The sequence below is a fragment of the Macrotis lagotis genome, chromosome X (assembly GCF_037893015.1).
Source record: "Macrotis lagotis isolate mMagLag1 chromosome X, bilby.v1.9.chrom.fasta, whole genome shotgun sequence".
Lineage (NCBI taxonomy): Eukaryota > Metazoa > Chordata > Mammalia > Peramelemorphia > Peramelidae > Macrotis > Macrotis lagotis.
In genome coordinates, this window is record NC_133666.1 from 693,462,487 (window position 1) to 693,606,665 (window position 144,179).

At 41.3% G+C, this 144,179-nt stretch overlaps 2 protein-coding genes and 2 long non-coding RNA genes across 14 annotated transcripts in view; 3 read left to right on the forward strand and 1 right to left on the reverse strand.

Annotated features, from left to right (window-relative positions):
- Positions 1-6,137: 6,137 nt before the first annotated feature.
- Positions 6,138-10,136, forward strand: LOC141498122 (uncharacterized). The gene is made up of 3 exons (XR_012471563.1): positions 6,138-6,261; positions 7,827-7,897; positions 9,864-10,136. It is a non-coding gene; the product is annotated as an uncharacterized LOC141498122 (long non-coding RNA).
- Positions 10,137-16,640: 6,504 nt separating this feature from the next.
- Positions 16,641-57,938, forward strand: LOC141498123 (solute carrier family 5 member 4-like). 5 transcript variants are annotated; one of them, XM_074201084.1, is made up of 17 exons: positions 16,641-16,772; positions 23,075-23,146; positions 23,883-23,987; positions 27,566-27,625; positions 28,061-28,165; positions 36,158-36,263; positions 37,678-37,758; positions 41,808-42,028; positions 46,179-46,314; positions 48,792-48,899; positions 50,356-50,506; positions 51,619-51,787; positions 52,192-52,407; positions 52,864-52,928; positions 55,089-55,130; positions 56,922-56,931; positions 57,729-57,938. In XM_074201084.1, the coding sequence occupies exons 1-17, from the start codon at positions 16,641-16,643 to the stop codon at positions 57,933-57,935; spliced, it is 1,986 nt and encodes a 661-aa protein (XP_074057185.1). In that variant the 3' UTR covers positions 57,936-57,938. The 5 variants fall into 5 exon arrangements, with proteins under 5 accessions (XP_074057185.1, XP_074057181.1, XP_074057184.1 ...); XM_074201080.1 differs by lacking the exon at positions 56,922-56,931 and having other exon boundaries at positions 52,864-52,966; positions 55,091-55,135; positions 57,718-57,938; XM_074201083.1 differs by lacking the exon at positions 56,922-56,931 and having other exon boundaries at positions 55,089-55,135; positions 57,718-57,938.
- Positions 57,939-117,058: 59,120 nt separating this feature from the next.
- On the reverse strand, positions 117,059-138,010 carry LOC141501960 (galactosylceramide sulfotransferase-like). Of its 3 annotated transcripts, XM_074206427.1 has the most exons (4): positions 137,883-138,010; positions 136,923-137,034; positions 122,970-123,085; positions 117,059-118,672 (listed from the first exon to the last, which is right to left on the reverse strand). In XM_074206427.1, exons 3-4 carry the CDS (start codon positions 123,074-123,076, stop codon positions 117,550-117,552), a joined length of 1,230 nt encoding a protein of 409 aa, XP_074062528.1. In that variant the 5' UTR covers positions 123,077-123,085; positions 136,923-137,034; positions 137,883-138,010; the 3' UTR covers positions 117,059-117,549. The 3 variants fall into 3 exon arrangements, with proteins under 3 accessions (XP_074062528.1, XP_074062531.1, XP_074062530.1); XM_074206430.1 differs by lacking the exon at positions 137,883-138,010 and having other exon boundaries at positions 136,923-137,194; XM_074206429.1 differs by lacking the exons at positions 136,923-137,034; positions 137,883-138,010 and having other exon boundaries at positions 122,970-123,214.
- Positions 123,260-144,179, forward strand: part of LOC141501961 (uncharacterized) — a 31,839-nt gene continuing 10,919 nt past the window's right edge. For 4 of the 5 annotated variants that reach the window (XR_012472348.1, XR_012472346.1, XR_012472349.1 and 1 more), the window contains exons 1-2: positions 123,260-123,523; positions 136,538-136,727. This is a non-coding gene — a long non-coding RNA (uncharacterized LOC141501961). The remainder of the gene's footprint in view (positions 123,524-136,537; positions 136,728-144,179) is intronic. The other variant, XR_012472347.1, reaches the window with a different exon arrangement.

The window sequence follows — 144,179 nt, forward strand, 5'->3', positions numbered from 1 at the left end:
CCCCTACACAGGGATTTGTTTTAGAAAGAATATTATTATTAGAAAGAATATTATCTCATCCGATCCTCAAAAGAACCCTGAAAGGCCAAGGCCATTTTCATTTTACAAATGAGGAAACTGAGGCTGAGAGCTTGATTTGACTGGCCCGGGATCACACAGCTAGTAAGTATATGAGGCAGCATTTGAACTCAGGTCTTCCTTACTCCAAAGTTAAAAATCTGTCCCTCCATTTTTGATTGATAAATTTATTCAGTCATCCCTGTTGTCTTCTTGTATACACTTTCCAACTTTTCAATGTCTTTCTCAAAATGGATTTTGCTCTTTTCTATCAATCCAAGGTAATAAGAACTCCCTTGACAGCATCAACATCCCTGCAGTCCTGCTAAGCCTTTCTTCTTCTATTTTATGTTTGGGCAGTTGATTTTTTTGACTCTAAGTGAAAGACTTTGCATTTATCCCCATTAACTTGTATATTGGTAGATCTGGCTCATTGTTCCCATTTGTCAAGGATTCGGATTGTATTATCTTATATGTTAGCTTTAGCTTCCATGTTCTCTCTGAGCTTTAATTTTTCTAATCTATAAAATGTAATTAAGATCCTAGAATTCAACGCTAGGCGTCTTCTGAGGACCCAAGTCTATCGCCCTTATCTCTCAGAAGAGGATGTGAGATGCAGAGAGGATAAGTGATTTGCCAAAGTCACGAAGTGGCTTGGAAAAGTCAGGTCTGGCTTGATATAGGGGAGATTCTGTTAGGTCCTGAGCCCCACAGTTTAGGGGACATATTGATAAGCAGGAGTGTGTCCAGAGGGGGGGTAGTTAGGACAATTGAGGTCCTTGAGTCAATGTCATATGGGGGTCCATTGAAAGAACTGAGGAGGGGTTTTCCCTGTAGAGAAGAAAACTCAGGTGGAACATAATGGATTTTTTTCTTAAATGCTATTAAACCTAAAAGGCTATCATGGGGAAGAGTTTGTTCTGTATTGTAGAACCAGGGAGACCAGGGCCAAGATAGAAAGATGCATCCTAATAATGAGAGCTGTACCATGGTGAGGGTGACTTTGGCACCTCCTTCTGACTGGAGGTCTTTGAGCACAGAATGGGTGACCACTCATCAGAGAGGAGGTAGAGGGAGTTTAAATGGACTAGAAGAATGATCATCTCTGAGGTTCCTTATAGCCCTGAGATGTAGCTTAAACGTGGATCATAAACTGCAGGAAACTGTTCATGTGTTTGTCATGGCAAAGGGCCATTAAAATCTCTGGTTAAACATTGAATGAGTAGATTGGGCAAGCCTTGACCCCTTTATTATCGCTCGATGGAGTATTTCTTTCACTCCCCTCATTAGACTTCAGCACCACATCCAAAGTGTGCTTGAGAAACCTATAATTAGCCTTGGCAAAGGAAGACTAAACACAAGCAGGATTTGCTCGACTTCCCCAGCTCAATGAATAACATTTTGTTAAGATAAAAATCTTCAATAATCACACAGGGTATCAGTTAAACAAACAAACCATTATTTTGGTGAAGAAAAAGGCAACAAAGATACTGGGAAATAAATGGGTGGTCATTTATGGGTGTCCGCCAGAAAGTAGCTATTGGCTGTCAGGAATCATAGATATGAACACATTTAGCTATGGATACAACTAACTATTTCAATACCTATGTCAGTGCCTATGCTTGAAGGATTATTCTAATTGTAGAACATCACATTTGGGAGAAACCTTAGAACAGGGCATGTCAGAGCAGGGAGGGGCCTTAGAACAGATGAGGACAAGCAGCAACATGAAATTATATATATATATATATATATATATATATATGTGCAAATCTTAAATTGCTATGTAAATAAAAGCTGCTGTCTTATTGTCATTCATTCTCCTCTTCCTCTTTCTCATCATTATCTTCAATAGCACCTACTCACCCATCCATCTTCATTCTTTTTTATTCATTCATTTTCATCACCATTACCATCTAGTCATCTATCTGTCCATCCTGATTATATAGAAATGGATGAAAAAAGTATTATTAAGTTCATAATGTGTGCCTAACACTGTATTATGCTCCAGAGATATAAATTCAGGGCAGATAGAAAGATCCAGAATTCTAAAGCATGCAGCAGTGGTCAGATAGGAAGTCCCAAGGGTCTTTAGGTTTCTTAAGTATATTTACTGACAGTTCTGAGGGACTACATAGTGCAGTCATCTATCCGTCCTCCTTCTCTGCATTCATACATTCTCATTATTATCCATCTACCTATCCTCTTACTTCTCTTCCTCGTCACCATCAATTCAGCCTTGCTAAATAACTTCTTTTTCATCTTCGCCTTCATTTATCATCCATCCATCCATCCATCCATCCATCCATCCATCCATCCATCCATCCATTCATCTGTTCGTCCGTCCATCTGTCCGTCCATCCATCCATTCATCCATCCATCTCCTCCTCTTCAACTCCTCCATTAGTCTTCTTCCCCATCTATCGCCCCACTGATGGACATCTTTATGTCCATCCATTGTTTATCTTCCCTTATTCTCCTCCTATTCATTGTGATTATCTGTTTCTCAAAATGTGTTGCACATGACTCTGAGCACAGTACTATAGATATCCTCTGACCAGGGTGGTGCACAAGAAGATGATGTCACTTTTATCATAATCCCCATTGTCATTATTATCATTATTAAACTGGGCAATGAGAAGGCAATCAGGAAGGAAGTATAAACATGATGAATGCATGGGCTAACCATCAAATCAGAGACCAGGGAAATAGGCATGGGTTAGGAAAAGAGTACTGGAAATCAGGGCCAAGTTCTGGGTCTGAGGAGGTCAGGTGACAAAACCCACTGGAACAAATATATCAAAAGACAATTGAGGGGCAGCTAGGTGGCACAGCAGATAGAGCACCAGCCCTGGAGTCGGGAGTACCTGAGTTCAAATCCGGCCTCAGACACTTAATGATTACCTAGCCGTGTGGTCTTGGGCAAGCCACTTAACCCCATTTGCCTTGCCAAAGAACTAAAAGGAAAAAAAAAAGACAATTGAGGCATGAAAAAGTCTGCACTGGGAGCCATGAACAGAGTCAAGAACTAGAAGCCAAAAGAAGCCAAAAGAAGGCCAAGCCAGACAGAATTTGGGACTGAAGGCTCTAGGAAGGAAATATTAGGCCTGAGCCAAGTTCTGAGTTGTTCACAAGCTTTTTACCTGGCTCCTCACGGATTCCTCTTAGCCCAGACCTTGCAGATGAAGAGTGGGCGGGGGCGAGATATAAAAAGGCAGATAAACAGACGCTGATAGATGTTCAACTAGATAGGTATGAAGAGAAAAAGAGCATCGCAAGGACAGTTACCAAAAGAAGGTCAGAAGGGTGGGGATGATGAGAAAGAACATGGTTGTCCTCTTTTCCTTGTTCTGGAATCCTAATGCCCTCACTGTTCTTATCTCTGGCAGGCAACTTGGTCCCTGGGATTTATGCTGATCTTCTGTAGATTCTGGGCATCCTGCTCAGCTCCTCCATCCTTATAATTTTTAGCAAGTAAAGAGAAACAGTGAGAGGTAAGGAAAAAATCCCTGGGATTGGAATCTGAGACTCGGGTTCAAATCCACTATTGGGTAAATTACCTCACCAGGAAAATGAGGACAAAAATGAATGGAAAGGGTGAACTCTTGGAGTCACTGATGATTTAGTGGACAGAATTCTAGATTTGGAGGAGTCAGAACTGTTATACTTACTGCATGACCTTGGACAAGTCATTGAATCTCTTTTTGGACAATGCTCTCGTGACTTTCCAGTCATCACTGGAGTGAAAGAAGTCTGTGTCCTTGCTCCCATGCTTTTTAGCATGATGTTTTCAGCCATGTTATCAAACACCTTCACTAAGGATGAACAGGGCATCAAGGTCAGCTACTGCACTGATGGAAAATTCTTCAACTTAAAAAGGCTTCAAGCCAAGACCAAAGTAAAGGGAGTGTTAGTGCATGATCTTCTATTCGCAGGTAATTGTGCCCTCAATTAGACCTCTGAAGCGCCATGCCAAGAAATGGAATTGCGTCCATGTAAAATGTCTTAGGAAGATTTTGAAGATCACCTGGAAGGAGAAGATCCTGGATACTGAGGTCCCTCCTCCAGCTCAACTGCCGAGCATTCTAACATTACCATAGAGAGCACAATTATGAGGGACTGGCCACAGTGTTCAAATGCCAGACCTACTCTTGCCAAAAAGACTATTTTATGGAGAACTCATACAGGACAAGAACTCACATAATGGACAGAAAAAGCTATACAAGGACACTCTGAAGGTTTCTCTTTAGAACTTTGGAACTGATTATGCAGCATGGGAGACACTGGCATAGGACCACCCAGCGTGGCGTGCCCTCATCAGAGAGGGTGTTGTGCTCTATGTGCAAGGCAGAATGGAAATGAGAGATGATCAAGTTAAGAGAACCCATCCTAGGTGTTCACATGGACTACCTGTGCTTGACCTGTAATGTTAACATTCCGAACTCATATTGTTCTGATCACCCTAGTCAGATGTAGTCAGACACCCCTACGAGACTCTAAAATAGTGATGCCGTTTTGATCCTCTTTGAAAATGAAAGACAAGAACCACCAACTCTGCTAGGCAATATGTGTTTGATTAATGAGTTTTGGTTTTGATTGGCTCCTACAAAATGACAGTTCACACCAACAAAACTAAAAAAGTATATTCAATAAAGTGATTATAAAACAGGTAGAAATAAATCAGTTTTCAGCAAAAGTAACCAATAAGTCCTAATCATAACAAAAAGAAGAGCAAAACCTACATAAGCATAAATATTAAGAGAAAAACATCATTGATTTGGGGGAGCTCCAACATCTGAACCAATGGGCTGGGGAGTCCTGGGGTACAGCCTCCAGTGTCCTGATCAGGAGGGTCCCAGGCAGAGCATCCTCTCCATGGGTGAGACACCAATTAGGCTAAGGTCTAACTAGATCTTATATAGCTTGAGAACAAAGAAGGCTTCTTGCCAATTTTTGTGGAATAAAACCAAATTTCCCAGGTTGTCTGAGGAGGGAGCCACCCCTCCCTGAACCCCAAGAATGATGGTGTTTACATTCAGGAATGGCTAGTTCCTGAAGAGACAGGCAGTGTTCATCAAGTATGGCCTTGAGAGTCTGGTCAAGACCAGTTAAGGACATTCAGCGGTACTTTTAAATACTGGAGTTGTTTTAAAAACATGCGCAAGATCAATCCTGCTCACCTCTCCTCCCTGTACATTGGGGTTAATTGGGGGTCAGTGATTCTCTGTACACCAGAGGTAAATTGAGGGCCAGTAATTCTCTGTAGCTAAACTATAAGGCCTTACCATGGAAAATCTTATATCTTATGTGTTAACCATACAATATGCTAATCACTAGAGCTATAAAGAAAAGCAAAAGGAATTTGGAACTGATCCTAAGTGAGGAAACAGAGACTGGAGCAGCATTGGAATCCTGGGACAAGAAAAACTGAAGCAATGAGACCCAAGAGCAGGTATGGGCAGAGCTGGAGGGGTGGAAGGGCAGGGATAAGGAATCAGTGAGCAAAGCTGGAGATCTTTGAGTTGGAGCCGACTCGAGGGATGTGAGGTCTAGGTTGACAAATGTGGAAGTCTTGGGGATTCAAGGAGCAGAGGGTATAATGGAGTGAAAGCTCTGGCCACTGTAACACCCTGCTGAGTGATGGACGCAGGACAAGAATGGGAATGGGGGTGGTACTTACTGTACAAGCCATATATAAAAAGAGGTACTTGGAGTGAATGGTTTCTGAGGACTCTTTTGACCCTAAATTTATGAACTCATATTCATAGGTGCTCTCAGAGGGAATAGTAAAAGGGATAGGCAGAATGAAGACTGAGACTCAACTATGTAGGTTCAAATCTTGACTCTTCTGCCATTACCACATTGACCTCGGGCATCCCACTTCTGAGACCCTGAGTCTCAGTTTCCTCTCTTGAAAAAATGATGTGCTTGCTCCCTGAGCTCCCCTTGAAGTAATGAACATGATGATGTCCCATGACTCGTAATCCAGAGCTCAGCTCTTTTCTCTGGAGCCACAGGAGGGTTAAGGCAAAAGATGGAGCCCTCTGTCACTTTCCCATAGGTCTCTGTCATCAGGTTCGGCATCCATGTGAAGAGAAAGCTCCAGACTTCGCTGAACCAGCTTCCCAGCTAGATGGGCAGCTTGGATGGGAGTGTGCTGGAGAGGACCTCTTCCATTCCCTCCCAATGGGAGCACAGGGACAGGTAGGAGAGGGCTAGAAGAGACGGAGGGAGAGGTATCCAAGCCGTAGGGCCACGAGGTACAGGAATGAATGGAGTAAATAAAGGCCTTGGGGATAGGGAGTGGGCAGAGTGACTTCCAGGCAGGAGCAGGCTGGCCCAATGAATGCCCCTGTCTGATCTTTCTGAGCTACAATTTTTCATCAGGGAAGAGGGGAAGAAGACATTACTTACTGTTCAGGATTATTGGGAGAAATGTGCTTCAAATAAAATGAAATGTCACAAGGCCTCATGTAGGGTTTTACACTTGGGCTGATGTTTGTCTTTTGTTCCTGATGAAGCCTATGACTTCAGAGGAGGTGATTTAAGGCATTTAAATTGGCTTTGAGTGAGGGAGGGCTGTGCTAAGTCCCTAGTCTCATTTTCTCCTCCAGAGTCATCTGGGTCCAGTGGCCAGATAGGAATGAAGATGACTGGAGATGGCTCTGGATGTGAGGCAATCAGGGTTAAGGGACTTAGCCAAGGTCACACAGCTAGTAAATGTCTGAGGCTGGATTAGAACTCTGTCAGGCTCTGTCCACTGTGCCATCTAGCTGCCCTTCACTCACTGCACCCCCCCACTCAAATCCAATTCATATGCATTTCATGACTTCGCCTCCCCTGACGTCATGGTCTTCAAAAACAAACATGAACCCAAGTGGGACATGAGGCCTGTGGAATTTTCTCCCCTGACCTCCCCTGACATCATGGTCTTCTTCAAGAATGACGGACAAAAACATCAACACACATGACACACTTGGGCTAAGGTAGAAAAGACAGAAGGTTGGGGCTCAGGTTTGTTTCACTCACAGCTCTCTCCAGCAGGGACTAGCACAGGCCCTTCAACTGGCCCCTAATGCCACACTTCAATCCCTTTCCCCCTCCTTTCTCAGTACCCAAATTTGCTCCCTATAATCTATGATTAGACCTCCCTTACCCCTCATTCCCTTTTAATTCTCCCTTCCTCAGTCCCCATGCCTATTTCCGCAGACTTCCTTGTGTCTCCCCTCATTTGGTTGCTCCCTCAGTCACCTACACCCTTCAGTCATGATTCAGATCTCAGATCTCTGAATATAAGTCCAGTATTTTTGTTTTGTTTTGTTTTGTGTTTTGCAATGGGGTTAAGTGATTTGCCCAAGGTACACAGCTGGGTCATTATTAAGTGTCTGAGGCCAGGATTTGAACTCAGGTCCTCCTGACTCCAGGGTCAGTGCTCTATCCACTGTGCCACCTAGCTGCCTTAAGTCCAGTATTTTTGCTGAACTTCTTGCTGCCACCGGCAAGGGGATGAGGATGCAGTGATTTACCTCTGAGTGACGAACCCTGAGTTCCAGGAAGGGCCAGGGACTTTTGAGTTGGAAGAGAACTTGGACCACCTTTGATCCCATAGGTAACTGATCTCAAGCTAGAGGTTGACTCCCTCATTTTGCAGATGAGGAAACAAAGGCTGAGGTCCAGGTGGGGATAATTAATAATACTAATAAGCATGAGAAGCAGGATTAGAACCTGGTTCTCTGAGTTCTGAGCTGGCACTCTTTCTCTTGTTCCAGACTCATTTAGCTTACGAATGAGGAAAATTCATTCCAGAGAGATGAAGTCACTTGGCCAAGCCACATAAGTAGTAAGTTCCAGAGAATGAAATACAAACCCAACCCTCTTCCCATTGCACCAGGCTGTCCCTGATAATACCCACTGGGAAACACATATAATTGGAATGTAAAGTGCCACAAAAAAGAGAAAAACCAAATGCTTAGGGTGGTTGAGGAGGAGAGATTAATTCCCTCCCTCCCCTCCGTGTTTGGATTAGGGTAGGCTTCCTATAGGACTCAGCATTTAGACTGGGGTTCAGTGTGGTCTCTGACCAGTACCATATGCCTGCTGCCACAACCAAATAGTTATTGTTATAGTATGTGGCAGGCTCTTTGTGACAGACGAGAGGAGAACAGGAACTAAGGAGAAGCTGGAGACTGGAGAGAAGCAGGTAGTCTGTGGCTCACTGTCCATTTGTCTCTATTCATCTGGCTCTCTTTGACTCTTAGACATCCTGCCTTAGGTCAGCTAGGTGGTGCAGTAGATAGAGCATTAGCCTGAAGTCAGGAGGACCTGAGTTCAAATTTGACCTCAGACACTTACTTAAAAATTACCTAGCTTGGGCAAGTCATTTAACCCCATTGCCTTGAAAAAACCAAAACAAAAAACAAAAACAAAAAAAAAAAGAAAGAAAAAAAAAGAAAGAAATCCTGCCTCACACTTGCATGAACTGATGCAAAATGAAATGATCAGAACCAGACCACTGAACACAGTAACATCAACATTGTGTGATGATCAGCTTTGAATGATGTAACTATTCTCAGCAATACAACAATTCACAATAGTTCTGAAGGAGTCATGATGGAAAATGCTATTCATATCCAAAGAAAGAATTGCTGGCATCTGAATACATAGTGAAGCATACTATTTTTTTTTCTTTTTCTTTTATTTTAGGTTTTTTCAAGGCAATGGGGTTAAGTGGCTTGCGCCAGGCCACACAGCTAGGTAATTATTAAATGTCTGAGGTCGGATTTGAACCCAGGTACTCCTGACTCCAAGGCCGGTGCTCTATTCACTGCGCCACCTAGCTGCCCTGAAGCATACTATTTTCACTTTATTTTTGTCTTTTTCTCTTTTTTGATCTATTTCTTCTTTCACAATAGGATTGATATGAAAATATATTTTATATGATTGAACGTATATAACCTATATCAAATTTTTAGGATTAGGGTAGGGGGAGGGAGGGAAAATTTTGGAATTCAAAATTAAAAAAAAATGAATGCTAAAAAATCTCTTTTGTAAAGACAAAAAATTGTCTACAAATGATTGGAAAAAATTAAATTTTTTTTAAAATTCTTTTTGTTAGTTAAGAAATAAAGAAGGAAGGAAAGAAAAAAGAAATCCTGCCTTGTGGCAAAGCATTGACTTTTTGGCAAACTGTCTGGGATAGGTAGCCCAACCTTTCATCTGCTGAAATAGAGCTATCTGGGGCTCCTGTTTCCATCTATTTATGGTTGTCTTATAAGAAAACAGGAGCATTAAGAAACCAATGACTGCAAACAAAACACCACCCAGGGGAAGGGAAAGATTGATTTTATTGGAAATCAGTTATGAAGGTCCTGAAAATCTTGTAACTACTTACATGGACTTTCCTCCATGATCCCTGCTCATTAAAGATGTCTGTGGCAACTGGTCAACTCTCCTCCTGGTCCTTGTCAACATTTCTATCTCTGATATCAAGAGAGGCATAGTGTACAGGAACTCTACCCTAGTCAGACTGCATCTAGAATGTTGGTACCTAGGTGATGCCATGGCTAGAGTAGGGGATTAGGAGTCACAATTGAGCAGGATTGATATCCAACTTTATATATTTACTGTGTGACCCAGGGCAAATTACCTAACCTTTGTTTACCTCAGTTTCCTCATCTGTGAAGTGTAGATAATAATAGCCCCTGCCCATAAGAGATGTTGTGATGATCACATGAGATAATATACAGAAAGCCTTTTGTCAGCTCCTTTTATGAGTAAATTTCCTGGCCTATCTCCCTCTTCCCCAGATAAGCCCAAGGAATCCCAAAGGTGCATCCAGAGGGCAGGAAATGTGTTCCATGGACTGGAAACAATTAAAGAAAGGTCCCAAACTGAGTGAGGAGGAGCTGTCCTGCAGAAGAAGTGGAAAGAGTCCTTCAGGAGGATTGTGGTGAATGTCAATGCCATCCTAATCTGGGTCATGTGTGCTACCTATCACCCCTTATGCCTGAACCCTGCCTCCAGAATCCTATCTCTTCCCTCCCCTTTCAAGGTAAATTTGACCTCGTTGGTATTGATGAGACTTGGTGATATGAAACTCATAACTAGACAATAGCTCTGGATACTTTACTCAAAAGAAACAGAATAGAAAAATGTGTGTGTGTGTGTGTGTGTGTGTAGCACTGTATATTAAGAAAGCATCCCCAAATGAGGAAATCTAGGAATAAGAAGAAAGAATGGTGGAGAGAATTTGGGAGAGGATTAAAGGAGAAAAAACAGAAGCTACAGACAACCCAGAAAAAAAGAATTAGATGAAGAGTGTGGGGAATAGGACCTAAGCCTGGCTTAGAGACATGACACACTAATGGTAGAGGAGGAACTCCAATTATTTGGACATTGTCCACAGCTGGGCACCTTTTGATAGCAGAGCAACTAATAACTCCATGATTTGCCCCAGTGGTAACTTCATCCTTAAAAAAGATGGTGGAGACAACAGGGGGAAATTCCATTCTGAATGTGATTCTCACTTGTTTATGGGGGAGAAATAATGGAAACTTTGAGACAAAATGACTGTGCTGTCCTAGAATTTGTGATAGGGAAGGAGAGGAAGTCTAGGCATAGCTGATATTCACTTTAGATCTGGAGAGAGTAGATTTCATTTTCAGAAGAAAGAGATCTTGTGGAGATAATTAGGGCTTCTACTTTTCATGTTTGTGAGAATCAAATGAGATAACAATTGCAAAACTGCTCCATGGCCTGGAGTGGAGGAGCCTTACATAGAACCTGTCACTTTCTGTTGTGTTGTTTCAGTTGCGTCTGACACTTTGTGCCTTCATCTGAGATTTTCTTGGCAAAGACACTGCAGTTTCTTTTTCTTTTCTAGCTCAGATGAGGAAACTGAAGCAAACAGGGTTAAGAGACTAGCCCAGGGCCACACAATTATTAAGTGTCTCAGGCTGGATTTGAACTCATGAAGATGAGTCTTTCTGACTCGAGGTCCTGTGCTCTGTGTACTAGCTGTCCTTTGTTTTATATTGGTGCCATATAGTTTCATGGCATTTATAGATATCAAGTAATAGGTATAACATTTTGTTTCAGCTTGAGAAATTAATATTTAATTCTTTTTAGGAGAAATAATAATAGTTTAAAGACAGAAACACAAGGAACTTGATTCTTATGACCTTAAGAAAGAACCTCTTTCTCAAACTAAACTCCCAGCAGAGTGTGCCCTGGTCAGAGGGTGCTGTGTTCTATGAGCACAGGTGAAGGGGCATGTCAGTCTTATTACTGTCTGTTACTACAGTTACAGCAAGGATGCTTTCAGTGAACAATATAAATTGTCCTTATCATTTTTTTTGTTTTTGCAAGGCAAACGGGGTTAAGTGGCTTGCCCAAGGCCATACAGCTAGGTAATTATTAAGTGTCTGAGACCGGATTTGAACCCAGGTACTCCTGACTCCAAGGCCGGTGCTCTATCTACTACACCACCTAGCCACCCCCCTTATCATTCTTAAAACATAACATGTTTTAAATGGAAAATAGTTTTTCATCTAAGATACTTGGACATGTTTTATATGCTTAAACTACATGAATAGGCCATGAGTTCAGAACTGAGTCAAAAGCTTTACAGTTTTATATATATATATATATATATATATATATATATATATATATATATATATATATATACATGTTAGGTTTTTTTTTGCAAGGCAATGGGGTTAAGTGGCTTTTCCAAGGTCACACAGCTAAGTAATTATTAAGTGACCAATAAATATAATAATGCATGTTACTGTGCTTTGTAGGACTTGTGTAATGATTACTGGATAAATAATAAACTTTATAACCCTGGAATTTTTTGGTATGCCTCTTTTGCTCTTTACCATATTACTTTTTTGTAGATTATTTTTGGAAAGTAAACCAAGTTCTAATAGTTTGCAAGTCACCTAAAGCAGCATCACTGAAGCATTCCTAGCCCAAAGGATGTTTGTATTTCTTTATCTGTGCTGATGTAACCTAACTTTATTGGAACTAAAGAATGAAGGGAAGCTATTTAGTTAGCCAAACTCACACCAGTCTTAAGACCAATCTACAGCTTCAGGTTATCCTGCCTATTTCTTAGATTCATGGGAGCAGTCTCATTTCTCAGTGATAGCCCAATCAGTCTCCAGACTCTAATTGAGTAGAAATCCAGGATTATTGCCAGGCTTTCATGTTAACTTTAACAACCTCAAGATTCAAGGATGCCTCCATCATCCATCTCTATAAAGGTAAAAGGAATAGGTTGTCCTAAGACAATCACAAGGGTGTTTCTCTTTATTGCTGGTAAGATTCATGGAGTCCTTCTCAAGAGGTTGATCCTTTACCTGGAAGACGGTCACCTCCCTGAGAGCCAGTGTGGCTTCAGAGAGGGTCAAGGAACAGTCAATATAGTGTTTGCTGTTGGACAACTCCAGGAAAAATGCCAGAGCAGAATAGAAGTCTGCATACAATGCAGCTAGCTCTGATGTAGGCCTTAGATACCATTAGTCATGAGGGTTTATGGGAAATAATGTCAAAAGTTGGTTTCCTGGAGAAGTTCATCAGTATTGGAGAGGCTAGGTGGCGCAGTGGATAGAGCACCAGCCCTGGAGTCAGGAGTACCTGGGTTCAAATCCAGCCTCAGACACTTAATAATTGCCTAGCTGTGTGGCTTTGGGCAAGCCACTCCCATTGCCTTGCAAAAACCCTAAAAAAAAAAAAAAAAGAAGTTCATCAGTATTGTATATCACTTTCATGATGGCATGCTTGCCTGGATTCTGGATAGTGCTCTTGAGATTTCCCTGTCATCAATGAGAATGAAACAAGGTTGCATTGCTTACTCAGAGGCTTCTTAGCATGATGCCTTCAGCCAATGTTTTCACTGAAGATGAACATGGCCTCAAGGTCAGCGCAAATTCTTCAACTTGAAAAGGCTACAAGCCAAGACCAAAGTGGAGGGAGGGTTGGTGCGTGATCTTCTGTTTGCAGATGATTGTGACCCCAATGTAGCCTCTAAGGCTGAGATGTAACCCAGTAGGGATCGATTCTTTGCTGTTTGTGCTCTCTTTGCTCTAACAATCAACACTAAGAAAACCCAGGTGCTCCATCAGCCAACACCAAACCATCCCTATGTGGAACTATGGATTACAGCAAATGGAGAAGTTTTGAGGACGTGGATAAGTTCCCTATCTTGGCAGTGTCCTTTCCAAGGAGGTTCACCTTGACAATGAGGTTGGCACATGCATTACCAGTTGTGTTGACCTCATCACTATATGCCTGTGAAGCTGGACAGTCTAGCTGGGCCAGGCCAGGAAACTGAGTCACTTCCATTTAAATTGTCTTAGGAAGATTCTGAAGACCACCTGGCAGGAGATACCAGACCTTGAGAAAGAAGCTCTTTCTCAAACTAAACTCCCAGCAGGGTGCCCTCATCAGAGAGGGTGCTGTTCTGTGAGCACAGGTGAAGGGGCACATCATTCTTCTTACCGTCTGCTACTAGAGTTACAGCAAGGGTGCTTTCCGTGAACCTACGGAAGATGAGGGGCATTCCAAAGCTTTTATTGAATTACAAGAAGGTATTTTTATTTTTCTGGACAATTATCTATGGAATATTACATATAAAAGGGGTGTAGGAAAGTGACTTGTTCCAGGAATGTTTGTATCTGAAAACTATTGGAAAGAATGGGAAGAATGAAATACTAATAAGGATAGATCCTCAATCTGTGAAGGTGGGGAACTCCCAGAAAGGGAAAGGACCTTCACCAATGAAGTTCAATGAAGTTCATTCCCTTTCATTTACAGTATTAAAGCTTTGCTTAGGGCAGAGTACTCCAAACCTTTTTGACTGTGTAAGCAAATTTTCTGCCCTCATCCCCAATATCTGAATACATATTTATAAATTAAATAGGCGCTGTTGTTTATCAATTGTTTCAGTTGTGTTTGATTCTTCATGACCCCATTTGTAGTTTTCTTGATGCTGGAGAGCTTTGCCTTTTCTTTGTTAGCTCATTTAACAGAGAAGGAAACTGAGGCAAACAGGATTAAGTGATTTGCCCAAGGTCCCACATTAAGTAAGTATCTCAGGCCAAATTTGAACTCAGGTCTTCCTGACTTCAGGGCGAGTGTTCTATCCTCTCGCAGTTCCATACTACTGTATTGATAATTATGTATATAAAATGCACACAAAATTATAAATTTAAAAGGATGAAATAAAAATAAAATCATATTTGGTCTTAGTATCAAAAGGGAGCCAATGGGATTTATTGAATAGGAGAGTGACATAGTCAGATCTTTGCTTTAGAAAATCACTTTGGGGGCAGCTAGGTGGCACAGTGGATAGAGCACTGGCCCTGGAGTCAGGAGTACCTGGGTTCAAATCCTGTCTCAGACACTTAATAATTACCTAGCTGTGTGGCCTTGGGCAAGCCACTTAACCCCATCTGCCTTGCAAAAACCTAAAAAAAAAAAAAAAAAAAGGAAAAAAATCACTTTGGCAAGTGAAGGGAGAATGGCCTGGAGTGGGGAGAGATTGGAGGCAAGGAGACCAGGAGGAGGTATTGCAATAGTCTGGGAAAAAGATGATGAGGATGAGAATTGGGGGTATGTTGTGTGGGAGTCACTGTGGAATAGAGAGAAGTGGGTGGGGAGAGATTGAAGAGACACAGAGAAACAAATGATAAGATTTGGCAAATGTTAGCTACATTAGGTGACGGGGGAGTAAGGAGTTGAGGGTGATACCAGGCTATGTGCTGGAGTGACTGGGAGAATACTGGTGTCCTTGAGAGGAATGGGGAGGTTTTGAAGAGAGGAGGGTTTGGGGGGACAGATAATGCAAGAAGATCTGTGATGCAATCTAGTCCAAAATAAATTAAAAAGGCATCTTACTTCCTTCGCCACAGGCCCAGGGAGTAGATCCTGTCATCTCAGGGGCACTTGTAGTAAGGTAATCTGGTGGAAAAGATATGGACACACTGGTAGAGGGGGGGAATTTCACCTTGAGATGCCTGGGTCTCTTTTGTTTAATCCTTTAGGGAAGGAATCTGGCCCAGGCAGGAGATGTGGTGAATAAAAGGAGGCAAAGTTAGAGGAGTGTGGGGCTCTAGTGGCTGAAGGGGAGTGGTGGGGTTGTACTGGAAACAAATCCACAAGTGCATTTCCTTTGAGTTTATGCTTATGGGACCCCAAGGAGGGTGGGTCTTATGACTTTAAAACTTGAAGACTTATGACATTAACAGTGAAGCGACTTGCCCAGGGTCACAAAGTCAGTTTGTCAAAGGCAGACCTTGAACCTAGATCTTACTCTTGCTGGCACTGGTTGTTTGCCCATGCTGTATCATTATTATAATAATTATCAATACAATAAATATTTGTTTCTATTCTTAATAGCCAGCATTTCTATAGCCCTGTAGGATTTGTGAAGCACTTGATATCATGCCATCCAATTAGGGGGCAAATAGACACACCCGAAGAGAAAGATAATGACCAATCTTTGGTAGGCGCGTTGTTGAGGAAGGGGCAAAGGGCCATGTGAAGAAGTGCCCTGAGCTGGAGGAGGCCACAAGGATGGGGAAGGGTCGTGGACCCACACCCTTGGAGGATCCATCAAAGGAAATGGCAGTGCTTAGCTTGGAGAAGAGCAAACTGTAGGGGGTGGCACGGAGGGGCCATGAAAACTGTGTTCCAGTATCTGAAGGGCTGCCACGGGGAGGAGAGAACAGCTTTGCTCTGCCAGGCCCGGGATGGGGTGGGGAGACAGCACAGAGCGTCATGGGCAAATTTGCAAAGAGGCAGATTTGGTTTGATATTGGGAAGACTGCCTGACTAATCAATGAGTGCTGTCCCAAAGAGAAAGGGGCTGCTCCAAGGAAATCGGAGGGCAGGTCTCACCGGGGACCTTACGCAGAGGCTGGAGGCTTTAGAGGGGACCCTCGGTCTACCCCACAGACTACAACATGGGGAGAGTGACTGGGGCCATGTTCTGAGGAGTCCTTCTAGTCCAGGGAGGTACAAGCTGGGGCCCGAGGAGGTTTCTGGCTCCTCAGTACTGGGGACTCGAGTTCGAGTTGAATTTTCCTGGCTCTGACCCTTCCCTCCCTTATTTTCTCTGGTGAGCCTGAAGGAGCCTGGAGGGGCCAATCCTTGTTACCTAATTTGCCCTCCCTTCCTCTGCTGTCCCCTCTTCCCCCAGTCTGGGAAGTATCACCCCCCTGGAGATAGACCCCTTGTCTCTAAAGGACCTCTAGCTGGGAGACTTTCTCCTTCCTTCACCCCTCTCCCTCGGAGCAGGGACAGACCCGTCCCCCCCCCCGGGGTACTCCCCTCCTTGCTCTGCCCCTTCTTCCACCTCCTTCTGGATTCTGCCCTCCTCCTCCGCCCTGCCCTCCTTGTCTGCCCTCCCCTTGGTGGCCCGGGGCTGATCATTAACACAGCCAGCAGAAGGAGCCCTGGCATAGGCCCCATAAAGAGGCAGGCAGCTGGGCCCGGGCCGCCACCGAGGTTCTCGAGGTTCTGTCTGTCCGTGGAGACCAGCCTGCCCGGGGGCAGAGAGCACGGAACCTGCCACCATGGACAGCACCACGAGCCCCAGCTCTGCGGGGACCCCCGCGCCTCCCCACCCCTCGGAACGCATCAAGAATGCTGCGGACATCTCCGTCATTGTCATCTACTTCGTGATGGTCCTGGGCGTGGGGCTGTGGGTACGTGGGGGACCCAAGCTATGGACAAGGCAGGGGATTGATGGGGAGAAAGGGGCACAGCAGTGAGGAGGCAAGGGCACGGAATTTGGAGCTCTCTCACTACAATACATATTACCTCCTCCCTCTGAGCCTCAGTTTCTCCAACTGTAAAACGAAAGGGATGACTTCTGCCTTTGACACTTCAGGTACTAACACCCCTTCTGTCTGACAGTGTGTGTCACCATGCCTGGGCATCCTCTGTTCCAAAGTCTCATCCAGCTCTAATATTCAGTGATTCTTTCTTTGACAGAGGAGTTGAATAGAGTCAGAGCTGAGGAAACTGAGGCACTGTCATCAATTTATTGCAGTTGTAGTTAGCCAGGTGTCTCCTTTTCCCCTCCCTCAACAAGGGCAGGGCAAGGCATTCAATATGCCAGATCCAAGAGGAGAAACTATGCCTGAGAATGAAGAAAAAAGGGTGCTGTCCCCCAGGATTTAGCAGGATGGGGTAGAAAGGACCTAATACCCAGAGTCTGCTGTTCTGATCACAATTTTTTGGAACCTTGAATAAGTCTCTTCCCTTCTCACATTTTCTCACATATAAATGGGGGATAATCCTTCCCCAACATCTTTCTTGCAGTCTTAAGGGAAGGATTACAGTAAATCACTAGGCTCTATAGAAAATGGGGTTAGCTAAGCTTCTCCTTCAAGTCTCACTTTCCTCATCTGTGAAAGGAAGAAGAGAAGACATGCTATTCCTAGTGATATGGACTGGGGGGCTCATTTAACTGGAGCTCAAATGAAGGTTGAAATACTGCTTAGGATCCTAGATTTAGGAAGGAACTTCAGAGATCATCCGGTACAAACCCCTCATTTTACAGATGAGGAAATTGAGGCCTCAAAAAGGTTAAATGACTTAACCAGAATAGGAAGTCTCAGAGCTGGGATTTGGACCCAGATCTTCCAACTCCAAATCTAATGCTCTTTCCACATTGGAGCAGAACTGACCCAGCCCTACCATAGCCACATACCTGAAGGATGGGATTCCCAAGCAAAAGGTGAGGCATCTTCATTCTATGGCCCTCAAACTCCGAAGCCCTTCTTGCTACAGACACCCCCTTCACCTATCTGCATTCAGTTGAAACTCCTCCCATCCTCCTATCAAGTCTCAGGCACGTACCTTCTCAAGTCCCTTGCATCCTCCTGTTTTAGTCTCCCCCTCATATTTTCTTTTTCACAAACTCCCCTTGGTCCCAGACCTCTTCCTGCTGCCCTTCTTCTATCTTCTGACCTTCACAGAGACCTGGCTTCTCCTCTTTCCCTTCCCCAGCCCAAAGAGACCCTGCATCCCTGGTCATTGTTCCCAGAGTTTATGAACCTTCTCGTCTGCTCCCAGGAAACTGGTCCAGGAGGAAGAATGGAAATACTTCTCTTCCCCATCATTTCCAGACCTTCCCCCTGCCACCAGCTCTCAACTATCTCTCCTCTTTTGGGGTTTATACAATAAATCCCTTCCTCCAAAGCCTGGTCAACAGTTACCTTGCCACTTTTGCCCTTATATTAAAGGATTTTAACATTCATGTTAATGACTCTTTGAGCATCCTAGACAGCCTGGTCACCAGCCTTCTCTATTCCCACAGCCTGGTCACCAGCCTTCTCTATTCCCACAGCCTGGTCACCAACCTTCTCTATTCCCACAGCCTGGTCACCAACCTTCTCTATTCCCACAGCCTGGTCACCAGCCTTCTCTTCCTCCACTCCACACAAATCCTAGATGAGGAGTTGGAACAGAGCTTAGAGATCCATAAAATTCGACTCCTTCATTGTATGCAACAGGAAATTGAGATTGAAGAAAGTGAAATGATTTGCCCAAAGTCACATGTAGTGGTTACACAACTGTGATTACACAAATCTTCTACTTTCAGGATGGAGAGTTCTGAAATTCCTCTGTATGAGATCATCACCTCTTATAAGCATCTCTCTTTGTACCTCATTCCTCCTAAATCTATTCTTCAATGTTTCCATTATATCTAGGTCCTTTGAGCAAGACTCATTCTCTGGTTTCCCTTTCTTCCCTTCCAATGTTTTATATCATGCTTGGTTAACCTGATCTCATGTTGCTTGCTCCCTTGTCCTGTTAATGTTCATGCCTCACAAATCCCCCACCATTCATCTCTTTTATTCCTACACCCTAGCTTTTGAACTGAGCTGAATGAAGTCATACAACTGAGTCAGCCAGATTCACCACAAATCATGTAGCTCATAAATCCTCATCTCAACTGGACAATCCTTGCATTCTACCCTAATTGAATCTCTATCTTCCTCTCCATGGCCATTCTTCCAAACCTTCTCTCCTTGGTCCTATCACATTCCTCCTTTTCCTATCCAAGCCTATCAGAAGGTGACATAATATCATCTATTACTGAGCAAAGACTCTATGAGCTCCTTCTCAATCGTTCTCCTCTCACATCCCTTCTCTCCTTTTCACTCTCTCTAGGTATGAACTTTCATGACCTTTCTCCTTTACCATTGCAATAGCATTTGACTAGGTCTCTCTGTTTTCAGTCTCTCTCTCTATTTAACCATATGACTGCTGAATTGAAACTGAGGCACACATTTGATCATGTCATTCTCCTTCTCCAGAAGCTCCTGAGGCTCCCTATTGCCTCTAGGATCAAATAAAAACTCATATTTAGCATTACAAATGTAGCAATCTGGCTCCAGCTCCCCTTTCTGGGCTTATTCCACATTATTCCTCATCACCATTCTCTAAGGCTAACTGTCCCATTTGCTCCTCTCTATTCACTATATTCTGTTTCCTGTCCCAATGACTTTGCATTGCTTGTACCCCATACCTGCAATGACCTTCCTGATTATCTCTGCCTCTTAGAATCCTTCCTTTAAGCCTGATTCTGGACTCCCACCCTATTTCCCCCAGTTTCTAGCCCCTTGCTTATAAATCACTCGGCATGTATCTTGTGTTTTACTTACCTTCATTCGTGTTGTTTCAAGATCAGATGAGCCAGCTCATGTGAAGGGAAGAAGAGCTGTGTCCATGCAAGGACTTTTCTCTCCCCAGGACTGGCCAGTCTGGCCTAATTACCCTGACCCCAAACCAGCTCTGTACAATACATCCTATGCCAATGGCAACAGTGAGTCCAGTTTCACCACTGGCTTTCCTCTTTTCCCACAGAGCAAAAATGTAACCAGCAGCAGGAGATAGAATTCTACAGATTCCAAAGGGGAACATAGCACTGAGTGTCGTTTCTCCAAAATATTAGTATCTGATTTGTTACTATGCAGAATTCATCGTATGTGGGGAGCCAACAGGGTGTGATGGAGAGAAATGAATCTTGGGGACAGGAAATCTAGGTTTGAGTCCTTTCTTCTGCCATTTACTAGCCAATCATTTCTTCCTCTCTAAGCCTCAGTTTTACTCTCTATTAAAAGGGGAATGCATCTCCCACATAAGGGGAATGATTAGAATCATGAAAAATCATAGAAGGTTGACAACCACCTGGTCCAAACTATCTTAACAAGGAACCCTTCCATAAGTCACCTTCTTGTTACCTAGACTTTGCTTGAAGAACTCCACTGTTGGAAATGCCACTCTGTTCTGGGTAACAATGTGGAGGCAGAGGACCTGGGTTCTAATCCTGCTTCTGATGTCCACTAGTGCCTTGGAGTGACACAAGCAAATCATTTCACTTCTCAGTGCCTCAGCTTCTTCAGCTATCAAAGTGATACTTTGGGTAGATGGTTTCTAAACTCCCTTCCAGCCCTAAATCTACAATTCCACGTCATTGAATTTCTCTGGGCCCCAGGAAACTTGTTAGGAAGCCATTCAGTCCATTTTTTTTTCTTTTCATATATGGAAGAAATTGAGGACCAGAAGGGTTTAAGAGACTTGTCCAGGGTCACAGATTACAGCGCAGCCTGAGATGGTCTCTGTGATCAATGCTCTTCCCATTGTGCCATGAATTTAGAGCTGGGGTCATTGACATATTTCAGAGGGACCAACTTATTTAACTTGATGAGAGGGGAATGCTTGGATGGATGCTGAAGTTTGCTGCTGAGAGTGGCTTGGAAGACTAGAGGGTGAACTAGCCAAGGTGGATAGTCTGCTTTTGAATCATCGTTTAACATCTTTGGATCTCACTTTTCTGAAAAATGAGGGGCTTGGACTCAGAAGATCCCTATGATCCTACAAGGCTATAATTGTGTGGGAAGGTCACAAACACTTACAGGACATAGTTTAATTGCTGCCTTGGGTATTTCTTTTCCTTTATTTTGCTAGATCTCGAGAGAAACCCAGAACAAACCAGGAGAGAGCAAATGAGACCTTTCCTTTGGGCAACTCAGACTTAGAACAGAGCAGCCCACCTTGTAGCCTCATTCTTAGCACCCAAGTTTAAGGTCCACACCATGTGTCCTGACAGGTCCCTGCCTTTCACTGGTCTTCAAGTGACTCATTGCAACGCAATGGATCCCAGAGGATAGAGAGTGTGTGTGATTAGTTTTCTCTGAGAAGCTTCTGGCCAAATATCACATGCCATTGTGTTACAGGTGGGATCTGAAATTGTGTCATTAAAATAGGATTGAATTAACAAGGAGGTCCTCTAGAGCAGGGGCCTGAAACTTCTTGTGTCATGGGCTTTTCTCCATGGGGCAGTCTGGGGAATATATGGATCTCTAAAAAACCAGAAAAATGGTTTTTAATGAATAAAATAAAATAATATAAGATGATCAAGGAAACCGATTATATAGAACTATGGTTGTATTTTTTTCACATGAAAATTCTTGGACCACTTGAAATCTCTTCTTAGTCTCCTTGGGGAAGTCTAGGTTAGGATCTCACTTCTAGTCCCTCCTAAAGATGTGTCTGCTGTTGGGATTTCAAAGGAGAGAACTTTCAAGATGGAAGGGTCTTTAGGGTCTAATCTTTCTTTTACAGATGGAAGAAAGAGGAGCTCAGACATACAAAGTAAATTGCAATGGGTCATATCATCTCTGCAACTTTTTAAGTGTGGATAACAGGAGGCTTGGGGGAGCTTGGGCAGATGAGCCAGTCAACATCACCTTTTGCCTAAAATACAAACCTCATTAAACCGACAGTGTAAATAATGGATCGACATTAATTACCTCTTTTAATGTTGTTCAGTCTAACTGTTCCTGACCCCCATAAGGGTTTTCTTGGTAGAGATACTGGACTGGGTTGTCATATTTTTTGTAGGTGAGGAAACTGAGGCAAACAAGGTGAAATGATTTGCCCAGAGTCACATAGCTGATGTATGTCTGAGGTCAGATTTGAACTTAGGTCTTTTTGACTCTAGGCCTAGGGGGTCTATCCACGGAGCCATCTCTTTACATAATAACATTAAATTTCTTTGGAAATACATTTGAAAAAGTCAATCAGTTGCCAGTCAATAAACGTTTGGGCAATGAGGAGACTCAGTGGAAAGAGCTGGGTTTGGAAACAGGGAGATTTATTTTCCTGAGTTCAAATCTAGCCTCAGACACATATTAGCTGTGTGACCCTGAACAAGTCCCTTCACCCTGTCTGGCTCAGTTTCCTCATCTGTAAAAAGAACTGGAGAGGAACACAGTCTAAGTTTGAAAAGTGTCAGGAGAGGTGGGACAGGTCATGTAGGGCTGGAAATGCCAAACAAAAAGACTTTCTAGTTCATTCCGGAGGAAATAAGGATTGAGCCACCCAGGTGGAAGTCATATGTCTTGTTGACAACCTCACCAGGAATCAACCTTTACTTAAATTTAGCTTCGCATTTGATCATCTAAATTTCTGTCAGAGACGAAGGGCTTCTTACAAGGACCTTGCTTTTTAAAAACTATAAATTATTGAAACCTGTTTGAAGAGAAAGGTGATCAGGGTTGAGGAGGGAAGTTAGACTGGATGAGACTTTCTGAGTCTGAAGATTCAGTAATTGTGGGTTTTTAAATGAAGCTATGTTGGGCTATTTGGGCAGCTAGGTGGTGCAGGGGATAGAGTACAGGTCTTGGAACCACAAGATCTGATCCATAGACATTTACTAGCTGTGTGATTCTGGGCAAGTCACTTAATCATATTTGCCTCAGTTTCCTCACCTGTAAAGTGATCTGGGGAAGCAAATCGTGAAGAATGGTGTAGGACTAACTGACCAAACAATAAATACTGGTATTTTCTTAGAGCACATTAGGAGTAGGCATTGGTGAGAAGAGTCTCCTTTGCTTGGGGTGGGGTCACTTCTCAGTAGTGTATGTGCCAACTTGTATGTGCATCCTCAGTTCCCTTATTTCTTGTGTCCTGCTTGCTTCCTTTTACCCAGGCCATGCTGAAGAGCAACCGAGGGACAGTGGGGGGCTTCTTCCTGGCTGGCAGGGACATGGTGTGGTGGCCAGTAAGTATATCCCCACTCCATTCCCTTGTTGTTTATTTGAATAGTGACTGTCTCTACCTTCTTCCAAATTTCAAACTCAGGAGACCTGAAACTCAGTTGAGGGTCAGCTCAGATCGTAAATAAAAGAGAGGAGAAAGGCCAGGCTTCCCCCCAGACCTCCTACTCACTCCTTTTTTTCCTGTACTTGCTAAGAATGGAAGTGAGGTACAGGGAAAGAAAATTTGGGGGTCTTGCCCAATGACTAGGAAAGAAGGGTGGCTGTGAAGGGACAGTGCTTGAGAGAGAGGTTCAGGGAGGGTTCCGTTGATTTCCCTTCCCCTATTCTGCCCCTTCCTCAATGTTATTTCTTGCTCCAGAATTTTTCAGCTCCCATATGAATGAAAGGAAGTGTCGTAGGAACCTTGGTAGATCCAAGAACCGGTGGGTAGCACACTGGGCCAGCAGAAAATAGAAGCAACTTGTTCTTACAGCAGAGGGGAGAGGGCCAAGCCACCTTGTTGCATTATAATAGCCCCCCCCAAAAAAGATGGGTTTGAATCCCACTTCTGCTCCTGCCTAGCTGTGTGCCCTTGGGCAGGAGTTCTTCCCTCCGTGGGCCTCAGTTTCCTCCTCTATAAAGGGAGACAAATAGATGAGATGTTCCCTTCCCATTCTTGTGTCCATGATCCTACATTGCTATAAAAATCTCTAATGATTTCACACTCTGATATTAGCAGATTCTTTCTTTGGATTCCAGATTGGTGCCTCTCTCTTTGCCAGTAACATCGGCAGTGGCAGTTTTGTGGGACTGGCTGGGACTGGTGCGGCCTCAGGAATTGCTGTTACTGTACTTGAGACTAATGTAGGTGATGCATCCTCGATGTTTTTCTCTTGCCTACCCCCCCCCCCCCCCTCAGGGACAGCTCCTTCGGAACCTAAGGGAACCCATTCAGCCTTTATTACACCTTCATTGTGCTCACCACTGAGGTTACAAAAGAACTCATTTTATTATTAGGGGGCAATAGAGAGCTGACAAGAACCATCCGGAAATATAGAGGGATCAGATGGAAGGTAGTCTCAGAGAGGATGACACTAGTGGGGGTGGGAGAAACCTGGGAGGAAGGAGGCTCAAAAAAAAATCTCCAACAGAAGGTGAGACTTTAGCTGTCTTTTTTGTTTGTATTTTGGCAAGGCAGTAGGTTAAGTGACTTGCCCAAGGTCACAGTTAGGAAATTATTAAGTAATTATTAAATGTCTGAGGTAGGATTTGAGCTCAGATCCTCCTGACTCCAGGACTGGTGCTCTATCCACTGTGCCACCTAGCCACCCAGATGGCTTTCTTTTTGAAAAAAAAGATGCATACAATTTTTCCTTATATCACCTTCACCTTCTAGCAGATCTTGCCTCCCCTTCCTCCAGCTACCCCCCACCATGAAGAATAAAAGAAGGAAGAATCTTCAATGAAACCAGACAATCCATCAGCCAACTGACAGTATATTCCTAAACCGTAATTCCTCACCGCTGCAAACAAGAAAGGGAGAAAGGTGCATTCTCCTCTCTTTCTGGGACACCAAGGCTGACCATGTCACTACATTCTGTTGGGAATTTTTTTTTGTCCTTTTCCTGGGTCTGTGACCTTCAGGCCTTAAATCCAGCTCTTGCTTCCCCATCTTAGAGTTGCCTCAGTCTGAGGGGCTTCAATCTTTTAGTTGAAGAAACTTCCAGGGAGCTCGTTGCCAGATACAGAGGTGGATGAAGTGAGTGGCAGTCCAAGAGTCATGTCTGTTCTCTGACTAGACCCTTGAGGGTGACAAAGCCAGAATTCCAAATTTCCAAAGAGCATCAGCTGTACCAACTGACTAGGTGCCCACACCAAATGGACTGGAAACAGTCAGAGATGCCAAACAGGGAAACCCTGGGACACAGTTACAAGTTACAAGATTCTTGCAGGTTCAGCCACAATCCAAAGGTCTAATTTCCATTTGGTCCTTAAAGAGGTTGGTCCATGATGGACATTGACAGGCTCCCTGAGGGCAACTGCATGATGGTTTTACCCTAATGTAGAAGTAGGATTCATTCATTTATTCATCTGTTTTATATACAAATATATATTTATATATGCAGTGGGTCAGGGGGAGAGACAAAACTTAAATATAATGCTAATCCTTCTAGGAGGAGGAGGAAATAAAACTGTGATTAGCTGAGCAGGGGTATCAAAACATCTTGAACCTAGGGGTGGCTAGGTGGTGCAGTGGATAAAGCACCAGCCCTGGAGTCAGGAGGACCTGGGTTCAAATCTGATCTCAGACACTTCATAATGACCTAGCTGTGTGGCCTTGGGCAAGCCGCTTAACCCCATTTGCCTTGCAAAAAAACCTAAAAAAAAATCCATCTTGAACCTGACTCAGCCTTCAGGCTACAGATAGAGGTGCCATATGGCCTGAAAGGAGCTTGATGAGAATCAAGATCAAGCTGTGGGGAGTTCTGGGTGGTCAAGGGCAGGGCAGGGCAGAGAGGACACCTCAGGGTCTCATGCAAGCTCGACCCAGTCACAATGAGAATCTGAGCATGGACACATAATTTTGTGGGGCTGCAATCTGCTTATCTGTTGAGAAGTAAATGAGTGTCAGCAGGAAGGACCCCTGAAGTGTCTCTCCCTCTCTGTGTATGTGTCTTTGGACAGGATGTAATTTTGTTGAGTTGCCTCCAGGCTTCTCCTCTCTGACCTCCCTCTCCCCCCTTTAGCTCTGTGAGTAAGCCCTAAGTTCCTTGCTCATCCCCATGGCAACCTGGGGTCCCTCTTGCCAACTTCTGCCTGTGGAAAGGAGGCAGTATAGTTCAGTGGTTACAGCATTGTTCCTGGAGTCAGAGGACTTGTGTTTCAATTCTGTCTCTAAAACCACCCAAGTGACCTTGGACTTAATCTCCTGTGTCTGAATTCTTCATCCATAAAATGAGGGGACTGAACTAGATGGACTCAGAATTCCCTTCTGGCTTCAAATCCAGGGCCAACGTGTTGTTGTTTGTCCTTTGTTCTTGAAGAGGACTTCATCAGGGAGGTGCTATAACATGCACATGGATTCTTGGTCGGGTCTGGGTCAGATAGGAGATTTCTGAGGTCTTTGCCATATCTGACATCCCAGAATCCTGAGCCATCTAAGCACCTACTCTCCCAAACCCACCTCTGGTCCACTCCCATAAACTTCCTTTTGGACCCTGATTGCAGGGAACTACCCCTATTTGGAAGATCTGACAAATCAACTCACACTAAGGTGCTAGTATCTGATCACTTTTTGACTGTTCAAGATGGATGGCACCAGCGTCCAATCATCTCATTTATTCAACTGGCATTTTATAAAAACACCTACTACATACCGGAAATGTAGAAATGACCAAAACAACTCCTGCCTTCAGAAAGGGCCCATTTTCCTGGGAGGAAAGAACACTCCAGATACAAGGAAATACAAAGTAATTTCTGCTTTATGGTAGAATGTAAGTTCCCTGAGAGCAGGTGCTGACTCCTTTTGGTCTCTGGCACAGAATATGACCTAGGTAGGAATTTGTTGAATTGAATCTGGGAGCTGCTACCAAATGTAGAAAGCTGGGAACTTTCATTGGGTATTTTTAAAATGGTGGTCTGGTCATGCAAGCTCATTGGAAAGAAGAATGTTAATGTAATTAAGGAGGCACTCTCTGGTTCCAGGGCAGAGAGCCAGGGGGTTGGCTTGTTAGCGGCCAGTTGGGGGAGGGAGGAACGAGGAAGGAGGCAGCATTGACCTAAGTTATGATGGATGCTGGGAATCATCCTTCAGAGGCAGAAGTGAAGAGGAAAAGCATTCTAGACACAGGAATGATTTGTGCCAAGGCAAAGATGGAAAATGGAATGTGTATATGAGGTGAGGCAAGAAGGAATCTGAGGCAGAGAGGGAAGGGGACTCACCTGGGATCACTCAGCCAGGAAACCTCAGTCACAACAAGGACCCAAGTCACCTAATTCTACATCTGGAGTTCTGTTGATAATATCAGATTGTAGTCTAGATTACTCAAGCTGGAAGGGGCCTTAGGGAGTTTCTGGTCAAATGTCTTTTCAGAAGAGGAAACAGACTCAGAGAAAGTCAGGAACTAGACCAAGTTCTAACGTGGCCCTCTATCCAGAGGTTATTTGTATTTTGAAAGGTGAATCCCATAGACTTTCTTTTAAAGACTAAAAATGTCATGCACAAAGGAATGACTCTCTCATGGTGGGGTCCATTGATTAAATCTGTAAGACAATTCTTTCTTGGCTGCCATATTTCCCAATGCCTCGTTAAAGAATACCACATGGGTGTCAGGTGAATGGAGAGGAGAACCCCAGAATCATGGGGACTCTAGGACTATTTGGCTAGAACAGGTGAGAAGATAAGCCTGATTGCTATATAATCTGCCCTTGATTTTTTGCAGGGTTTGCCATTGCTGCTGATCCTAGGCTGGCTCTTTGTCCCCATTTACATCAAGGCTGGGGTGAGTACCCAATAGCAGGGGCTCTTTCTCTTCCAAAACTTTGCATAATCAGTTCCCCATTCAACAATCTTGTTAGGATATTTGCTCAAATTTATATGCTCCTTCAAGTTTTCCAAATCTTTTTTAGCCATAACAACACTGGATGATGCAGTATAATTGAGGTTTTATTCTTCTTTATTTTCTTCATTTCATAAATGAGGGAGCTGAGACCCAGAGAGGTGAGACCTCATTTGAGGCCTCAAATGATTTGCCCAAGATCACATGAAGGGCAGGACTTGTACTCTCTCTCTCTCTGGCTCTAAATCCCATGTTGGAATGTTTGCCTTCCAAGTTAGCAGAATTCTTCAGAAAGGTCCCTATTCTCCAATCCCACTGCCCACGTTCCCAAGATGCTTTGTGATTCAGTGCGACTCTGATGTCTTCCTACCTGTGTAGGTGATGACCATGCCTGAATATCTGAAGAAGAGGTTTGGAGGGAAAAGAATTCAGATCTACTTCTCCGTCCTTTCCCTATTCTTATCTGTGGCCATGAGGATCTCAGTGAGTCCATCTTTCTGCTTTATGGTAGAATGTAAGTTCCCAGGGTGGCTAGGTGGCGCAGTGGATAAAGCACTGGCCCTGGAGTCAGGAGTCCCTGGGTTCAAATCTGGTCTCAGACACTTAATAATGACCTAGCTGTGTGGCCTTGGGCAAGCCACTTAACCCCATTTGCCTTGCAAACAACTAAAAAAAAAAAAGAATGTAAGTTCCCTGAGAGCAGGTGCTGACTGCTTTTGGTCTCTGGCATGGAGTATGTCCTAGGTAGGAATTTGTTGAATTGAATCTGGGAGCTGCTACCAAATGTAGAAGGCCTGGGGTAAGAAAACTGGGAGCTTTCATTGGGTATTTTAAAAATGGTGGTCTGGGGTGGCTAGGTGGTGCAGTGGATAGAGCACCGGCCCTGGATTCAGGAGGACCTGAGTTCACATCTGGTCTCAGACACTTAATAATGACCTAGCTGGGTGGCCTTGGACAAGCCACTGAACCCCATTGCCTTGCAAAAACCTTAAAAAAATGGTGGTCTGGCCATGTTAGCTTATTGGAAAGAAGAATGTTAATGCAATTAAGGGAGAACTCTCTTGTTCTAGAGCAGAGAGCCAGGGGATTGGCTTGTTAGTGGATAGTTGAGTGGATCCTGTTCTGGAAAATACCCCTCAAGAGGTTCTTGGTCAATTCCATGATCTTTCTCATAATGTGGAAAGCCCCCAAGACAGCACTCTGTTAGACTAGAGAAGGCAGCGGAGCTGGCTGTGGGCGAATTACTTGTAGACCCCTTGGGGGGCTTGAGGGGTTGGAATCGACATATTCTAAGGAGGAAGAGCTGCTGATTACTGCTGGTGGATCGATAGAAGGCCGGGTAACCCTTGCTCTCTTTTCATTGACTTCTATTGGCTTGGGAGGAAGAATCATGGGATCATAGAATTTAGAAGGAACTTAGGGATGATCTACCTTAGTCTACCTATTTTATATGATGGGGAAACTGAGACCCAGAGAGGCTACGAGGCTTGTCCAAAATCACATAAACACCAAGTAGCAGAATTAGGATTTGAATTCATACAGATAGCACGGTGGATAGAGCACTGGCCCTGGAGTCAGGAAGACCTCATTTCAAATCTGGCCTCAGACACTTAATAATGACCTAGCTGTATGACCTTGGACAAGTCACTTAACAGACAAAAAACAAACAAAACAAACAAACAAAAAAAGGACTTGAATTCATGGTCCTTGATACCAATACTCGAACTCTTCTCACTGAGAATTCCAGAATTTTGTTGGATTTATTAAACCTGTTGTGTGGATTTCTTGGAATGAGCTCTCAGGTGCCCTTCCAGATCTAAGATATCATGATTCTTGGCAAACTACCTTCTTTATCTGCCTCTGTCTTCAAGTTTCAGATCATGTATGTGGCTCACTCTTCACAGGAAAGTGGACTAGTCTAAACTCTTGATTTTTAGCCATGTCAGACTGTCCACTGGAAGTTGTTGTTCAGTCATATCCAATTCCTGCTGAATTAATTTGGCAAAGATACTGGAGTAGTTTTCCATTTCCTTCTCTATCTCATTTTACAGTTAAGGAAACTGAGTCATTCAGCGTTAAGTGACTTTCCCAGAGTCATACAGCTAATAAGTGTTCCAGACCAGATTTGAACTCAGGAAGGAGTCTTTCTTGACTATAGGCCCAGCACTCTAACCACTTTACCATGTAGCTGCCCCTATCTTAAAGACCTAAATTCAAATCCCGCTTCAGATGCTTATTAGCTGTGTGACCCTAGGTCATATCTAATGTTCTTTTCCATTCAAACAACTGGGGGGCAAAGTTGGTAGTCTTAAGAGTTTCCAAGAATAATAATGCACAGCTTTTACCCTCAGTCAGCTTTTAGTCTAATGAGAAAGATGGGACTAAGGTCTTTTCCAGTTCTAACAGGCTCAGGGTCTATAGACACCCAAACCCATGGTCTAGGCCCTAAGGGGAGAACCCGTTAATAGCTGAAAGCTTCTTGGAAGTTTGAGCAGTCCAGGAGGAGGATCTGATTTCCTCTCCTAGATTGGAAAGAAACGTTGGAAATTACAAAGAGAGACAAATTTTGGATTTGTCAGGAAAAACTTCCTAATAGAGTTGTCCAGAATTGGAATGCGGATTCTTCCCTCTCAGATTCCTTATCAAGGATGACAGAAGGGGCAACTGCTTAACAGTATGAACTGTCCCAAGGCAGAATGGGGTGACTTTGGACAGAGCCTGGAGGAGCCTTAAATGGTGCAGTAGACAGGGCACTGACCTTGGAGTCAGGAGGACAGAAGTTCAAATCCAATTTCAGACACTTAGCTCAGTTGTCACCTCCTTTACAAAGATTTCCTAGATTTCTCCCCAAATATTCTTTGCCTAGATCCCTTTTTTGCTCCCTCAAATTATACTTATATGCATGGCTTGCATGGGAATTCTTTCATTTTAGTCTTTGGATCCCAGGAACTGAATACACAGTAGGTGCTTTATAAATGTTTATTGGATTGAATAGAAAAAATGGATTTCATGTTCTTGGAGGTCTTGGAGCAGAACCTGGATAACTTCTTGCTGGAGCTGTCATAGACGGGATTGTGGGTCAGTACAGATTATTCATTTAGCGTGCATTTATTAAGTGTTTACTGTATATCAGGTATCAAGCTTATTGAAAGTTGGAATAAACCTCTTCTGATATCCCTTCTTATTGCGGAAGGCTGTGATTCTGTGGCTAGGGCGGTAGCAGGCTCTCTCTCCTTTCCCTTGGTAGACCTGGGGCTTTGTGTTCAATCTTGAGCACCATGATTTATGGAGGACTTCAATAAGCTGGAGAGTGTCTAGAGGAGGATAAGAGGGGTGAGAACAGCCATAGGATCAAAGAACTGGGAATATCCTTGAGGGGAAAGTCAAAGAGAGCTTATGGGAGAGGTGGCACCCAAGCTAAAGGTTGATGGGGAGTATGAGAAGCAAGTCAACCCATTCTACTCTGGGACTTTCCATCTGGGGACATTCCACTTTGGTTGTTAGAAGACTTTTCCTTACATTGAGCCAAAATTTGACCTTCTTCACAAACTCAAAATTTTTTTCCAGCCAAGTAGAAGAAATAAAATCCCTCTTCCTGGGTAACTTCAGTTGGCACTGAGTTCTCCTTTTTGACTGATCACTCTACTGCTAGACCATATATGTGGGCATTTCTAGACACATAGAATATCAGAGCTGAAAGACCATCTGGTCCGATTTTCTCACTTTACCCATGGGAAAAACTGAGGTCTACAGAGGCCAAAATGACCTCCTCTATGTCACACAACTAGTCAGAACTCAAGAGCCAGCTATTTCAGTCTTCTAGCATTACAAAAGAGAAATGAAATGTTAAAGGTTAAGAAAAGTCTTATTGGGGAAAAGCTAAACCAATTGTGGTATATGAATATGACGGAATACCACCACGCTATCCTTAGCCGGTTGAGTTTAGGAAAACATGGAAAGTCTCACATGAAACAATGAAGAGTGAGATAAAATCAAGAGACCCTTGTCTCTAATATTGTTTGAATATTCATTGTATATGTATTTTATGAACTGGACTTGAACTTGAGAAGGGGTGTCATTTGAATAATTCATCTTGAGTATCATAAACACTCAAGCCAACAACAAAGGACCTAGGAAGATACTGTCCACCTCCAGAGAAAGAACTGGTAACCAAAAGAATATATGATAGAGTGATATATATAAAACTATGTAATATATACATACGTGAGTGTGTATGCTTAATTGCAGCCTTCTCAAGTGGGTAGTGGGAAGGAGGAAGGGAGAAAAAATAAAAAGTGCACAGCAAAGAACAAAAGAAAATTTGGAAGGGAGGATAGAAAAGCAGGATAGTTTTGAAAACAATATATAGTATTTCTTATAGCTTTTACAAAAATAAACAATCCAAAATGAAATGCATGCTTTCATATTGAATCCTATCTCTATGTTGTGTTGTGTACATACATATGTTCTTTTTTCTTTTTTGTATTTAATATCAAAATGAATTTTAAAAATTTAAAAATTAAAAAAACGTAAAAAAAAGAAGGCAACAAGAGCTGGAGTCAGGACACCTTAGGGAAGTGATAGCCTCTCTTCTGCCCTAATCAACTGTATCCAGGATACATGTTGGGCACTATGGCCGCAGAGGCAACAATGGAGTAATTCTTGCCTTCAAAGAACTTCTGTTATATTGGAGGAGATAATGAATGTTTATTTGATAGTCAGAAGAAGCATTAGCCTTGTTCGACCTTGTTCTGGACAGAAGAAGGAAGACTGGGAGGAAGTTGCAGGGAAATATGCTGGGATGATAGAGGGGATAACTGCTTAAAAGTTTGAATGGTCCCAAGGAGGAGTGGGGTGTCTTCAGACAGAGCCTGGAGGAGCCTTCAAGTGGTGCAGTGGACAGGGCACTGACGTTGGAGTCAGGAGGACAGGGTTTCAGACACTTGACTCTCACTAACTGTGTGACCTTGGGCAAGTCACTTAACCTTGATTGCCTTGCATCTAGGGCCATCTCCAGTCGTCCAGATTCTTATCTGGCCAGATGGCTCCGGAGTAGAAAGGGAGGATAGTGACTTAGCACAGACCTCCTCACTCCAATCCAATTCACGTGCTTGTTGTGGTTGTGGCATCACTGTCCTGATGTCACGGTCTTCCCATTCTCTCCTCCCCCCACCAGAAAAGGGAAGTGATCGAAATGTAGGAGTAGATATTGTTTGAGGAGAGCCTAAAGGTCTTATCAATAGTGAAAAACAACACGAGGTATGAGGAAGCAGGAGCAGTGGGGGTGACCTGGGCTCCTGCCACACCCTGCTGCTACGCCCTGGGTTCTGGCCAAGTCCTAATCCAACTCAGAAAACCGTGACATTGTCGTTATCCCACCTGTGCTTATCACTGCTCTTTGAAATGGCCATTAGTGGCTAAAGGGTTGAGAATGAAGGACAGATCATCAGAGGAAGAGATGTCTTTGGAGGGTATATTGAAAGGGGGGGGGGTTCTCATTCAGGTATGAAAGGAGCTTAACTTACCTGATGCTGTGGCCCCCTTGGGTGGTCAGTCTGGAGACCCCTTCTCAAATTCAAGTTCATAAAATAAAATACATACGTAACTAAGGAAACTGGTTATATAGAAATTGAGTCATCTCCCTCCTATCTTTATCTATCCCTCCATCCCTGTATCTCCCTATCCATTACCTATTTGTCTATCAAACAATCTACCTATCATCTATCATCTATCTATCTATCTATCTATCTATCTATCTATCTATCTATCTGTCTGTCTGGCAGAAGAGATCTATGAAACACATTATCCAGAATAGGTGGTAGGTACATACCCTTTCTCTCCCACCCCACCCCTCTTTTTACCTCTCTTTCAAGCCTCTCTGAAGCTCTTCCTAAACAGTATGAGCAATGATGTGGAAGTGGGAATAAGCTGAGGTGGGGAGCATTGAGGGTGGGAGGTGCTTGGCCTGCCTGGGGCTGAGAGTTCATGATAGGGAAGAAAGAGAGATAAGAGTGGCCTGGCAGGGTGAGTCCAGATTGTGGGAGGCTTTGAATGGCAGCTCCCTACTGTTAATATGGAAGCTTGCTCTTGCCTCAGCTTGCGGTGAGAGGTTTTAATAGCAATTAATCTCAAAGACATGACCTTTTGTTCAATTTTTCCCTGCCCAGGGTGATAAGAGATTCTCATCAGGTTTACTAATTAAGCCACAAATTCAAATGTGACTCTAACCTTTTCACAGCATCCTCTTAGAGCTGACAAGAGCCTAAAAGTCCATTAGGTCCCACCCTGTCCTTTTACAGATGAAGGTACAAGTCCAGAGTGGGAAAGACTCAGTCAAGGTCCCTCACAGTAAGCATAACAAAAGGAGGTATAATTTGGGAGTGCACATGGATGGAATGGTGAAGACACAGTGCTAGACCCCGTGGTGAGTGTGGAGCCCACAGTCTTAACTGAAGTCCTGCCCTTATTAGTGACCTTGGCTGAGTCATTGCAGCTCTCTCAGATTCATTTCCTCTTCTGTCAAATGTGGAGCTGGGACTTGTAGATCTCTGAGTTTTGTTTAACTTCTGTTTAGACATGCCGAGTTGAAAAGCAAAAGTAGAAAATGTCATCTCCCAGGATATAGAGAACCCTCACAAACCCTTTAGCCACTAATGGCCATTTCAAAGGGCAGTGATAAGCACAGGTGGGATAACGACAATGTCACGGTTTTCTGAGTTGGATTAGGACTTGGCCAGAACCCAGGGCGTAGCAGCAGGGTGTGGCAGGAGCCCGGGTCACCCCCACTGCTCCTGCTTCCTCATGCCTCGTGTTGTTTTTCACTATTGATAAGACCTTCAGGCTCTCCCCAAACAATATCTACTCCTACATTTCGATCACTTCCCTTTTCTGGTGGGGGGAGGAGAGAATGGGACCATACCTATGAAGGGAACTTCCAGTGTGGAAACTCCTTCCATGAATGCAGCTCATCTGTGATAAGAGTCTTCAAGAATTCTTTGGAAGCACTAAGAGAGGAAGTGGTTTGGCTTCCAGAGTCCATGAATGACAGATCAGGATGGGAACCCAGGACTTCCTGTCTCTTTCCACCATGCTAACCTACCTTTTTAGCATCTCAGAGCTCTACATCCTTTAATTCTTTGCACATTTCTCTCTTGTGGGTCACTATTTAGAACAAGGGCATTCACAGGTCTGGGGTTGCTCGATGGTACCATAGTGATAAGTCAGGAAGACTCTCATCTCAGATACTTACTAGCTGTGTGACCCTAGGCAAGTCACTTATTCTATTAACCTCAGTTTCCTCATTGGTAAAATGAGGTAGAGAAGAAATAGCAAACCTCTGCAGCATCTCTGTCAAGAAACACTTCCCCCCCCAACCCTGTGGGGTCATGAAGAGGCTGACATGACCAAAAATGACTGAACAACAAAAATTTACAGTCCCATAACTAAGGTGTCAGAGAAAGAATGTTGGACATAGAGTCAGTTGGCATGTCTTTGACCTTTCTTCAATGACTTGGAGCAAATCACTCAACTTCTCAGAGATTTCTTCCTCTGGGAAACAAGGGTTTTGGACCAGGTAAACTCTGGGGTCAGTTCCAATCCATTCAAGGACTCTACCAGTCCTCCTGCTGATACCCCATCATCTCAGGGAAGTGAGCTATGAGTCTCTAGGCAGACTGTGCAAGAATTGATTTTTTGGTCAAAGCAACCTGTCAAAAATTGTCTACTGAGGCACAGATGGACTACATTCTGCATTCGGGCATGGTGGGTCAACAGCCCATGGATAAAATCACACATTCTGAACTGTTGAAGAATTCATGGAAAATAAGAGCTGATGGGATTATCACACCCAGCTCATTCATTTCACAAATGAATAACTTGAAATTTCTAGAGGGGTAGGAACAGACAAAGCTAAGACTCAGAGATTTCTTCCAAACTCAAGGTTTTTCCATGACTTCTCCATCATCTTAGATGAGAAAATGGACAGAAATATCCAAAAGTCATGGAGTCTGAATTCAAACCCAAGTCTTGGGATTCCTAATTCCTCTGGACTCCATAACTTTCTCATCATCTTAGTCTTATCTCCCCATTGTATAGAGAAGAAAGCTGAGACCCAGAGAGGAGAAGCCAAGGGCCAAGACCATTTAAGCAGGAAGTAAAAGAGAGAGAGAGAGAGAGAGAGAGTTCAAAGTCAAATCTTCTGACTCCAAATCAGGTATCATTTTTGGTAGAATGCCCAATTACTTCTCCATCATCTTGGTCTGATCCCTTCTTTGACCAGATGAAGTAAATGAGGCTTAGAGAAGGAAGGGACAGTCTCAAGGTTGCACAGTAAATGAAAGGCACAGTCAGGCCAGGACTTAGATATTTTGTCTCAGAGTCCAGGTCTTTAGTCTGGAGCATTTTCTATCTCCTGTCATCATTAGCCCCTCATGAGCCTCCCTTCTCTTCAATCTTGACATCTTCTCTCATTTTAAGGCGGACATGTTCTCGGGAGCTGTATTCATCAATGTAGCCCTTGGGGTGGATCTTTACCTAGCCATCTTCATCCTATTGGCCATCACAGGGATCTTCACTGTAGCAGGTAAGTCCTTTAGACCTAGGCTCTGCTGGGTCGTCTCTATTAACTCACTGCCCACTACCCACCCCAGAATCGTGAGGATTGGTTTGGAAATACAAGACAGTGCCTACCATGATTATCAAAGGAACTTGGGGTGTTTAACCTGGAGAAGAGAAGACCTAGGAGGCTCACAATCTATTATATAAAGAATATGAAAGAATTTCATGAAAAAGGGATTCAATCTGTTTTGCTTTGCTGCATAAGGCAGAACCAAAAGCAATGAATGGCCATCGTGAAGAGACAAATGTGGGCTGAACAGAAGGCAGAACTTCCTAACTATGAGAGCTGCCCCAAGGTAGGCAGGTTGCCTCCAGAGGGAGTGAGTTCCCCATCCCTGGAGACTTTAGAGAAGAAACTGGCTAATCCCTCGCCAGGGATATTATAATAGACTTTCTTGGAGGACTTAGGTTAGACTCAGTGGCCTCTGAGCTCCATGGCAGCTCTGAGAGTTTGTGCTTCTGTTACTAAGAAAAGGAGGAAGGAAGCAGAGGCCCTGAGTTTGTGAGATATGGGTAAGTCATGACCCTTCTCTAAGCTCTTACCTGTAAAACAAAGATTGTAGAGTGGTAAGGGACTTCCAAGATCATCTAATCTCAGTCCATGGGTCTTTGCCCCAAGATGACAGCACCCATTCATTCCCCTCTGTGACTTGGGCACAGGCCACACCAAAAGAATGCAGTCCTGGGGCGGCTAGTTGGCATAGTGGATAAAGCACCAGCCTTGGAGTCAGGGGTACCTGGGTTCAAATCCGGTCTCAGACACTTAATAATTACCTAGCTGTGTGGCCTTGGGCAAGCCACTTAACTCCATTTGCCTTGCAAAAACAAACAAACAAACAAACAAAAAAAATGCAGTCCTACTTGCTGGATCCTTGGATATCCATGAAGATGCAGGTCAAGGAACAGGGTTCAAGAATTTAGAGGAATAGCGGGAAGAGTTAGGAATGGACAGTCAAGGCAGCAAGTGAATGACCCCTCAAGGGCCCCAGAAATGTCACACATATGTACAGACACTGATCACCAGGAACAATCCAATTGTTACACCAACTCAAAGGGTACAGGCAACACAACATCATGCAAAGAGCAGGTGGCTGGATTTAGGGGACTTGATTTCTCATCTACCATACCAGATCATGCAGGATTCCTGGCTATTGTGACAGAGAATTGGGTCATGGGCTGGGTAGGTTAGCAGAAGAGAATTAGGGAGACACAATTCAAAGGACTCTCTGAGGCAGGTGAACCCAAGGCACAACAGGGAGCTGGGACATGCAGAGAGGATGAGAGAAAGGAGACAAAACAACAAAGAAGCCATGGCTTCTATTGTGGCCGCAGATTCTCTCGAATCTAAGTGTCCTCATTTCTCTGCTTGCCCTCTGCAGGGGGCTTGGCCTCTGTGATTTACACCGATGTCCTGCAGACGGTCATCATGCTGGTCGGCTCTTTCATTCTCACTGGCTACGGTAAGTACAGCCAGGTCAGGTCAGAGATCTCTCTAAGGCAGTGGGAGGTGTGGGATGAGATCCAGGAGCCAGGGAGCTTGTTCCTGGCTCTGTCTGTCCATCTCTCTGGGGTTTCTATTCCTGTTCTCTGGAAAGTTGTGATTTTAGCACTGAAGGACTCTAGGGAGGAGAGGAAGAGTCCACTTTAATATGGAGAACAGTTTGGTCTAGTAGAGAGAACACTGACCCTGGATTCAGGATGACCTGAATTCAAATCCCAGCTTTGGCACTGAACTCTATGATCCTGGCCAATTTACCTCTACCCTCTTTGCCTCAGTTTCCTTATCTTTAAAACGAGATTAGACTAGATATCCTCTGAAGGTTCTTTTAGCTCCATCTCTATAATCAGGCCATAGCCCATATGTGGTCTCAACTCCCACATCTCTCCATCACCTTATGGTGAACTACTTGCCCCTACCTTCATTCACTTTCATAGGTTAGGGTAGGGTCTCCAGAGGACCTCTTTCTGTTGCCATCTCTCTCCTTCTCTTTCTCCCTATCTACATCCCAAGAATGATGTGTGTGTGTGTGTGTGTGTAGGGGGTATGTGGATGTTTTCATGTAGGCAATCCTTCTATATGCCAATAAAGCCCCTGAAGACCACCTGGTATGTTTCCCATTTATACAAAATTACTTACTATGATACCTTTGATTTTTTAAACATAGAATGATTACTAAACAAGACACATATAATAATCATAAAATTTACTCAATAGAAGCCCAAGAAAAAATTATCATAAATTTTAATTAAGATAAGGCAAATCATAATAGCCAGACATCTACCCATGAACGTGGGTCCTACTCTCTTTGACTTAATGAAACTGAACATATCCATGAGTGAGAACGCCACAAGCTGGACAGTAGATCTTGATGTCCTCAGTTTCTTCAGGAATTTTTCTGTTAGCTTCCCCTTCTTTTCACCATTCTTTTGTTGGGCAAAGCTGATCCTCTTTAGCTCTAAAGCCGATGAAGTCATTCCGAGCTCTTTTCACTTACAGTCACCCTCACAAGGCTCTGAGAAAAGTGTCCCGCCTTAAGCCCAGAATCTTTGAAACTTTTCAAAGTTTTAAATAACAAAGAGCTCTATTCAATCAGCTCCAAGTCTTCTCCAGGAAAGCCTAGTTCACAAGACATAAAACTTGCATTTCTCCTATTGAATCAAAGAGGGCAGTAGAGAGCAACTTGGAGCAGCATCTCCTTCTCGGGCTGCAGAGGGCAGTAGAGAGCACCATGCTTTGCCATGCTGCAGTTCTGCCATTTTTATTTCTGACATTTTGGAGAAGTCATCCTTCACTTTATCACACACTCCCTGCCCTAGTAAAGGGAGAATGGCCTCACCACCAGCCACACATCATCCTAAGGAACATTGCCCTCCATTTGTGGGTGCAACTACCATCTGGTTGAAGCAGACAGAAACCACCCTGAGTGTGACAGTGGCTCCACCTAAGGGAGGGAGGTCTACCCATTAATCTCAAGATCTAGAGGAACCAGCATATGGGTTCCCTATAGTGGTGGTTATCATATCCATGTCCTCATTTCACTGAATTTACCATCTGAAAGATACCTCTTCTTTCACCATTTCTCTCTTTTTTTTAAAACAAGTTATTTTTAAAAATTTTATTTTAGGCAATGGGGTTAAGTGGTCACACAGGCAATTAAGTGTCTGAGGTCAGATTTGAACTCAGGTCCTCCTGACTCCAGGGCCAGTGCTCTATCCACTGCAACACCCAGCTGCCCCCCCCACCATTTCTCTTTTGAATCATTCAGGAACACCCTTCTCTGGTTCTATGCTTTCTTTGGGATCCATAGGATGTTGATTCATTTTCAATTATCTTGCAATTGTATTGATAGCTGCCTGTACTTTTTTCAGTGATTTGGAGATCATTTCCCTTCTCTTTTTAATATGTTCCTGGTTGATCAATCTGTTTCTCCTCAAGGACTTTACTTGAGTTTTCTTGTTCCTGAGATTTAAAGTTATTTCATCCCCCCTCTTTATTTTTGCCTATTGCTCACTTTTTGTCTCCTTTTCCTTTGACGGTAGTTTCTCTAGGGCTGACCCTCCAAGCTGCCTCAGTGTCTTCCCACCCTGACTAATTCATGGTTCACTAATCTTTGCCCCTTTGGAGAAGGCAGAATTTGCCCCTGCTATGCTTTCTTTCAGGTTCAGTGGAATGCCCACATTCCCATCTCCTCAAATACAGACACACACACACACACACACACACACACACACATCCTGACCCATTCTCTGGTGCTCTGTCATGGCATCTCTCCTTGATTCTGCCATGATTTCCCTTGCTGCTCTCATAATCTGATCAAACATCTTCAGCTTGGTTCTCTGGCATCATGGAGGAGAGGATAGAGGGTAAAGGAGGAAGGTAGAGTTGAGTTCTGTTCCAAGTGTATGAGTGTGCTTGGGTTGGTTGGTAATGAGGGAAGTGATGCTGGGGAAGCATGGGAGGGGAGTAGATTATTAGTCTTCTCTGTTGTTAGTTCATTGATTTTTCCCTTTGTATTACTTCTTGGTATCCTACATGGTGGAGACAGATTAAGTTGCTTTATCTTTTGCAAATAATTCCTATTATGAAGAGTTCTAAGACCTTGTGAGAATCAGAGGAAGCATCTAGTCTTCCATTTCATTGATCATGTGATGCAGAAATATGCCTCTGCTTCTGTAACTCTGGAGAACCCAATTTTTATTTCTCTGGCATATTTCCCCCTCTGGAGGCTTATTTATATGGAGATGACCCTGTGTCCCTAAATGCTCTGCTAGAGAAAAACAAACTCTGTGTAGAGCCACTGAGCTGGAAAAGTTTTCCATTGGAGTCCAATGAAAGGATGCATCCTTACCATGAGCTGGACTGGAAATTCAAAGACAAAAATGAAGCCAACCAGACCTGGAGGAATTAGATTTCCATTATAATGTGTGGTGGTTGCCATCTTCATTGGCAATGGGAGTAACCAAATGAAAGTTGAATTGTAAGTTACATATGACCTGCCCAGGGTCAGAACACTTAGAAAATAGATTAGGGAAAACCTGTCTAATCATCAGTGCTTTCTGGGTGAGGGAGGACCCTATTGTGGGATTTCAGAGTGCTCTGTGTACAGTTGGGGCTTGGTGGTCCTAAGGAAGTAGTCTTGTGTTAACACCCTTCCCAGCAAGTCAATGATAAAACTCTCTTCTTGTCCCTACATCACTCAGTCAGTTCATAATAATTTCTTAAGTAGTTACCATGTCTCACACATTGGTCCAAGCATTGGTAGAGTGTGATGAGAGGTGCTAATTAACCCAAGAACAAACAGGAATATAACGCTAGGAAGTGGGTCGTGCTTCAGAGATCTGTAATTTCTTTGGGGGACTCCACTTACCCCCTCCCCTCATACTGATATAGATCATGCCTCCTTCAAGCTCAGAAGATAATTTATAGGTGTCCCTAGGAAAAATAATAAAATAAAACAAAAAAAATAAAAAATTCAACCAAACAGACAAAAAGGATCATCTGGCAAAGCAACTAGAGATGACCCTTTCTAAGCTCAGTTCAATTCCTCAGATGACAAGCACACATTATCCATCAACAAGCCAGCACTCAGACTTTCCAGTTGAGCAGAAACTTTCTGACCTTGCACTTTGCCATTTGAGAATCTAGGGTTACCCACCCTTGACAAGAAGATATTAGAGGAAGTATTATGGAGGATTATTCCAATCCCCTATTGGGCACCATACTATCCACTCGGGATACAGAAATAGAAAGGAAGTCAGCCTTGCCCTCAAGGAGCTTACATTCTCCTGGAGGAAAATGATGAAGCCACAAGTGAACATGATACAAAATAATTTGAGATAGGAAGGAGAATGACCTGGGGGGGGGGGATCAGGAAAGCCATTTGCCAGGGAGAGGGGTGGGAAGGACAATGGGCATATCTAGCATGGTGTGAGGATAAGTTCGCCTTAAGATATGAACTCTTGGCTCTCATTGGATGCTGCAAGTTAACTTTTTTCTGTTGTTTTTTAGCTTTTGCAGAAGTGGGAGGGTATGAGGCCTTCACTGAGAAGTACATGAAAGCCATCCCATCTGTCATCACAGACAAAAATGTAACTCTGAACCCAGAATGCTACACACCCAAAGCAGACTCCTTCCACCTCTTCCAGGATCCCATCAGTGGTGAACTGCCTTGGCCAGGAATACTCATTGGAATGAACCTCGTTTCTCTTTGGTATTGGTGCACAGACCAGGTCAGATGTCCATTAGAGAGGAAGGACCTAAGAACCACTTTATTTTCCCTATACATTAGAAAGAATGGAATCTTAGATCTTTTTATACCAGTCCCTTCTTCATACAGATAGGGAAATTAAGGCCCAGAGTGGCTAGGTAATTCTCCAAGGTTATTTGGCTAGTAAGAGGTAAAGGCAGGATTCAAACCCAACTCCTCTGACCCCCAAATCAGTGGTCAACCCACTGTACAGTTAACCCCTTCATTTTAGGTAACTAAACTCTGGCTTAGAGAGCTTAGGGGACTTGTCCAAGGTCACCCAGATAGTGTCTGCAAGACATCCCTTCTACCTTCCCTGTCTCTCTTGCCTCTTGGAAATCCTGGCTTCCTTCAAATCTCTTCTCAGGGACTTTCCTGACCCTCCTGATATTCACTCTTTCCTACCACTGGAAATTCCTATATATATATATATATATATATATATATATATATATATATATATATAATATATATATATATATATATATATACATATTTTGCCCTTTCTTACTTGTGTATATCCATTTAGAAGAATGGAAACTCTTTGAAGACAGGAAGTATGTCATTTTTGACTTTGTATCTTCAAGTCTTAGCACTTAGTGGGCAAGTCATAATTATTTGTTAATTTGAGCAGGAGAGAGGGATAAAATTCAAACCCAAAGCTGTCTCCAAGGTCAGTGCTGTTTTCATATTATCTAAGAAAAAGCTGATGTCCTTGCTTGTTCAAAACACTTTTATTCTTTTCAAAATGTTTTCTACTCATTCTTTCTTTCAAATGTCCCAAGGATGCTTCCAGGGAGGCAGGGCAAGAATGAACAGTTTCATTGCACAAAGAAGAAAGCTGAAGCCCCTAGAAGGTCAATGACTTGCCCAAGAACACAGCTAGCAGTGAGTAAATGTTGGAGCCAAGGACTTCACTATCAGCATTCCAATGTCAAATTGGCATCAAAAAGTGGGATAAAGAAAGAAAAGTGAGATCAGAGGAAGGAAGGAACAAGACCACTGAAGTACTGTGTCCTAGAATCTCAGAGCTGAGTTGGCCATCAGATATCCAGGCTGTGCTTGGAGACCTCCATGATGGAACACTATCTATTTCTGGAGAGTTTCATTGCTCTATTGAAAAGCTCTACTTTTTTTTTTTTTAGGTTTTTTTGCAAGGCAATGGGGTTAAGTGACTTGCCCAAGGCCACACAGCTAAGTCATTATGAAGTGTCTGAGGCTGGATTTGAACCCAGGTACTCCTGACTCCAGGGCCGGTGCTTTATCCACTGCACCACCTAGCTGCCAAAAAGCTCTACTTTCTAAGAAACAATCAATCTAGTCATCAATAGATGACTGAAAATTCTGATTTTCAAAGATCTATTATTTTTAACTTCCTCTACCTTTTTTCTTTTCCTCTCCTCATCTCCTCTTCCCTCTCTTATCCTTCCTCACTTTCCCCTTCCTTTCTCTCTCCCCCTCTTCTTTTATCTCTTCCTTTCTTATTCCTCTTCCTTCCCTCCTCCTTTCCTTTCCCCTCTTCTCTCCCAACTTTTCTTTTCCCCTTCCTTCATCTTCCACACATGTAGCTTCTTTCTCTTTTCTTATCTCTTCTTGAATGCATATGCACTCATTTATTCACTTGTTTATTCAGCAACAGTTTAAATTTCCTAGGATTATCATTCACAGACCTTTGAGATCTGCTTCATCTTGTTTAGGGGAAACAGGTCTAGTGATGGGAAAGGACTTGCCTAATGTTGCACAGTTAAGAATCCCAAACAAAAATTACTGTCACAGAATCATGGCTATATTCCCCACAGGTCCAGACTCATCCATCTCTAAAGTTTCTCTGATTAGAAGCAACAAGAGTTGGTTTGTGATGATTTCATGGTTGTCCTTCAGGCCAATTAACCTAATGAGATTAGGAATAGGTCCCCAAATATCCCCAGCTTGTCTCAATGAGCCAGTATGCACTAATCATACATTAACTCATCCAAAACCTTCTCTAAACTGTATTTTCAGCCAATACCCTTTGTGTTCCCAAAAATTATTTCCTAATTTCCATTCCCTACCTTGAATCCAGGTTTTTTCCCTCCACAAAAATTCTTGAAAGGCAAAGTCATTGTTCTCCAGTCCCTCTCCCCATCATTTAGTCTATATTCTACCCTTTCTTATGTCTGTCCATCAATAGGAGAACTGATAGGCTCATACTGATCATTGAGTTCAATATCTTCATTTTACAGATGAGGAAACTGAGGCCCAGAGATATTTAAATTACTTACTGGAGGTCACACATGAAGTAAATGACAGAGATGGGATTTGTACCCAGACTCTGACTGCAGAACCAATTAGTCAATGAATATTTATTATGCACCTATGGTGTGCCAGACACTATACTAAGTACCTGCAGGACAAAAAGAGGCAAAAAATTTCCATCCTTAAGGGAGCTCACAAGCTAATGAGGGGAGTCAATTTGCAAGCAACTGTATCCAAAATATACTCTATACATAATGAATAGCAAATAATTAACAGGGTGAAGCCACTAGAATTAAGAAAGGTTGAGAAAGGCTTCCTGTAGGCAGGAGGGATTTTGGTTGGTACATAAAAGAAGTCAGAGAGAACTGCAGTCAGACAAGGGGAAGGAGAGTGTTCTAGACATAGGAGACACAAAGAGAGAAAGTCTGGAACTGAGAGATATAGGGTCTTGTTTGTAGAATAGCCAGGAGGCCAGATCACTGGACTGAAGAACATGTATGGTAGAGTGAGGCATAAGAAGGCTTGAATGGGAGCAGGGGAAAAAGTTATGAAGGGTTTGAATGCCAAATAGTATTTTGTATTTGTTCCTGGAGGCTAGAGGGAGCCACTGGAATTTAATGAGAGAGAGAGAGAGAGAGAGAGAGAGAGAGAGAGAGAGAGAGAGAGTGTGTGTGTGTGTGTGTGTGTGTGTGTGTGTGTGTGTGTGACATGATCAGGGCTGAGAAAATCACTTTGGTGATTGAATGGAGGATGGACTGAAGTAATAGCCCAGGAAAGAGATGATGGGGGCCTGCACCAGGATTGGGCCAGTGTCACAGGAGAGAAGGGGACATTTTGGAGGGATGCAGAGAGACGAGAAAGTGAGGAGTCCAGGATGTCTTCTAGGGTGTGAGCCTGGAGGGACGCACGGTGTTGTTCTCTATAGCAACCAGAATGGGGGGCTCAAGAGAGCGTTTTTCAGGATGGGAATGACAAGAACACGTTTTTAAGCAGAAGAGAATGGTCTAGTAGAGAGGAAAGATTGAATATTGGTGATAGCGGGGATGACAGAGAGGAGGCAACGTGTTGGAGGAGAGGGGGTGCAATGAGATCATTTGATGGGGTGGAGGGCTTAATCTCGGTAAACAGTAAGGCTGGGTGAGGAAAAAGAGGTGGAGAAGATGCCTGAGTGATAGGAGATGGGGAAGAAGGGAGAAGAGAGTGAAGGACTTCAATTCTTTTGGGTAAAATATGAGAATCTTAATTCATGAAATTCATGGGAGATTTGCAGAGGAATGAAAAGGTCATTGGAGAGTGGGAGAGTGAGTTGATGAGAGGTTTGGTAGCATTGCCAAGCAATGGTGAGGGCCCAGTTGAGGTCATGGTACACTTGGTCAGAACAGTTTCATGATTTTCTCCACCTTCCTTCAGCAACTTATATGTAGGAGGTGGAGGAAGGTGGGAGTAATCTGAGGCAAGGGTCTGGCAGGGTACAATCAGCAAAATAATGAGATACAGCAAAATGCTGAGATACATTTCTCCCATTTGCTTCACACTGTGTTTTGGCCAGAAAAAAGCAAAAGCCCAAACCAAAAAACTCTTCACCTTCCAAGAGACCATGTAGTCTGAATTCATAACTACAACATTCTCATCAGGTGGTTGTCCAACCTTTCACTGAATATCTTCAGTGGTGGGGAACTCACTATCTACCTCCTAGGCTGTCCATTCCAATGCTGGATAGCTCTAATGCTAGCACATCCTTTCTTACACTGAGCTGAAGCCTGCCTATCTGACCTTTCCACCCACTGCTTCAAATGAGAATCAGATCACCTTCCCCTCTGAAAGGCCAAGGTACTCTCTAATTTGAGTAAGGGAGCCCTGGGGACCTGCACCATTCACACTTTCTCCTTCTCTGGCAGGTGATTGTGCAGCGATGCCTCTCAGGAAAGAACCTGTCCCACGTGAAGGCTGGTTGTATCCTGTGTGGCTATCTGAAACTGCTGCCCCTCTTCCTCATGGTGATGCCTGGGATGATCAGCCGCATTCTGTACCCAGGTAAATCCTCCCTATCATCTGTTCATCTTCAGGTCTTGGAAATCATGGCAATGGTCCAAGTGTTGGTCACATATCTTCTCTACTATTAGTATATGTTTCCCTGCAAACCTTTTTCCCTTCAACATCTCATTTGAGGTATGGACTATATTCAGGGGAATTTGTAGTTAGGAAGGGATATAGACCAGGGAAAAGAGCACTGAACTTGGGAGCCAGAAACCTTGCATTTGGGTCTAAGCTTGACCCTTACTAGCCATGTGACTACTTTTCACAACTGGAAAGTAACTCTCATCATGGTTCATGAGATTCCTTAGGCATGAAATGAAGGAGTTGGCACAAGTTGCTCTCTGGTTCTAGATTTGCTTTTGGATCTAGAGCCATATGGTAATTTCAAGTATCTGGACCTGATTCTGGATCTAGATCCATGTGGTACTTTCAGGTTGTGATGGAATTTTGATTACCTGGAACCCTTATGGAATAAAACATTTGAGTTAATTCAGTTTTCTTTCTTTTTTTCTGGTTTTGTGGTTTTGTTTATTTTTTTCAAATGAAACTATGAATCTGTTATGTACCATTTGCTTTTTTTGTAAAGATTTATAATAAAGTTATCATTTAACTTTCTTTTCCCCCTCTCTCTATTAGTCACTAATATGTATGTATATATGATATATAATATGTTTATATAATATATGTTATATATTATATAATATATTTATATATTTATATAATATATACTATGTTTATATATTTATATATAAAATATATTTAAAATCCATATTATACATACTTCTATCTTTTAGGTCTTTCTCTGGCTATAGAGAGTATCTTCTTTCAAATGTTCTTTGCAGTTAATTTGGGTATTTATAATAGTCAAAGTAACTTAATTATTCTTAAAACAATATTGTTGTTACTGTATACATTCTTTTGGTTCTGCTCATTTCACTTTTCATTATTTCATGCAAGTCTTTCCATGTTTTTCTAAAATCATCAGGTTCAATATTTTTTATAGCATGGGCATATTCCATCACAATCATATGCTATAATATACCATTCATCAATTGATGGGCATCAATTTCCAGTTCTTTGCCACTCCAAAGACAGCTGCTAAGAAATATTTTAGTGCCTATAGCTTCTTTTCCTTTTTTCCCCCTAAACAACTTGGGAAACAGACCTAATAGTGCTATAACTGGGTTGAAGGGTATAGGCAGTTATATAACTTTTTATACCTAATTCCAAATTACTCTCTAAAATGATTGGACCAGTTCACAGTTCCACCAATAGTAAATTTTCCACATTTCCAACATTTGTCATTTTTTTCTTTCTATCATTTTAGTCAATCAGATAGGTGTAAAATGATATCCCAGGGTCATTTTAATCTATATTTCTCTAATCAATAATGATTTAGAGAATTTTTTCATATGTCGATAAATTGTTTTGATTTCATCATTAAAAACTGTCTACTTGTATCCTTTGACCATTTATCAATTATGGAATGACTAATACTCTTGTAGCTTTGATAAAGCTCTTTATGTATTTGAGATATAAGACATTTATCTGAGAAAGATCTATAAAATTTTCTTTCCAATCTTCTGCTTTTCTTCTGCTTTTGGCTGCATTGGTTTTATTCATACAAACCCAATTTAATTTAATGTACTCAAAATTATCCATTTGACACCTTACAATGCCCTTTCTCTCTTATCATTCATAAATTATTCACACACTCATAAATCTGGTAAGTAATTTTTCCATTGTATTTTCCATTTTCTTGTAATATCTCCCTTTAAAAGTAGGTTATGTGTCCACTTTGACCTTATCTTCATAAGACGTATAAGGCATATAAGGTATAAGATATGCCTAATTTCTCTAGAATGCCTACCAGTTTTTCTAACAATTTTTTTGCCATATTATAAATTCTTATCTCTCAAACTTGTCTTTAGTTGTCTCGTTGTCTATTCCATTCCATTCCTACCTTTCTATGTCTTAGCCAGTACCAGATAATTTTGATAATTATTGACATACTATAATTTAACATCTAATACTGTTGGATTTCTAGTGCCAAGATGAGAGTGAAGAAGGAGCCCTCCGAAGCCTTCCCCAGTTGAATCCTATGTACTTTGTTTTATTTTGTGTACTTCAATACCACGATATTAAGATAGAGTGTAAAGGCTCTGTCAGATTGCTTAAGGGGTCCAGGGCACTTTCCAAAAGATGAAAAAATCCTAGTCTAAAAAAATTATATATTCTTTTTCATTATCAGATGAGGTCACTTTATTGGATGTTACTGAATTTATTGTTCTTTGTTCAGTCTTGGGATGTGGAAGCTGCCAGGTGAAATGACTTGGTCCCAGGTGAAGCCCATCATCCTCTGCCAAGGCAGATACTCAGAAGCTCTCTCTCTAGACACTACACCAGTGGGATTGGCTCTCCTCATTACTTGGACCCTGGAATTGGACAGGAATTCTTTCTGATTCTCTCCACAGATGAAATTGCCTGTGCCGTGCCTTCAGAATGTGAGAAATACTGTGGTACCAGTGTGGGTTGCACCAACATGGCCTACCCAAAGCTGGTGGTAGAGCTCATGCCCAATGGTGAGCGTCCCTGTAAGTTGCTCACGTCCCCACCATAGGGTGGTATGAGTAGTGATCTGAATGGTCTCTGACAAACATTTCTCACAAGTCCAGTCTCACAAGATTGGAAAGGACCTCTGGGATCATCTATTAAGAATCCCCTCTACATTCTACCCAACAAAAGATAACCCAGCCTCTGCTTGAAAACTTCTAATGGCCGCCCATTCCACTATGGGATAATGCCAGTTGTTAGGCTGGTTTCCCTAACATTGAATTCAATTCTACCTTCTTGGAACTTCCATTCTTGGCTACTGGTTCTGCCCTCTTGGGTCAAGTCAAACAAAACTGACCCCTCTTTCTTGTTATAGGCCTTCTAATATATGAGAACAGCTATCTTGTCCTCTCTCCTGCCCCTCACTATTTTTCTTGGCCTCTTATGTCCTCATTTCAACTTGTCTCTTTTAGGGTAAATTACTCAATCTTACTTTCAAATCTTGGGTTCAAAATTTGCAGTCTGACCAGTCATAAGGCATTGGAAAGTCACTCTTCCTCTTTCAAATTCCTTCCCTGTGCCAGATGACTTCCAAGTTTTCTTCCAGGTCTCAATCTATAATCCATTGACCCATCAGGCTAATCTAGAATACTTACGTTAAAAAAGAAGAAAAAAGATCAGCATCCCCATAAACTCATCTAATAAAGTCAGAGGACTAGAGGTCAACCAGACCATTTCCCTGACTTGATGCCATGGAGCCCCCTAGGAACTGATAGTAAAACTAAAAGAGATAAGATTCTTGTATAGACCTCTAGAGTTCCGAGAGGATCTTTGACTGAATAATAAGTGAAGTTCAGAGATGGCCATGACTTCATGATCATCATGTTTCTCATATATCCAGGATTTTGAAGCATTTTCTTCCCAACTCTCCTGTGATGCATAAGTATGATACATAATGATTAATCATATTTTTCAGAGTAGAAATCCAAGGTTCAAAGATGTGAATAAATTATCCTAGTATTACACAGCTAGTAAGGCAGAAAGGCAAATTCAAACCCAGATCTCTGTTGTGCTCTAGAAGGTGCCTTATTTCTGGAGTAAGAGGACCTGATTCAAATCCAATTTCTGTTGAGTCATTTTTGGGTCATTGACTGAACTGGGAAATCTCCAAAATAGTGAATCAGGTTTACTCATGTCAAGGTTTCTTTAAATGTGGATGAGGATCCTTAGATTCCATGTAACACTCATGGTATCAATGTAGATGAATATGGGTTGGCCTTTTTTTTTTGGTCAGCTCTCACCTTTTGTAAGCTATGGTACCTTCCAATATGGACATTCTATATTCTAAGGTCCCTTTTAGGTCCGACAATCTTTGCTTGGATTATTCTCAATGTTCCAAGAATTGTGGAAGGATAGAATAACGCCATGAGGATCCTAAGCTCAGAAAAAAAGGATAATTTCCTCTTTTTTTGGTTGTTTTTCAAGGACTTCGGGGATTGATGCTGTCAGCCATGTTGGCATCACTCATGAGCTCCCTCACCTCTGTCTTCAATAGTTCCAGCACGCTATTCACTATCGATATCTATACCAAAATTCGGAAGCAAGCATCAGAGAGAGAACTCCTGATAGTGGGAAGGTAACAGAGTCAATAATAATGGGTAGTATTTTATAATATATTATTGTCAAACGTAATATTTATTTTATACTAGCGTCACTATGAGGTTTATCAATGGACCTGCCTGTGTTATCACATTTGATTTTCATGACAAACCTATAATGTACATGCTATTAATATTCTCAATTAATGAAGAGGAAACTGAGACTGAGAGAGAGGATGTGTGGTTTGCTGTGGGTCACATGGCTAACATGATAGAAAAGAAAAATGATCAATGCTGGTGAGGATGTGGAAAAATAGGTACACAAATGCACTGTTGATGGAGTTCAACCATTGTGGAGAAAAATTTGAAACTATAGTCAAAGGGTTATAAAACTCTGACCCAGAAATGCTACTTCTGAGTCTAGAGCTCCTACTACTAAGGCAAATTGCTGCCTGCCTCTGTAAGTGTTTGGGAAGAAAAGATGCTAGGGAACATGTGGTGTAGTGGGAAGAACATAATCTATGGAGTTGGAGGGCTTGAGTTTGAGTCACTTATTGTGTGATCTTGGCCAAGTCTTTACATTTCTTTTGGTGTAGTTTTCCTTCACCACAAAATGAAGGCTTGGACTAGATGACTTCTGAGGTCTCTTCCAACTCTACATCCTCAAAGACCAGGATGAGTCAGTTGCAAGAACCTTAGGGAAAGAAAAATGATGAAACTGGTGATGGATTAAATTTGGAGGGGGGGGGAAGGAAGGAGAACTCAAGAATGACTCTGAGGATCAGAGATTGATTGATAAGAGAACAAGGATGCTTTATTGACAATGATCCAGAAAAATCCAACATTAACCCTCCAGGTCCTGGAAAGCTAGTCTGTGTGGAGAAAGAGAAACTCATCTTCATACCCTTCCCCTCTTCCCTTAATTTCCACCACCAACATTATACTCCTTTATACTCTCCCAAAGTCTCCTTGCCTTTTTCTAATTCTTATAGTATCAAGGGCTATTTTGTATTTTGCAATACAAGTCAAGTAGTCTCATGGGGAGAGAGGAGAATCTTTCTGGGGAATAAGTTCCAAGATGTCATGGGAAAATCCTGTCTGTCCATCCTAATTATAGCTCTGTGGTCTACTGATATAAATTTCCTTATAGGTTGTTCATCATCATCCTGATTGTCCTCAGCATTGCTTGGATTCCATTAGTCCAAGCGGGTCAAAATGGTGAACTCATCCAGTATATAGAGTCAATATCAAGCTACCTCGGGACCCCTGTTGCAGCTGTGTTCTTTCTTGCTATCTTCTGCAAGAGAGTTAATGAACAGGTGAGTCAGAACGGGAAGAGTTCAGGGTGCAGAGATGGGAAGGACTGACTTTAGTATTCATGGATGTCACTAAATTCCAAATTTTTCACAGCAATAAGACAAAATATTAACAATTGTCCATTGTAAATATATGGTAGAAAGAACCCTGAATTAGGAATCAAGCTTCTTGGGAGCACATTTAAGTTATCTGAGATTTGGGTTTTTCAACTAAAAAATAAGCAAGGTGGGACTTAATTTCACTTCTAATTCTGCCATTGTTAAAGTCATATATGAAAGCTTTGTGTTGTTTTTTGTTGTTATTGACATTCAATAATTCTTTCATTCCATAAGATGCATCTTGTGTGGTTTATAAAGCCTTGTGTTAAAAATGCCCTAAAATCACTCTTCTTGGCTTTCTTTGGCAGGGAGCTTTCTGGGGACTTATGTTTGGACTTGTGTTTGGCATGATTCGAATGATAGCTGAGTTTGTTTATGGGACAGGCACTTGCATGGTCCCCAGTCAGTGTCCCAAGTTCATCTGTGGGTGGCATTTTTCCTATTTCGCCATCGTTCTCTTCACGTTGACAGCCTTGGTCGCACTGGGTGTTTCTCTGATGACAAAACCTATTCCTGACATACATGTAAGTATGAGTTTGTCTTTATTATTATGAAATTATGTATATGATTTCATGATCCTCTTCAGTTACAAAGAATGAACATCACATCACATCACATCACATCACATCACATCACATCACATCACATCACATCACATCACATCACATCATGAAATCATTTCCTTTTCCTGGCTTCTAATTTAGCTAAAAATTCTAGATCAGAAAGACTTTAAGGTATATAATCCTAAATTCTCAGGGGGGAGGCATTTCAAAACACAGCATGTCAGAGTTGGACTATAATAAGATGAAATGTAGTAAAGTTGAATGTAAAGTTTCACAATTTGGTTCAAGAGATCAATTTCACAAGAAGATGAGGGAGGCATGACCTAAGGGAAGATGCTCTGAAAAAGTTTGGGAGGGGGAATAAAGTGCTCATTACCATGGTTACATGGCTAATTCCTGCCTGTGGTCTCTGGACAGTTGCATCGCCTTTGCTGGACTCTCCGCAATAGCCAGGAAGAACGAATTGACCTGAATCCTGAGCAGTATGGACAAGAGGATACTGGAGATAAGGGGAAAGAAGGTAATAGTTAATTTTTTAATGATAATTTTTTTAACCTGGCATCTTGCTTTTTGTTATTATTGAGTCATTTCAGTCATGTCTGATGATGTGTCTCCATTTGGGATTTTCTTCACAAAGATGTTGGAGTAGTCTGTCATTTCTTTTTCCATCTTATTTTACAGATGAAAAAATTGAGTGTTCAGTGACTTCCCCAAGGTCCCACAGTTAGTAAGTATCTGAGGTTGGATTTGAACTCAGATCCTCCTGACTCCAGGGTCAGCACATTATCCTCTTGCCTCTGTATATGCCCAGCTCCCTGGATTCTCAGAAGTCCTTCCTTCCAGCAAAGAAGTATCTTTTTGACAAACAGGCTGAGAAAACTTCCCATCTACTGTCCTTAGATGAACTCAAGGCCTCCTTGTGTATCTGTTCAAGACTACCTTGAGGGAAGCTAGGTGGTGTAGTGTATAGAGCGCCAGACCTGGAGTCAGGAGGAATTGAGTTCAAATGTGGCCTCTGACACAATAATTTACTTGCTGTGTGACCTTGGGCAAGTCACTTAATTCGATTGCCTTAAATAAATACATTATTTTAAAAAAGGACTACCTTGAAAATGGAAGCCCCCAGAGCCCAGGGCAGAAGAAGAGCCTTTCCTAGGTGCTTTCTCCAAAATATTTCAAAAATCTTAAAATTATGACTCTAAATTTTTGAGAGACAGAGCTCACAGAAAGATCCAGTGAGGCAATTCTCCAACCCAAATTAAACTGGAAAATAGTGGAAAAACTCTGTTCCACAGGGTTGGGGGGCAGCCCGCCAGAGTGAAGAAACTTCAGCCTCCCAGAAACAGCCCCAGGGTGCCTGGGAGCCATGGCTCTCTGCAGCAAAAGCAGTTTCCTAACCTGTACCCCAGGGAGAACCAAGCAAAACTTAGGAGATCAGCAGGGAGACCTCTGCCAGAACGAGTGTGAAGCCCAGGCCCTGAGCATGGTCATGGCATTCAGCATACTCAGACACCACAGCCAACAGCCCAGATCCAGGAAAGGGAAGCAGGCCTGTGGAGCTGGCCAGCAGGAGCCTCTAGGCAGCTGCATCCTGAGTGCTTATCCCACTGAAGGTAGGGGAATAGAGGGAGACTTCTGAGGTCTGTCCTCTGTCCCTGGAACAGGACCACATTCAGATCCTGATCACAATCTAGGCCCCCCATAGAACAAGCCCCCCTCCTCAGTCCTGTGGCAGAGGGGTGAGCATGTGATCATTCACAGACCAGGAGAGCAGTCAGAGCCTCATACACTGAGGTCCTTGTGGGGATGTCCCAATAAAACTCAAAAGCTCAGGAAGCACCCCAAAACCAGGCACAGGCTAGGGAAATAAATAAGCAGAGAAAAAAGGAACCTGACCATTGACAAATACTTTGTCTATGATCCCAAGGAAGATCAAGATACTCAATCTGAAGATGAGGAAGTACAAGCTTCTGCATCTAAAGACTCCAAGAAAAATGGAAGTTGGGTTCAGGCTATGATAGAGCTCAAAAAAGATGTAAGGGAAATAGAAGAAAAATTGGGAAAAGAAATGAGAGAGATGCAGAAAAACATGAAAAAGAAGTCAGCAACTTAGTCGAGTAAATCCAAAAAATGCTGAAGAAAATAACATGTTAAAAACCAGCTTAGGTCAAATGGATAAAACAGTTCAAAAAGTTATTGAGGAGAAGAATGCTTTAAAAAGCAGAACTGGCCAGATGGAAAAGGAGATAAGAAAACTCTTGAAGAAGCCAAATCTTTCAGATATAGAATGGAGCTAAAGGAAGGTGCTGACTTTATAAGAAGTCAAGACACAATACTTCAACACCAAAACAATGAAAAATTAGAAGAAAATGTGAAACATCTCATTGAAAAAACAACTGATATGGAAAACAGATTCAAGAAAGATCATTTAAAAATTATTGGGATGCCTGAAAGTCATGGTCAGGAAAAGAGCCTTGTCCTCATTTTTAAAGAATTCCTACAGGAAAATTGCCCTGATATCCTATAGGCAGAGGGCAAAAATAGAAATGGAGAGAATCCACTGATCCCCCCTGAGAAAGAGATTAAAAAAAAAACAACCCCCAGGAATATTATATCCAAGTTCCAGAACTCCCAAGTCAAAGAGAAAATATTACAAACAGCCAGAAGGACACGATTCAAATATCGTGGAGCTGCAGTCAGGATCACACAGGATTTAGCAGCAACTACATTAAGGGCTAATAGGACTTGGAATATAATATTCCAGAAGGCAAAAGAACTTGGAATGCAACTGAGAATCAACTACCCAGCAAAGTGAACATCCTCTTCCAGGGGAAAAGATGGACTTTCAATGAACCAGGGGAATTTCAAATGTTCCTGTTGGAATGGCCAGAGCTGAACAGAAAGTTTGATCTTCAAATACAGAACTCAGGTGAAGCATAGAGAGCAGAGGAGAAGGATAAAATATGAGGGACTTAATGATGATGAAGTGCATGTATTCATGCATAGAAAAATGACACTGATAATACTCATATGAACCTTCTCAATTAACAGAGCAGGTAGAAGGAGCTTTTATAGATGAAGCACAGGAGAGAGCTGAATTTGAAGGTATAATATATTGTAAAAATGGAGTCAATGGCTAAAAGGAAAATGTACTAGGAGTAAAAGAAAAGAGAGGTGAAAGATATTTCATATAAAAGATATATATTTTTTGCAATGCGCTTTTGCAATGATATGGAAGGGGGAACCTTCACTCTTATTAGAAATGGCTCAGATGGGGCAGCCAGGTGGCGCACTGGATAAAGCCCCGGCCCTGAAGTCAGGAGTACCTGGGTTCAAATCTGGTCTCAGACACTTAATAATTACCTAGCTGTGTGGCCTTGGGCAAGCCACTTAACCCCATTTGCCTTACAAAAACCTAAAAAAAATAAATGGCTCAGATAGGAAACAGCATACACACTCAATAGGGTATAGACATCTAGAGTAAAAATGAGAGAAGGGGGACAGGGGGAAGGGGGGGTATGGGTGATAGAGAAGAGGGTAGATCATAGGAGAGAATAGTCAGATATAACACATTTTCTTTTTTACTTTTTTCAAGGTGTTGGTGTTGAGATTGGGTGGCCTTTCCAGGACCATGGGGCTGGGTGGTTGCTGGGTCTCTGGGGTGGTATGTGGGCTTGGGGCCTCTTGACCCCAGGGCCAGTGCTCTATCCACTGCACCACTCAGCTGCCCCACAGCATTTTAGAAGAGGGACAGAGTGAAAGGAGAGAGAAAATATACTATATGGTAATGGGGAGGAGTGGATGGAGGGAATTACAATCAGCAACAGCAACTGTGGAAAAATATGGAAGTAACTTCTGTGATGGACTTATGATAAAGAATGTGATCCACTCCAGACAGAGCTGATGGTATCAGAGCACAGACTGAAGCACATTTTTTTCTCTTTCATTTACTTTATTTCTCACGAGGTTCTATATTTTTGTCAGGGAGGGGGTATTATGTTTACTGTTAGACAAGAATATTTTAGTAATATATAAATAAAGTCATATTGACCAAAAAAAAAAAAAAGAAAAAAGGAAAAAAAAAACAGGAGGGATGGAAATTCAGGGAAGCCTGGAAGGATTTGTATGAACTGATGCTGAGTGAGATGAGCAGAACCAGAAGAACATTGTACACCCTAACAGCAACAGGGGGGTGCTGATCAACCTTGATGGACTCGCTCATTCCATCAGTGCAACAACCAGGGACAATTCTGGGGTATTTGTGATGGAGACTATCACTTGTGCCCAGAGAAAGAATTGTGGACTTTGAACAAAGAGGAAAAACTGTTACCTTCAATTTAGAACAAACCCAGTATCTTATTATGGAATTTTGCTATCTCTTATACTTTATTTTTCTTCTTTAAATATATAATTTCTTTCTCTTCACATTTAATTGAGATCAATGTATACCATGGAAACAATGTAAAGACTAACAGACTGCCTTCTGTAGGGGGTGGGGGAGAATTAAGAATAGGGGAAAAGTTGTAAAACTCAAAATAAATAAAATATTTCATTGGAAAAAAAAAGAAAATGGAAGCCCCCTTTTCCTCTGGCACTAAGATAGAAACTTCTTTGGTGGTCCAAACTTTGACCAGGAATCTGAGATGCCTGAAGTCGTCAATATTAATCTGGAGGACCTTTTCCTGCAGGCTCATTTCTTCCAGGTACTACCTTTAGTAATATCAGGGAATAGTTATTGTTTTTGTTGGGATCCAATCACTTGCCAAAAAAACCCCAGCTTCCTCTCAGTTACCTTTAGATCTCTCTCTCTAGCACTGGCTGGATGGTGTTTTTGGAGTCAGGAAGAGCTGTGTTGAAACCTGTCTCACCTATCACCAAGAAGTCACTTTATCTCTCTGAGGCTCAAATTTCTCATCTGCAAAATGGTCAGAATAATACCTGTGGACAAGTAGGTCATACAGTGAATAGAGCACCAGTCCTGGAGTCAGGAGGACCTGAGTTCAAATGTGGCCTCAGACAGTTAATAATTTCCTAGCTGTGTGACCTTGGGCAAGTCACTTAACCCTATTGCTTATTTATTTATTTATTTTTAGTTTTAACCCTATTGCTTAAATAAAATAAAATAAGTAATACCTGTATTGATCACCTCCCAGCACTTTTGTGAGACTCAAATGACATCCTGGTAAAGACCTTTGCCAATTTTAAGTGCCCTTAGGAATGCCCATTATGAGCACATTTTCTTACTGGTTGCCTCTCTCCTCTTTCCTGCAGATGGACCCAAGGAATCACCAGGGTGCTTAAAGAGAGCCTGGAATGCATTTTGCGGACTGGAGTCAAAGAAAGGCCCCAAGCTGACTAAGGAGGAGGAGGCTGCCCTGGAGAAGAAACTGACAGACACATCTGAAAAACCCTTTTGGAGGAACGTAGTGAATATCAACGCCATCCTTGTTATGGCTGTGGGCGTCTTCTACCATGCTTACTTTGCCTGAGTCCTGCCAAGGGCTTTAGAGAAGGATCAACAAAGACTGGAATCAACCTTCCTCTCCCCTCTTGGTCATTTTCTGGACTGTAGAAGGGTAGTAAAGCTGATGAAGGTGGAACAAAGAAAGGAAGGAAGAGAGGGAGAATGAGGGAGAGAGAGACACACACAGAGACACAGAGACAAAGAGTGCATTTCAAAAAGGCTTCTCAGATTCTGAGGAAGACCAAAGGCTCTTGGAGAAATCTGGTCCAGTTTGTTCCTAATTAAGAAGCTCCTCTCTATTCTCTCTGATGAGTACTCATCCAGCTTTTATTTTAGGACATCCTGTGATGGGAAACTCACTACCAAAACAGCCTTGCAAACAACTCTAACAGGAGGATGATTTTTGCTTCACATCAAGTATAAATGCTTCTTGGCCACTCCCACCTATTGAATCTAATTCCATTCTCTGAGACACAGAAGATATAATGTCACAGAACCAATAAGAATCATCCATTTATAAGGTTCTATGAAAAAAAAATCAGCTCTCATTTTAAAGTGGGAAAGTCCTCACCTCATGTTTTAAATACGGTATCTGTGATACTCTAAAAATTGTTATCACAAATAAAACTGAGATCTACTAAGACCTAGAATACTCTTTGATATTTGGATGGACTCTCTTCAAGTGCATACTTTTATCCTTGAGGCTGATCACCGCCCATTCACATTTCCTTATCAATCAAGTAACCAATATTTATTTGTAGTTTATATAAATCATGGAGTTTTTGTCCATATTCTTCTATAAATCTTCCATGAAGGCCTCTATCCAAGGTGCTGGACACCGTCCCTCCCCTGAGCCCTTCACCATTCCACAGATTCCCTTGGGCATGATCATTTGTCCTGGATATTTAACCTACCTACCTCCGTTTCCAATTCTTTGTATCACTGAAGACATCTTTCACATCATTATCATGAATCATATAAATTGCAACCTCCTCATACTCACCATGTGTCCTTCTCTTGTCTTTTGGGCTGCTAGCAACTTCATACAATACACAAAATAAATACAGAATACATGGAAGATAACCTCAGTAATTGATACTGGGAGAGAGATGGAATCAAGGAAGGATTCCTTTAAGACTTGAGCCAAGTCTTAAAGGAAGTCAGGCTTTGAGGATGGGAAGGAGAACATTTCAGGCATGAACAGTCAGTGCAAGGGCAGAGAGGAAATGGGAGTATCACATGAAGGTATAGCAAATGGGCCAGGATGGTTGGGTTTTATATATATACATACACACACACACACACACACACACACACACACACACACACACACATATATATATCAAACAAAGGACTTTATATTTCATCCTTAAGGCCATAGAGAGCCACTAGAGTTGAGCAGTTTAGCTGTTGAGCAGAATGATGAGGATGAAGTGAGAAAAGTTTAGAAGAGAGGAGAGTATTGTGGATGCACCAATTAAAAATGACCTTCTCAAGGAGTTTAGTTGAAAGAGGAGAGATACAGAATGATAGCTGATGGGCAGGATAGAGAGGGGTTTTGTAGATAATTGGAAGTTCAAGGTTGATGGCTTTTGTGAGTCTCGTCACCAACTGCTGAATCTACTCTATCCTTGTGAAGTAGAGTAAACCTAATGTGTTGTAGTCCCACGTTCAGTTAGAGAACCTATAGAGAAGGTGGGAAGTGATTTGTCCCAGTTGGGAAGCTCCATGCTGCCCAATTAGAGGTAAACAAAACTGAAGACTTAAGTGAAAGAAATGAATTTTTACAAAAAATACAAAACACCCAGATTAACAGAACAAAAGGCTTAAGAATTAAAAAAAAATCCAGGACTAAATGTAATTACAAATGATATTTTCAAATATTCCAAAAGTTCATTCAAATATTATACAAACTTTAAAAAAATAGGAAGATAAGGGATCTGACCAGTTTTTTCTATGATGCAAAGGTGATCTTGCTACTTAAATCAAGAAAAGGAAAAAATGGAGAAAAAATCTTTAGACCAAAATCCCTAATAAAATATTGAAACAAATTTTTAAAAGTTATTATCAAAGAGATTCCATTCTATGCCCACATTGGATTCATACTAGAATTGCTGGATTGTTTCAATATTAGAAAAATTGTAATCATAAAAGACCAAATTAATAACAAAAAAATTACATGATTGCATCAGTGTGATTAGGAGCTTTTAACAAAATATATCATCCATTTTTAAGTCTTTCCTTGATATGATAAGTAATATCTATTGAAAACCTTTATGTTAGCTACATGAAAAAGTGTAGCCATGTTAGTTTAAGGTTTTGCTGGTCTGTGATGCTTCAACACTGGCACATGTGATCACCTGTTCCTTCATTTTCTGATTATGGGACACAAGTCACATGAATGGGCTTTGAGGGGCACATGCATTCCACAGGCTGCAGGATGGACACACTTGAAAAAGTCAGCATTATATGTAATAGAAATAAGTCAGAAGTTTTTCCATTAAGATCAAGAGCAAAGCAAGAATGTCTATTATCACCACTATTATTAGAGATAGTGTTAGGCAAAAAGCAAACAAAATTTTTTGCTTTTTATTGTTGAAAAAATTATTTATGGTTTATTTAGAAAACCCTACAGAATCAACTAAACAATTGAAACAATGATTTTAGCAAAGCATTAGTACATAAAATTAACCTACACAAGTATCAGCCTCTCTATGTAACCAATAAAAAGCTGAAGGAAATGATAGGAAGAAAAATTTTGTTCAAAATAACTGTGCTACATATTATAAAATTTTTAGGAGTCTAACCATCAAGACACACTTCAGAATCATATGAATACAACTATGAAGCATTCTCTTTAGAAATAGACAGAACTAAGCAAGTAGAGAGATATTACCTGCTTGTGATTGGATCATAACAATATAATAAATATGAAAATAATAAATAAATGTATTTGTTTAGATAGTCAGGTCAAGCAAGCTACCAAAGATTACTTTAGAGAAATAGAAAAATTTGAAAAATTCATCTAAAACATCAGAATTCTCAAAGGAAAAGTTTTAAAAAACAAAGCGAGAAAGAAGGGAACTTTGCAGTACCAGATCTGAAACCATACTATCAAGTAATAGTTGGTTTAGATTAAAAAACAGAAAAATTAATGGAACAGATTAAGTCAACCACTTATGGAAACAAACAAATGCAGAAGTATAATATTTGATAAACCTAAAGAGTTTTTTTACCTAGGATGAAAACTCTATTTGAGAAAATTGGAAAGTAGAAATTAGGTTTAGATCAACATGTTATACCATATTGTAGAGTAAGTTCCAAGCATATATATGACCTAAATAGAAGTCACACCATAAAGTTATTAGAACAAGGGAGACAATTTTGCAATTATAGATAGAGAATCATTTAAAGTTAGAGATGATCATAGAAATTAAAATGGAAAATTGTGATTATATAAAATTTAAAAGTTCTTATACAAATAAAACCAAAATAATTAAAAAGTGTTCTACTATATGAGAATAACAAAAATTTCCCAAAAGCTAGTCAAAGGACATGAACCAACAAATATAAAAGGAAGAAACGTATCAATAACATATTTGAAAAAGATTTTAAGTCACTAATATTTAGAGAAATGCAAATTAAAACAACTCTGAGGTCTTACCTCATTTTCTTTTTAAGGTGTGTGTGTGTGTGTGTGTGTGCGTGTGTAAGTATGTAATTCAACTCTACATTAAAGAGATTCATGAAATATTTATTTGGGGGAGTGTTTTTACATTCAGAAATTTTAAAAATTAAATTAAAACTATGTCAGTTGGTTAAAAATCCCCTCCCCTTTTCCCTCATTCCATTCACTTCAGGTACATCACTCTGAAATCATTTTCATCTTGACCTCTAGACTGTTCCTGCACTTCACCCCATTCTTTTGTTTACAAACTTCCCCTGATACAAATCTCTTCCTCTTGCACTTTTCCATCTTTCTGGCCTTCATAGAGACTTGGTCTTCCTCTCTTTTCTCCTCCCTCATCCCCATCAGGAGAGCCTGCATCTCTGGTCATACATTCCATGGTTAGAGGCTCCTTTTCTCCTGTTCCCACTAGAGGACAGGAGCTCATGGCTGGGCCATAACAATATAATAAATATGAAAATATTACATAAATTCACTTGTCTAGAGTCAAGCCAAATAAACTACCAAAAGATATCTAAGATCACACAAGTAGTATTACACTTGTTATTGGGGGAATCTCTCTACCACCCACAACTGTCAACTTCTAGCATCAAGAATTATGAAATTCTGGGGTGGCTAGGTGGCATAGTGGATAAAGCACTGGCCTTGGAGTCAGGAGTACCTGGGTTCAAATCCGGTCTCAGACACTTAATAATTACCTAGCTGTGTGGCCTTGGGAAAGCCACTTAACCCCATTTGCCTTGCAAAAACCTAAAAAAAAATTATGAAATTCTTCTCTCTGAAGAGAGAATAAGCTCTTTCCTTTCAACCTGTCCCTGTATCTCATATCTCCTAACCTAGACTTCATCCTCAGAAGGACTTTCTCAGTTTGTGATCCCAGCTCTGTCTTAAGTCTTTTCCCCTCTAGAGCTCCGTATTGTCCCATCTCACCAACTCCCTCTGGACATTTCAAAAGCTCAGAGCCCATCTTCTGTAAGGAGTCCCTGCTGCTACTAATCACTCTTCTTAATTGCCTTCTATTTATGCTATATGAATCTATTATCTCAACGTATTTCAGTGGTTTTCCTGCTACCTCTGATTGATATTTACTATTAATTTTATTCTGAACTTAACAAGCATGAAACATTTAGTATTGCTGAACACAAAAAGACCATTGCATATGAAACTGTGAATCTCTATTATATACCACCTGCCTTTTAAAAAAGTTTATGATAAGGGGCAGCTAGGTAGTACAGTGGATAGAGCACTGGCCTGGAGTCAGGAGGACCTGAGTTCAAATCCGATCTCAGACACTTAATAATTACCTTGCTGTGTGCCCTTGGGCAAGTCATTTAACCCCATTGCCTTGCAAAAAATTCCCCAAACCAAAAACCAAAAAAAAAAGTTTTTGATAAATTTAACCCAATACTTTCAAAGCCATTCAACTTGGGACAGCTAGATGGCACAGTGGATAGAGCACTGACCCTGGAGTCAGGAGAACCTGAGTTCAAATTTGACCTCAGACGCTTAATAATTACCTAGCTGTGCAACCTGGGGCAAGTCACTTAACCCCATTGCCTTAAATAAATAAAATAATAGAAAACCATTCTGTTTATCTGTATTTGCTTCTTTCTGAAGTCCTTTCTGATGTCTTCCATGTACTTTAAAAAAATATGTGGATCACCTTCCTCTTTTATCTTTTCCTCTTTTTTTTCTACATCACCCTCAATACCTCTTCTCTCTCTGCCAATCCTTCCTCAAATTAAAAATGGTGAATAGGGTGCAGGCAGAGAAAACTTGTAACCAATAAGCATAGTCAAATAAAACAAATGCATATAGCATTCAAGTCAAAAAATCTATGTATCTTTCTGTTCTGAGCTACTACAACTCCAGTAGGAGCTGGGTAGCAATGTTTCATCAAAGGTCCTCTGGAGACATAATTGATCATTATACTGATCACAATTCTGAAGCCTTTCAAAGATATGGTTTATTTTTTTTTTACAAACATTGTATAACGTGTTCTCTTGGTTCTGCTTGCATTATGTTACCTCAGTTTCATTCTTCCTAAAATTCTCTGAAATAACCTTTTAAAAATAATTTCTAACAATGAATAATATTCCATTCCTTCCTTAGACCACAATTTGATCAGCCATTCTGTAATTGAGGGTTCTTAATTTCCTGTTCTTTGCTTTGTTTTTTATTTCTTTTTAATTCAAAATTTTGGATTAGGAAATGGTCTTTGCTTAGTTGTATCCCTCTCCCCAGTATTATTCTCCCTTTCGATGGATCTTTCCTTCTTCCTGTCTAATTCCTTGTTGAACTGGATGCTTTTGAGTACCATATTACATACTTGTGTGTGTTCAATCCTCTTGTGAGTGAAGCAGCCATTCACAGGGCTGATTCCATTGCTGATTCCAAAGTTGATGAAAGCTTTGACTTTCTTCTGTCCTTGGTTAGTTTGTTTTTCTCTACAGCAGTCTGACCTACCTTTCCCTCCCTTCCACATAGGGTTCACCATATTGGCACCAGATCAGGGTAATTCCCCATATATTGCCACTCAGAATGCCTGGTAGATTCATTCTATTTTTCATTTTGCCCTCTGGTTCTACTCAATCTGGGTAGCTTTTATTTATAATTTGCTGGTTTCATTATGATTTATTGATTCTATTTACTTCTTTAGTGATTTCATTATGATTTATTGATTTAATTTATGATTTAGCTTGAAACTGAACTAAGGTTTCTAGGACATGATATATAGCTTCCAGATCCAAACTAGACCTAAGCCAGGAGCCTATTAATAACATACACTTGGCCATCTAGTCTTTATTTAAAGACCCCCTGTGTGCCTCCTGGGAGGCAATGAGGAGTCCAGTTTAAGATATCCAAAAAGTGATAGCAATGCACGTCCAGAGTTCAGGAGATAGACCAGGTCTGGGTGAATAAATCTAAGAATCATCAGCATAGAGATGATAATGGCACTGACAGAAGCGGATGAGGTCACCAAGGGACATAGTATAGGGGAAGAAGAGAAAAGGCCCAATACAGGTGGCCTATTTAGTGAGATTAGCAATGGTTTTGAGCCAACATCTTTGCCCTGTCCAGACCAGGGAGTACCTGAATACCACATTTCTGACAATCTCTGGACTGTAGACTAGGTTGCCTTATGTCCTGACTCAAGCTTGACAGGGTCCAGATCAGTCTGTGGGATAGGGGAAGGAAAGGCAGAGTCCAGAGGACAGAGAGTTCAGTTCCTGGATCATATGGGGAATCCAAAGACTGAAATACCTGTATCTTGCCCCAGAGGGATTGCTCTCTGCTAGGATAGTAGCTGGATGTCCATAGGAAGGATGGTGTGTGTGTGTGTGTGTGTGTGTGTGTGTGTGTGTGTGTGTGTGTGTAAGGGCTGTGTGAAAAGACACAGCCCACTCCTCTGAGACAACTCAGGGCTGGCCTGTGGCCAGATGCAATTCACTGGAATTGCCCCTGAGATTCTTTGCAAGGCCCTAGAAGCACAGATGCCCTCTGTGCAGTGACTTCTGTCCACAGATTGAAGAGAATGATTTAGACTAGAAGTAAGAAAACATTCTGATTAATTAGAATTACCCATAAGTGGGATGGGCTGTTTCAGGAGGTAGTGTGCTTGCCATCACCTTAGGGTGAATGAACATTTGTTGGAGATGTTGGAGAAAGGATTCTTAGATCTAGGTTGAATTCCATGCCTCTGAGGTGCCTCATGCACCTGAGGATCAAAATAATGTGTTTACCTCCCTTGAAGCACCTTTCTACCCCCAATCCCAACTAGTCAACTGTCCCATAAAACTCCTTCAGTGTTGTAGGGCTGGACAGCTCCTCTAGGCAGCTGTCCTAGGTACTAACATCTGGTAGATTATAGATGATTCAAACTATGGAGGCCTTAGTTTCCAATCTTCACATTTAATTTATAAGCATTATTAAGTGACTATTATTTGCTAAGCAGTATTCTAGGTGCTAGACATATAGAAACAAGACAAAAATAGTCCCTCATCTCAAAGAATTTACATTCTACTGTGGGGAACAATATGCACACATAAAAGAAAATGAAAATAGTTACTAAGTAATTGAAAGTGGCTCTAACAATGTTCATGGGGGCAGGATATTAGGCAAGAAGTAGTCCTTGAACTGAGCTGTGAAGGAATTTAGGGACTTGGAGGCAGAGGTGAAGAGGGAGGACATCTCAGGGGAGTGAGAAGCCTGTGCAAAACACAAAGGAATGATTCAAGGGCAACAAATAGTTCAGTTTGGCTACTGATTTTTTTTAATTCAGAAAGATTTTATTTATTTTGAGTTTTACAATGTTCCCCCCATTCTTATTTCCCTCCCCCACCCCCACAGAAGGCAGTCTGTTAGTCTTTACATTATTTCCATGGTGTACATTGATCTCAGTTGAATGTGTTGAGAGAGAAATCATATCCTTAAGGAAGAAAAATAAAGTATAAGAGAGAGCAAAATTACATAATAAGATAACTTTTTTTTCTAAATTGAAGGTAATAATATTTGACCTTTGTTCAAACTCCACAATTCTTTCTCCAGATACAGTTGGTATTCTCCATTGCAGAGAGCCCCAAATTATCCCTGATTGTTGCACTGATGGAATGAGAAAGTCCACCAAGGTTGGTCATCACCCCCATGTTGCTGGTAGGGTGTGCAGTGTTGTTCTGGTTCTGCTCATCTCACTCAGCATCAGTTCATGCAAATCCCTCCAGGCTTCCCTGAAATCCTGTCCCTCCTGGTTTCTAATAGAACAATAGTGTTCTATGACATACATATACCACAGTTTGCTAAGCCGTTCCCCAATTGAAGGACATTTACTTGATTTCCAATTCTTTGCCACCACAAACAGGGCTGCTATGGATATTTTTTGTACAAGTGATGTTTTTACCCTTTTTCATCATCTCTTCAGGGTATAGACCCAGTAGTGGTATTGTTGGATCAAAGGGGATGCACATTTTTTTGACCTTTTGGCATAATTCTAATTTACTCTCTAGAAAGGTTGGATGAGTTCACAGCTCCACCAACAATGTATTAGTGTCCCAGATTTCCCACATCCTTTCCAACATTGATCATTGTCCTTTCTGGTCATATTGGCCAGTCTGAGAGGTGTGAGGTGGTACCTCAGAGATGCTTTAATTTGTCTTTCTCTAACAAGGAATGATTTAGAACAATTTTTCATATGATTATGGATTGCTTTGATCTCCTCATCTGTAAATTGCCTTTGCATATCCTTTGACCATTTGTCAATTGGGGAATGGTTTGGGTTTTTTTTTGAAAATTTGACTCGGTTCTCTGTACATTTTAGAAATGAGTTCTTTGTCAGAAACATTAGTTGTAAAAATTTTTTTCCCAATTTACTACATTTCTTTTTATCCTGGTTACAGTGGTTTTGTCTGTGCAAAAGCTTTTAAATTTAATGTAATAAAAATTATCCAGTTTGTTTTTAGTGATGTTCTCCATCTCTTCCTTGGTCATAAACTGCTCCCCTTTCCATAGATCTGATAGGCAAACTACTCCTTGATTTTCTAGTTTACTTAAAATATTGTTTTTTATGTCTAAATCCTGTAACCATTTGGATCTTATCTTGGTAAAGGGTGTGAGGTGTTGGTCTAATCTAAGTTTCTTCCATACTAACTTCCAATTTTCCCAGCAGTTTTTATCGAAGAGAGAGTTTTTATCCCAATATCTGGACTCTTTGGGTTTATCAAACACCAGATTAGTATAATCATTTCCTGCTATTGCACCTAGTCTATTCCACTGATCCATGACTCTATTTCTTAGCTAATACCAGACAGTTTTAATGACTGATGCTTTATAATTTTAGATCTGGTAGGGCTAAGTCACCTTCTTTTGCACTTTTTTTTCATTGAATCCCTGGAAATTCTTGACTTTTTATTTCTCCATATGAATATACCTACAACTTTTTCTAACTCATTAAAGCATTTTTTTTTGGAATTTTGATTGGTAGGGCACTAAACAAGTAGTTTAGTTTTGGTAGAATTGTCATTTTTATTATATTAGTTCAACCTATCTACAAATAGTTGCTGTTTGCCCAGCTATTTAAATCTTATTTTATTTGTGTGAGAAGTGTTTTGTAATTGTTTTCAAAAAGTTTTTGAGTCTGCCTTGGCAGGTAGACTCCCAGGTATTTTATGTTGTCTGAGCTTACTTTGAATGGGATTTCTCTTTCTAGCTCTTCCTGCTGTATCTTGCTAGATATATATATATATAGAGAGAGAGAAGTTGAGATTTATGAAGGTTTATTTTATATCCTGCAACTTTGCTAAAGTTGCTAATTATTTCTAGCAGTTTTTTAGATGATTTTTGGGGATTCTCTAGGTATACCATCATGTCATCTGCAAAGAGTGAGAGTTTTATCTCTTCCCTCCCAATTATAATTCCTTCAATTTCTTTTTCTTCTCTTATTGCTGAAGTTAGCATTTCTAATACAATATTGAATAGTAGTGGTGATAATGGGCATCCTTGTTTCACCCCGATCTTATTGGGAATGCCTCTAGCCTATCTCTGTTGTATATAATGCTTGTTGATGGTTTCAGATAGATATTGCTTATTATTCTGAGGAACAATCCATTTATTCTTAGGCTCACTAGTGTTTTGGATTTTTTTTTTGCAAGGCAATGGGGTTAAGTGGCTTGCCCAAGATTACACAGTTAGGTAATTATTAAGTGTCTGAGGCTGGATTTGAACTCAAGTACTCGTGACTCCAGGGCTGGTGCTCTATCCACTGCACCACCTGGCTGCCCCCACTCTCTAGTGTTTTTAGTAGGAATGGGTGCTGCATTTTGTCAAAAACTGTTTCAGCATCTATTGACATGATCATATGATTTCTGATAGGTTTGTTGTTGATATCATTAATTATACTAACAGTTTTCCTAATATTGAACCAACCCTGCATTCCTGGGATGAATCCTACTTGATCATAATGTATTATCTTAGTGATAACTTGTAATAGACTTGCTAAGATTTTATTTATGACTTTGGTATTTATATTCATTAGGGAGTTGGGTCTACAGTTTTCTTTCTCTGTTTTAACTCTTCCTGGTTTAGGTATCAGCACCATATTGATGTCATAGAAAGAGTTAGGCAGAGTTCCATCTTTCCCTATTTTTCCAAAGAGTTTATATAGAATTGGATCCAATTGTTCCTTAAATGGTTGATAGAATTCACTTGTGAATCCATCTGGCCCTGGAGATTTTTTCTTAGGGAGTTCAATAATGGCTTGTTGAATTTCTTTTTCTGAGATAGGGTTATTTGGGTATTTAATTTCCTCTTCATTTAAGCTGGGCAACTTATATTTTTGTAAATATTCATCCATTTCACTTAGATTTTCAAATTTATTGGCATAGAGTTGGGCAAAATAATTCCAAATCATCACTTTAATTTCCTCCTCATTGGTGGTGAGTTCACTTTTTTTGTTTATGATACTAGCAATTTGGTTTTCTTCTTTCTATTTTTTTTTAAATTAAATTGACTCAGGGCAGCTAGGTGGCATAGTGCATAGAGCACCGGCCCTGGAGTCAGGAATACCTGAGTTCAAATCCAGCCTCAGACACTTAATAATTACCTAGCTGTGTGGCCCTGGGCAAGCCACTTAACCTCATTGTCTTGCAAAAACCTAAAAAAAGAAATCAAATTGACCAGAGGTCATCAATTTTATTGTTTTTTTTTTCATAAAACCAGCTCTTGGCTTTATTTATTAGTTCAATAGTTTTCTTGCTTTTGATTTTTTAAAAATTTCTCCTTTAATTTTTAGAATTTCTAATTTGGCATTTAATTGGGGGGTTTAATTGTTCTTTCCCTAATTTTTTAGTTGTATATTTAGTTCAGTGATTTCTTCTTTCTCTAATTTAAGCATTTAAAGATATAATATATCTCCTGACAGCCTCCTTCAGTGTATCCCATATTTTTTTTTAGGTTTTTTTTCAATGCAAAGGAGTTAAGAGGTTTGCCCAAGGCCACACAGCTGGGTAATTATTAAGTTTCTGAGATTGGATTTGAACTCAGGTAGTCCTGACTCCAGGGCTGGTGCTCTATCCACTGCACCACCTAGCCACCCAGGTTTTGGTCTGTTGTTTCATTATTGTCATTATCTAGGATAAAATAATTAATTCTTTCTATAATTTGTTTTTTTGGTCCACTCATTCTTTAAAATGGTTATTCAGTTTCCAATTGGTTCTGGGTCTATATCCCCTTGGCCCAGTATTGCATATGACTTTTTTGCATTATGATCTGAGAAAGACCTATTCACTATTTCTGCCTCTCTGCAGTTGATCATTAGGGTTTTATGTCCTAATCCATGGTGAATTTTTGTGTAAGTGCCACGTACTACAGAAAAAAAGTATATTTTGGCTACTGATTTAAAGAAACTGAGGCAGAGAGAAGGAAAGTGACTTCCCTAGGACCTCACAACTCTTAAGCATCAGGGTCAGGGTATGAACCCAATTCTCCGGATTTTACTCCCAGAGTTCTATGATATCATACTATATTGTAGTCTCAAATTATTAAGCTAGTAAGGAATTTTAGAACTCATCTCATCTATTTTTCTCATTTTTCAGAGAAGGTTTAGGGAAGCCAAGAAGGTAAACTATATCTAATATGTTCTTCCTCCTGAAGATTATTTGCCTTTTCATTTGAATTTCTAAAACCTGAACGTCATTCTCAAAGAAATGAGTTTTCATGGTGAAATTTCAGTTTTGTGATAGAAGCAGTAAGAGTTCCCTTTTTTGGTTGGGCAGATTTCTAGGTGATTTCTTTAAATCACACCATGTGGATAACAGGGAAAGAAAGAGGAAGATCCCAGGGTCTTAGAGGAAAATATATATTAGTTTGGCAGGACAAGAGAGATTAGTTTTATTCATATATATAATTGCTTCTTAATTTCCTATAGGACATGCTGTTGCTACTGGTCCTAGATTGGTCATTTATCTTCATCTATGTCAAGTCTGGGGTTCCCGAAGATAGGGGCTTTGCTTATGTACCAAGTAACATGATCTACTCTGGGACTAAGGGGCCCCTGGCTACAGCTTTAAGTAGTCATCTAGATAGTATAGAGCTGGACCAGGATTCAGGAATACCTATATTTGAATCCTGTCTCAGATGCCCTTTAGTTGTGTACCCTAGGCTTTCTCAGCTTCTGTTTCTCCATCTGTAAAGTGGGAATAATGATAACACTTACCTCTTGAGATTATTGTGAAGATTCAATGAGATATCATTAAAGTACATTATAAACCTAAAGGGATAATATAAATACTAACTCTTATTATTTTGTCAAAAACTTTTTCAGCAACTATTGATATGATCACATAATTTCTGATAGGTTTGTTGTTGATATAATTGAGTATATTAACAGTTTTCCTAATATTGAACCAACCCTGCATTCCTGGAATAAATCCTACTTGATCATAATGTATTTATTATCCTACTGATAACTTGTTATAATCGTTTTGCTAAGATTTTATTTAAGATTTTTGCATCTATATTCATCAGGGAAATAGGTCTATAATTTTCTTTCTCTGTTTTAACTCTTCCTGGTTTACGTATCAGCACCATATTGGTTTCATAGAAAGAGTTAGGCAGAGTTCCATCTTTCCCTATTTTTCACAGAGTTTATATAAAATTGGAATGAATTGTTTCTTAAATGTTTGGTAGAATTCACTTGTGAATCTATCAGGCCCTGGAGATTTTTTCTTAGGGAGTTCAATGATGGCTTGTTGAATTTCTTTTTCTGAGATAGGGTTGATTAGGTATTTAATCTCTTCTTCATTTAACCTGGGCAACTTATATTTTTGTAAATATTCAACCATTTCACTTAGATTATCAAATATATTGGCATAGAGTTGGGCAAAATAATTTTGAATTATTACTCTAGTTTCCTCCTCATTAGTGGTGAGTTCATCTTTTCATTTATGATACTAGCAATTTGGTTTTCTTCTTTCTTTTTTTTAATCAAATTGACAAGAGGTTTATCAATTTTTTTGATTTTTTCATAATACCAACTTTTGGCTTTATTTATTAATTCAATAATTTTTTGCTTTTGCTTTTATTAATTTCTCCTTTAATTTTTAGAATTTCTAATTTGGTATTTAATTGGGGATTTTTGATTTGTTCTTTCTCTAATTTTTTTAGTTGCATGTTTAGTTCATTGATTTCCTCTTTCTCCAATTTATTCATGTAAGCATTTAAAGCTATAATATATCCCCTGAGAGTCACTTTGAATGAATTCCATAGATTTTGGTATGTTGTTTCATTATTATCATTTTCTGGGATAAAATGGTTAATACTTTCTATAATTTGTTTTTTGGTCCACCCATTCCTTAAAATGAGGTTATTCAGTTTCCCATTGGTTCTGGGTCTATATCTCCTTGGCCCAGTATTGCATATGACTTTTATTGCATTGTGATCTGAGAAAGATGTATTCACTATTTCTCCCTTTCTGCAGTTGATCATTAGGTTTTTATGTCCTAGTACACGGTCAATTTTCATATAAGTTCCATGTACTGCAGAGAAAAAGGTACATTTCTTTCTATCCTCATTCAGTTTCCTCCATAAGTCTACCAATATCTAATTTTTCTAACAATCTATTTACCTCCTTAACTTCTTTCTTGTTTATTTTATTGTTTATTTGATTTGATTTATCTAGATCTGAGAGTGGGGGGGTTGAGGTCTCCCACTGAGAGAGCTTTCCAGTCTATGTCTTCCTGTAGTTCTTTCAGCTTCTCCTCTAAGGATTTGGATTCTGTCCCACTGGGTGCATATATATTCAGTATTGAAGTAACTTTATTGTCTATGGTACCTTTTAGGAGGATAAAGTTTCCTTCCTTATCTCTTTTAAAGCTATCTATTTTTGCTGCTGCTTTGTCTGAGATAAGGATTGCTACCCCTGCTTTTTTTACTTCAGCTGAAGCAAAATATATTTTGCTCCAACCTTTTACCTTTACTCTGTATGTATCTCTCTGCTTCAAATGAGTTTCTTTTAAGCAGCATATTGTCAGATTCTGTTTTTTAATCCACTCTGCTATTCACTTATGTTTTAAGGGAGAGTTCATCATTCAAAGTTATGATTACTAATTTTTATTGCCCTCCATGCTATCTTCCCTCTGTTTGTATTTTTCCCCCTTTCCCCCTCCTTTATCTATATTCCCCAGTATTTTGTTTCTGAATACTACCCCCTTCAGTGTGTTTGCCCTCCTATATCAGCCCTTCCCCTTTCTTTCCCCTTTCCCTTTTTCCCTTCCTTTTGTTAGTTTCCCTTTTTCGCCACTCCCCTTTCCTTTCTCCGTCCCCCCCTCCCCTTTTCCCCTTTTATTACTTGAAAGGTTAGATGCTTTATAAGTTAACTGAGTATGTGTAGGTTGACTTTAAGCCAAGTCTGATGAGAAGATGCAGGTGTTTCTCATCTCCTCCCTTCTTCCCCTCTATTACCATAAGTATTTTGTACCTCTTAGTGTAATGAGGTTTACCCCATTCAATCTCCTCCCTCCTCCCATCTCTTTCCTGTCCCTCTTTTTAAGGAGGTAGTGTCTTTTAGATCATTCTGAGTCATAGAAAATTCTGAGTATCTGTCACTTCTAGCTAAGTACATTCTGTCTAATAGAGTTAAAATTCTTGAGAGTTATTAGAGTCTTTCTCCCAAGTGGGGTTAAAGCCAGTTATATCCCATTGGATAGCAGTCTCATGGATAAGTCATGAGTGTCCATCATTTCTGGCTAGGTATATTCTTTCTGTTAGAGTTACAGTTCTCAAGGTTTATGAGAATCTTTTTTCCTCATGCTGGGATATAGCCAGTTTCAACTTATTGGATAGCAGTTTTTTCCTTTTACTGCCCCCCCCCTTTGTTTTTTACCTCTTCATGTGTCTTTTGAACCTCCTGTTTGATGTCCAAATTTTCTGTTTAGCTCTGGTCTTTTCATCAGGAATTTTTGGAATTCTTCCATTTCATTAAATGTCCATTTTTTTTCCCTGGAAGAGAAGGTTCAGCTTTGAGGGATAGTGGATTCTTGGATGAATTCCAAGCTCCCTTGCTCTTTGAAATATCGCATTCCAGGCCCTTCAATCCCTTAATGTTGATGCAGCCAGGTCCTGCGTGATCCTTACTGTGGCTCCTTGATATTTAAATTGTTTCTTTCTGGCTGCTTGCAGGATTTTCTCTTTTATCTGATAGTTCTGGAATTTGGCCACAACATTCCTTGGTGTTTTCATTTTGGGATCTTTTTCTGGAGGGGATCGATGTATTCTTTCAATAACAACTTTTCCCTCTGGTTCCATGATATCAGGGCAGTTTTCCAACACTAGATCCTCTAATATTAAGTCCAGGCTTTTTTTTTTCTCTTCAATGTTTTCAGGAAGTCTAATAATTCTCAGGTTGCCCCTCCTCAATCTATTCTTGAGGTCAGTGGTTTTGTTGATGAGGTATTTTACATTTTCTTTTATTTTTTTCTATTTTTTGATTTTGTTTAACTGACTCTTGCTGTCTCACAGAGTCATTAGCTTCTGCAGGCTCCATTCTTTTTTTTAGGGAGGAGTTTTCTTCATTAACCTTTTGCAACTCCTTTTCCAATTGGTTCATTCTACTTTTGAAAGAGCTTTCCATTTGACCAATTGAGGTTTTGAGAGAATTATTTTCTTTTTGCATTTGCCCAATTGAGGATCTGAGAGAATTATTCTCATTTTGTATTGGTCCAATTGATGAATTGAGAAATTTATTCTCATTTTGTATTTGTCCAATTGATGATCTAAGAGATTTATTCCTTTTCTATTTGTCCAATTGTATTTTCTAAGGATTTGTTTTCTTGTTGCAAGGTATTAATTGGCTCTCCTAAATTTTCCAGTTGAATTTTAAGCTCCTTCCTTATTTCTTCAAGGAAGTCTTTCTGTGCTGAAGACCAGATCCTATTCTCCTCAGAGGTTCCAGGTCTTTCTGAGTTAGGGTCTTTCTTTTCCAAGAATTTTTTCTATGGCTCCACCTTTCTGCTGACCATTCTTCATTTTGCTAAGACCTTGAGTTGGGGAGGGGCTGGTTCACAGGGGCTTGGGATAGCTAAAGGCTCACTGGTTGCAATTTCTCTGGCTGGCCAGTAGGAGGTGCTGGCTGCTTTCTCTGGGGTGTCTGTGACCTTGATTGAGGCCTTCTCCCTTTGCCTGAAGGGAGGAGTTGGAGCTATTGAATTCTTTTGCCTTCAATCAATGGGGCTCTTTACCTTGACCTGAGGTCATTTCTCTCTCTCTATTCTCAGCTGGGTTGGTTCTTCTGCTCAAACACCTGTGCCTGAGGCAGAAGTAGTCTGCAATTGTTTGCTCCTGGAAGAGGCTTCAGCTGTAATGGAGACATGGATTAAGAGTTCCTCAGACCAGGGGAGCCCAGGGATGGTGTCCACAGCTCTCCTGCACCGGAACTCTCCCCCCAGCCCTGTTGGCAAGCTCTGGAGGGACAGCACCAACACCAGTGCCTCTGCTCCCTAGTTGACTCAAGCCCTTGCTGTCTAGCCCCACCACTCATCCAGCAGGTCTGGCTCTAGGCCCTTAGACTCCTGGCTCCAATTCTCCAATTCCGATGCTTATCTGGCTGATCCGGGGTTGATCTACCCTCTGAGCCCAGACTCACCTGCCCCAATTTTTCCAATGCTTCTTCAGGAGACAAATCCTGAAGTACCTATTATTTCTCCTGGCTTTTCTTTCTGGGTTTTTTGGGTCGGATTTCTGTTAAGAGGTCTATTTCATATGATAGATGGGGAAAGATCAGGAGACTTTAGAACTGTGCCTATCTTCTCTCCACCATTTTGGCCAGAAATCCTAATACTAACTCTTATTATTGAACAGTGAAAGTAGGAGTTGGTCCAGTTGTTCTCTTGGGAATCTAAGATTCTGTGATATCATAGTGTTTTTGAGGGTTGGTTACCCTCATATAGATGCCTAGCCTCATTAACCCATTTCTCTCAATGTTGTTTCTAATGCACCTGGATCCATGTTGATCTCTCTTTGGACTCTACCCCAAAGGGTGACCTATGATCAGATCTTTTCTAAATTGCTAAGGCCCACACATCTGACTTCCTCCCACCTATTCTTCAAAGGCCAGCTTAAGTCCCACCCTCTTCTCTGATCCCCCATAACCCCCATAATAGGATTCCTTTTTCCCACTGAACTTCCTTAGCATTGATTCTCTGTACTCTGTACTTCTGAGAATATTTACTCACAGTTTTATAATGAATTAAGGTTCTAGAATCTTTTCCTCCATAACAGCTCTTCAACCAGCTTTGGAAGGGAGGGAATTATAAACATTTTTATGGTCATTTTGAAGATGAGGGGGCTAGGTGACAAGCCCAAAGTCTCTGAATCCAGATTCCATGTTGTGATGGTGCCTTCCCACTCTAACTTCAGTGGAATGAAATGAACTTCACTCTTCAAAAACATTCCCATTTTTCAAATTTCACCTCCCAGAGTCTCCATGATGCTCGGTCAAGGCAGAGCCACTCCTGTTTTATCTGTGTAGATAAATGACCATCCCTGAAGTAGAGACTGGAGGATTCAGGTCTACTTCTCTGTCTTTTTTCTGTTCTCATATGTGGCCATGAGGATCTTAGTCAGTCCATCTTACCTCTGCATTTTGGTAGAATGTAAGTTTCTTGAGGGCAGGATCTGACTCCTTCTAGTCTTTATAGCTCTGTTGTTTAGCACAGAAGAGGAGCTTATTAAATGTTAGTTGAAGTGGATTTGGGGACTGGTAGCAAATGAAGAAAGTCTAGTGTTAGAAAGGTGGGAGCCACTGTTGGGTATCTTAAGAATATTGGGAGCCTGGCCACATGAGCCTAGAAAAAGAAGGATGTTAGTGGAGAAAGGAGGTCCTGCTTGGATAATTAACCTGGGTCTTAGTTTCCCTCCTTACAAACTGAAGGAGTTGGACTCCATAATCCATGATTCTCTTTGTGGCTTAAAATCTATGGTCCTATCTGTAGCAGCCAGCTCACCCAGGATAACATGGTAGGGATTCTTGGGGATTGTAGAGTGGACCCAATGACCTTTAGCAGTGAACCTAGGAAGCTTTTGTGATGCAATTAAAAAGAGTCTAGAGCCCCCATCTGCAACTCTGGGAAACTCATTTTGATTCTCCTGGTATGTGAGTTTCCTCTTCTGATGCTTCATTATTACATGGAGGTGGCCCTGGTTTACTGAAAGATCCTCAGTTCAAAGCAGTGCCTGAATAATCTATAAGTGAAACCAAAACACCCCTTATGAATATACACTGAATTCCAGTGACAATGCAAATGGGCAAATGGAACAAGTGAGGTGACATCACACAGCATGTAACTAAATTTCAGATTTGGATGGTGGTCTTGGATGGGTCACCAACTTATTTCAGATCTTAATTTCTTGCATTGTAATATTAGAGCATTGGGTCAGATGGTCCCTTGAAGTTTAAAATCCTTTAGATATGAATAACTGGCTTGGTTTGTTTGTTTGTTTGTTTTTTGCAAGGCAATGAGGTTGAGTGACTTGCCCAAGGTCACACAGCTAGGTAATTATTAAGTGTCTGTGGCTGGATTTGAACTCAGGTCTTCCTGACTCCTGATTCCAGGGCCAATGCTCTATCCACTGTGCCACCTAGCTGCCCCTTAATAACTGACTTGTGTGAGTCTCACAACAACCCTGGGTGAGTAGGACCATAGATGGTGACTCATAAATGGATCCATAAGTTACTGAGTCCAACTTTCTGTAAAGCTGGGAAAAACTAAGTTCCAGATTATTTGTCCAAGGTCATAAAAGAATTTTAGCAATAGTAGGGACTAAATAAATGTTGAGTGATTGAGGAGTGACAATGTATAATTTTGGTCCCAAGTCCTCTGACTTTTAGATTTAGCCCTAGACCACTGTGGGGTGTGTTATCTCTACTTTATAGATTAGGATACGAATCATCAGAAGGTTAAGTGGCAAGGAGGAGGGTAAAGATGCTTCAAGCATCTACTATGTGCAAAGTGCTTTTATAAATATTATCTCATGCGATTTTCACAACCCTGGGAGGCAGGTGCTATTAGTGACTTTGCTAACAGTTGAGGAAACTGAGATAAACAGACATGAAGACTTCCCCAGGATTACACAGTAAAGACCAGAGGCAGCATTTGAATACAGGTTTCTCTAGATTTCATGGTCCCTGCTCCATCTACTAGATCTCAAAAGAAATTTAGAGAATCCATCCCAAAGATTAGATGGTCTATTTGTGCGGGACCTGTGCTAGAGCATTTCAAGATCATATTGATCTAATTGGCCACAGTCAGACACACAGCAACTTGAATCTAATATAGTGATGTCATTTTAGTCCTAGTCAAGAATGAGGAACAACAGCCTGCCAACCAGATCATCCCCGATGTCTGGTCCCCGAACATTGGGTCTGGACCTGGGTAGATTGGCAGGGAAGAACCGGGTAGACACAGGAGCAAAGAATTCCCCAAGATGGGTGAACCCAGGTCATGGCAGAGAGCCAGGAATGCAGGGAGGATGAGAAAAGAGAGATAACAACAGCAAAACAGCCATGGCTTCTATTGTAACTGCTTTTTGTTTCTTCCCCGGGAATCCAAATGTCCTCATTTCTCTGGTTGTTCTCAGCAGGGGGTTTGGCTGCTGTGATTTATATGGACACCCTGCAGATGGCCATCATGCTGGTTGGCTCTTTTATCTTCAGCAGCTATGGTAAGTATAGTCTGGCCAAAGACCTTCCTGAGGCAGTGGGAAGTGTTGAATGAGAGCCTGGAGCCAGGGAGTCTGTTCCTGGTTCTGTCTATCTGTCCATCTCCTTTGGAGTTTCTGTTCCTGTTTTTTGCAAAGTTACGATTTTAGCAGTGAAGGACTCTAGGGAAGAGAGGAAGAGTTTGCTTTATCATGGAGAACAGTGGAGAGGGCATTCACCCTCGATTCAAGATGACCTGGATTCAAATCCTAGCTTTGGCAATGAACTCTGTAATTCTGGTCACGCTATTTCCACTCTCTTTGCCTCAGTGTCCTTATATGTAAAACAAGGGAGTTAGACTAGATGATTCCTGAGGATCCTTCCAGGCCCAGATTTGTGAACTTATTATCTGAGAACCTCAGTTTCTCATCTCTATTATGGGGATGTTAATCCTTACATGTCTTGAGTCCCAGGGGTAAGCGCCACAAATATTTAAAGAACTATAGAAATAAGAGCTAAATGAGGCCAATGACATTATAATGTCAATTAGTGAGACCTCCTGGCCCTCTTCTCACTCTGGGCTTATCATTTAAGCTTGCTGCCAACGTGGTATAATGGAAGGTGGCCTAGCAGGATTTTGAGTTGGGAGATCTGAGTTCATATCTTCTCCTTACAACTTGTGTGATCAAATCACTTCACTTTTGGGGGTCTATTTCTTCCTCTTTATAATTATATGTAATTTCTTCACTTTATAATAATAAGCTTGGATTAGATGGTCTGTGAAATCCTTCTTACACTTGAGTCAAGGATCCCAATTTCCATGCATTAGCCACTAGAGATTCCCATTGCCGATTCACATCAATTCCCATTTTGATCAAAGTCTTTCAGTAATTTCAGGATACAAAATCATTCCATTTTTCTACCATTGGATTCAGGAATTTGCAAGGCAAATGGGGTCAAGTAGCTTGCCCAAGGCCACACAGCTAGGTAATTATTAGGTGTCTGAGGTTGGATTTGAACTCAGGTCCTCCTGACTCCAGGGCCGGTGGTCTATGCACTGTGCCACCTAGCCACTCTTTTATTTCCACCTTTTATTTCCACCTGTTTATCACACACTTCCCTGCCTCAGACAATGGTAAACACCACAGATAGACAACATGCTTAGCAGCATCACCCTCCTTTCTGTAAATGCGACCACCCCTTGGTTGGAACAGAGACAGAAACTAACCAGGGCTTGCAGATAACACCCACAAATGTCCTGGAATTGAGACAACTAGCCGAATGGATCCTCCTAGGGGAGGAATGCCTGCCAGCCCATTCAGTTTAGACTTGGGACAGGGACTAGAAAAACTGGTAGATAGAGAGACGTATGTCTCTGATTACCATAGCCATTTGAATCTGATCTCATTTTACTAAGTTTGTTAAATATATTTTAGCAGTGAGCCTAGGTTGCTTTTGTGGTGCCAAAAAAGAGCTTCCATGATCCTCCTTCTGCAACTCTGGGGAACCCACTTTTGATTCTCCTGGCAAGTAGTTTGTCTTCTGACGTTTCATTATTACATGGAGTTGGCCCTGACTTCCTGAAGGCTCAAATTCTTGCCTTGCTGGAAAGGCTTCCCATGTGAGTCCAATGAAAGGATTATCCAAGAACCAGCCAGGCTGAGCTAAATGGATCACATGATAATGAATCTGCAAAAACTCATCAATCAATTGGCAAGCATTCATTGTCTCCTTCGTGCTCACCACTACAAAGACAGAAATATCTTAATCCCACCCCCAGAAGCTAGCTCACCATGGTGTAAAATTTTCATCATCTTCTTTAGTGATGGGGTGTACCCCAAATCAGGTCAGGCACAAATAGACCATCTAATCTAAAAGTGTGAACACATTTCCTGCCAAAACTATCTAGTCCTACAACCTGATAGTGAACCTCTCTTCACTTAGTCAGGTTGGTCCTTAGATTGAAGCTGACCTCTACTCAAACCTTAATAGCCAAGCAGGACCTGCAAGTACCTCTACTATGCTGTCAACACCTTTGGGAGTCCAGAAGAGACCCAACTTGATAAAATCATCAGAGGAAGACTATTGCCATTTAACTTGATTTCACATTATTAAGTTTTTACTATGACACTTTCCTCAACACTAAAACAAAAGGTTCCAAAACAAAAAGGAAACTCCCCCTTCCCTCTGGGAGTTTACATTCTCCGGGGGAAAATGATGCATCCACAGGTGAATAGGATATAAAATAATTTGAGGGAAAGAAGATGATGTGGAAGGGATCAGGGGTAGGAAGGATAGGCGGCAGGGTGGGAAGGATGATAGGGTTAGGACAATCTGGAGATTGATGATATTCATGTACATGAACATGTCATCATGGTCTGAGGACAGCTCACCTTATGTGACTCAGAGTTAGCTTTTTTTCTGATGTTTTTCAGTCTTTGCAGAAGTGGGAGGATATGTGTCTTCACTGAGAAGAACATGAAAGCCATCCAATCTGTTGTCACAGATAAAAGTATCACCCTGCACCCAAAATGCTACTTACCCCAAACAGGCTCTCTCCATTTCTTCCAGGATCCCATCATTGGTGAACTCCAGGAATGCTCATTGGAATGAACCTGATTGCCATTTGATACTGGTGCATAGACCAGGTAAGACTTGAGTTGTTTTCCGGTTTTTCATTTGGGATGTTCATGGCAAAGGTACTGAACTGATTTGCCAGGTCCTTCTCAGCTCATTTCATAGATGAGGAAACTGAGGCAAACAGGGTTAAGTGACTTGCCCAGGGTCACCCAGCTAGTAAGTATCTGGGCTAGTTTTGAACTTGAGTCTTTCTGACTCCAGGCTCAGCATTCTATGCACTATTGCGCCACCTAGCTGCTCAGATGAGAAATAGACTTTTGGTAATAGAGATGCCCCAGGGATAGGCTCTTGTTAATACTGACTTCTACTTCCCCCAAAGGTCAGTACTATGGGAGGTACTTAAGGACCCCTTTACCTCTCTCTACAGCAAAAGAGTGAGATCCTCTAGTCCAGCCACTTCATTTTGCAGACTAGGATACAGAGCTCCAGAAACAGAAAGTGATTTGTCCAAGATCACAAGGCTCGTAAGAGAAAGAGGTGGAAGGAATTTAAACCTAGGTCTTCCAATTCAGTTCTTAGTCCAATGGACAGTTCAATTCCTTCATTTACCACCTAACAAACCCTGGCTCAGAGAGTTTAGGAAACTTGCCCAAGATCAGCAACATGGAAAGTAGAGGATATCCCTTATTTTGCATTGTTCTTCCCATCCCCACTCCCACCCATCTCCAGCTCTCTAAAGTCTTGGCTTCCTTCAAAGTTCAGGTCAGGAACCACTCCACTCAGGAGGCCTATCTTCATTCTCCTGCTATTACTTCTCACCAATCCTTGAAATCTCTGTAAAAACTTTGTATTTACTTTACTTGGGTACATAGTGTATCTCCTCCTTGAGGACAGGAATTATTTCATCTCTGTCTTTGTATTTTCCACACCGAATGAAATGCCTGTTATGGACTAGTACAAAGCAATATTTGTTTCAGAAGGTAGAATCATAAATATAAAAACTTACTTCCCCAACCCCTGGGAGGCATAATCCTCCTCTTCCCTTGCACTACCTCTTTCTCTGGGGAAAGCAAGAGGATTAGGCTCTATATCAAATTGCTCACCATCTCAGAGAGGGAGAGCAAGAGAGAATTTGGAACTCAGAATTTAAAAAAAAGGAATGTTAAAAATTGTTTTTACAAGCAATTGAGAAAAATAAAATTGTATTTTTTAAAAAGCTTAGGTTCATAGTTTAGCTCTGTTCCCATAGAGCACAATCCCAGTTCCAATTCTAACAGTCCCAGCCACCCACCCACTCAACACCACCACCAGGATTTCCATGTCAGATGGAGGTGAGCCATGGCTTTATCTCCTGAGTCCTGGATGGATGAGGTTAAACTACACAGAGAAACAAGCTCCACCAGGTCCTTTTCTGATAGCTCCTTTTCCTTTCACTGGGCTAGTTCCTGGTGTCCACACTGGGTTCAGCAGATAAGAGTCATTGAAAAGAATATGACAGAGAAGGGTGTCAGCAAAGAAAATGATAGGGGCTGTAATGGTAGGCAAACTGAGTATGCTCAAAAGGACATCTCCATGTTAGAACAGGACTTGTCCAGAGAAGTCAAGATCATACTTAATAAACATTTGTTGAATTAAATTAAGTGGCCAAGCTAAAAACCAAACTCTAAATCTCAGACTTCAAGTTGAGGAGCTTTCCACTGTACCTTTGGCCTCTAAAATGATAATGAATATTTTTAAAAAAACCCATTTATTGGACACTATGTAAAGGACTGGAGACATGAATAGAAAGAAAAGCAAAAACAGTCACTGTCTTCAAAGAGGTTACACTGTAATGGGGAAAATGACACACTATGAAGGAGTCTTGGTCAGGGAAGGGAACAGTGAGTGGGATCATAGGGAATATATTGATACACTCCATCCAAGAACAATGACAGTTGACTTTAGCATGATTATTGGTTCCATAAATGGAAGGAAGGAAATGATATAGGAAAGATGGTAAATTATTTGGTTAGCAGGTAGTTGGTGAGGAGGGATTAAATGAAGTTTATTTTATGTTTTCCTAAAATAATATTGTGAGAAATATAGTCAACCCGGGAGTCTTCCAGGTGATGGTCCATGACCAAATAATTAATAGTCCATAGACATTTATTAAACACCTACCAGGTCCCAGGCACTGAACTAAGTACTGGGGATAGAAATGCAAAAGCAGAAAGATAGTCTTGCCCTCATTTTCTGTTGTTGATTTATTTCAGTCAGGTCTGACCTTCCATGACCCCATTTGGGGTTTTCTTGGCAAAGAGACTAGAGGAGTTTGTCATTTCCTTCTTAGTTCATTTTACAGGTGAGGAAACTAAGGCAAATAGAGTTAAGTGACTTTCCCAGGGTCACAGATTTAGTAAGAGCTTGAGGCCAGATTTGAATTCAGAAAGAGTTTTCCTGATTCCAAGTCCAGTGCTCTATCCACACACCACATAGCTGCCCTACCTGCCCTCAAGGAGCTTACAATCTAACAGGGAAGACATACAAAAGGAAGCTGAAAGATAGGGGAGGTAGTCCCTCTGACTTCTCTCCAAGGTCTCATAGTATTGCATCCAGATGGGAAATGAGGTGTCTGTGCAGAATCCCTCCCTAAATGAAGATTTTGGAGGTGTGGGTGGAAAGGCAGCTGTCTGGGAGGCTGTAATAGGACATATATAGAGAGGAAGTGATTTTCCTATCCATTCTCTTTGAAATGTTTCCAGAATCTTAGAAGAGAAACAATGCAAATGTGAATATCTACATTTGACAAAGGAGGAAATTGAAATCCAGGGAAGTTAAATTCCTTGCAGGACATTTTCCCACCTTGACTAGAGGATCTCCAGTGACAGGAGCTTCCCACTTCCTATGCTCACCCATTCCTCTTTGGAAAAGTTCTCATTTCTAGGAACTAAATTGACCAATCACCAAGAGACACAGAATTCCAACCAACAATAATCAATCTCTCTCTTCTTTTCTTTGTTCCTTTTTCTCTGTTTTTGTCTTTTCCTTCCTCTCTCTCTCTCTCTCTCTCTCTCTCTCTCTCTCTCTCTCTCTCTCTCTCTCTCTCTCTCTCTCTCTCTCTCTCTCTCTCTCTCCTCCTCCTCCTCCTCTTCCTTCTCCTCCATTTTCTTTCTTTTCTCTCCCCTTTTCTTTCACCACTTTCATTCATTCGTGTTTTCAGATGTAATTCAGATTTCATTGGATCATATATATATATATACACATATATATATATACACATATATAAAGCTGGAAGAGATGTTTCAGATAAGAATACCTCAAATTCTATTTCTTCATTTTATAGAGTAACAAACTGAGGTCCACAGAGGGACAGAGACTTGCTTAAAGTCATACAATAAAGAATAAAGCCAACAACAACCCCAACAGAAAAATATGACCCAGCAACATACCTCTGATTCCACACTCTATTATCAGAGCATTCAGACCAAGCATCTGGCTCTAATCAGGGATAGCATGAGTTGTTTGTGAGGATTTCATGGCCATCCTTCAGAACATTAACCTAATGAGGTTCAGCATATGGCTCTAAGCATCCATAGCTTGCTTCAGTGAGAGAAGATGCATCAATCATACATTAATTCATCCAACCTATTTATATTTCAGCAAATACCCTTTGTGTTTCCATAAATTTATTTCTTAATTTCTCTTCCCTGCCTTGAATCCAGTCTTCTTTTCTGCTCAAAAGCTTTTGAAAGCTCTAGCTTTAATTATTAAAATCCATAAGGAGCCTTGGAGTAAGATTAATGCCTTGGTGTCTTGGTATAGTAGGAACAGAACAGAATTTGAAATCAGAAGGTCTGGATTCAAATCCCAGTTCGGCCACATAATGTCTGTGTGACCTTAAGAAAGTCACTTGCCCTCTCTGGTCCTATTTAGTACATGCAGAGATTGGTCTTGATCTCAAAACCTCTTTCCAGGTCTAACTCTAAGAATCCCGAAATTCCATGAATTTCAAGCGGAGTGATTTGTATTCCCCAACATTGAGCTACATTTTTTTTTTTTGCCTTTTTTGTCTGTTCTCTCTACCTCAGCCCCAAACTTCAGAACCAACAATGCTGTTGAGCAGTCAGTCATTTCAGTCATGTCTGACTCTTCCTGACCCCATTTGAGATTTTCTTGGCAAAGAGACTGGAATGATTTTCCATTTCTTTCTCCAGTTCATTTTACAGTTGAGGAAACTGAAGCAAAAAATGACTAAGGGACTTGCCATGGGTCACACAAAATAAATGTCTGAAGTTGGATTTATAATGGGAAGAAGAAGAGAAAGAAATGGCAGCATTATAGAAGGGAAACATTTTCACGTAGAATCATACATAAGGGAGGTTTGATCAGGGGATCATGATGGTACGATCTTTCACCATTATGGCTATGGGGAGAAATTATAGTCAAACAAGGGATAGAGGAGATAATAAAAACAAATTAGACAATTTCTAGAATGTAAAATGCAATAGCTTTTGTAGAAACAAACCTATTTCAATGGGGTTAGTAACAGCAATATTGTACGATGATCAACTGTGAATGACATAGTTATTCTCATCAAGACAGTGAACCAAGACAATTCCAAAGGACCCATGATGAAAAATTCTTTCTACATCCAGAGAGAGAGTGGATGAACTTTGGGTGCAGATTGAAGCAGAATTTCTTTACTGTCTTTTTGCCTTATTTTGAGTCTTATTTTGCAAGATGGAGAATATAGAAATATGTTTTGCATTTCTGCACATATATATTCTATAGCAAATTGTTTGTCTTCTCAAGGAGGGGAGAGGGGTGAAAGGGAGAACTGAGAATTCAAAAATTTTGAAAATGATTGTTAAGCTTTTTATATCAATTGGGAAATATATATAACAAAAATCTAAATTAAAATTTTAAATTGAAAATTTAAAAATAAAAAAAAAACTCTTTTAAGACCCTGACTCTTTCCCTCAATGTCTCTCCATCTCTCAGCTCAAGGCCATCCTCAAATTCACTTTGTGTATCCTCTATGTCTTTATTCAAGTCACTGATTAAAATGTTACGTACCTTTGATGCAACAATCCCACTAGCCTCTTGTGTACTCTAAAGAGATCAGACCAAATAAAAAGGATCATTTAGTCCTACCCTTTCCTTTTACACATGAGGAAATTGAGGTCCACAGATTTTAAATGACCTGTCTAAGGTCACGCAGGCATTATCAGAATTGAGTCTTCTGACTGACTGGTCATAATATTTTGCTCCCTGTTCTGCATGATCAAAGACCACTAATATGAAGCTGAAATCTTGAGTGAATAATAAACAGAAGCAAAAAGATTAAAGCAATGGTAGAGCTGGAAAACAGGCAAGGAAAATATGCCTTCCTTAAGAATAAGAAGTGGGTAAACAAAAATATTCATAGCAGCCCTGTTTGTGGTGGCAAAGAATTGGAAAGCAAAGGAATGTCTATCATTTGGGGAATGACTTAGCAAACTGTGGTATATGTATGTCATGGAACACTATTGTTCTATTAGAAACCAGGAGGGATGGGAATTCAGGGAAGCCTGGAGGGATTTGCACAAACTGATGCTGAGTGAGATGAGCAGAACCAGAAGAACATTGTTCATCCTAACAGCAACATGGAGGCGATGATCAACCTTGATGGACTCGCTCATTACATCAGTGCAATAATCAGGGACAATTTTGGGCTGTGCAGTGGAGAATACCATCTGTATCTGGAGAAAGAATTGTGGAGTTTAAACAAAGACCAAAGTCTATTGCCTTCAATTTTTTTAAAAAAGTGTCTTATTACAACATAATTTTGCAATCTCTAATGTTATTTTCTCCTCAGGAATATGATTTCTCTCCCAATACATTCAATTTTGATAAATGCCTAGCATGGAAACAATGGAAAGATGATCAGACTGTCTTCTGTGGAGAGATGGGGGAGAGGGAAGGGAGGGGGGGAGGGAAAATTGTAAAATTCAAAACCTTACAAAAATGAGAGGTAGAAACTACTATTATATAATATATATATATAATTAGAAAACTAATAAAACATTTTAAAAAAATAAACAACATAAAAAAGAATAAGAAGTGGGGAAATCTACTCACAAGAATGGTGTCTTCATCAATAGGTCGTAGTTACTCTAAAGAGAGCTTCTAGATTTACTACTTTCCTTTATTATGGTAGAAGATTGGATCTGGAAGAAGGAGGTGGTTTTTTTCAGAAATGTTTATAATATGTAAGGAGAAAAGATATAACATATTTTAAAATGCATATTTAAACCACAATATAGACATATGGATGTCTGTGTGTGTGTGTGTGTGTGTGTGTGTGTGTGTGTGTGTGTGTGTCTGTGTGGTGTGTGTGGTGTGTGTGGAGGGGAACTGATCTTTTTAAGAATCAAAGACTCCTGGGAAAGCCCCATACCTTAACAAGCAAAAGTATGGGAAAGTCAATAGACACTGTTTTCTCTGTCTTGTCAACTGTCTGCCAGTTCTCAAACTAAACCTGTTTCAGAATGGTCATTTCTGTGGGCAGTTGGTGGGCAGAATGTCTCAGGCCCAGGTGAAACCCATCCCCACCACCCATTAAGGCAGAGACAATCAGCAATTGTAGTTCGAACCCTCTCTCCTCCCAGCTAGGCTTTGCCAGTGGAGATTAGTTCAGAATTAGGGTCACACTAAAACAGTCCTGGGATTCTTGTTGATAGGGGCACTCTTGCTCAGATGACGTCACCCATGTCATGCCTTCAGAAGGCGAGAAATACTGTGGCACTAACACTGGCTATCTAAAGCTGGTGATAGAGTTTGTGCCCAATGTTTAGTACCTTTCTGAACCTTTGTCCCCCACCAGGGTGTCGTGAACAGTGATTTGGGTAGTCCTTGGCAAGAGCTGAAGTCCTATTTCCATGAAATAGATTATATGTTGGGTAATCTGACCTTGACCAAGAGCCCCCTCTGTCCTTTTCTCCCAAGGCAGCCCATTGCCACTCTGGGACAGTTCTGATGGTTAGGATGTCTTCTTTTTATATCAAGGTTAGTTCTGCCTCTCTGTAGCTTCTATCCATTGCTTCTGGTTCTGCCTTCTAAGGTCAAACTGAACCATCTTTCCCAGGATAGACTTTCTTTTTTTAATTTTTAAATTTTTTTTTTCAGTTTTTGCAAAATGGGGTTAAAGTGGCTTGCCCAGGCCACACAGCTAGGTAATAATTATTAAGTGTCTGAGGTCAGATTTGAACTCAGGTCCTCCTGACTCCAGGGCCGGTGCTCTATCCATTGCACCACCTAGTTTGTAATATGTGACTACTTTTATCATTCCCCTCCCCGCATCCTGAGACTTTTCTTCTCCAGGTAAGAATTCCTAGTTCTTCCGTTCATAGCTCCAGTTTCTTTCCCATCCAGCATGTTCCCCTGGGAATTGTGGTTCCTTCAGGCTAAATTTCTACTTGAGTTTCAAGGCCCTTTGAGAGGCCAATCCAGAATTCTGGGCATGCTTTATTTTTAAAGAAAGCCAAAGAAGGATTAGTGGCCTCATAAAATCATTTACTCATATAACCAGAGGTTTTGAGGACAATGAGACCATTCCCCTAACATGAGGACAAGGGGTCCCCCAGGAGTTGACCGATTGATTGGCTTATAACAAAGTTAATGGAGATTAGATTATATGGAATTATACAGTCCAGAAGGGACCTTAGTGATGATCTAATCCAACTCTGCATGCTTTTTAGATATGTAACTGAAGCCCAGAGAAGGGTTATGACAATGATATCCACCTTTCTGGTTTCCCTAGGACTTTTAAATCCACCTGTGGAGGCAGGTAACTTAAACATAATCATTTTCATTTCACCTTTTTTACCAAAGAGGAAGCTGAGGTTCAGTAAAGGGAAGGGTCTTTCCTAGCATCCTACAGTTGGTAAAGAGTCAGAGCTAGGATTCAAACTCAGGTTCCATTTGACTCTAGGTCCACTTGGTTTAATTCAAATCAATACATTTTCCCCAATACAAGGCCATCCGATGCCCCTGAAGATACCAGGATAAGTAGCTGAACAGTCCCTGTCCTCAGAGTGCTTATAATTTGATAAGGCAATAATATAGATGATTTTTTTCAAGGCATTGGGGTTAAGTGACTTGCCCAAGGTCACACAACTAGGTAATTATTTAGTGTCTGAGGCCAGCTTTGAATTCAGATTCTCCTGATTCCAAGGTTGGTGTTCTATCCACTGTGCCACTTAGCTGCCCCAACATAGATCATTTTACTGCAGACTGGAATAAAATAGCAAAGCAAGGACCCAAATAAATAAACACAAGAAATGTATGGAAGGACCCTTCATGAAAGAAATGGGAGCAATCTAGATCTTGCCACCTCTTGCTGTTCCTGGCAACCACTCGGGCAGGCCAGGGATGGGAAAGAGATCCATTATTCAGCAAGTCCCACAGACAGCTAGTCGGCACTGTGAATAGAGAGGCAGGAAGTTATTGTTGTGGTTCGGTTGTGTCTGACTCTTTGTCATGGGTTTTCTTGCCAAAGATACTAAATGCTTGCCTTTTCCTTCTCCTACTCATTTTACATATGAAGAAACTGAGGCAAAGAAGGTCAAGCGAATTGTCTAGGATCACAGGGCTAGTAAGTATCTGAGATCAAATTCGAACTCGGGAAGGTGGGTCCTGTTGACTTCACATACAGCATTCTATCCACTATGCTGTTACCTAGTTGCCCCTTAAATTGTCTTAGCAATCCAGGGGTACCTGGTCGGGAATGGGAAGGTGAGGCACAGTCTGCTATCTAGCGTCAACTAGTAAATCAGCTCCAAAACAATAAGATTGAACCCTAAGTGGGGAGCTCCAAAGAAGACTGGATTAGCTTCCCAAGGGGCTGGAGCCCAAACTCAGGAATGCCAGGGACTTTCTGATTCCTAAAAACAGCAGGAGATGGCTTATTCCTTTTTGCTACAGGACTCTGAGGCCTCCCTCATGTCCAAAGTCAGTAGTGCCACTCTGCTGTTTTCCATTGACATCTACTCCAAAATCCAGAAACCGGATTCAGAGAGAGTATGTGTGCTTCTGATTGTGGGAAGGTGATGGAGTCCCAGTCACTGTCCTCTTTTTAGAAAGACGAGACTATGAGAATGGGTCAGAAAGCCCAGTGGACCAAAGTTTTCTTCCAGTGACATAGTCTTGTGTAGACCTTGGGCAGAATATACCAAATCCTCCAAAACCTATGGAACCCATAAATTGTATGGAAGTAAATAGGAATGGAGAGACTTCAGCGGAGAAGTAGAGTGAGACGTGGCGGTTGTGTCATTAATGTGTAGCAAAGAGAGTTTGGCATAAGACTTCTGGGCTCTGTAAATGCAGTCAAAGCTTTTATCAAGTCCTCAAATTCTCATTAAACCCATAATAAATGGAAAGCATCGTTCTAGGCTTTGGAAGGTCAACTTACATTCTGTTGGAGGGATTCTGGACATCGATAAGTAAAAATACAAGATGGTTAAATGAATGTGAGAAAAAAGAGGCAACATGCAAAAAGGACATTGGCACACGCTGGGCTCAAATCTTGCCTCTGGCCCATAAGAGCTGGGTGATTTGGGGGAAATCATTTAATTTCTCAATGCCTCCAATCAACTGGAGGCTTTAGCTGTGTCCAAAAGGGAAATGGACTTTTTGGAGTAGATTGAGGGATTTCCCCCTCCCTTATCAGAGCTCTGTTAGTTTAGATGATCAGGTTGACCATGGATGTTTATGGGAAGTGAAAAGAGTTTATTAAAGCAATATAGCAGGATAAAGGAACGTGCTAAGAAAACGAAGTCAGTCACACACACACACACAACCAAAATGGCATAAATATGGTTCCATTTCAATTGACCACCATGGGGGCAGGAGGACCTGAGTTCAGATCCAGCCTTAGACACTTGACATTGACTATGTGACTTTAGGCAAGTCACTTAACCGTGATTGCCTCACATCTATATCTGGCCACTGGAGCCACATGGTTTTGGAAGAGAAAGTGTTTGTCATGGCATCACCTCCTGATGTTATGGGACTTCTTCAAGAATGAAGGACAAATATCATCATCATCTATCAGAATGCTGACTAGACCCTCTGCCTTCTTTGTTTTTTTCCCTTTCCCTATACATCTCTGCCCCACTCCTCTGAGATCTGAGGGACCGAAGCATCACTTAGTTCCGTCTCCTCAGTCATTGCATTCCACAGCCAAGACCCACTCCCACCACCATACCTCCTCCCCCTTCCTTCTTAGGACTTCTTGGGTAAGAGAATGAGCCAAACCACCCACCTCTGCAGCCTTAGCTGGAGACTTAGCAACTTTCTTCTCTGAGGTCCTTAGCACAACCCCTTCTGCTTGTTTGTCAGACAACTGTTAAAATGTCAAAGCCAGGGAAGATCTTAGCAGCCTAGAATATAGAAACTAGAATATCAGAGCAGGGAGGGCCCTTAGGATGGAGTGCATCAGAACCAAGAAGATAGATGATGATGATGATGATGATGATGATGATGATGATGATGATGATGATGATGATAAACAATTGGAAGAAGTTTAAGACATAGAATGTCAGAGCTAGGAGAAATCAGGGCCTGCTTCCTGGAGGAAGTGTCTCATGGTTTGATCTGAGGTCCAAGTGCAGGTTGCCATGGTCACATGGCTAACTCTTACCCTCTGTCCTTCGGACAGTTGGACTGTCTATGGGGGCTTCTCTTTGACAACTTAGAGGGTCATGTTGATCAGAATCCTGAGCAGTACAGACAAGAAGTTGCTAGACATTGGGTGGAAGAAGGTGATCTCCGCTAATGGTTCCTTTGTCTGTGTGGGCCCCACTCTTTTTTTGGTTCTCTGACTAGTGGGTTGACTTGCTGACAAATTAGCTGTGATATATGGAATCCTAACTTCACCAGATCTGTCCTCAGGAATACTCAAAGTCCCTCTTTGTTCAAGCCCTTTGCCAACTTTAAATTCCCATTAGGAACAAATTTTCTGGCTGTTTGCCTACCTTCCTTTTCCTTTCAGAAGACCTTGAGAAATCACTAGGTTGTTTCAAGAGGTTTGGGAATGCATTTCGTGAACTGGGCCAAGTAAAGACCCTAAGCTAACCAAGAAGGATGCTGCCCTCAGAAAAGCTGATGGACAGAGCTGAAAAGCCCCTATGAAGGCATGTGGTGAATACCAATGACATCCTGATCCTATCTGTGTCTTCTACCATGGCCGATGTGCTTGAGACCAACCTCAGGCTCCATAGCTGGGTCTCCAAGCCCAGAATTGCAACCTTCCTTTTACCACTTAGTCGTTCACTGGATCTTGTGCCTTGGACCTCACTTTCATCTGCACTTGGCAAGGAGAGTAGAACATGTGCTGAAAATATTTGGCATAGAAATAAGTTTAAGTAAAGAAAACAAAGGGGTAGCTGAGAGAAGAAGAGGAGGGATACAAGGGAAAGTAGATTCAGGAAGGGATTTGTCATCAGCAAAGCCTCACAGGGTACATCATGAAGAAATCACTAAAATGAAAAAAGGGTAAAAATCTATTTTTTGAGGCTAAGTAAGGTGAAGAGAGAAAAGGGAACGAGAAGCAGATGGCATCAAGTATAGATCATTAGTGGCAGAGCATACTCCTCTCTCACCATAATTCTTTTTTTGAACTGAGTAGAGTAGGAGCAAAGACAAAAAAAGTTTAAGAGGAAAGGCTGTAGGGAAATATACAGTAAATAATCATAACTGTGAAAGCAAATGGCATTGGACCTGGAGTCAGGAGGACCTAAGTTCATATCTGACCTCAGACCTTTAATATTTAGTAGCTGTGACCTTGGGCAAGTCACTTAACCCCATTGTCTCACAAAAAAAAAGAAAAAGAAAAAAGTAAATGGAATGAACTCATAGGACAGAAGAGGAAAGAAGAGATCAAAATGGATTAGAAAGCACAAGCCAACAATATGTTTCAAGAAAACCCTATGAAATGCAAAGATTTTCATGGCATCTAAAAGAAGAGACTCTAGGTAAACTCCAAAAAAGAGGAGTAGTAATCTTGATCTCAGAAAAGAAAAAAAGAAAAAAATAGACAGTTAAAAGAGATAAAAAGGGAGACCACATTGTGCTTAAAGGATTGATTCCATATGCCACAATGCCATAGAAAATAAATAAATATATAGATATTTACATAACATGGCTTCTAATCAAGTCTATGTTTACTCATCTCCTACTTGGTAGAGACAATATTAACATGATATATGCTGTGTCGGGGCAAAAGATATTTGAGAGAGTCAGGAGACCTATGGGGAAAGTAGAAGCTGCAGGTGGATAGTGGAAGTTGACTTATCAACATGCCTTGCTAGGTAGCCTTCCTAGAGCTTTTAAAGAGAAAATTTCCCATCAGGTGCAATTTCTCTCTTGGGTGAGCTCTATCTTATCTCTCCCATCTAGAGCTCCTTCTCTCCTGTATTTGCTGGCATATTCTAATCTGTTTTACTTAAAGAAAGGGATTTTCTCGGATAACTGGTTTTACTGTTTGTGATAGTCTCTTGTGTCATTAGTGTTTGGTGTGAAGGGACCCAACCAGCAACTGTAAATTGAGGGCAATTCTTTTCTCCCAAGGGAGAGTGACCAGTGAAGCAGTTTCTGGCTGAAACTATTGTACCCTTGACTAGCAATGTCTAAGTGAGCAAATAGTTATAATTCTAGCCTAATACCCCTCTTGGAGATAGGTGATGAAGGAACCTTAGCCATAGCCTTTCTGACTCTCAAGGTAGAAATCACAAGTCTCCCCTTTTTTTTTCTGGTCACAGTCTTCTTCAACAGAGTAGGCCAGAAAACTCTTGACAAACTCTAACATCAATTTCTGTTAAAAAAATGGAAATAAATCAACATTTCCTAATATGGTAAGTCGTCTCATTCTAAAAACCAAGGGCCAGAATCATATGTAATATATTAATGTACCTAATATAATGCATTCCTAATATGATCTCTTGTTCCCACTATTATTTAATGTCACGCTGGAAGTACCAATCATAGGAATATGAAAAATTAATAAATTGAGGTAATATCTACAGAGAGGGATGAAATTTACATTTTTAACAGATAATATGCCAGCACCCTAGACTTGGTTGGTACAATAATATACTTAGAAAAATTTATAGAATTGATTAATATTCATTGAAATCATAAAAAAATTTCAGTAGGGTTGGAAGATATAAAATAAATTCACAAAATCATCAGTTTTTCTGTATATGGTCAACAAAATCTAGTAGATAGGTAGAAATTCATTCAAGGGGTGGCTAGGTGGCACAGTGGATAGAGCACCAGCCCTGGAGTCAGGAGAACCTGAGTTCAAATCCAGCCTCAGATATTTAATAATGACCTAGCTGTGTGACCTTGGGTAAGCCACTTAACCCCATTGCATTGCAAAAACCTAAAAAAATCAAAGAAATTCTTTCGAAAGAGCAAGGTACATAATATTTGAGAATCTATGTACCCAAGTCCATATCATGCACTTTGTAGGTAGGAACTCTTTATGAATGCACTCATTATGGAACCACAGATCCCCGTAATTGGACATATTAATTGTTCGTGGAAGGACTAGGCCAATGTAGTAAAAAATGATGTTACTACCTGAGTTAACTTTTTTTATTTAATGCTATACCAGCCAAACTATCAAACAATTACATCGCCTAGCTAGACAAATAACAAATTTATCTGGGGATATTATAGGCCAAGAATCTCAAGGAAATAATAAAAAAATGAGAAAGAACAGGAGTGTATCAGAATCAGATTTCAGTCTATATGACAAAGCAATAATCATAAAAACTATTTGGTATTGGATGTTTTGTAAAGAAAAATAGAACAGATTAGATACTTGAGATCCAGATGAAACTCAACGTAATTGTTCACTACGAGCGGCATTTTTTAACCCAAGCACTTGATTACTCGTTAGGGTAAGAATTCGTTACTTGACAAAAACTGCTATTAAGTGATCTGGTGGAAATTAGCTGTAGATCAGCTCCTTACACCACACACCACAGCAAGCTCCCAATATATTCAAAATGGACACCTAGCTAGGGCATGCCTTTGACTAGACTAGGTCTTATCATAAACAGGTTTGAAAAGCAAAGAATAAAATATCTTTGCAAGTAAGAATAGGGGAAGAAAATCTTTACTAAAAAAGAGATAGGCTCACAGAAAATGGTGAAAAATTTCTACATTAGAAAACAGAAAGGAAACAGTAAAATGGGGAAAAGTTTTGCAGCAAACTTCTTCAATAATGATCTAATGCCCAAGATAGATAGGGAATTGATTCAAATGTAGGAAAACAACAGGCATTCCCTAAATCAATAAATGATATGATATCAAAAGCTATGAACAGGCAGTTCTCCCAAAACTGCTAAGCTTTCAGCAGTCACAGTATTAGAAATGTACGACATTAATAATAAGAGAAATGCAAAATAAAACAATTCTAAGATTTCACTTCATACCTTTCAGACTGGCAAAGAAGGCCAAAAGAGAAAACTAGCTTTAGAGGAGCTTGGAAGGACAAATATATTAATGCACTGCTAGAGGAGCTCTGAAGTGGTCCAACCATTTTAGAAAACAGTTTGGAATTAGAGTTAAGAAACTACACATATCCTTTGACTCTGTATTATCGGCCATCATGCTTATATCCTAAAGAGATGAACCAAATACGGAAAGGAGACATATTGCTGTTGCAAAAACCTGAAAACAGAGTGGGTGTCCATGGATTAGGGAATAGCTGAATGGCATCTGAATCAAAGAAAAAATTATTATACCTTAAGAAAAGGTGAATGGGAGGGTGTCAGAGAGAAGTAGGGGAGTTGGTATGAACTGATGCAAAAAAGTGGAAGCAGCCAATTTATGCCATGTCTACAACATGGGCAAGGTAATATAACTGGGAAAGATCAAAGAACTAAGATCAGTGCAATGATCATTGATGACTCCATCGGATAATGAAGCATGCTGCCCACCTTTTGGAAGAGAATCAATGGAGCCAAGTGAGACAGGAATGTTCAGATGCAGCCAATGTGTCCATTTGGTTTGCTTTATTATCCTTATGCTACAAGGGGTGGCATTTATTTTTAGGGAAGTGATTGAGGGGGAAGTAATAGTGATACTTTAAAGGGAAGGAAAAAAGGAAAGAATATTGAATGTTTTTGAAATACAAAGAAGAGAGTAGAAGCAAATTCATTAGGGAACACTAATTGAAATGACCATGTTAAATTTTTTTTTAGGTTTTTGCAAGGCAAATGGGGTTAAGTGGCTTGCCCAAGGCCACACAGCTAGGTAATTATTAAGTGTCTGAGACCGGATTTGAACCCAGGTACTCCTGACTCCAGGGACAGTGCTTTATCCACTATGCCACCTAGCTGCTCTGACCATGTTGAATTTGAAAGATATCCAAATAGTCAATGGAAATGTAGTAAGGAGTCATGGTTTTGTAAGAAGTCCTGTTTGGGGGAAAATGTTCATATTTGTGGATGATTGTGATACTCATAACAATAAAAGTGAAAACTTCTTTCTAAATAGCTGATGGCCAGCATGGTTTGTCAGATCCCTGAACCCTGACATAAACTTGAGAACAATCCAAGTGGAACTAAAACAGGAGCCAGAAGGAAAGGGGGTGACTGTGGTAAGCTGCCAAGAAAGCCAATGTCATTTTGGGCTCCCTTAGGAAGGTAATATGTGAAAAAGAAGAAATGATTATCCCATAGTCCTTTTTTCATGTCCTTGAGCATGTCATATTCTTCTCAAGCCTCAGTTTCCTTTTTTTTTTTTTTATAAAATGAGGGGTTTGGTCTAGATGGCCTTGGAAGTCCTTTTCAGCTTGAGATGCTAAAGTTCCATGACTCTGTGACATTCACCTCTGTCCCACTGCCCTAGCCTCCTGTTGTTTCATTATTGTGATGCTGGGACTGAGGAATATGGAGAGGGCTGTTTTGTTGGCTTCTAGAAAATCCCACAGCCAGGCAGATTTGGGGTCATCTCTTGGCTCTTCTGGCCCAGGCAATGGATATCATTACCGATGACATGCATTCTGAGAAACAAAATTGAAATGGGAGCCAGGGTTTAGAATTTCAATTATAAACCAACTTGAGCCCACTTGGGTCTGGCACCTCCCAACCAACTGGCAGGGCCACTGCCTCATTAAGAAACATGCTTGGAGTCAGACCAATTGACCAAATGGTTCATTGACAAGCATTTATTAAGCTCCTACTGTATGCCCTCTGCCAGGAGCTGAGGATATAAAGAATGAAACAGTTCCCTCTCTTCAAGAAGTTTCCATCAGAATATTATGATCACACTGGGAGGCAGTGTGGCATATTGCCACTTCATCAGAAAGACCTTACCTCAAAGCCTGGTGCCATGACTTTGGGCAAACCACTTTTAATTTCTCATCAGTGCTTTCATCTCTAAGTTTGCAGAGTAAATGCTGATAGGCTCTGGCAGAGGGAGTTTTCTCCTCTGAGAGCTCCCTGTATCAATAAAATCACAGGTTCTAACACCTATTTTTGTGTTATGTGTCAGGACAGCATAAGTATTAGGGAAATATTGTCAGGTAAGTTAATGATCTCAACCATGAGGATGTTCCCTCTAGTGACACTGCAGTGAGCCTGCCCATCCTGTACATGGACACTGGTCTCTGTCCTCTCAAAAGTCTGCAACCCACCACTGATAATGATAGCAACTCATCCCTATGCCTGCTCATCCTGTACATGGTCCTGGACTCTGGAACTTGTCCTCCCAGAAGCCTGCCATTACCACCCTTCTTTTTTTTTTGCTCAAGGTCACACAACTAGATAATTATTAAGCATCTGAGGTCAGATTTGAGCTCAGGTCCTCCTGACTCCAGGGCTGGTGCTCTATCCACTATGCCACCTCACTGCCCCCACTACCACCCTGCTTGATGGTGATATCAATTCCTCTCTGCATCTGCCCATTTTGAACATAGATTCTGGTCCCTGTCCTTCCAGATGTCTGCCAACACCCTCAATCCCAATCAAATATGCTTAGGGAATTTTTAAATCTTCCTGCAGCCCACCCCTGCCCTCAAGGACTTACATTCTTTTGGAGGTGAGGAATAATAATAATATAAAAAATATAACAATTTGCGAAGAAAAGTAACACCATCCACCAGGCTTGAGCCTCAGGAGGAAGGAAAAAGCCCAAGCAGCTGTCTCTAAAGAAAGCCCCATTGGGCACAACTTCAGTTCATTGACAGTGGCTGGAAGCCACAAACACTCCTCCAACTGCGGTTACCAAGACAACCTGGGCAGGCCTGGAGCTGGCTGCCTGGCAGCTTTGCTTCTCCCTCTTCCCCTCCTCCTACTCCAGAAGCCCTCCTCTGCTGCCCCACTGCCCTCTGCCCTCCACTGCAGCTGCCTGGGGCTGGAGAGTGCAGGTCACCGCTCCTGGATCCTGGCTCTTCAGACATCACTGGTGGCTTCCCCAAGATTCCCTACCCTTCTTGGGACAAGTACCTCGCCTCCCCTGGTTTCCCCATCATTCAGTTCTGTCCCCAGCAAGCATTCCACTTCTTAATGTCCTGAAATCACCTTCCCTAAGGCTTACCTCATTGCTCCCAACACAATTTCCATTTTACTCCTGCTATTTCCTTGCTTCATTATCAAATTATAGAGTTCCATAACAGGGGGGATCCTTGCAACAGAGAATATGGGAGCTGAGAGGGTCTTCAGAAATGGAAATGAGAATGGAGAACAGAAGATAGAGGACTGCTTAAGGACTTCATCTGGGGATTCTCAACCTGTTTTGTCTCCTGGACTCTGGTATTCTATTAAAATAATTAACTAATAATAAATAATAAATAAATGAATGAATGAATAATAAATAAAAATATTATTAAATATTAAGCATATTATAAAATATATAATTAAAATAAAATTTGAATGTTTAAAAATTCAATTCATAGAATCATAAAGGAAACTAATCACATTTGTATCATGGGATTGACTGTGACCAGTCTGAGGGTGAGTTTACACAGAGGACCACAACCCAGGGTCTTAGGGAATTTCTCTTCTCTACCATTGACTCCAGCTCCAACTGGCCAAGTCCACCATCTTAGAGGTCTATGAAGGAGCAGCCTAGAACCTAAACATGAGATGAGCTTTTACAAAGTGCTGTTTACTTCAAAGATATAGCAAGAACACATCTGCAAACATTTTACTCAATATGTGTGTGGGGGCATCATATCCTCCCCCCCCCTCCACACACACCCTGCCTCAACCAAAGAGAGAGGGATTAAGCTCAGAATCTAATTCAGATCCTGTAAGGAAAGCAATAGCTCTTCCAAGTTCAGATCCAACCCTTCCCCCAACTTGTCCCCTACCCTTGACCTCAAGGACCGTACCTTCCAATAGGGGAAATGACAAATCTGACTAGTTCACCAATATGAAGACTCTACTATGTGACAGGCACTGCCCTAAATACTTTACAGATATCTCCATTGATCCTCAGAACAACTCTGGAAGGTAAGTACTACTATTATGTCTATTTTAGAGAGGAGAAAACTGAGGCAGAGTTTATGTGACTTGCCCAGGATCACAAGCTAATAAATGTCTGAGGTTGGATTCACTGTCTTTCTGTCTCTGAGTCCAGTCTCTCGCCACTGAGCCACCCAGATGCCAATATTGAATCCCAAAGGGAATAGGGAGGAGGCACATTGAATGGAGTGATTGATCAAACCCATGGTTTTGGAAAATCTTTTTGACAGCTGAGTGGAGGCTGGTTACAAGATGGGAGAAAATGGAGGCTGCAAGGCCAGTGACGAGGCTCAGGGTGATAGCTCAGGCAAGAGGGAATGAGGGCCAGTTTAAGTGAGTAAAAAGAAGAGAATAGATGGAAAAGATTCAAAGGTAAAAATGTCAAGATATGGCTGATACTAGGAGATGACTGTGAGGTGGTGCAATGTTTAGAGTGCTAGACCTTAGTCAGGAAGACCTGACCTGCAAGTTTTGTCTTAGACACTTCCTACCTGTGTGACCCTGGGTAAGCCAATTAATCTCTTGCTGTCTCAGTTTCCACTTCTGTGAAATGGGTACAGAGTTTGGATTCCTTGGCATCTAGGGTCCCTTCCAGTTCTAAACTTAGGATCTTGTATAAGGAGAGAGTGAAAAGTAGAGACTAAGGTTTTCAGCATGGAAGGGTGGAATGAGGGGGCAACCTTCAACAGAAAAAGGAAATGTTGGAAGAGGAATAGTCTTGGGGAGAAGAAAATGTCATTAGAACCCATGCCCACTTGTATTTGGCACTGCTCACTATTTCCTACATGTGCCATATGTATATTTGTGTGTGTGTGTGTGTGTGTGTGTGTGTGTGTTTGTGAGTATGATTTATTCACTGGTCATGGTTCCAGAATGAGAGATCCAAGGCTGTGGGGTTTTTGTTTCAGCTAAGAGGTGATTGGGGAGGAAAGAGTCAGAAAATAGAGTGTGTGAGGTTGCTGTCAGGTTAAGGGAGGGCATGGGGAATTTTTAATGTCTCTGCTGCTGCAGGGATCTGAGGCAGATGGAGACTATTATAATAAGTATCCTGAGGAGCTAGGGTCAGAGGAAGACTCCAGGTGAGAAGGGAAGAGATTCTGGGGTTAGAGAAGAGGGCTTCCTACCAAGAGAAGGAGGTATGGGGGGATGGAAGTGAGAATGCTGAAGGCATGGTCTGGGAATGGAAAAGAGAAGCAACGGGAACTGTCAGATCTGGCCAGGTCAGAGAAGATGGAAGCAAGATAAATTGGGGTTTCAGAACAATGCATCTGCCTGTATCTGGAATCAGAACCAGATGATCTTAAAGCTGGAGGAACAGGGGTCTGGTCCACATTGATTCTGAATAGACTCTCCTTTCTAGCATCCCCATGTGGTCATCCAACCTCGGTGTGAAGACCTCAAGTGATTAGAAACCCACTAACTCCCAGGTGAACCCTCCCATTTATCACAATTTCTGATTATTCTGATCTTTTTCTGATCCCAATCTTGAATTTGCTTCTTTGGAAACTCCTCCCACTGCTCCTGATTCTTCCCTTTAGGGGAAAGCTGGAAAAATCTAATCCCTTCATCCTGTTTTAGCCTTTCAAACACCTGGAAGCAGCTCTAAGATCTTCTGGATCTTCTCTCCAGGCTAAATAACTCTTGACTTCAGTCTAGTATGAATAAGGAGTGGTGTTGCCCTTGCTCTGCCCCCTTCTTCCTACTCTGCAAGAAGTCCAGATCCAAACAGTTTAAATAAGCTACCTCCCATCCCAACTTTGGGGCCATCTGGGGGCCATCTGAACATCTGTGTCCTCCAGATTCAAGATGATGGAGGCCATTTTTTTTCCAGCTGATGTCATTTTATAGGGCAGTTCTTGAATTCGGAGTTCATCAGTTTGACCAATCCTTCTTGGTTTCATGAGTTGGTTGTCCCTACCATGAGGTTATTTGCTGTTTGTTAGCAAGACAGTTCTAAGGAGACTCTTTCCATCAGCTCCATTTCCCAGCCTCAACTGATCACGGTATCGGCCAGCCTCTGGCAACTCCCTTTTTCTCTTCCTTTTCAAATTTTGCAAGAGGTTCTAGAAGCCAGAAGCTCTGAGTTAGGTTTGCCTGAGGTGGTCCTCTGGGCTTAGAGCAGTCTTACTTGCTCATCAGCAAGGAGGGTCACAGGCACCTCCTGTGTACCAAAGAGAGAAGAGAAAGAGGGGGTTCCCCACTCTTTTTATGCCATTTTCCCCTATAACCTTTTAAAATATCAGTATTCTTGACAGTCATCCCCTCATTGGCTCCTTGTCCACAATATATTGTGGGATAGACATTGCAAGGACCTTTAGTCCCACCTTACAAATATCCTGACTCTTGATTCAGCATTCTTTCTGATGAACCTGGCTGCCTTTTCCATTAATTAGATCATCAGAACACATTTATTAACCACCTACTATGTGCCAAGTGCTTTGGGTAAAAAGACTAAAGCAAAAAATGGTCACCACCCTCAAGGAGCTTCCATTCCATTGGGGGTAGGGAATACAGTATTATTCCAGTAAATGGGCAATACACAAGAACAGGAACCACTGAGACAAGCAGAGGTTAAGTGACTCGTCCAAGGTCACACAGATAGTGTCAGAAACAGGATTTGAACAGATCTTCCTGACTCTGTGTCTCCATTGCATCACTCATTGACTCTGCCCCATGGTAGAGCTGGGAATCCAGCGTAGGTCCTCTGAATCTAAACCCAAATATCTTCCCACCACACCACACTGTCTTGCATCCAGTTCAACTCCATCACCCTTTCATTTTATAGAGAGGAAAACTGTGGTTAGGGAAGGCATCGCTTGGAAAGTGCCACCTGAGCTGTGTTCAGAAGGAAGCTGAGAATACTAGGAGGGAGAGTTGAGGAGAAAGAGCCAGCTTTATGGGAGCCCCTGCCAGTTCAGAGGCATGGAGGTGGGAGATAGAACAACCACCTATAAAAGGGGGACAATCTTTTTTATACAATTGATGCTGGAGGAAAAAAATGGCAAACTACCCCAGCATCTTTGCCAATAAAACCCCATGGACAGTATTAGTGTGTTATGATTCATGGGGTCACAAAGAGTCAGACAGAACTGATCTATTGAACAACAAATCTTTGTACCATCTGCCTCCCAGGGCTGCTGTGAGAAGCATGTGCTGCCAGTCTCCAAATGCCATATTAACCAGAGCATTCATTACCCTGCCCACTTCCTGCCCTCCAGCTGCCTGGTTGCCTAGGAGGGAAGATAAGACACGCACAGATAGCCAGCAAAATAAACTAAGATTGGTTCCTTGTAGGGAAGAGGGATGCAAACAAAACCTTGGAAGATGAAAGGAAGAGATTATCTCAGGAGGTGGCACCCCTGTTGGGCATCGAAGGAAAGAATTTTAATAAACAGGTAGAGGGAGAGGCCGAGTGTCATTTCTAGGCTAGAAATCATCTGAATGACAGCAGAGATGGGGAAGCATAGGCCAGGTGGAAGAAATGTTAATGTTCCCAGGCTGGCTGAAACAGGGAGCCCACAAAGGGTGGTAGTGTCAGCTTAAGTGGGAAAAAGTTGGAGAGCCTTGAATGCCAAGCTAGGGAATTTGGAATGCCTCCATGGAAGGTCTGTGCCGATCACCCTATGGTTCCACTAATCACCTCTGGAACTTGTCGGATCCAAACTACTCCTCCCTATTAGAATGGAAGTTTCTCCATTGTACACATCTGTATTGGTACCTCCAGTATTTAGTAGAGACAATGGCACATAGTAGGCACTTAAATATTTTTTCATTCCTAATTAATCTGGCAGCATGTGGAGGATGAACTAGAAATGAAAGAGCCTGGAAGTAGTGAGGCCCTTCAGGAAGGTCATGGCAGTGGTCAGTGGAGAGGGCAAGGATGTTCTGAACTGGAACAGAGATGATGCAAATGGAGAAGAAGGAACGAATATAGGGCATGCTTGGTGGCAGATGTCACATGTGGGGAAATGATGGAATTCATAATAGTGACAACTGAAAGGATCCCCAGAAATCATCTCATATCTTTTTGTTACAGAAGAGGAGACTGAGGGTCAGAAAGGGCAAAGAATCTGTCCCAAGGTCAGAGATTTGAGCCTAGCTCTCATTCTAACTGTAATACATTTGCCCTGGCCCAGTCTATTCGAAGATGGCATCAGGGTTTGAAGCCTGGGTGGCCCGGGAGGATGATGTTGGCATTGGCATAAAGAAAACACTGAGGAGGAGGAAGGACAGCATATGGGGAATAGGGGTGCAATTTGGCAAGGTTTTGATGGATAAGAAGTCAAGGTAGTGACATCCTACCGGCAGTGTGAGACCAGGAGGTTAGGGCAAATAAAGTAAGGTTTTGGGGAGCTATCCATGGTAGAAAGGCCTTGAGAAATGTGTTCATAAGACAACAAGATTTAGGTCAGTTGGACCTACCCCCACACCGTACATGGGGAAATTAGGGAGCAAAAATCAGAATTTGAACTCAGGTCTTCAGACTCCAGCTTTAAGTCTGTTCCACCACACATGAGTTTCTCTCTACCTCTCTCCTCCCTGTCCAAGAGGGCTAACTGCTGGAAGGAGTCTCTTCTAAACCTCTCTCACCCTTAGATGGTAGTGTTACTGCTGGGGCCACAGTTTTCCTCTCTATAAAATGAAAGGGTGATGGAGTTGAACTGGATGCAAGACAGTGTGGTGCGGTGGGAAGATATTTGGGTTTAGATTCAGAGGACCTACGCTGGATTCCCAGCTCTACTATGGGGCATAGTCAATGAGGGATGCAATGGAGACACAGAGTCAGGAAGGTCTGTTCAAATCCTGTTCCTGACACTATCTGAGTGACCTTGGACAAGTCACTTAATCTCTGCTTGTCTCAGTTTACTCATCTGTAAAACTGAAGAAAATAATAGTACATACTTCACATGGTTGTTGGAGAAGTGCTTAGTACAGTGCTCAGCTAGAGTAAATACTATATAAATATTAGCTATTATAGTATGATTCTTTTCCCTACTGAGGGTATCGCTGAATTACTATTTGAGCTTCTGTCTCCACTCTCCACTGGTGAGTCTGTTAATGGTCCTATTCACTACTATACTATCTCAAGCTGGTTCCCCCCCTCTTATGCACCCCCTTCTAGGCCTCCTGTTGGAACAGAGGTTCCAAGAAGCTTCTGCCCTTTAAGGGGAAGACTAAAGGTTTTTCAGTGCTCATGACAGCTAAAGTATCAAAGGTCATACTGAGGCAGACAGCCAACAAAAAGTCATAAGAAACCTCAGGCTAAGAGTAAATATATCTTTTCCCTGCTGTTCTAACTCAGAATCTTGACCCCAATCAACCAGCTCTCTTGGGGTTGGGAGATTTCTTACTCCTGTCAATTTTTTTTTTTATTGCCAATCTGTATTTCCAAAGCCTCTGATGAGGATTACTCATCAAAACACCCCAGGATCTTTGGAAGTTGTGGTTATCCTTCCGCCTCCAACTCCCACAATGCTCCTGGTTGGTATGCAAATCAGCCTGAGGCAAAGAGCCAAGGAAAGACCACATCAAAACCTGCCTCCTGCCTTTATTGTATATACCTGCCACCCATAGAATTGTTAGCTTTAGGTCCTACAGCTAATTTCTATACTTTGAAAGAAGGACACCATCTCTCTCCTTTCTCCACCAAATATCCCAAGTTTTTATTTTTTTTCCCAACGTCTTTCAAATGATCCTTATATATCAGATCTTTCTTGGTGACCCTTGCCTGGATAGCCAGAAGACTGTCGAAAAGATGATTTTTTTTAAGAGCTAAAAATATTGTATCGAGAATTGACATAACTGATTCCATTTTATCCTATCCAGTTCTTACTTTGTGCTAACACATTACCACTGCAGCAACAACTTAAAGCATCTGTCTCCTCCAATATCTCCTTTCCTCCTAATCACTTTATGACCACAGAAGGAAAAAAAGAAGAGAAAGCAAAAGAAAAGAGCACTTTGATGGTTGGGCACCAATTCAAAGAGTTGGTCCTCTTCATCTGATAAAATCCATGTTGTTCAGTCATCCCTGACTCTTCATGACCCCAGCTGAAGTTTTCTTGTCAGAGATATTGAAATGGTTTACCATTTCATTCTCCAGCTCATTTTACAGATGAGGGAACTGAGACAAATGGAGTTAATCTGAGGCCAGATTTGAACTCATGAAGATGAGTTTTCCTGACTCCAGGCCCAGCACTCCTCCACTGCACTATATAATTCCAAGAGATCCTCCCTCTATTTCCTCTCCTTCACTGCCTCCCAAAGTGATGAATGCATAAAGAAATATAAAGAAAGAGTGGGGTTCCTGGAGTATTGTGTTCACATTTTAACAATACTATTGGTTAAGCATCTATGTGAGATAAATTTGAGAGATAAGATGAAGGTTCTGTCCTCATATAGCTCAGTCTATAAAGGATATAAGACATGAATGTAAAAACTCTAATAAACTATATTACATATCAGGATACCAATATTGCATTGTAAGAAAAAAATGTCAACAAATAGGTCCCAGGGCAATCTAGATGGTGAAGCAACAGCTCCATATCACGGAAGGAACAGTTAAATAACTGGAAATGCAGCTCCCAAATAAGAGACTTAGGATAGGTGTGACCACCATCTATCTTGACTATCTGAAAGGCTACCACAGAAACAGGAAAAAGATTCATTGAATATGGCTCTAGAAGGTGGAACAATATAAGGAAGCAGGGCCTCAGAACTGGTGCTATCCAAGAATGGATATGCTGTTGTCCTTAGTTTAAAAAAGACAGAAGTGACATCACCTATGTTAGAGACAAGTTATAGTGTGTCTGATTGTGGCTGATCAGACCAATATGAGCTCAGAAGGCTGTACCATAAGTTGGGCACAAATAGTCCATATGAACATCTTAGGTGGGTACACCAAACTTATGCAACTCATTAGTGTTGAGCTGCTTCAATTCTACCTCGCTCATAGAGCAAAGCACCCTCTCTGACGAGGGCACACTATGCTGGGTGGTCCTGTGCCAGGGTCTCTCATGTTATACAATCAATTTCAATGTTTTTCAAAGAGACCTTCAGAATGTTCTTGTAGCATTTTCCCCTGATCCCCCTGTCAGTGTTTGCCCTGTATGAGTTCTCCATAAAAGTCTTTTTTGGCAAGCATGCATTTGGCATTCAATCAACACGATTAGCCCATCAGACTTGTGCTCTTTGTAAGAATGTTTGAATGCTTGGCAGTTTAGTTCAAGAAAGGAAGTCAGTGTCTGGTATCTTTTCCTGCCAGGTGATCTTCAGAATCTTCCTAAGACAATTTAAATGAAACGATTCAGTTTCCTGGCTTGGTGCTGGTAGACTGTCCAGCTTTCACAGGCATACAGTAATGAGGTCAGCACAGAGGCTCTGTAGACCTTCAGTTTGATGGTCAGTCTAATACCTCTTCTCTCCCACACTTTCTTTTAGAGTCTCCCAAATCCTGAGCTAGCTCTGGCAATGTGTGTGTCAACCTCGTTATCAATGTCTACTTTTCTGGAAAGGACCCTGCCACGATAAGTGGACTTATCATAGTGTTCGAAATTTCTCCATTTGCTATAATTGATGGTGTCACATATGAATGACACGATGCTGTTTGATGAAGCAGCTGGGATTTTTTGGTGTTAATTGTTAGGCCAAAGTATAAGCAGCAGAGAATTGATCCATATTTTGGTGCATCTCAGCTTCAGAGGCTGAATTGATGCACAATCATCTGCAAACAGAAGATCCTGCACCAACCCTCCCTCATTTTATCTTGGCTTCAAGCCTTTTCAAGTTGAAGCATTTACCATCAGTGCAGTAGCTGACCTTGATATTATGTTCATCCTCAGTGAAGGTGTTTGTTAACATGGCTGAAAACACCATGCTGGAAAGCATGGGAGCAAGGACAAAGTCTTGTTTCACTCTATTTTTTTCATTTTTAAAGATTTTATTTGTTTTGAGTGTTACAATTTTTCTCCCAATCTCACTTCCCTCCCCCCACCCCCCACAGAAGGCAATTTGTCAGTCTTTACATTGTTTTCCATGGTCTACATTGATCCAAATTGAGTGTGATGAGAGAGAAATCAGATCCTTAAGGCATAAAGTATAAGAGAGAGCAAGATCAGACAATAAGATAGCAGGTTTTTTTTCCTAAATTAAAGGTAATAGTTCTTGGACTTAGTTCAAACTCCATGGTTCTTTATCTGGATACAGATGGGATTCTCCATTGCAGAGAACCCAAAATTGTCTCTGGTTGTTGCACTGATGGAATGAGCGAGTCCTTCAAGGTTGATCACCACCCCATGTTGCTGTTAGGGTGTACAGTGTTCTTCTGGTTCTGCTCATCTCACTCCGCATCAGTTCATGCAAATCCCTCCAGGCTTCCCTGAATTCCCATCCCTCCTAGTTTCTAATAGAACAATAGTGTTCCATGACATACATATTCCACAGTTCATTAAGCCATTCCCCAATTGATGGACATTCCCTCAGTTTCCAATTCTTTGCCACCCACCACAAACAGGGCTGCAATAAATATTTTTGTATAAGTGATGTTTTTACCCTTTTCCAACCATCTCTTCAGGATATATATACCCAGAAGTGGTATTGCTGGATTAAAGGGTATGTTCATTTTTGTTGCCCTTTGGGCGTAGTTCCAAATTTCTCTCCAGAAAGGCTGGATGAGTTCACAGCTCCACCAACAGTGTGATAGTGTCCCAGATTTCCCACAACCCTTCCAACAATGATCATTATCCTTTCTGGTCAAATTGGCCAGTCTGAGAGGTTTCACTCTATTGTTGACCAAGAAATCACGAGAGCATCATCCACCATCCAGAACCCAGGCAAGTTTGGCTTAAAGTACTGATGAACTTCTCCAGGCAATCAAATTTTAACATAATTTCCCATAAACCCTCATGACTGACAGAATTAGAGGCCTTGATCAGATCTACTAACATTGTATACAGACCTCTGTTTTGTTACTGGTATGTCTCCTGGAGTTTTGATGCAGCAAACACCATATCAACTGTGCTTTTACCCTTTCTGAAGCCAGTATGGCTCCCAGGTTAGTAATCAACCATCTTTCAGGAGAAGACGAACCTATTGAGAAGGACTCTGGCAAAAATCTTGCCAGCAATGACTAAGAGAGAAACACCCCTGTGATTGTCGCAGGATTAATCTATTATCTTTACCCTTATAGAGATAGACAATGGAGGCACCCCTGAATTACTGGGGGAATAACCTCTTCATGCCTTATAATCTGGAAAATTTCAGTCAGTTTTTGAATGAGCATTGAACCCCCACCACCACCTTGAAAATCTCATTTGGAATAGAATCTGCACTAGATGCTTTGCTACATGAATGGAGTCTAATGGCACAAAATCTCTTTTTCAGTTGGAATTTCAGATAAGCACAGATTGACTTCAACCTGAGGTAAACAGTTAATGATTTCAGCATTGATGTTGGTCTGTAAGAATACTATAGAAGTTTTCAGCCCATCTCTTTAGGATTATTTCCCCTATCACTAATCAATGTGGTTCAACACTGAGTAGTAGAGATACACCATAGATCTTTGGTCTATAAATAGCCTGCAGGGCATCAAAAAGTGCTTTGGATTATCTGCCTTTATACTGAACCAAGTATCCTACGTCTCTCTAAGCTTTGTTTCTACTTTACTTTTTGATGAAATTAAATGTTGTCTTCTTAGAAATGGATAAACTACCTTGTTGGTAAACCCTAGGGAGTTCCTGTTTATCATGTAGCAGCTTCTATATCTTCCCTATCATTTTTTTTTTTTTAGAAATTTGCAAGGCAATGGGGTCAAGTGGCTAGCCCAAGGCTACACAGCTAGGTCATGATTAAGTGTCTGAGGTCAAATTTGAACTCAGGTCCTCCTGACTCCAGGGCCGGTGCTCTATCCACTGCGCCACCTAGCCGCCCCTCTTCACTATCATTTTCATCAAGCCAGTCTTGATGTGTGTGAGTATTCTGATGCAGCTGAGCAAGTGTAGTGTTATCCATCAGATCTCTGAAAGCTGCCCACTCCTTTTCTGTTCCACTGTTGTCAACTATGAGTTGGCTCAACTGTCCCTCTCATTTAACAACAAACGATTCCAGCTCAGAGAAATAACTCTATTCTCTTAACATTCATTCTTCTGGTAGTCATTTTGCCTTGGGACCATTGCTTCCATTGAATGTTAATATTTAGCTTGGAGTTGATGAGTCTGTGATCATTTCAGCACCCTACACCATACATTGCTTACAACTTGCCTGTCTTTTCTCCTTATAAATCACATAGTCTATTCAGTGCCAATGTTGGCTGCGAGGGTGCATCCAGGAAGTTTTATTGCATTTAGGTAAATGGAAGACAGTGTTTGTGATGAGGTGGTCATGAGATACACAAGTCTTCAGTAGTAAATGACTGTTGTTGTTGCTGTTTCCATCTCCATTCCTCCCAAGTACTCCCTGCCATGTCTGGGAATCTGAGCCTACTCTAGCATTAAAGTCACCCTATAAGCTTGCTTTCTTTTGGTACATTGATGATAGAGGTTTTCAGGTCTTCAATAAAATTTTTCTTTGACCTCATCAGGGTTCATCATGTTGGGAGCATTGGTACTGATGACGGTGGCATGGCACCATTTTCCTGCAAGAAGCAGTCTCATTGCCATGAGCCTGGCATTCACGCCTTTTTGTAGGCAAGCTTGTTGACTAGATTGGTTTGATTGAAAAACCCACTCCAGTTTCACTTCACTGTGGTCACTCCAGAAAAATGTGTATCCAGCTCCAACTTCAGTAAGGTGACCTTCATTTGCCAGCTTTGTTTCACACAGGGCTGCTATTAGGTACCAATGCCTACTGATCTCTCTTACAATAAAAGTTTTTGTCTTTCAGTTCTATTGGATCTTGTGTTGTCTATGAAGGTGTGTGGAATCTTCTTTGAAAAAGTTTTTGTAGGGGTGGCTGGGTGGCGCAATGGATAGATCACCAGCCCTGGAGTCAGGAGGACCTGAGTTCAAAAATGACCTCAGACACTTAATAATTACCTAGCTGTGTGGCCTTGGGCAAGCCACTTAACCCCATTGCCTTGCAAAAACTAAAAAAAAAAAACACCAGAAAAAAAAAGAAAAAAAATTTTGTACATTTTTGATGCTTTGACCAAAGGGTGGAATCTTCACTTGCCTAGCTAATCTGGCCAGGGTTGGATAGGCAGACTTAACTTTTCTATCCCCTTCCTTATACCAGGAGGAGTAGTGTGATCCTTGAAAGGCTGCTTGGACACCCAGGGGGATGTCAAATCCCATTGCTGCTTCTTCTAGTGAGGAGATGACCATATGACCTGGGCAGCCAGGGTGAGGGCTGTGACTACAACTTCTAGTGTATCCATACCTGTTGCTTAGTCACTTGTTTGTCATCCCAGGGCTTTGGAATAGGAAGGGTAAAATGGTATAATTGATGTCTTTTGATTCGTGCATACATTGGATTTAAGTGAGGCAGAATTGCATGAAGTCAATGGCCTTACTCTCTCTCTTCCAGAGTCATCACCAGGGTCCATTGGCAAGAGAGAGTCTAGGCAACTGATGATGGCTTTAGAAGTAATGGATGACCTTAGTGTCCTTGATGTCTATCCAAGCTCTAAGTTCTCCATAGTGCCTGTTTCAGCTGATTCATGGTCATTGGAATGAATTATTCTCATCTGCCCCATTCCACAGGGGAAATCCTCACATTTGGGGGTAATCACCCATATCCATGAATTTGAGGCCCCTCAGTTACCCTCAACCTGGTTTAGCCTGTCTGCCAAAATGGTTTATGGAGGTGTGGCCACTGTGCATGCCACAGCTTCTTGGAGCCACAGGTGAGAGGTGACTCAGGTGGACATTAAAGGTGGAAAGCTGAAAAGGGCTCAGCAACCTTCACACCAGAGATTCTAGTCTTCCTTGAACACACTCTACATCCCTTAATTTGTAATAATTTTTTAATTATTTGTGTAGTTATTATATATTTTTATTTAAAAGTTTTATAGAATTATCCAGAAAAATCTATTAGGACCAGGATTTTTTTCTTTTTTAGCTCCTTTTCTAAGAATGTATTATTAAGATCTCATTTTTTTCTTATTTTGGAAGCTAGATGGGGCAGTGGATATAGTACCAGTCCTGGAATCAGGAGGAACTGAGTTCAAATCTAGCCTCAGACACTTGACCCTTGTTAGCTATGTGACCCTAGGTAAATTATCTAACCCTGATTGCCTCACATCCAAAGTTATCTCTAGTCATCCTGATTCCTATGTGGTCACTGGGATCCAGATGGTTCTGGAGGAGAAAGTGAGACTGATGACCCAGCATGGCACCTTCTCACTCAAATTCAAGTCACATACTTGTAGCATCAAAGGACAAAATATCATCATTCTTCTCTTTCTTTTATAGTCTCACTTTTCTTAGCATATAATTGTTAATAGCAGACTGTCATTTTTCTTCTGGTTTTGATGTGATTTTATCTTGTGCATGTGCTAGGTTGTTGATTTAATTTTCTGTCCTCTTCTTTTTAATGAGATTGGTTAAGGTTTATCAATTTTGTCTTTTCAAAACATTATCTTTTAGTTTTGTTGGTTCTGTCTACCGACATTTACACATCCTTTCCAGATGAAAGTGTTTCGATTTGGCTACACTTCTCAAGGAAAAGAGTAGAAAGCTGGGAGGGAAGAGGGCGTGCATGCAACCAGTCACAGATCTGAGAATGACTGCAGTGATAATGGGGAAACATCATCTTGTTTTGGTACAGAATCTAAGTGACCTTAGCAGCTTCCAGGCATGGTCTCTGAAGGTCTGGTTTGGAAGAAGGAAAGGAGTAATCCAAAGATGGTTATTGGAGGGTTTTCCACCTCTTTCTCTGATCTCTTCAGTCCTCTGCCACATCTACTTTTTTTTAGTTTTTTTGCAAGGCTATGGAGTTAAGTGACTTGCCCAAGGTCACACCGCTAGGTAATTATTAAGTGTCTGAAGCTGGATTTGAACCTAGGTCCTCCTGACTCCAGGGCTGGTGCTCTATCCACTGCACCACCTAACTGCCCCCACATCTACCTTAAATAGGTGGCACACCCCAACCAAGGATTTCAGGGTTTCTTTTCCTGGTGGGTGGGAATGACCCAGTGAAATATAATGTAGCTTTCCGCATTGACCCCCTTCTAATATATAAGCTTATACTTTCCATTCTCTCTCCCTACACACAGCCTCACTCTAAGGTTTGTTAATGCCATTAATATCACAGAGTCACTGGCTCCAGATGAAAGTGTGAGTACTGGGTTCCAATCCTTGGTCATTATTTGGATTTTCTTGGTTTAAGGCTGAGTGCAAATAGCAATTGCTTCTGTTCTGGTCAGAAACCCTGAGGGTCTTTCCTTCCAAAATGGATTTTTCTTTTAAGCAGATAAGGGAAGTTATCTTTTGCCTCATTTCTTACCCAGCCTTAATCATTGCATGGATGCTGCCTCCTGCAAACTGAGACCTAGAAAACAAATGTTCGCTTAAAAAGACCAATTTCTCCTACTGCATTCAGGGTCATTTCTATCCAATCTGTATCACTTGATCCAGATGGCTCTGGAAGGGAGAGTTAATCTGATGACTCTGAACAATACTGCCTCACAAATTTAGTTCACATGCTAGCCAAGATATCACTTTCTTGAGAATGGAGGATAAAGAGAGCTGCTAGGTGGTGCAATGGATAGAGCACCAACCCTGGAGTCAGGAGGACCTGAGTTCAAATCCAATCTCAGACACTTAATAATGACCTAGCTGTGTGGCCCTGGGCAAGCCACTTAACCCCATTGCCTTGTGAAGATTAAAAACAAAAGAGAGAGAGAGAGAGAATGAAGGATAAATAACAATGATGGTCATTCCTTTAATTTTCAATTCTTTGTCACCACAAAAAAAGATTTATTATATTTTTTGTAGATAGTTTCTTTCCCTCTTTCTCTCTCTTTGGGGTACAGACCTAGTAGTGATATTGCTGGGTCAAAGGATACATACAGTTTTGTAGCTGCCCACAGTGTTATGTTCCTCTTCAGCAGGCTTTTTATATCACTTTTGGTCCAAACTTCTCTCACCATGAGACTTTTAACCTTTGTTATCCAGCTCCTTGGCTGTCAATAAAGGGTTTCAATAGTTCATTTCCAAGTTACATTGTAGGTACTTATGTCCTTGGAGTTCCTCAGAGGTTCCATGGTTTTGTGATCTCATCCATCTTCCTTCCTATATCCCTTAGCTAAGTTTTTGACATTCCCTGCCATGTCCAAAGGATGATATAAAATTTTTTTCTGTATCAGAAAGATGATCAATTCTGCTGCCTAGTGCCAGCTTTCCAATAACTGAAGATCCATTCAATTGCTCAATCCCACACATAAACAGTGAACTGTTGTTCAAAGCCCCTTTTTTAAAAAATGTAATCTGACTTAAAAGTCAATTTTCTTAGTTCACAAAAATTGATTTCCTCCCCCTCTCATTTACCTTCATCCCTAACCCCGCTTGAATAGAAAAAGAGAAAAACAAAACCCTTGAAACAAATCATGAAGCAAAACAAATTTACCCTTTGGTCGTCCTTATTGTCAAACTGATTGATTGAATCAATTTGCTGGTGGGGGAAGTAGAGTTTGCACTGGAAAAACCATGTTAAATGATAGCCCAGACTTTGAGGAACAAATATATTTTGTAAAATCTTGCATATATTCTGTTAGTGGGGTGGACGTGCTGATAAATGATTTTTGCTAAATCTTTTCTTAAAAGGTGTAATCAAAATAGAGTTTGAAATATCAGCATAGCATAGACTCTCCTAAAAATGTTCAGTGGATCTGTGCAAGATCAGAACAGGGGATGGTCTCTTGCCCTTCCTTGTTGAAGAAGACCCTGAAGTCGGATCAATGCCAATCAAAGAACTGGATTTGAATGAGTGAGTGTTGTGCTAATCACCAGTCTCACTTTCTCCTCCAGAGCCAAATGGGTCCAATGGCCAAATAGGAATCAGGATGACTGGAGTTGGCCCTGGATGTGAGGCAATCAGGGTTAGGTGACTCACCCAACTAGGAGGTGAGCTGCTCAGTGGTGCCATGGTTAGAGTGCCAGCCTTGGAGTTAGAAGGATGGGCGTTCAAATCCGGCTTTAGACATTTGACAGAGCAGGTAGTTTTAATTCGACTCATTGTCTTTAAATACCCCTGCCTCGGTTCCTCATCTGTAAAATGAGTTAGAGAAGGAAAACAAACCAATCCAGTACCCTTGCCAAGATAATACTAAATGGGGTCATGAAGAAACAGACAGGACTGAACCAGCATGACAAAAATTCCAACTAGGGGAAGGATGTTTGAATGTTTGACTTCCATAGATTGTTAAGAGGAGATAGGTAGTGTAAAATACACACACACACACACACACACACACACACACAAAGACTGGGGTCTACCTGTGGTTGCATGTACTTGTAGGTATGCAAGTATAAAACAAAAGAAATGACCCTGACCAATCACTGAGCTGAGTGAGGACCCCTTGCCTACATTAAACCAGGAGAAGGTCAAAAACCAGCTTCAGCTAATCAATGGTTGACCAGGTTTGGCCTAGGGTCCCTGTCCTTTGCAAGTGCGCCTGCTCAATGAAGTTTATACGTATTTTACTATACATTGGTCATTAGCGTGTGACCAGGGCAGGCAAGACATTATTAGAGAATAGGATGGGGTGAGTATATGCAACCCTTATATGCAACCCTGACCAATGGCTGGTGCAAAGGGGAGGATCAAGCCTTTCAAACTGCATATAAGACTGGATATTGTCTCAATTTGCTGCCTTTTTCTGCTAGGGAAACTGGTCCTTTTCTTCAGAAAAGTTATAATAAACAGCTATTTTAATCATTCTGAACTAAGGATAATTACGAGCCATTTATAATAGGAAGGGAACAAATATTTATTAAACATCTATTATGTACAGGCTTGGTGCTAAAAGCACGTTACACATACTGTCTCATTGGATCCTCACAACCACCTTGGGAGGTAGGTGCTTTTATTATCTTTCATTTTATAGGAAACTGAAGTAATTATGGAACAAGTGACTTGCCTAGGGTCACACAGCTAGGACGTGCCAAGAGGCTGAATTTGAACTCAGGTCTTTCTGACATCAGATCCAGAGTTCTCTCTACTGTGCCACCTGGCAGATTTAGCTCTGGACTGTCTCCCAAACCCTTTGCTTTATTATATTTAAAACACACACACGGATAGGAGAATTTTGTGTCATCAAGTATGTGAATAGTATGGTAGATGGTGAAATCTAATATAATCTAATAGCAAATCATTTCAAAGAAGCAAAATTTTTTAGAGCTCAGCAGCCATCTACTCCAACCTGCAACTGAAAAGGATCCCCCACCTACAATACATTTAACAACTGGTCATCTAATTTTTTATCACAAACCTCTGAGAAGGTTGGAAACCACTACCCCAAGGTCAACCATCCCACTTATGGATAGATCTAATGGTCAGAATGTTTTCCTTCATTTACTTCTTGGTAACTCCCATGTATTATCACTTCTGGTTCAACTCCCTTGGTCAAAGAGAGCACATCTGACAGTTCTCCAAATACTTGATAGAAATGATTAATGTTGCCCTTTGGGATAAACATCATTAGTTCCTTCACCCAGTTTCCATATGACTTGACTTAAGGCCTTTTACCTTGCTGGTTACTCTCCATATTATCAATGATCTTCCTACCCAGAAGTGTACCCAACACTCTAGAAAGGACATGGAGGGACAATTACCTATCTATTCTTTGGACCTCTACCCTTCTTCATTCAGGTCAGGATGGCATCTGCTTTCTTAGCTGACCTATTTCACTACTGACTCATTTTAGGACTTCAGTTCACTCAAATTCCCAGACTTTTCTCCAAACAACCAACTGTCTAATCATGCCTCCTCATTCTTGATCTTATGCTGATTTTTTAAACCTAATGAAAGACAACTTCACATTCATCACCATTGAAATTCATCATCTTCCATTTAGTCCAAAGCTCTAGTCTGGTCTGTCAAGGTCTTTTTAGCCTATCTCTGTTGTTAGCCAATACATTAGCTATGCCTCCCAGGGTTGGGCTTTCTGCAATCTCATGGTGAGAGCTCATCAAATTAATTTAGATACAAAAGCAATGAAAATAAGAGGGTTGGAATGTTCTAACATTATAGCCATTCCTGGACTCCATATGCAAATGGGAAAAACCAACCCCTTATAAACTGCAAGATGACTATAATATATCCATGTGAGCTATAATCATGTGGACTATAATATAACCATGACCATAATATAACCCAGATTCATGACCAGGTCAAAAAATCTTGAGTTCAAGTCCACTTCCTGAAAGCTACTGACCAGTAGTTCTCAATGATACCACAAAGACAGGCTTTGGGCAGAACCATACCCATCTCTGAGTCTCTGCCTCACAGACAAGTTTCTCAAGATAGGCTTGAAGTCTATAAAGTCACATAGGAAATGCTGGGGAGATAAGGAAACCCCTTTTTTCCCCCTCTGGAATCATCAGGGTTTTGGGCTAGTCTTTGGTCCTAGTCTTGGGCTCATTCTTCAAATCCACTCAGAACCACCCCTTGTAGCCCCACCTTTTAAATGTCCTGCCTCCCAAAAGATTGCCCACCTCGAATCTTTACCTCTGTGCCCTTACACAAAGCATCGTAGGAAATGAAGTCCAGAAAATTTATATCAATAATTTAGGCACAATACATCATGGGGAATGATCTCCTGGGAACTTTTCCCCTCAATCTTTTTTACTACATATATAAAAATGAAGAGCAAATTATTTTACTTCAGAGGTGGCTCCATATAAAGAGAATGTCCATTAAAAATATATAATTACTCAAAGGCTGCTCTTGACTGAAGGTCATTCATATACAACCTAATCTGACTAGACCATTTATTTATGAGCTCATCCAGTGGACCCAGTAAGGTAAAGGTCAGATCTTGGCTCATTTTATTGCATGTCTTGTCCAAAAGGTAGGGTAAGGATGGAAGATTGACCTGGTTTGGAAGATAGAGGTTAGACTTTATCACTGTATCCACTGCCCTGAGTGGTTAACCAAAAGTTTCATCTACTCTGTCCTGAGTAAGGGATACCCCTTGTGCCAGCTTTTTGAGCCAGAAAAACAGAGAAAACTGGCCAGGGTCTGGCAACTATCAAATCTGCAGCAGTTTCCTGATGGACCCCCATAATTTAGTGACCCACAGGTTGACCCCAAGTTCAGTCATGTACTGGATATCAGGAGTCACCATTTTCCGGCACAACTGGCCATACCGATGACTGATATTCTTCTTTAGGTTGTAACCAAGAATTGTCTTTGCCCCCATTGCCTGCCAGGGCTGCAAAGATGGGTTTTCAATTTTCCTGGCCTCCACTGCCTGTTCACCATTAATGCAGATCTTTTCCATTTGCTTATTCCTCCGCCTCAGGGAGGCCACCTCTTGGGCCATGCGCTTCTGCCCAAAGGCATCCACCTTGCGCCAGAAACTGGCATTGAAGTGGCGGTAGAGAAGAGCATCCAACTGATTCCAGTTGGTGGCCCGCTGATAGAGCTCTCCCTTCAGTTGGGGGACAGAGGAGGTCTGACGAGCATTGAGCTTGAAGTAGAGGATGTCCTCCAGCTCCCAGCACATGAGGTCCTTGAGCAGGACCAGGGACTCATCAAAGTACTCCTGCAGCATGACCAGGTGGAACCTCTGCTCCACCTCCAAAATGTGCGCCTTCACCTGGGGGTTGCGGGGGTCCAGTTCATTATTGTAGCCCAGGTCAAAGAAGAGCAGGTTGTGAAGATAATGAGCATTGAAGCCTTGAGGGTTGTAATATTGAGTGGGGTCCTGGAGGAACTTGGCCAGTTTGTTCTGGCCTGTGAGCTTCCATGTGAAGGGCACCACCAATCCAAAATAGTGGAAGGACGACTCAAAGAGATGGGCTGGATCCCGCAGCACCGTGATGAAAGTAGCATTGGGAGGCACCAGGCTATGCACTTCAGAGTAGTCAAAACGCATGTGGTTGCAGATGATGTTGAAGCAGGCCCCAGGCTGGTAGTTGTGCACCAGGCTGCGCTTGAAGAAAGATGGGTAGTTGAAGTCATTGTAGCCACTGGGGAAGGCAAACTTGAGCTTGTGCTTCTGGCCAAAGCGTAAGAGGATGTTGAGCAGGGTGCTGCTGGCTGTCTTGTGGGTCTTCATGAATACAATGTCTAACTTTGGCCAGCAGGAACCTTTGGGAATGTTGGTAGGTGAGGTGGGTGGAGAGGAACAGCGGTTCAGTGGTGGGGTCCTATTGGGAAAGAGAAAAATGATGAGAACCTTTGGTGAGAAAAGTGTAATCATTTTTTTCTCATCATATGTGACCTTGGGTAAGTCCTTTCCCACCTCTAAGTCTCAACTTCCTCATCTTTAGTAAGAGTTGACCAAGAGATATTATTTGTAATGGAGGAAAACTAGGAACCTTTCCAATAAGATTAGGGATATAACAAAGATATCTCTGGTCACCGCTATTATCAAATGGAATTCTAGAAATGTAACCTCAATAAAACAAGAAAAAGAAATCAAAGGGAAAATTCCCAGTCCCAGAGGATGAGGTTTGATTTGAGGATAGGGAAATTCACAGTCAAATGCTACAATAAGTTTTTAGAAAGATCTGCCACAGGGGCGGCTAGGTGGCGCAGTGGATAGAGCACTGGCCCTGGAGTCAGGAGGACCTGGGTTCAAATCCAGCCTCAGACACTTAATAATGACCTAGCTGTGTGGCCTTGGAAAAGCCACTTAACCCCACTGTGTTGCAAAAAAACCTAAAAGAAAGATCTGCCATAATTACAGATGGGTACATTTTAAAACTGTCTGAAGATAATAGAATGGTATTAATTGCATATCTATGGTTGAGGGGAGAATTATTAAGAGATAGAAATGATCATATAAGAGAAAAATCAATTTGGATTACATAACCTTGAAAAGTTTTTACAAAACTTTGTAAAACTATCAGTACAGCTAGAATTAATTGGTTTTTTTAGGTTTTTGCAAGGCAAATGGGGTTAAGTGGCTTGCCCAAGGCCACACAGCTAGGTCATTATTAAGTGTCTGAGACTGGATTTGAACCCAGGTACTCCTGACTCCATGGCCAGTGCTTTATCCACTACGCCACCTAGCCGCCCCTAGAATTAATTTTTGAAGACCATGACATCAGGGAGGTGATGCCATGATAAGCACATGAACTGAATTTGAGTGCTAAGTCACCAGCCTCACTTTCTCCTCTAGAACCATCCAGGGGCAGATAAAAATTGGGGTGCCTGGAAGTGGCCCTGTTTGTGAGGCAGTTAGGGTTAAGTGACTTGCCCAAGGTCACACAGCTCATGAGAGTCATGGCTGAGATCGGATTTGAACTCCTGTCCTCCTGACTCCAATGAGGTCAGTGCTTGATCTATGGTGCCACCTAGCTGCCCTAGAATTAGATGAAAAGCAGTTAAGTGGGAAAATTTCTTTGCAAAAATTGTAGTCCCAAGATATATTTATCTAGATATTTACACCTATATATACATCTGTCCATCCATACAAATAGACACACCACCCACATACACATGCACCCATGAATATATAATAATAAGAATCATCCCATAATAGATAATGATCTGAACAGACAGTTCTAAGGAGAATAATGTCAAACTTTCAACAACCAGATGAAAGAATTCTCCAAATCAACAGCAGTATGAGCAATGCAAAGTCAAAGAATTTTGTTGTTTCATCTCATCCTGAAGACATTGACTAAGATGATAGAAGACAAAATGGCACAGTGGAGAATTTGGAAACTGGTGAACAGGTTGGGATTTGTTCATCCAGAAGGACAAGTGTTACCTCTAAGCCTGGAGAACTATTTGGATCTATCTAAGCAAGAAAGCAGATTCAAATCATGCCAGTGAGTCCTTTTTTCTTTTATTAGGCTTTTTTTTTTGTAAGGCAAATGGGGTTAAGTGGCTCGCCCAAGGCCACACAGCTAGGTAATTAGAAAGCGTCTGAGGCCGGATTTGAACTCAGGTCCTTCTGACTCCAGGGCCGGTGCTCTATCCACTGTGCCACCTAGCCGCCCCCAATGCCAGTGAGTTCTTAAAGGGAACTTTCTGCCTATGAGACATGGGTCGAAAGGAAAGGGTGAAGATGGCAAGAGCTGAACAGTAGCTGCAAGGAGCTGGGGGAGGAGGAAGACAGTGTCCCCAGCCCTGCCTGGAGCTTAACAAATAATTGTATCAGCAATAAGGGACAATACATAAAAGGAAGACTGGGTTGTGATAGAGAAGGGAGAGTTGAAGATAGAGAGCTTGAGGCCCCCACAGGCACCAGGGAGAAGACAGGTTGAAGATCACTATTCTCTTCAAGAACTGAAAGTTCCCCAAAAAAGTATGTTGTTTCTGGGGGCAGCTAGGTGGCGCAGTGGATAGAGCACCGGCCCTGGAGTCAGGAGCACCTGGGTTCAAATCCGGCCTCACACACTTAATAATTACCTAGCTGTGTGGCCTTGGGCGAGCCACTTAACCCCATTGCCTTGCAAAAACTAAAAAAAAAAAAAAAAGTCTGTTGTTTCTCTAACTTCTCTTCCCTGTGTCTGTCCAGTAACAGACACTATAATAATATACTTTGCTTACTTTTTTTTAAAACTTCAACATTTCCTGCATCCTGATTTTTGCTTCAAACAAGCAAAGGTCAGGGGTGGCCTGGAATTTTAAAATATTTAACTTATGACAGAGAGCCAAACCTATTGTCTGAATGCTAGGAATTTTCCTAGCTGGGGGGCCTGAGCTATTGCAATTGTAATAATAATAATTCATCTGACATAAACTTCATACAACCAAGAAAAAAATTATGTAAACTTGAAGGTTTTTTTATTTTCCCCAAGATAACAATTGATCTAATTGTTGTAACAAGTTGTGACTGATTAAATAGAAAAAAAAGGGGACAGAGAGGAATGGGATGTGGCTAGAGAAAAGATCACACACACATTATCCCCTAAGGAGATAAGAAAGACCTTGGAAGGATTCTTCTTTAGAAAGACTTGCATCCAGTATCCAGTATTAAAGGAGATATTTGGAAAGTGTTTTTAAGTAGAAACAGTAGAAACATTTGTTCCCTTTTTTTTCCTTTCTTCAGTAGAGAAAAGGGAACAAGATATCAAGAATTATCTGGTAAACTCTACTCTCCATAGCAATAGCCACCCATGTCAAAATAGTAAATTTTGAAAGGACTGAGAAAAGACAAACATTATTGATGGAGTTGGGAATTAGTCCAAATTCTAGGATTTTAACAAAAAAATGATCAGACTGTATGTACCCTTTCTAATAGTGATGCCACTATTAGATACATGCCCCAAGGAGGACAGAGACAGAGGAAAATTCTAAATATACAAAATAATTCTAGCTGCACTGATAAAAATATTTATCGCAGTAGTTTTTATAGTAGTACAGAACTGGAAAGACAGTGAATGTCCATCTACTAGGGAATGACTGAAAAATATGAATTTGATATTGTGCCCTAAGAAATTATGGATTTGAATTCAGAATAATTTGGGGAGACTTGTATGAGATGATGCAATAAAGTAAGAAAAATCAGGAAAACAATTTCTACAATGACCACAATAATGTAAAATAAAACAACATTGAAACGCTTTGGAATTTGTATTAAGGCAATGTCCAATAACAATTCTGGTGAAGATTAATGGTGAAGCATGACTTCTACCTCTTGGTGGTGGACTATGAGTGTCCCATGAGAAAAGTCTAATTTTCAGATTTGGTCAATTTATTTTCTTTCTCTGTATTTATTTATTATAAGGGTTCTCTTGGTAGGACAGTGGCGGGGGGGGAGGAGTAATGGTGAAGTTAGAAAAGATTATCAACAAAATTTTAATAAATATACAAATAAACAAAATGATGAAATTTGGAAAAGTCTCTATGGTCCCTTCCAGTTGCTGTACAGTCCGAACATTCTTTGTTCTAGTTTAGTCTAGTTCTGACAAGCAGTAACCTCAGACCCCCTTCAATTCTGGCTAGGTTCTGTATTCTTCAGTCCCTTCCAGTGCTGACAGTCCATGTTCTAGGTTACCAAAATCCCTTAGATCAAATACTGCATAGTTTCTGTTCTAAGATTCTATGAAATTTTTACTCTTTATTCTACCTTCATTTTCATCTCTAATACTCTGTGCTCTCAGCTCCCCTGCTGCAGGTCTGATATTCTATGCCCTAAAAGATTTGTTCTAATTCTCTATGTTCCATTTTCAGCCCCAGGTTCTATGTTCTGACATTCCTCTCAGTTCTGACACTTATTAAGTTTTCTTCCAGTTCCTCCATTCTACATTCTATGTTCCAGTCTAACAAGCAGAGAAGTCTTGGCCTTTTCTTCTTCCCCAGGCTCTCTTGGCTGAGGTAGATTTAAGTCTTTTTATCATGGACCCAGGGAGGATAAAGGCTCCTCTTGCAGGATTTCTAACAAGAGAGTTCTTGATCTGTGTGTGTGTGGGTCAGGCTTGAGGCAAGGAGGCTCCCCCAGCCCTACCCTTCCCCCACATTAATCCTTTCTTGGCCATGGCTACTTACAAGGGAACAATAGTGTAAGAGTAGAGCAGCAGTAGAAAACCAGTGAAGAGGCATCCCAGAATGAGTCCCTTTGCCATACAGTGCCAGGGTTTCTTCCGGGATGGCATCTCTGTCACCTGAAGAACAGAGAGATAGAGAGAAAGAGAGAAAGATAAAGACAGCAGCTATAAAGTTAGTGCAGTAATCACAATGACCACTCACCTTCACAGTTACCAAAGGATGTCCTCCCCTCCCCATATCTCATTGGAGCATCACAATGGAAGAAATTCACGTGTAGGGAGACATGGGAGGCTTTGCTGCTGGCAGGTATCCATGATGTAGACAAGGCTACGGATGACTAGTGGGAGTCCAAGAGGGCCACACGACCTTGGTGCCTGTTTTATGTTCATGAAATCTTACCTGGACTCTCAAGGGCAGCAGTGTAGACCTTTCACACCTCCTTCAAAGTTGGCTCTCCTCCCCAGGCTGGCAGCTCTTCACATTTCTTCCAAGCCTCCTATGAGATGAAGACTTGGCCTTGAACTTCACCAATGGAGAGCTCATCTTTTTTTGAGGTACCTCATCTTACCTTCCTCAAATATCTTCTTGTGCTACCTCCTTCACTCCTAAGATTTCTATCACTCCATTCTTTCTTTTTTGACTAAACCACTTGAGAAGGGGGTTTTTATGATGTGTCCCTCTTCTTCTCTCTCTCTAAGCCACATTATGGCTTCTCTCTCTAATATGATCAAAGGTCCATTAATCACCAAGTCTAAAGCTCTTTTCCCAATCTTTATGCTTCTTGGTCATTCTCTTCTCTTTGATTCCCTCTTTCCCTCTGATCTCTGACCATGCCTTCTCTGTCTCCTTTGGAGTTTCTTCATCCAGGTCATACCCAGTAAATGTGAGTGTCCCTTTGGGGCCCTTTTCTCTTTTTCACTATTCTATATGCTCATTAGATCCCATAAGTTCAATTCTCTTCCCTATGCATATCTCTCTATCTAGCCCTATTATCAAATGTTCTTTGGACCTCTTGACCTGGAGCTCCCAGAGACATCTTGAACTCCATTTGTACAAAACTCATCTCTTTCTATTTCTTCCCAACTTTCTCTTCTTACTGTCAAGGCTACCACCATTCCACCAGTCCAAGTTTGCAACCCAGTTATTATCTAAATATGCACTCTCTTACTCCCTATATACAGTCAATTGTCAAATATTTTTAACTCCAAAAATAAGAGCTAAAAGGGAGACATCCCTCTCTCCTTCTGTCTGTCCCCATGTTGGTGCAGATCCTGGTCACCTCAAACCTGGACAGTGGCAGCAGTTATTGTGGAAAGGAATCTCCCTCCTTCAAGGCTTTGCTCTCTCCAATCCTTCCTCTTCTAAGCTGACAATTATCCCCCCCAAAGTGCAGGTCTGACAATGTCACCTCTATACCCAATAAACTGCAGTTTTTCAGGATCAAATATAAAATCTTCTGATTTTTAAAACCCTTCACAATCTGTCCCCCTCCCTACTTTCCCAATCTCCTTATACTATACTCTTGTCCAGTTATCTCTGGTCCATCAACACTGACTGCCCAATTGTGTCCTGTTCCAAGAAATTTCATCTCCCAACTCCTTCCCTTTTCTCTGGACTGCCATGTTCTCCTTCCTTCCCCTCCACCTCCCAGCTTCCCTGATTTCATTGAAGGCTTGATTTAGTGTTTGCAAGAGTCCCTTTTCAACCCACATGTACTGCTTGGAATTACCCCCAAATGACACTATCTATCTATCTCTTGTAGGTGTAGAGTTGTCTCTCCTGTTCAATTCTCAGCTCCATGAGGGGAGGGACTGATTTTTTGCTTCATTTGTAACTCTAGGCTTCAGCATTGTGCCTAATCCTTAGTACAGATTTGTTATTGGATTATTTAGTTGGGCAGATGAAGAATTTTTCTCTTTGAGTTCCTCAACCTACCAGGCAGCTGGTAATAGAATTGTGCTCAGGTCCAATAAAGTGAACCACTGACTACTCAGTAGATAATCTGGGCCAGCTGGCACCACTGGCATGGCATGCTGGTCACACTGGTTCTTTTCTCATATTCTCAGGTGTCAGCATGCAAAACACATATTTCCATCCTTCTTCCATATCACTACCATGAACAATTCATCTGAGCCATTGAATGCTGTGATAATGACTAAGAAATAACTTCTTAGGCAACTTGATGGTCCAGTAGATAGAACACCAAGCCTAGAGTCAGGAAGACTTGATTTCAAATTCAGTCTGACATTTGCTAACAAGGTGATGCTAAACAAGTTACTTTCTCTCTCTGCCTCAGTTTCCTCATCTGTCAAATGAAGGTCATAATAGCATCAACCTCCCAAGACTATCATGAAGAACAAGTGCTCAGGGTCTAGTATATATAGTGCTGTGATATGTTAGCTATGAGCTGTTGAGATGGTCTCGGAGATCAGGTCAGACCAAAGAATTTTCTCAAACCAGTTTTGGAATAGCGGAGAGCTGATCAGCTATATCTTTTTTCTTTTTTAGATTTTTGCAAGGCAAATGGGGTTAAGTTAAGTGGCTTGCCCAAGGCCACACAGCTAGGTAATTATTAAGGGTCTGAGGCTGGATCTGAACTCAGGTCCTCCTGACTCCAGGGCAGTGCTCTATCCACTGCGCCACCTAGCCACCCTTGAAACAAACCTCTTAACAGAAATTCAATGGACTAAACAGAGAAAAAGAAGCTACAGAACATTTACCAGCAAGGTCTGTCTCTGGGGATTGTGGGTGAGCTGGGGGCAGAGAGCAGAGACCCTGCCAGGAGGGGTGAGAGCTGGACTAGTCCAGGATCGGCCACAGAGGCTCTGACTGTGGGAACCTTGGTCTGAGAGCCAACTAGGCTGTGGAGGCTTTGGCTGTGGGAGCGGTGGTCTGCTCTAGACATAGGGAGAGGGCCTCAAATCAAGGTCACAGACACTCCAGAGAAAACAACCAGCACCCATACTGGCCAACCCACTTGGAGTTACTATGACAAGTGGCAAAGACTCTAGCACCCCCTAGTGGCTGGCCTACTTGGAGTTACTAAAGCCAGTGAGCAAAGCCTTTAGGGATGTCAACACCAAACCTCTGTGAACAGTTCCTCCCCCAACACAAGCTCTTAGGAAAATGAAGGCCAGAGGAAAGGGGAGTCCATAGAAAGCTACCTAGAAGGTAAAGACCCTAACTCAGAGAGCTCTAGAACTTCTGAGGAGAATATGATTTGGTCTCCAGCCCAGAAAGACTTCCTTGAAGAAATCAGGAAGGAGTTTAAAAATCAATGGGAAAATTTGGGGAAAGAAACCCAAGAGACAATTAACACCTCACAACAAGAAAAACAAATCCTTAGAAAATATAACTGGACAAATGAAAAAAGAAAATAATTCTCTCAAAACTTCAATTGGGCAAATGGAAAACTCCAAAAATAGAATTGACCAATTGGAAAAGGAGTTGCAAAAGGTAAACGAAGAAAATTCTTCTCTTAAAAAAAAAGATAAAGTCTGTGGAAACTAATGACTTCATGAGACAAAAAGAATCTGTTCAACAAAACCAAAATATTGAAAAAAATAGAAGAAAATGCAAAATATTACATCAGCAAAACCACTGACCTTGAGAATAGATCTAGGAGAAACAACTTAAGCATCGTTGGGCTCAAGACTTCTGACCAAGATGGCAGAGAGAAGACAGGCAGAGTTCTAAAGTCTCCTGATCTTTCCCCATCTATCATATGAAACAAACTTCTTAAAAGAAATCCAACCCACAAAACCCAGAAAGAAAAGCCAGGAGAAAGAACATCTACCTCAGGATTTGTCTCCCTCAGCAGCACTGGATGAATTCAGGCCAGTGAGTCTGGGCTCAGATCAGCCCCGTATCAGTCAGATTGGCAGCTGAATTGGAGAATTGGAGCCAGGAGTCTGAGGGCCCTAGAGCCAAACCTGCTGGATGAGCGGTGGGGCTAGACTGCAGGAGCTTGGGTCAACTAGGGATCAGAGGCGCGCTGACCCTCTGGAGCTCGCCAACAGGGCTAGGGGGAGAGTCCCAGTGCAGGATAGCTGCAGACTCACCATCCCTGGGCTCCCCTGGTCTGAGGAACTCTGAGTCCAAGCCTCCATTACAGCTGAGGTCTCTTGCAGGAACAAATCACAGACTACTTCCACCTCAGGCACAGGTATGTGAGCAGAAGAACCAGCCCAGGTGACAATAGAGAGAGGAATGACCCCAGGCCAGGGTAAAGAGTCCCATTGATTGAAGGCAAAAGAATTCAATAGCTTCAAGTCCTCCCTTCAAGCAAAGGGAGAAGGCCTCAGTCAAGGTCACAGACACTCCAGAGAAAGAAACCATCACCTCCTACTGGCCAGCCAGAGAAATTGCAATCAGTGAGTAAAGCCTTTAGCAATTCCAAGCCCAACTCAAGGTCTTAGCAAAATGAAGAAGGGTCAGTGGAAAGGTGGATCCATAGAAAAATTCTTGGAAGGGAAAGACCCTAACTCAGAGAGACCTAGAACCTCTGAGGAGAATACGATCTGATCTTCAGCACAGAAAGACGTCCTTGAAGAAATAAGGAAGGAACGGGGCTGCTAGGTGGCATAGTGAATAAAGCAATGGCCCTGGAGTCAGGAGTACCTGGGTTCAAATCCGCTCTCACTTAATAATTACCTAGCTGTGTGGCCTTGGGCAAGCCACTTAACCCTGTTTGCCTTGCAAAAACCTAAAAAAAATAAGGAAGGAGATTAAAAATCAACTGGAAAATTTGGGAGAGACAATACCTCGCAACAAGAAAACAAATCCTTAGAAAATACAATTGGACAAATACAAAATGAGAATAAATCTCTCAGACATCAATTGAACCAATACAAAATGAGAATAAATCTCCCACATTATCAATTGGATGAATGCAAAAAGAAAATAATTCTCTCAAAACCTCAATTGGTCAAATGGAAAGCTTTTTCAAAAGTAGAATGGACCAATTGGAAAAGGAGTTGCAAAAGGTTAATGAAGAAAACTCCTCTCTAAAAAAAAAAGAATGGAGTCTGCAGAAACTAATGACTCCATGAGACAGAAAGAGCCAGTTAAAGAAAATCAAAAAGTAGAAAAAATAGAAGAAAATGTAAAATACCTCATCAGAAAAACCACTGACCTTGAGAATAGGTCAAGGAGGGGCAACCTGAAAAATATTGGACTTCCTGAAAACATTGAAGAGAAAAAAATACTGGACTCAATATTACAGGATCTAGTGATGGAAAACTGCCCTGATATCATGGAACCAGAGGGAAAAGTAGTTATTGAAAGATTACATCGATCCCCTCCAGGAAAAGATCCTAAAATGAAAACACCAAGGAATGTTGTGGCCAAATTCTAGAACTATCAGATAAAAGAGAAAATCCTGCAAGTAGCCAGAAAGAAACAATTTAAATATCAAGGAGCCACAGTAAGGATCACGCAGGACCTGGCTGCATCAGCATTAAGGGATTGAAGGGCCTGGAATGAGATATTTCAAAGAGCAAGGAAGCTTGGAATACAGCCAAGAATCCACTATCCTGCAAATCCAAGCCTTCTCTTCCAGGAAAAAAGATGAACATTTAATTAAATGGAAGAATTCCAAAAATTCCTGATGAAAAGACCAGAGCTAAATAGAAAATTTGGACATCAAACAGGAGGTTCAAGAGACACATGAAAAGGTAAAAAAGGGGGGGGGCAGTAAAAAAATTTGCTATCCAATAAGTTGAAACTAGTTATATTCCAGCATGGGGAAAAAGATTATCATAAATCTTGAGAATTGTAACTCTAACAGAGAGAATATACCTAGCCAGAAGTGATGGACATTCATGACCTATCCATGAGACTGCTATCCAATGGGATGTAACTGGCTTTAACCCCACTTGGGAGAAAGACTCTAATAACTCTCAAGAATTTTTAACTCTATTAGACAGACTGTACTTAGCTAGAAGTGACAGATATTCAGAATTCTCTATGACTCAGATAGAATGATCTAAAAAACACCACCTCCTTAAAAAGGGGGACAGGAAGGAGATGGGAGGAGGGAGGGGATTGAATGGGGTAAATCTCATTACACTAAGAGATACAAAATACTTATGGTAATAGAAGGGAAGAAGGGAGGAGATGAGAAACACCTGAATCTTCTTCTCATCAGACTTGGCTTAAATTCAATTTACACATACTTAGTTAATTTAAAAAACATCTAACCTTTCAAGGATTGAAAAGGGAAAAGGGGAGGGGTGATGGAGAAAGGGAAAGAGAGTAGGGATAAAAGGGGGAACTAGCAAAAGAAAGGAAGGGAAAAGGAAAAAGAGAAAGGGGAAAGAAAGGGGAGGGGTGATATAGGAGGGCAAACACACTGAAGGGAGTGGTATTCAGAAACAAAATACTGGGGAATACAGATAAAGGGGGGTAAGGGGGAAAATACAAACATACAAACAGAGGGAAGAAAGTATGGAGGGCAATAAAGAATTAGTAATCATAACCTTAAATGTGAATGGGATGAGCTCTCCCTTAAAACATAAGCAAATAGCAGAGTAGATTAAAAACTAGAATGCAACAATATGCTGCTTACAAGAAACTCATTTGAAGCAGAGAGATACATATAGAGTAAAGGTAAAAGGTTGGAGCAAATATATATTTTGCTTCAGTTGAAGTAAAAAAAGCAGGGGTAGCAATCCTTATCTCAGACAAAGCAGCAGCAAAAATAGATAGCTTTAAAAGAGATAAGGAAGGAAACTATCCTCCTAAAAGGTACCATAGACAATAAAGTTACTTCAATACTGAATATGTATGCACCCAGTGGGACAGCATCCAAATTCTTAGAGGAGAAGCTGAAAGAACTACAGGAAGACATAGACAGCAAAGCTCTCCTAGTGGGAGACCTCAACCTCAGATCTAGATAAATTGAATTATAAAATAAACAAGAAAAGTTAAGGAGGTAAATAGATTGTTAGAAAATTAGATATGGTAGACTTATGGAGGAAACTGAATGGGGATAGAAAGGAATGTACCTTTTTCTCTGCAGTACATGGCACCTATACAAAAACTGACCATGTACTAGGACATAAAAACCTAATGATCAACTGCAGAAAGGCAGAAATACATCTTTCTCAGATCACAATGCAATAAAAGTTATATGCAATACTGGGCCAAGGAGATACAGACCCAGAGCAAATTGGAAACTGAATAACCTCATTTTAAAGAATGAATGGACCAAAAAACAAATTATAGAAAGAATTAACCATTTTATCCTAGATAATGATAATAATTAAACAACATACCAAAACCTATGGGATTCACTCAAAGCAGCTCTCAGGGGATATATTATAGCTTTAAATGCTTCCATGAATAAATTGGAGAAAGAGGAAATCAATGAACTAAACATGCAACTAAAAAAATAGAGGAAGAACAAATCAAAAATCCCCAATCAAATACCAAATTAGAAATTTTAAAAATTAAAGGAGAAATTAACAAAATTGAAAGCAAAAAAACTATTGAATTAATAAATAAAACCAAAAGTTGGTATTATGAAAAAACCAATAAAATTGATAAACCTCTGATCAATTTGATTAAAAAAAGGAAAGAAGAAAACCAAATTGCTAGTATTATAAACGAAAAAGGTGAACTCACCACCAATGAGGAGGAAATTAAAGTAATAATTCAAAATTATTTTGCCCAACTCTATGCCAATAAATTTGATAATCTAAGTGAAATGGATGAATATTTACAAAAATATAAGTTGCCCAGGTTAAATGAAGAGGAGATTAAATACCTTATCAACCCTATCTTAGAAAAAGAAATTCAACAAGCCATCATTGAACTCCCCAAGAAAAAATCTCTAGGGCCTGATGGATTCACAGGTGAATTCTACCAAACATTTAAGGAACAATTGGTTCCAATTCTATACAAACTCTTTGGAAAAATAGGGAAAGATGGAACTCTGCCTAACTCTTTCTATGAAACCAATATGGTGCTGTTACCTAAACCAGGAAGAGTTAAAACAGAGAAAGAAAATTATAGACCTATCTCCCTAATGAATATAGACGCAAAAATCTTAAATAAAATCTTGGCAAAACGATTACAACAAGTCATCACTAGGATAATACATTATGATCAAGTAGGATTTATCCCAGGAATGCAGGGTTGGTTCAATATCAGGAAAAATGTTAGTATATAATTAATTATATCAACAGCAAACCTATCAGAAATCATATGATTATATGAATAAATGCTGGAAAAGCTTTTAACAAAATACAGCACCCATTCCTACTTTAAAACACTAGAGTGTAGGAATAAATGGACTGTTCCTTAGAATAATTAGCAGTATCTATCTGAAACCATCCACAAGCATTATATTCAATGGGGAGAGGCTAGAGGCATTCCCAATAAGATCAGGGGTGAAACAAGGGTGCCCCTTATTACCACTACTATTCAATATTAGAGAAGAAAAAGAAATTGAAGGAATTTGAATTGGGAAGGAAGAGACAAAACTCTCACTCTTTGCAGATGACATGATGGTCTACCTAGAGAATCCTAAGAAATCATCAAAAAACTACTGGAAACAATTAGCAATTTTAGCAAAGTTGCAGGTTATAAAATAAACCCTCATAAATCCTCAACTTTTCTATATATGTCTAGCAAGAAACAGCAGGAAGAGCTAGAAAGAGAAATCCCATTCAGACAATATAAAATACTTGGGAGTGTTTTTGCCAAGACAGACTCAGAAACTTTTTGAAAACAATTATAAAACACTTCTCACACAAATTAAATCAGATTTAAATAACTGGGCAAATGTCAACTGCTCATGGATAGGTAGAGCTAATATAATAAAAATGACAATTCTACCAAAACTAAACTATCTGTTTAGTGCCCTACCCATCAAAATTCCAAAAAATTACTTTAATGAGTTAGAAAAAATTGTAAGTAAATTCATCTGGAGAAATAAAAGTCAAGAATTTCCAGTAGCTTAATGAAAAAAAGTGAAAAAGAAGGTGGCTTAGCCCTACCTGATCTAAAATTATATTATAAAGCATCAGTCATCAAAACTGTTTGGTACTGGCTAAGAAATAGTGGTGGACCAGTGGAATAGACTAGGTGCAAAAGCAGGAGACGATTATGGTAATCTGCTATTGGATAAACCCAAAGTGTCCAGCTATTGGGATAAAAACTCCCTCCTTGATAAAAACTGCTGGGATAATTGGAAGTTAGTATGGAAGAAACTTAGATTAGACCAACACCTCACACCCTTTACCCAGATAAGATTCAAATGGATACAGGATTTAGACATAAAAAACAATACTATAAGCAAATTAGGAGATCAAGGACTAGTTTACCTGTCAGAAAGGGGAGCAGTTTATGACTAAGGAAGAGTTGGAGAACATCACCAAAAACCAACTAGATGATTCTGATTACATTAAATTAAAAAGCTTTTGCACAGATAAAATCACTGTAACCAAGATCAAAATAAATGTAGTAAATTGGGAAACAATCTTTACAATTAATGATTCTGACAAAGGACTCATTTCTAAAATATGCAGAGAACTGGGTCATAGTTTTAAAACAAAAAGCCATTCCCCAATTGACAGATGGTCAAAGGATATGCAAAGGCAATTTACAGATGAGATCAAAGTAATCCATAGCCATATGAAAAAATGCTCTAAATCATTAATTATTAGAGAAATGCAAATTAAAGCGTCTCTGAGGTACCACCTCACACCTCTCAGATTGTCCAATATGACCAGAAAGGATAATGATCATTGCTGGAAGGGTTGTGGGAAATCTGGGACACTATTACACTCTTGGTGGAGCTGTGAACTCACCCAACCTTTCTGGAGAGCTATTTGGAACTATGCCCAAAGGGCAACAAAAATGTGCATACCCTTTGACCCAGAAATACCACTACTGGATCTATACCCTGAAGAGATGATGAAAAAGGGTAAAAACATCACTTGTATAAAAATATTTATAGCCTCCCTGTTTGTGGTGGCAAAGAATTGGAAATCAAGTAAATGTCCTTCAATTGGGGAATGGCTTAGCAAACTGTGGTATATGTATGTCATGGAACACTATTGTTCTATTACAAATCAGGAGGGACGGGATTTTAGGGAAGCCTGGAGGGATTTGCATGAACTGATGCTGAGTGAGATGAGCAGAACCAGAAAAACACTGTACACCCTAACAGCAACATGAGGGTGACGATCAACCTTGATGGACTTGCTCATTCCATCAGTGCAACAACCAGGGACAATTTGGGGCTGTCTGTGATAGAGAATCCCATCTGTATCCAGAGAAAGAATTGTGAAGTTTGAACAAAGAACAAAAACTATTACCTTCAATTTAGGAAAAGAAATCCATTATCTTATTATGTAATTTTGCTATCTCTTATACTTTATTTTTCTTCCTTAAGGATATGATTTCTCTCTCATCACATTCAACTGAGATCATGTATACCATAGAAACAATGTAAAGACTAACAGCCTGCCTTCTGTGGGGGTGGGGGGAGGGAAGCAAGAATGGGGGGACAATTGTAAAACACAAAATAAAATCTTTCTAAAAAAAGAAATGTTAGCTTTAGCAATAAGAGAAGCAAAAGAAATTGAAGGGATTAGAATTGGGAATGAAGAGACAAAACTCTCACTCTTTGCAGATGACATGATGGTATAAATAGAGAAGCTCCCAAAATTATCTAAAAATCTACTAGAAACAATTAGCAACTTTAGCAAAGTCACAGGATATAAAATAAACCCTCATAAATCCTCAAAATGTGTACATATGACTAGCAAGATACAGCAGAAAGATCTAGAAAGAGAAATGCCATTCAAAGTAACCTCAGATAATATAAAATACTTGGAGTCAACCTGTGACGCAGGCTCAGAAACTTTATGAAAACAATTACAAAACACTTCTCATACAAATAAAATCAGATTTAAATAACTGGGTAAATATCAACTGCTCATGGATAGGTCGAGATAATATAATAAAATGACAATTCTACCTAAATTAAACCACTTATTTAGTGCCTAAATGAAAAAAAGTGTAAAAGAAAGTGGCTTAGCCCTACCTGATGCAAAATTACAAAATATCAGTCATTAAAACTGTCTGGTTTCGGGGTGGCTAGGTGGTGCAGTGGATAGAGCACCGACCCTGGAGTCAGGAGGACCTGAGTTCAAATCCAGTCTCAGACACTTAATAATTACCTAGCTGTGTGGACTTGGGCAAGCCACTTAACCCCATTGCCTTGCAAAAAAAAAAAACACCTAAAAAAACACCTGTCTGGTTTTGGCTAAGAAATAATGGTGGATCAGTGGAATAGACTAGGTGCAAAAGAGATAGCAGGAAATGAATATAGTAATCTGCTGTTTGAGAAACCTAAAGAGTCCAGCTTCTGGGATAAAAACTCTCTCTTCAATAAACACTTAAGATCTTGTCGACTTGCCCCATCATTTCCTGACAAATAGAGGGAGAAGAATTGGAAAGAATGCCAGATTTTATATTCCTGGACTCAGATCACTGCAGATGGCAAAGTTAAAAGACCCTTGTTCCCTGGACAGCATAGTAAAAAGCAGAGATGCCACTTTGCTGACAAAGGTACATATAGTCAAAGTTATGGTTTCCCCAGTGGTAGTGTATAGTTATGAGAATTGAATGATAAGAAAAGCAGAGCATCCCAGACTTGACTTCTTTGGCTTGTCCTGCTGGAGAAGGCTTTGAAGAGTTTCTTGGATGAGATCAAATACTGAAACTGAAGCTTCAATACTTCGACCACATAATGAGAAAATAGGTCTCATAGGAAAAGAGCGTGATGTTGGCAATGATTGAAGGCAAAAGGATCAGGGGACAACAGAGAATAAGGTGGAGAGATAGTGTCATGGAAACTTGAGCTGGCACAGACTTGGGCAGGTAGTGAAGGAGAGAAGGGTCTGGTATGGGAGGTCACAAAGAGTTGGACATGGCTGAGAGACCCAACAAAAATTCCACACTGAGCATTTTCCAAACAGTGGCTTATTGGATCTCCACAACATCTCTGGATGGTGGGTATTATTCCCATTTTATAGATGAGGATTCTGAGGGATTTCGTTTGTAAATGTCCAGGGAGTCTCCCAGACTGAAAGAGGCCCAATGATGGGGAGCTCAGTGAGGTAGCTCCTTACTCTCAGAACCCCAGGTAGGCCTACAACATAACCTCATTGGTTGAGGGTGGGTCCTCCTCAGGAGTTCCTAGGTGAAAATACTGCTAAGGCTGTTTGGAATAGTGGTTAGGGACTGGGGTTGCTCTTCCAATACCCCAGTATATGTCCTACTCATTTCATGAGTTCATGATTCATGAACCCTCAGGCCCTATGGAAACTTGAGAGTCACTTCTTCAGCAGCTTTTATGCTCACACCTCCTGGAGAAACCTGCCAGGGAAGCTGCTGATAGGGAACAGTGAGGAACTTTCCATTGTTCATCCTCCGTCACGCCCCATGCCCAACAGGGACCTGAAGGTCAGTGACACTGACCTGGACATGCCAGTCTCCATGCCCAAAGCACGGACTTTGACTGCCCTGAGGGAAAGCCACCCTCCCCCCATCCACGTGTTACCCCCCTTCTTGATCCTCAGACAAAGTCAGGGAGTGCCGGGGGAAGCCCTGGCCATCTTGTCCAGATCAACTGGGGTGGAAGGGGTCTGAATCAGCAGACAGCTCTTTGGAGCTGCCGCCATCCTTGGCTCAGGTAGAGATGGATTGGCATCCCTGACATAGATTTAATTGTGCCTTGGCCTTGGCAGGCTACAATTACGATGACAGATCTTTGGACTTGGGAGGAGTCCAGTTGGGACACCCAGCCCAAAACATCTGTCCTGGGGACAAAGAAGACATGACCTTTCCAAGATCACCTAGCTAGGAAAGAGCAGAACTTTGACAAGAACCTGAGAACCCCAACTCTTAAGTCTTGGGTTTTCCCCTGACTAGAACCCAATTAATTGATAATTCATTTTCAGAAGGGGGTTTGAGGATGCCTGGAATTTGGGTTCCCAAGCACAGGCCAAGGGGCAGGGGGACATTCTGCTGAAGAAGAAATGCTGTCCTGGTTAAGATGTCTTCCTTCACCAGACTGATTCCAAGCCATGAAGAAATCCACGAAGGTCCACTGAGATCTGATGCTGAGCCCAAGGCCTTGAATCAGAACCTGCCTCTATATTTGTGATGAAACTGAATCTCCCCAGATAGGAGACTTCCCTGAGAACATGGAGATCACTTATTTGGATCTTAGAGGACATCTCAAGTAAGGCAGATAAGGAAACAGACTCCAAGAATGGCAAGGGCTTGCCCAAGGTCACACATATAGTGACTGGCAAATCTGGGATTCCTGATCTCTGGATTCATTTCTATAGAACCTCAAGATTCAAAAATGGCTTTCTCTGTAGAACCCTCCAAGGTAAGGTCTGAAAATGATATCTTTATTTTACAGAAGGGAAAACAAAGGTCCCGAGAGGAAAAGTGAGTTACTTTTGATCCCATGGTAGCAGAGGCTGGATTCAAATCCAGATATGGTGACTCCAAATTAGGTTCTTTTCCATTCATATTTCCAGGTGGGGTAAGAAATGAACCAGGGAGATTCTGCTTTTCTCATGGCTGGAGCACTGCTCCTCCCCCATTCCCCACGAGAAGTCAAGGGCACAGTTGGATGGGCACAGCTGATGCCCCTGAGGGAGGCTGTCATCCTACTTCCCTCCCAGTTTGTGTGGAAGGGCTAATGTGCCCAGGGCTCTCCTGGCCAAGGTAAGGCATAGGGACCATTTCCCAGATTGCTTGGGATAGGAAGCTAGGGCTCCAGGGAAGGGAACAAAGGAGAGAGGGGTGGACTCCAGAGGCAGCTTTCTCCAACCCCCTGGGGGGGCAGCCCCAGACCTATCCTCTCCCCTAGCCCAAGGCAATCATGGATAAAGATTTACAAAGAGAAAGAACAGAACTCACCTGGTTGGCAGAGACCACTGGAGGGAAGGTGGAGGAGAAAAGATTGAAGAATTCTGGTTGTAAATACCTTTAGTAGATGACCCTGGACAAGTCACATTTCTCCATCTGTTTCCTTATGGAGTAGAAGAGCCAGGTTATAGGGTTGAAATCATGCTTTGCAAACCTTAACACCCTAGTATAATATTTCAAAAAGGGGGATGGTAAATGGAGGAGTACCAGCCTGCCTTGTCTTGCCCTGTCCTGAGGCACCCTGAGATTACAAAATGGGTCAATAGGTGATGCAACAATTAGGGTGCAGGCCCCCTTACTCAAGGAACCCTCCAGAGCAGATCCCAGATTAGTCAGGTCACAGAATCAAAGCCAATTCCAGAAGGCATCTCAAAAACCATCCAGCCTCCCCCCACCCCATATTTTATAGATAAAAAAGGACCTTGGCTAACATCAGGACAAAAGGTTCTGGGTCTAAGCTCGGTTTGCTTATCTGCAGAATGGTAACATTTCCTCTGCCTTCTTTGTTGGACTGTTTTAAGGAAAGTTCTGGTAAACTCTGAAGGCCCCCACCCCATGACTTTTTAGCTGAAGGAAGTGCCCCCTCAACTGGATTTGTGGTTTGGGGCAGCAACCAGGGAGGAAGGACCAACACCCCCATACTCTGACACATACACCCCCTTTTATTTTCCAAAGGATCTAGTGACCACTGGATGGGGAAGCAAGAATGGGCCGCAATCTCCATCTCCAAAATCTTTTCCTTATATCCACCCCCACCATCCCACTTCTGAACTTTTCTATTACTGTGGGGGGAAGGGTTGGGAGGGAAGAAGTCAGGAGCACCTAGTCAGCTCGGTATCCCCCTGCCTTCAGGCTGCCCCTATGCCCTCACCCACCCCCACTGCAGTCCTGGGACCAGGGTTGGGGAGGAATGAGTGGGGGGGGTGGCGATGGAGTCAGTCTCAGGCTTACCTGGATCAGGGCCTGCCCCTGGTCACGTTGCTACAGGGTCTCTGCTCTAGATGTGACCACGAGCCTGGCAGGATGGCTCTTGTCTTGGTCAGGGCTGGGGGCCCCTGAGCATCTCCTTTGCTCCTCCCTGGGTTGTCCCCTCCCTGCTGGGCTGGGCTGGGCTGGGCTGGGCTGGGTTCCATCCACCTCAGGAGAACAGACAGGACAAGCCCCAGCCCCAGCTGGCTCCTGCCATTGACCCAGTCTCCTCCTGCCAGCCCCTCCCCATTCAAGTCTTGACTCAAAAAAATCTGTAAATGGAACAGTGACATGATCCAAAGTTTTTTAAACTTCTTACAAATCCCCCCAGCCTGTTTTCTCATCTGCAACACACCCCAACACACATGCACACACAAACACAATGCATATGTAGCCACACATACATAAACACGAACTCACACATTGATCCACACACAATGCATACACAAACACAAACATGAACACACAAAGCATGCACACACACGGACATGGACACACCATGCACACACATGTACATGCCACAAAACACACATACACAACACAACACACATACACATAAAACATCCACACAACACACACAACATGTATGAACACACAGACACACAAGTGCAAAACAACATACCAATCATAAATTTATAAACACGCTCCTTCCAGGATTATTGTGAAGGACTTTACAAATCTTCACAAGGGCCACAAAATTGGAAGTGATTAAGCCTTAGATAAATGTGCATTTTTAAGTGACAACAGGAAATCTTCCAATAGGAGAGAATGAAGAACTGCCTTGGAATCTCTGCGGAACTGCCCAGTGGAAAGTGGACTGGGCAGCCGGTCGTGGTCCCACGGACCAGGGTGGTTCGGGGGTGGGCACAGCAGCGAGACATCATCAGGCTGGATTGACAGGACATTTCTGTCCATCAGAGTTGTCCTCTCCTGGGAGAGGCGTCCCCCACATCCCTCCTCTCCAGAGGCCTTTCAGTCAAGTACAGGAACCCTCAGAATTGGGTCTGGGGGCAGAGCACCCTTGGTCAGGTTGGTGGCACATGCTAGACTTGGATTGAGGCAGAGTAGACCAGAGCAAAACCTTCTCAGTGATCATTTTTTTCATCTATAAAATGGGGACAACAACATCCCAAGGTTGTGGTGTGTGTCAGTTGAGATAACATGTAAAGACTTGGCAATTTATAATTGCTGGTTTAGTGAGGAATGGACAAGATGAGTTGTGGGTTTTTTTCTGTTCTGTGTTCTAATCTCCCTCAGCTCTGGCATTCTAAGATCTATGTTCTGACACCCACCAGCTCTGGCTCTGACATTCTGTTTTCTAAACCACCCCCACCCCACTCTCCAGCTCTGATATTTTCTCTTCTGTCTTCTCAGGTCTCTCTCAGCTGCAACATTCCTTATTCTAAGAGAACTCTTAGCTCTGACATTTTCAACTCAGTGTTCTGAAAAATCTACCTAATTCTACCATTTTCTATTCTAAGCCCTACCAGCTCTGACGTTCTCTATTTTAAGGACTCTCCAAGAATGGCAGCATTCCTTGTTCTATGTTCTAAGACATCTTCCCCTAAACTCCAACATTCTCTATTTCAAACTTCCTTTTAGCTCTGACATGCTCTCTTCTATGTTCTAGGTCCTTCTTGGTTCCAGCATTTTCTGTTATCTGTTCTAGATCCCTTCAAGGTCTAATTTTGTACATTCTTTACTCTATTGAAAAAATAATTATAAGGGGTGGAGCTAAAAGGCTCTGAGGTCACTTAACTCTCTAGAGCCTTTAATGAACTGAAAAGCTAGTTATTTCTGTGTGTGTGTGTGTGTGTGTGTGTGTGTGTGTGTGTGTGTGTGTGTGAGATACTACCTAAATGGAGACAGATGGCAGTTAGATGTTTGGATAAGCGTTTTTGCTTACTTGTTCCAACTTGAAAAAGTCAATAAATCCAATAAAAAAAACTATAGTAAGTAACTTCTTCCATTAAAAAAAAGAAAAAAATGGAAAAGCTAGCCAGAAGTCTTTGGACAATAGAAAATATACAGTCACACAAGACAAATTCTCATATTGACTGTGGCCAGAAATGTATGTCATTCTGGGTTCATCACCTCTTTCTCAGGCTTCAACCTGGGTCCTCTGTGGTTGTGGTTGGTTATTTCATTGATCAGAGTTGTCCTCCTGGTTCTGTTAAATTGACTTTGCATCAGTTCATATAAGTCTTCCTGGGTCTGAGACCATTCCTTCCAGCATGGTTTATAGTACAATACTATTCCATATAATCTACATACGTATCACATGCACACATGCTTATTCAGTCTTTCTCTTCTTTTTGATGGGTACCCCTTAGTGTCTCATTCTTTGTCGTGGTAAAAAAGAGCAACTATATATTCCTCTTTCTACAATCTCTTTGGTATTTATAAGTTTAGTAGTGATATTGCTAGGTCAAAGAGTGTTCAGTTTAGCAGCTTGTAGAAAACTTAGTATGTCTGCTGAGACATGCCTTGACCTTGGCTGGTTGACCTCTTCCAGTCCATGTTCTTTCTTTCCTGAAATCTAGTTCCCAAGTGGTATTCAGGTCTTCTCCAAAGAGAAGGTCATCCATCTCCTAGAACTTCTTGGGGTCATGACCACATCTCAGTGAGCCCATCCTCAGCTAGCTAGACCAGGCGGCCAATCCAGTCCCACTCCTGATCTTGAATTTGGAGACTGGGATTCCTCTAGTTTTTACTGGGAAAGTGGTAGGAGACTAAAACAAAGAGTCACTCAGAAGCTGAAATGAAAAGGACCCTGGTGATGAGGTGAAAAGCACCACCTGGAAGGAGGGAGGGAGAGCCCAAATCTCCAGCCTCAATGTTAAGTTTTTGAGTTTCACTATATTTGTAAAGTGAGAACAGTAATCCTTACCCCTGGGTTGGGGCAAGAGAGATTCAAAGAAGTGTCTTCAAGCAGGAATTTGAAATACAATCATGTTTGTCATTAATGCCTTAGTGTGAAATTGTTATTAGAACGTGTTCTTTCAGAACAGCACTGGAGGTGAAGGCAGGAGGGATAATTCTGGAACACTGTCTGCAAAGACAGGAATCGGGTCCAGCAGAGGCCTCAATGTAGTCCTGAAGCTATAGCATTTACTTCAGCTTTGTATTTAGGTGGCAAGTCTAACAGAAAATGAAAGAATGCTGTATTTGGTATCTGAGGATGTGAATTTGAATCATGACTTCTGCTTCTTCCTAGTTGTGTAATCATAGTCAAGTTATTTCCTGATCTATAAAAACCAGCAGTTGTAGCTGAAGTAAAGGATCCCTGAAGGCTGGATGAAGATGGAATCAGAAGCCCTGGGTTCAAACCTTAGCTTTTTTTTTGCTCAATATAGAGTTGCCACAAACCTTCAATTTGTTATTTGGTTTTTAATTTTTTTTGCAAGGCAATAGGGGGTTAAGTGACTTGCCCAGGTCATATAACTAGATAATTATTAAGTATCTGAGGCCACATTTGAACTCAGGTCCTCTTGACTCCAGCGCCAGTGCTCTATCCACAGTGCCACCTAGCTGCCCCCAGACCTTCAATTTGTAAAAAAACAAAAAACTCCACAATTATATGTGAAATGCATCAAAGTGGAGTTCAATAAAATGAGGAAAACCTATATCATCTTGCTTGCCTTTCAAAGAGTGAGGAGGGGTGTATAATACTTAGATTAGATGTCTGTCTTCTTAATAAATATTTTATTTTCCAATTATATACAAGAGTAGTTTCTATTATTTTTTTAAGTTTTTTTTGTAAGGCAAACGGGGTTAAGTGGCTTGCCCAAGGCCACACAGCTGGGTCATTATTAAGTGTCTGAGACCGGATTTAAACTCAGGACTCCTGACTCCAGGGCTGGTGCTTTATCCACTATGCTACCTAGCCAACCCTCTACCTATTATTTTTGTAAAGTTTTGAATTTTACAATTTTTTCCTCCCCCTCCCCCACAGAAGGCGGTCTGATAATCTTTACATTGTTTCCATGCTAGGCATTGATCAAAATTGAATGCGTTGAGGGCGGGGGAAATATCCTTGAGGAAAAAATAAAATAGAGATAGGAAGAATATGTAGTACATAGGACAACTTTTTTTTAAAAAATTGAAGGTGGGGCGGCTAGGTGGCATAGTGGATAAAGCACCAGCCTTGCAGTCAGGAGTACCTGGGTTCAAATCCGGGCTCAGGCACTTAATAATGACCCAGCTGTGTGGCCTTGGGCAAGCCACTTAACCCCATTTGCCTTGCAAAAACCTAAAAAAAATTGAAGGTAATAATCTTTGGTCTTTGTTTAAACTCCACAATTTTTTCTCTGGATACAGATGGTATTCTCCATTACAGATAAGCTAAAATACCCTGACTATTGCACTGATGGAATGAGCAAGTCCATTAAGGTTGACCATAACCCCCATGTTGCTGTTAGGGTGTACAATGTTCTTCAGGTTCTGCTCATCTCATGCAGCATCAGTTCATGCAAGTCTTTCCAGGCTTTTCTGAATTTCCATCCCTCCTGATTTGTAATAGAACAATAGTGTTCCATTACATACATCTACCACAATTTGTTTAGCCATTCCCTAATTGATGGACATCCCCTAGATTTCCAGTTCTTTGGCACCACAAACAAAGCTGCTAAGAATTGTTTTTGTACAAATGATGTTTTTATTCATTTTCATGTCTCTTCAGGATACGAACTTAGTGGTGGTATGCTGGATCAAAGGGTATGCCCATTTTTATTGTCCTTGTGAGTATAATTCCAAATTGCTCTCCAGAAAGGTTGGATGAGTTCATAGCTCCACCAACAATGTTTTGGTGTCCCAGATTTCCCATATCCCTTCCAACATTGATCATTGTCATTTCTGGTGATATTGGCCAGTCTGAGAGGTGTGAGGTGGTACCTCAGAGATGTTTTAATTTGCATTTCTCTAATCAGTAATTATTTAGAGTAATTTTTCATATGACTATAGATCTTTGATTTCCTCATCTGAAAATTGCCTTTGCATATCCTTTGACCATTTGTCAATTGGGGAATGGCTAGGTTTTTTTTTAATTTGCCTCAGTTCTCTGTATATTTTAGAAATGAGTCCTTTGTCAGAATCATTAGTTGCAAAAATTGTTTCTCAGTTTACTACATTTCTCTTGATCTTGGTTACAGTAGTTTTGTTTGTGCAAAAGCTTTTTAATTTAATGTAATCAAAATTAGCCAGTTTGTTTTTATGATGCTCTCTATCTCTTCCTTGGTCATAACCTTCTCCCCTTTCCATATATCTGACAAATAAACTATTCCTTGTTCTCCTAGTTTGCTTATACTATTGTCTTTTATGTCTAAATCCTGCACCCATTTTGATCTTATCTTGGTATAGGGTATGAGATGTTAGTCCAATCCAAGTTTCTTCCGTACTATCTTCCAGCTTTCCCAGCAGTTTTTTTTTTTTATCAAAGAGTGAGTTCCTATCCCAGAAGAGTCCTCCAGTCTTGAAGGGAACAGAATGTTCATGGACCCAGAACTGGAGATTAGGATTTATGGTCACAGCATCATAGGATCCTAGAGTCCATCAAGTGCATCTATTCCATCATACAGAGGAGGAAATTGAGGCTAAAAAAGGTAAAATCACTTGCCCAGGGTCACACACCTAATTAAAGTCTATCTGGGTCTGTAACACCTACATTCAGAAGACAGAATAGCATAAAGGAAAAAAGTCTACATTCAGTGGTTCAAAGGAAATGGAGCTGAAAGGACATTCGGAGGTCAATTATTCATTTTATAGATGAGGAAAATGAAGCCAAGAGGAATAAAGTGCCTGGTTCAAGGTCACACAAGTCACTGGACTTGCAAAGCAGAATTCATGAATTTCAACCTGGGCATCTGACTTCTGACCTTCCTTATTTGTAAAACAAGGGTTAATATGGACACTCCTTCATTTTTAAGGTTGTTGTGAGATAATATCACATGAGATGTACACAATAGAACATAGGACCTAAGGATTGTGTAGTAGTGAGTGAGTGTGTGTGTGTGTGTGTGTGTGTGTGTGCTGGTGAATGTAATTGGGGGGGGGTGCTCCATCAAAGCTAGAGCCAGGAAAGGACCAATTGGTCCATTATTTGGGAAATTTTTTCAACATTTATCCACATGGATATTTATATATTACACAACTTTCTTCCACCCTCCCTTCAGTAGTGAATAGTCTAGTGAACATTGTACATATATATTTGTGTTTAACAAATTTATGTATTAGACATTTTTCTATATGAGGACTAAGGGAAAAGAAAGAAAACAATGGAAT

Coding starts and splice junctions, on each gene's coding strand:
- LOC141498123 (XM_074201080.1), top strand. CDS start 16,641: ATGGACAGCACCACGAGCCCCAGCTCTGCGGGGACCCCCGCGCCTCCC. Junction 28,166..36,157: donor CTGTGGCCATGAGGATCTCA/GTGAGTCCATCT, acceptor TCTCATTTTAAG/GCGGACATGTTCTCGGGAGC. Junction 37,759..41,807: donor TTTCATTCTCACTGGCTACG/GTAAGTACAGCC, acceptor GTTGTTTTTTAG/CTTTTGCAGAAGTGGGAGGG.
- LOC141501960 (XM_074206427.1), bottom strand. CDS start 123,076: ATGCCATCCCGGAAGAAACCCTGGCACTGTATGGCAAAGGGACTCATT. Junction 118,673..122,969: donor TCTTACACTATTGTTCCCTT/GTAAGTAGCCAT, acceptor CTTTCCCAATAG/GACCCCACCACTGAACCGCT.